At 43.8% G+C, this 144,179-nt stretch overlaps 2 protein-coding genes across 2 annotated transcripts; both read right to left on the reverse strand.

Annotated features, from left to right (window-relative positions):
• Positions 1–15,722: 15,722 nt before the first annotated feature.
• ints2 (integrator complex subunit 2) lies at positions 15,723–37,618 on the reverse strand. Its single transcript, XM_082549596.1, has 25 exons — positions 37,474–37,618; positions 36,539–36,847; positions 36,220–36,358; positions 35,738–35,840; positions 32,561–32,674; positions 31,612–31,742; positions 29,654–29,824; positions 28,829–29,049; positions 28,593–28,718; positions 28,310–28,381; positions 26,871–26,985; positions 26,338–26,406; positions 25,351–25,485; positions 25,076–25,252; positions 24,805–24,919; positions 23,949–24,053; positions 23,675–23,839; positions 21,075–21,276; positions 19,802–19,927; positions 18,567–18,768; positions 18,037–18,318; positions 17,462–17,569; positions 17,144–17,249; positions 16,682–16,858; positions 15,723–16,158 (listed from the first exon to the last, which is right to left on the reverse strand). The coding sequence occupies exons 2-25, from the start codon at positions 36,841–36,843 to the stop codon at positions 15,977–15,979; spliced, it is 3,648 nt and encodes a 1,215-aa protein (XP_082405722.1). The 5' UTR covers positions 36,844–36,847; positions 37,474–37,618; the 3' UTR covers positions 15,723–15,976.
• Positions 37,619–39,513: 1,895 nt separating this feature from the next.
• On the reverse strand, positions 39,514–109,418 carry med13a (mediator complex subunit 13a). Its single transcript, XM_082550081.1, has 30 exons — positions 108,782–109,418; positions 102,127–102,361; positions 88,623–88,791; positions 70,545–70,690; positions 65,495–65,683; positions 65,189–65,383; positions 64,912–65,074; positions 63,532–63,642; positions 60,992–61,747; positions 59,660–59,876; positions 55,263–55,293; positions 54,752–54,873; positions 54,479–54,563; positions 53,042–53,253; positions 52,250–52,446; positions 49,644–50,560; positions 49,312–49,479; positions 48,627–48,850; positions 48,286–48,475; positions 47,548–47,950; positions 47,170–47,401; positions 46,769–46,960; positions 45,890–46,113; positions 44,448–44,590; positions 44,147–44,305; positions 43,092–43,280; positions 42,623–42,765; positions 42,370–42,534; positions 40,820–40,920; positions 39,514–40,606 (listed from the first exon to the last, which is right to left on the reverse strand). The coding sequence occupies exons 1-30, from the start codon at positions 108,845–108,847 to the stop codon at positions 40,474–40,476; spliced, it is 6,477 nt and encodes a 2,158-aa protein (XP_082406207.1). The 5' UTR covers positions 108,848–109,418; the 3' UTR covers positions 39,514–40,473.
• Between the last annotated feature and the right edge of the window lie 34,761 nt (positions 109,419–144,179).

Below are 144,179 nucleotides of genomic sequence, written 5' to 3' on the forward strand. Positions count from 1 at the left end.
TTTATTTTGTTTTGGAAAATAGTAATAAGCTTAGATTTTATTCTGACGCCGTCAGACGCCGTAGCAGCAACAGGGCTGTGCCGTTTTCTTCATATTGACCATCGACCATCAGATTAGAGAATATACAGTTTGTAATATGGGCTCATCTGCAGGTCACCCAGATATAGAAGTGGCTTGAAGTGCTTAAGTCTGCTTATAATCTCTGTATAATCCCCCACTCAAGGCCGACTGTGATGCAGCCTTCCCTGGGGGAGGCATGAAGACGATCCTACAGGGCCTATCAGCTCGACGCTCTGATGAAAAGCACCATCTGATTTACAACTGCAGCTAATTGGAGCTCCACTGTGCTAATTAAATCAAGGAGCCACCTGGCATGTGAAGAGCAGTGCGCATGTGTGTGTGTGTGTGTCCTGTTTGTGTAGACATTCCAGATGATACTCGAGTAGATTTTCTACACTCTCAGCGGCAGCATCAGCCTGGCCCTTTCCCTCATTTGCAAGCAGCCACATAAGAGCCTGAACCGCTTGGATGTCCTACAGTTTCCACAGTTTGAACCGTAAAAAATGTCGAAATTTCTTGTTAGCACTTCAAACGGGCAAAGAGGCAATTACGGCGTTTTGTTGTTTCACCAATGCCCCTGTGACACAATTCTGACATGGAGCCCTGCGTTAATACCGCTGACAGAAACATTACATTCCTCAGCCTCTATGAAAAACTAACCGAGCCATATTAATGCCTCCGTTCCCACCACCTCAATCTCCTATCTCTCTCAATCACCCTTATCTTTCTCTCCCCAGCCCTCTCCTCCTCTTTCATTTCCGAGACAGTCTATCATTTGGCCAACACGGCGTGATTGTGGCTTCCGCTAGAGGGGGAGAGCCGAATGCTATCATCACTCCCAGGGCCATAATCAATAGTGTCAGTGATGGCGATGGCAGAAGGCGAACGGTGGATTGCTACGGGGTCCTTGGAGATCATATTGGAGGGCTTTGTCTTTTCTCTGGCTCTCCCCACAGTCCTGTTAAATTATTCTGCAGGCGTTCCCACTGTCAGCCTCACTCCGCTGAGGACTGCAGGCAGGGAAACACTATTCTGTTAGAGAGGATATGGAGCTCGTGTTGCCTGTTGAAAGGCTTCCAAATGTGTAGCTGCCAGATTGTGCTGGTATATTCGAAAAGGAGAATTCACACAGTGCTTATTTTCAGCCATGCTATGGGCTTAGTGAGAGGCATTCCAAGGCTGCTGACATTTCATCTTTCTGTGGTCATTTTCACTCACTGATGTAATACTGTTTTTGTCATTGTGGTTACTGCAGTGTTGATGGAGGCTGTAATAGCCTTTTTAAAAGCCATAATATTTTTTATGCTTCCAGCGCAGAGCCTAAAAATGTTTTCAGCGGAAAAGGATTTATTTCAGACGATATGCTTTACAACGTTTTGCGGTGCAGCAGGAGGAAATCACAGGAGGTCGACACACCAGTGGGACAAGCTCGGAGTTTGGAAATCACTCCCAGGTAGTTCATCACACGAGCAATAGTAGCAGTAACGACAACCCGTATTAATTCACAATTCACTTTTATTGAATTCAGCGTCAAATATAGATGACAGTTTCCACCTTTGTCGAACGTATCAGAACAAGCAGTACCAGCAGCTCTGTGTAGCGTTAAGCTGACCTCATGAACACAGTGCTCAAATACTTAAAGGAACACTTTGAAAATACATCAGAACTCAGTGGTTGTCTGTCCTGACACTGCCACATCATTTGATGGAGGTGAAACTCATCGACCTGCAGAGGGCTGCATTCAAAGACGCCCTCTGTAGGTCGATTTCATTAAACCAGCTCATAACACAGTCGTGTGTTTGCCCCCCACGTGCTTCTCTGCATGTCTGACAACATTGGTCCTGCATGATGTTCTCCACGGCTTCTCCAGACTGTGAGTAACACAGGCCAGGTCGGGTGGTGGACCTGCCATTGGGCTCCACGGTGCCAGGCAGTGAGCAGCGGGCCCACTAGAGGACATTACATCAGTGGGCTGCTGATCTTCCTTCTTGCACAAAGGAGCAGATACTGGTCCTCCTGGTGGGTTAAGGACCTTCTACAGCCCTGTCCATCTCGGCTGCCTCATCTGTGCATCTGTTGTTAATTTCATTAACACCAAAGCAGCTGAAACCGATTAACGACCCCGACTCTGATTAAAGAGTTTGTCATTTTTTGGAGTATGTATGCTGGGAATTGCACACTTAAAGCGTAGATATCCAAATTATTTCACGGTGCCATGCGATTCTGATTTCACAGGGTGCCTGTAGTGTTACAGACTCAGTTCTTTATTAACATACGTTGAGTGTGTTTGTGTGTACTGTATACAGATACAAGAGACTCTTAGAGGTGCTGTGACCTAGCATTGTGACAGATTCTGTAATTCCAGATGCCATCACCTCAAATGTAAACACTGTACTCCGAATGACTAAAAGCAATTTAAGTCTGTGCGTGATGAGGATCCCTCTGAGTTACGCATTCCAGTTCTTTGACACTATAAGCGTCAGGTCAATCCTATGAGCCATAAAGCTCCAGGCGCACTGCTGCTCTCATTTCTCCGTTAAAAGGCTTCAGAGAAATCTGTCCTCACAGGGGAAGGCATAAAGAAAACAGGCCATTGCTGGAAAGACATGGAAAACAACCTGCATAGGCTGCACTGGGCCTACTAAGCTGCCTGGCAGCAACAGCTCACTATTACAGAATGCTTTTAAAGATATGCTCAAACTAACCTGTTATTTTAACAGTTGGGACCTTTTGTCAAGGTTTCATTACATTTCAATAAAATGTCCCGCGCTTTTCAGCACTGCATGAAATCCTTACAAGCAGACAGCAGCCCAGTCTCAGCCAGCGTAGGACCGTGTCGAGGTGTTCCTGGGGTTTCTCAGTCACTCATTAAAAGGCATGCAGAGGGAGGCGCCTGATTATTCAGCCGAGGTGCAGGACGGCTTCACCTTACAAAACGCAGCACATATTTTGAAGGTAAGGAAAAGGCTTTTTTTTGAAGGACGGGGAAAGGAGCTACAGCGAGGGCAGAGAAAGCAGAAAAGATACAATTTCACAGCTGAGCACGCCCGCTTGGTTTTCCGGCGTGAGCGGGAAAGGATTTCACACCTGAGGTAATAACAGAGCGGAGGCAGAAGATAGGATCACATTTTTACACTGCTACCCATCTTTTTCTCTTCATCAGGGAAGATGGTGTTACCCTTTACAAGGTCTTAAACTATCACATGCTTTAAAAGAGCAGCACAGTGTCTTACGTTCACTTAAGTTCACTTGTGCTCATTTTTCCAACTTATGCCTCCATTCATCTGATGCCAGATTTACCAGCATTTCCGTGTCACTCATTGTAACGGTTAAAGTGAATTAAAGGTTTCTGTCAAGCTTTCAGAGCTTCTAAACACATATAAAGCTTTTACATTATATGATGATGAAGTACTGTGATTAGGCACACATGATCCTGGCTAAAATCTGGATGATAAAATGTGCTAAGACTGTTCAAGTGCAGGCTAACACAGCTTCCACATCTATCTCTGTGGAGAGAGTAGCTCATGCCCACCGAGTCAGATGCAGTTTTTCAACAGCTTTTAAAGAATCAAGTTAAGTGAGAGTCTGGCTCCGAGCTCAGCACGGTGCTGTTTTCATAGTTAGCTAAGACTAAAGGGAACTACAACGTTTTAAAAAGGAAACTTTTAGAGAAAAATACATTAACTTGCCTAGCATAGTGTCAAGAGGTGCAACTGCAAATAACAATAGACCGATACTAGTGTCTCCCAGTGTTTGAAATACTTACACTAGTGCTGTCAAAATTCACGTGTAGATTAAGCCGTCATCACGATGAACGCAGTTAAAAAAAATTGACGCATCTGGGGAGCAGAGTGACTCAAAATCCCTGAAACGTTTCTGTCAGCGCATTTCGGGCAGTTCGTCCAAGCAGAGTTACCTTCGCACATGTGCAAATGGGCAGTTGATCTGGCAGTGACTGAACCAATCAACTCAATATGGAAGATGATAAACGCACATCGGCCTCTCGATGGGAAATTTGAGTATTAAAAAACAAGAAGCCGGAACAGTCGACCGACATAAAGTCTCATGGACGTTGTGCAAGAAGGAATTTTCACCGAAGCGCTTCCAGCTTAAAATATCACATTGACGCGAAGCATACGTTAGCCAGGATGCTGCTAGCACTTTGGCTAACGCGTCACACAGCTTGGACAAACCCATCACGGAGCATCGGGGACTCAGTAAGTCGCCCTCGGACACATCGACTGACGCCGAGTGGATTGCAACAAACTGCAGACCTGTTAACATCACTGAGAACCTTTACACAGCTTTGGGTCCTCGTTTCAAGGACTTGAAGCCTCCCCAGGAGTGACAGAGAGAGGATGAACGTTTACAGAGGTTTCTGTTAACATGAATGTTCCAAATGTTCAATAAAGTTCGTATATTTTCCCTTTTTTATTGAGTCTGTTTGCTCATGCAAAATGAAATCTGATTAATATAGAATAAACATGATATTTAATCATGATTAATCAAAATTACCCATATGGAAAAGAAATAGTAAAAACTTACATGATTTACTCATGAAAGTGGCCACTTTCTCATTACTTTCATATATTGTTTTAGGAAGTATCCAAAACATACAAGTTTCATTATATAATTTTTCGAGGGATCTTATATCAGTTTTCACTCTTATATGCTTTTCATACAAGTTTCACACAAGACAGATACAAACTTTATAAGATTTATATATATCTTTTCCATATGGGTAATCCACAGTAACCCTGTGATGAATCTGATTAAACACTTTAATTGTTTGACAGCACTCATATATATTAGTTTCGTTGCATTTCACAGGAGAGAGCCTGTAAAAGACTGAACAAATTCTCTTTGAATTTAAGCATTTAACATTCTTTGTGTTTGTTCTACATTTATTTCATTATATTGCATAAATGTCTGTTACAAGCTCAAATATAAAGTTGATAAAGTGTAATTGCAGCCAGGCTATTGATCAACTAATGTGATTAATCGCAATTAATTACAGAAACGTGTGCAATTAATTAGTTTGTTTTTTAAATCTGTTGACAGCACTAATTTACACTGAAATAAAGTACTGCTCCTTTAACCACACAGCCACAGTTCATCACATCAAAGGAAGCGCGTTACACTAAAGTCTTCTAGTTCATCGTATGTGACACACAGGTTTTTGTGAGCTTTGGAGACTCATCATCAATGTCCCGCCATCGTGTTTGTGCTGGTAGTGCTTTCTGCACTATTATTAAATTATGTCACGAATAATAAAGCTCGTTGTGTCCAAAACACTGGCCCTTCAGTCGTGGTGAATCCTGAATCCTGCAGCATCCTTGATGCGGTGAATCGAGCTCGCCAACCTTCGTTCACTTTTCTGGTTCCAGTGAAATAATTGGTGGTAGCCACACACGAAGGCTTCACATGGATTGATGTTGGCTTTCTCCATCTTTAGTATACAGTCTGTATCTGGATAAATAAAAACTTCATATGACGACAAAGAGAATCAGAAACGTTATCTTAACTCATCAGGAGTGAGACATGAACCCTCCACACATGTATCCAACATTTCCAACAGCTCTACAGACGAAGCGGCCGACGCTGCAGTCTGTGGGGACGCTCACAAACACAGAGGACCTCTTCTGACACGATGATGCCCATCTTCATATTCTCCATTCCCTCCTTTCAGCCTTGCTGCATTCCATCATTATGCAGAAGCCATTCCACTCATTAGCTGTCAGTCAGGGTAAAGCTGAGGAATCAATCTGCTGTTTTATTAAGGGCCCACTGGCAAAGGAAGACATGCACACCTCATATCTGCAGCAGAGGATAATCAAAACCCATAATTGCTTTTTAAATCGCAAAGTTAATGACAAGATCTCTTGATTGTAATGCATTGTAATCATGTCATTAATATGGATATGACTGCAGCACTGGGAGCCATCTGTTTGGCTGAAGGAGCGCTGGACGCTTTCCAAGAGACATACTCATTTCAAGGACTGTATTTTGGCCAACGACCACAGGCAACATAATCAATGTGAATGCCGCCACCAGCGCTGGGAAACGAGGGACCCAAATTGATCCATCAATCACCTATTCAGACAATGTTTACTCAGCTTTGGCTCACTTCGCAGTTATTCACACTCGCAGATGAAAGCTCCAATAAAAAAGATGGCAGGGAATAGAGAGGGGGGAACAGGCAGTCTTTACACAGGGCTTCAGTGTTCGCTTTTGGTGAGGTAGGTGATTGCCTTGGGTTACCTCTGGGTGGAATCAATTATAAAAGCTTTTTAAAAGGCCCTCTTTGGTCTTCACTGAAAAGCGCGAGGCAAGCAAGCTCCTGAGGTATCTCGCATTACTCCTTTTTATGTCCTAACATCAAACTGTCTCTTTCTTTTAAAACTTTTCCGTACTTACTGCCAGAGTGGAAATGTGGGACATTTGAGATGTTATTGCCAAACTTCAATTGCCTCGCCCGCTCCTTCTTCCTGTTATGTCGAATGTATTTCCAGTACAAAAAGCATATGTTGCTTTTAAAGAAGCGTTCAGCAGCAACTGCTGCCGCGTGTTTGTAAGGTGGGACAAATCCAACCTTCCTTTTTTCTGTTAGCTTCACTTTGTGTTTTAGCTTTGAAAGAATGAAAAGGCCTAACCCTCCATTTGTCCTGACGGGGGTCAGACGGTTTAGCCTCCGTGTTAAGAGTCTGTAAAGGCCAGAAACTGCGCGACTGAGTGTAAGAAAGGAAGAAGATTTAAGGGACGCAATAGTAAAAAATGAACTGGTTTCATAAAATAGAGCATACAGCAATGTTACTAATGTCTGCTGAGTTTTGTTAGAGAAACACAGTCGAGACAGGAAAATCTGGGAAATGTTGGAGTAACTGCTCCATTGATGATGATGATGAATGTCAGACTGACTGGATGTAAAGGTGACTACAGACACATTTACATGCAGTCAGTCCTGTTAGCTCTGCTCTGAAGTACACCGCATTTGGCGAACAAAAAAAGGAGAAGAAATAAGAAAGCTTAACTTACTGCATGCAACACTTGCCGTGCCAGCCCTGCACCTAATTTGCAGCAGTTTCCAGGAGTTAGGAAACTCTTGAAAGAGAACATTCTTCTTACATCTTCCTCGTATAGCTTGAAGCATCAGAATGTGAAAACTACACGCTACCGTCTGTCTATTACATTGATTTTCCAGGCAATTTAAATTTAGGCCTTTCTCTTTTTTTACCTGCTGAAACATTGCAGTGTTGGGTTTTTTAGTCTGTGTCTAATTGGCAAGCCTGCCTACACTCCCTCAGAGCAGAGACAGTCTGCAGGGAGGAGAGCAACCAACGCTACGCATCTCATCTCTCTGCAGATTTCTTCATCTCGTGTAATTAATTGCATCTTTAAAAGAACAAAATGTAAATACACCACTGACACGCTGCCAATTAATTTTCAATCGCGGTCTTCCTGACGCTTTCTGCTCAACCGAGAGGGAAATCAAAAGTTTTTAGAGGGTTTTACGAAAGCTTTAATAGTGTCCCTTTGTTCCCGGCAACACGTTGTGAAAAACGCATTCAGGCCTGACAAAGTGTTCCTGCTCCGTGTAATCAATTCCCTCAGCATCCACCAGCAGAAGACGACAGGGTGGGTGGGTGTGGGTGGGGGGGCATCGTCTCTGCGTGTTCTTTGATCGTGCAAAACAAACTTCTTTTCATATGGAAGGAATGTGGATAAAGAGAAAATCACCTAATCTACAAATTTTCTTTCATTCGGTGCTGTAGCTGGTGATTAAAAAGGCCGGTAATCATCGAGGTCGATTACTCCTCCAACCAGATCAGCAATCGTGTGAATGCTTTCAGTGCTCTGAAGCTCTCGTGCCTGCAATAACATTACGCTGCTTTTAATGTGGATGGACTTCAGTATCCAGTATGGCTCAGCAAAGGCCCATCATCTCCACTCATGACTGATAGTTTGTCAATCAACATGATTTTTTATCCTATTTATTTATAATATCAGTGGTTTAATTATCGTTGTATTCATATTTGATTTATTCTGCGTCATTATGGTGTCAGTATCTCCGACACGCTGTCAGCGCACATGGGGAGGGAGGCTATTTCTGTCTGCTGGTTAATGGTGTAGTACAGCTTAATGTGCATTTACATGTAGTTTTCCTCTTCTCGCCGTTACCTTTTCCTGTCATTGCTGAGTAGGGCGTGATGATGAGTCTTTTTCCACGCTATTAAAAAAGGTGTTTAAGCCAACTTAGGAACTCTTTCCTGGCATTTTTATTTTCTCTTTGCTATTTGGGCTGATTGGGACCTGATGAATGTAAAAACACAGAATTATCTTTTTACTTTACTGTTACAACTAATGTAATGTTGTGCCCTTAAACAGGGGAAACAGTGAGGAGAGGTGAGAGGATGGCACGGACACGCAGCTCTCACTCGTCTGTATTGAGTGAAGGTTAGTGATGTGCGAATCATGAACGAATCGTTCAGAACTCGAGAATCACTTTACTGACTCGTGAATCATGATTCACAAGCCCAACGGACTCACTGACTCATCCCTGTTGCTGTTAGCAAACTCATTTCAATAGTGAAATATATCTAGCTTATAATTAAAATTGTGGGGGAAAAAACAACAGCCAGTTTCTTAACAGAAACATTTCTGCTCTGAACTGGAAGAAAAAGCCTGAGTAGAAGCTCACATCAAGGCAATAGCTCCTCACTCACCCCTCCCTCCTGTGCGGAATCGTAGCGCCAGCGAATCACTGGGGGTGATCGTTGACGCATTTGTAGACCGATTATGTCACAGCGACGCGCCGAAGCCTGTCCAAATTCGTAGACTCCTCCGAATGCGGCCGACAAATGCGTCCTTCATTTCCCTAAATTTGAAGGATGGGTCGGGTGTGTCCTTCGTGGCCCACCATATCCCAGAATTCATAGCGCGACTCAGCCAAACTCCAGTTTCCGGCAATGGCGGCTGCTACTAAGTTTTAAAATTACTCTTATTAATCTTTCTGGGTCACAACATAAACTTTTAACATATTTTCAGGCGAGAAAGTAGCTGTGTAAACATCAAATATCTGCTCGGTTTATCAAGACATCACGTATTTGCAAAAGTGCTCCGATGTTTTTGCAGACGTCTGCTACCCACCAGCTCGATAAAACGCTTTGACATGGCACCCTGAAGCACGCCCAGTGATGGGAATAACAGTTACGGCATTACTAACGGCGTTACTTTTTTCAGTAACGAGTAATCTAACTAATGACTGTTTCTATCGTTACAACGCCGTTACCGTTACTAACAAGAAAATGCAGTCGCGTTACTATTTTTCAACAAACAGACGGTTGAAGCTGTGTTCAGGTTACCGCATCTTATATCAGTTGCACAGAAGTAGCTGTAAGTAATCTGGACGCTACAGCTTTAAGCAGCTGCGCGCTCCCGCGGACAGCAGTCACTTTCTGCCCGACGATCACTTTTTGGCACAACTAGTGATGTGCGATACCACTGATTTCCTTTCTGATCCGATACCAAGTAAAATCCAGGGTGGTATCGACGACACTGATCCGATACTCTGTACAAAAACTTCCTGTTTCATTGTATTTCATAATACAATATAGAATTGCATTATGTCATTGTAATAATAATATATAGCTTCACAATGATTACAGGACATCAGACTACTTGTTCTTATTGCTTAATGATGCAGAATTATCATATAGAAATAAAAAACTTGAAGGTGAGCGCTATTGAGCATGTTGCCTGCCTGCAGCACTAAAGGACTCCTCGCCCAGCAGCACCTGTCCTCGTCTTCAGTTCACCTCAACATACACTCGTCATATTCTGTGATATGATTCACTCTGAGGTGTTTCACGAGGTTAGCTGTCTTGCCACATGTATCGCAAACCGCGTCTTGGCTGTTTGTGGAGGTAAAATATGTCCACACGTGACTTTGTTTACGCTCAGCCATTGTTGGGAGTGCGCACGCCAGGTGCAGTGTTGCCCACTTAGTGACTTTGTCGCTATATTTAGCGAGTTTTCAGACCCCTTAGCAACTTTTATTCTAAAAAGTGACTAGCGACAAATCTGGTGACTTTTTCTGGTGTTATTGGAGACTTATTTATGACGACTTTTTGACGTGAAAGCGCGGATCGCTCTTCTCAACAAGCAGCGGTGCTGCTGTGGGCACCTCACCCGTGCCAAAGCGCTCACGGGCGGAGGACAGTCCTCCTCAGCTGCTGTCAGGGCAGGAGACGTTCACACCTGTGCGTCCAAACGGCAAATGAATCGCGCATGAGCGAAGCCGCTGCTCCCGCACTGACTGTAACGCAGTCAGGTCTTCTTTTAGTCTTATGCTGTTTTGTGGATCACAAGCTTTAAAACTACTTATAAACACACACACACAGTAACTCCACCAGAGCGCCTATTTCAGGTCACTTTTGCCGGTCCAGGCCTGGATAAAGGAGCAGGGTTGGAATTGTGACATTAAAAAACAACAAAACAATAATCGCTAAAGAAAAAAATAATTTGTAATTCTAAATAAATTCTAAATGCATTTAGGACGTTTTTACTCACTTTATGTCTCTTCTTTTTTCTCTCCAACAACGTGGGTTACAATGATATCAGCATGACCAATTATGCAAATTAAGCGATGACGTCATTTAGCGACTTCTAGAGACTTTCAGCACAGCCAATAGCGATTTTCCTTACTGAGGAGTTGGCAACACTGATCAGGGGCTGAGACACATTTACACAGCTGTGTTTCGCACATGACTATGAAAGGCGTAAGAGGAAGTAGTTCCTTCCAATTTAGACGATCCGAATGATGTAGTTTCTTTCCACTGTGCTCCTGTTAATGAAAAACTACAAATTTACCCCAAAGTACTAAAATATTAATATTTTAATATGAGAATCGATTCTAGAACTACTACTGGGATCGGAAGAATCGATATTTCAATATCGATCCGCACATCACTAGGCACAACACCTGGAGCTCAGGGGGCAAAACAATCTGCTGCTGTTTGACTGAGGAAGAATAAAGTAGTCGTGGTAAGACAATCACATGACCACTTCAAGACAAAGCAACAAGGTGACATATACCAGTTTATAAACTGTGTTGATCGGCCACGTAAAACCAGAGTCATGATAAACAAGATATGCGCCTGTTTTTCCTCAATAGTTTCGTCACGTTTGCTGTCTAAGGACAGCGCAGCGAGCACGCTCTGCTTATGAGCAAAAAATTAACAAAAATAAACAAAAAACAGCCCGTTGGTGTTGGTGGAAAAATGCACCATGTCGACCAATCAAAAAATGATATGGCAACATGACATTTGGTTGTTTAGGAAGAGAGAGAGAGTTTTGAGATGTGAGAGATTTGTGACGTTTAGCGTGTTTGGAGTGTGTAGTTAATGTGTTGTCTTCTGTAGTGAGTGTGTAGTTAATGTGTTGTCTTCTGTAGTGAGTGTGTAGTGTAGTCAGTAGTTGTTGTGTGAGTGTTACAGGTGTTACAGCAGTGACACATCTGCTGCTGTCAGGCCTGCAGGTATCAGGCTGTTGTTCTCCTTCATCTCATAGTGGACACAAATTATTTTTGGAGCGGCACAAATAATTTGTGTGGCATCAGATTTGATGCAGAACAGCTGATTGTTCTGTAAATAGTTTGAAATGTTTGTTTAAAAAACGCCTTGGCTGCATTTTTAGGTAAAAGCTGCAAAACTTTGTTTGCTTAACTCAGTTACTTTTTTGAAGAAGTAACTATATAATTAACTGCCCAGCATTGGTCATTATTTACTGTTATTTGCAGACAGAGTTACAGACTCTCTCCCAGACCACAGACTCATAATACAGTCAGAGCTTTATAAAAAAATAAAAAAGAAGAAGTTGTGTTTTAAAAATTGGAGTTCAGGTTATTTTTCCTTCCAATGGTGTTAACATGCTGCACAGGTCATGAACAAGATTTATTTAAATTTTCATTGTAAGTGGACTAAAGCAGGTAATTAAAAGTAGTCTAACATAAATGCTGTAATTGGATTACTTTAATAAACATGTAACTTGGATGGATTGGATGCTGGCGTGACCACAGTGCACACGTCTGCTGTTGCTCACAGTGGTCCAAGTGTCCGCTCAGGGAGTTTGTGTGCTCGCTCAGACACATGAAACATTAGAGGGAACGTTGAACTGGACCCCAGAGGGTTAAACTTTTTTTTTTAAAGTAACGCAGTAGTTAATTACTTTTAGAATCTTGTAACTCAGTTTGAAGAAGTAACTAGTAACTATAATTAATTACTTTTTCAAAGTAACTTGTCCAACACTGAGCACGCCACACAGGTTAAAGTATGCTGGAGAAACGGTGCAATATCCAAAAGATCCACGTGGGCTTTCTATGTGAGCACCTGCAGAGTTCAGTAATTCCACCAATGCCAGTGTCTCCCGGTGTTAGAAACTCACACCAAAATAAAACAGCACTTAACTAAGTGGAGGTGCTTAGTTAAGTGCTTCCACTAAATATTTCAAATTACAGTTACTGTAAGACAAAATCTTTCTGAATAACTGGATGTTGCAGAGGGATGTGTTCAGTTTTGCTGTGTATAATTTGAAACGATGTAAAAAGATGCTGGAGTGCTAAAGAGTTGTGTTTGGAAACGTCACTGCAGATTTGATTTCACCAGTGTAAAAAATGCTGTTTCTGTATGAGAGAATTCAAACAGATTGAAAAGTCAAATACCTGAAGAGCAACAGAGAGCCAAGCAGTGTGCATCACATGGATGTCTCAGGCATAGTTATAGCAGTACGTGGGCGTTTTACTGCATTTTACCTGAAGTGCCTTTCTGTCTAAGAGCCACTGAGACAAACAAGGGAAGAATGCTCTGCTACCCTCAGCGACTCTTGTAACGAGCTGGAGTGGGAGATGTGCTGCCTCTTAAGGGCTCGCCTTTTATTACTGCCAGTAAACAAAAGCAAACAGGAAACAAACGTGAACAAAAGCAACCTGAAGTGAAAATGTGGGCAACATTATACTCGGACGAGTACATTAAGAAAGCCACTTTGCCTTCAGTGATCTCGGAGATTTCTAAAGACATGAAAGCATTGTTGTGAAACTACGGTTAGTCTTCATGCTCACCGAGCAGCTGCTGCCTGTTTGCTGTCGAATGCTGATGTACTGAATGTAAAACTGATTATTTAAAAATGACCATTTGATCTCTGAAGATTTGGTTGTGTCTCATGAATGAGAGACAGCAGATAATCAGCAGCCGCCGCATCGTTACTGTAAATGTTAACTTTGTACGTGAGGGACGCGGCGTGAACTCTGCGGCTCTTATACGTGCGATCTAAACACGTGTGACTGAATTTGTGCTGTTTGAAAGATGCCGTGACAGACAAATCACTTGTGAGTATTGTATCAGTATCAGCACTAAAGTGTGGTTTTGGTGCTTCCCTCATTAAATAACATTCTTTAAAAGACGTGAAGGTCTGATTATGTCGACGGCATCTACATCCCTGCAGAACACAACGTCTTCGTGTCTGAACTGGAGCAGTTTTGTTCTGGGTCTGCTGACAGACTCTAATTACAACATAGATGCATCGTTTGGTATTTCCAAATCAGCACGAAACATAATAAATGTTACCTGAAGATTCTCTTTATTTTCTTCAGCTTCTGTCAAACTGAACTGAGCAACTACATCTCTCTTACTTCTCCCCTCGCCGCACCCTTCTCCTTGCAGTTTGCAAGATGTTGTATTTTTGGGCGCTCGATGTTACAAGCACAGCAGTGAAAACAAAACTGCTCTGTGATTTCACCCTCACTTGCTTCAGGCATCTCTCACAGCACCAGGAAACTGCAGCGGCACAACAAACTGCTGCAGAGCACTTCATGGATTCACAAACAGAGAAACTGTGGCTGCCACTCATCTCTCCCTTAAAAGGCTACAAAACATGATGCATATCATCTACCAGTTTGTTTTCATATATTACATTTACACGTGACTGCCGGTGCAATTAGGTCTAAAATCCCTCGGTATGTATTTTATGTGCAGTAGTTCTGGTCGTTTAAACAGCGGTGGCGCCATTATGTACTGGCACATAATATGTAAAATCCTCCAGCAGCGTTTTGCATATTACTGTAAATCACAGGGCGGCTGCATTCTTACCTTCTGACAGTAACAGTTTTATATTTGTGTATCAACTTTGAAAACTACTCTCTGACTCTTTACCACTGAATCAACAAGGTTTCTGTAATTAATGGCTGTTGATGGAGTGGACGTGTTGGTTTTAGTGTGGCAAGAGTGCCCTCTGGTGAATTATCAGGATACACCTGTCAGGACAGCACAGCAGCAACAACCTACACTAAATGTGAAGTAACTAATAGTAAGCAAGTAGAATAGAATTCACTCGCTGGGCCCACGTCCTCATTTTAGGTTTGACAGTGTTTTAGTAGGTAAAGGTGATGCTTGGACATGAAGTGAGCTGCGGTTTGGGGAAGGCCTCGAAGGAGACTGGCGATGGCTCCCAGGCCTGGCAGATCCCCGTGTACTAAATAGAAGTGAAGTTAAAGAAATGAGAACAAGGAGGGACGGAGGGAGGGAGGGGCACGTAAACGAGAACGACAGCTTGCAGAACTGGGGGACCCTCTGGAGCGTGTTTGGAGGTCCTGCTCCTGAAATTCCGATACATAATCTCCAATAGAATATAAGTTCAAATCAACACCTTTGTGCCAGGAAAATAAAATAATTCCACATTTAAAAATAGTTTGAAAGCCTCCCAGCTCTTTATCTCGACATCTTTGGACATTTACCTACTGCAACAGCGGCGTGACGCGACAGATACAGATCAGCCACTGACATCACTAAATGCCATCTTATTCCCTGATAGGCTGATGTCAGCCCACGAGGCCTACAGATGATGATGCATCCCGAGGTACATGTGAGATAGCAGCTACACATTACAGTGCACACAACAGCATTTTAAGAAATAGGCGTGGGCTGGTTGGGGGGTCGAGCCCAGCCTGAATTCAAGAATTAGAAAATAAACACTGCTGTTTTTGCTTAAGCCTGAACAAGTTTTGTTTTTTTGTTTTTTTAAAGTTGGACAGTATTTTTATACACGTGCACTAGCAGCAGGTCATCTAAGAATCATAACCCAAAGTTATTATCTGAAGCGTGTGAATGTTTGAATATGCCTCAGTGCTATTTATCTGTCTTTGAAACCAGCTGCTTGTTTTAGAAGGAACCAACCATGTTTGTGCTCAGAGGTACAAAGATTTCATTATAAACCAAACAAACCATTTTAATGACTTTAGTTACTGGAAACATTGTAACTGACAAGAATTGGTTCTTCTGTATATTTCAGGTATTTATCAAGATTATTGTAAAAATATCCAACAGAACCAACTCGTTTGCTCCAATCATCCTTTTTCTTCTTTGATGTTTGTGAACTTGTGTTAAAATGTTAAAAGGTCAAAAACGTAAACAACTCCTAAGACTTAACTGTAACTGGATTTAAAGGTCTTTTTTTGATTGCATAAAAAAAAGTTAACTATTTCCAGTAAAAACAAGAAATAAAATCTTAATTATATGCAAGGGGCAGAAAACCGAAAACCAGGAGTCCAGATTTCTGCTGAGAGGAGATGCCACATCTATCCAAACTTCCCACTGCAGAATAAACCTCAGACGGATATTTCCTTTGTTTTATTACAAACAAATACATTACAAAACTCTCACATCTGAAGGCAACATTTTTTTCAGTGCCTGAGAAAAAAAGGTCGTAGCACTTAAAGTTAAAAAAATATGCTTACAGAGGTCGAAGAAAAACCCCAAAACATTTTGATTTCTACAAATCATCACAGAGCACATGAACACCGAGTGTTTGGAGTTGTTGGTTTAATCAAGTCCCTTTGAACCATCCAGAGTCTCTGTGTGTGTTTGCTCTATAGTCCGTGAAGGGTGCAGCTGATAATGTCCATGAAGGTGGCCTCTATGCAGTAACAGAGCTGGACATCAGGGTCAGCCCCACCCAGCTCCTCTGCTGTCTTCTGGGGTAGAGTCAGCTTGCAGGGGTGTCCTCCTGAGACCACAGCCTCCAGTGGTTTCTCCTTAAGATACTGCAAGCCTGAGTGAAAAAACAAGTGTTTTTCTTTAGCACTGGTAGATCTAAACTCATCTACACAAATTATTCTATGTCCAATCGAAGCGTCCAGAAATGCTGAATAAACAAAGTAGATCAAGCCTGTCTGCAGTAGCATACATGGACAACACCTTTAAATGTCTATGGTAGGTATACTCCTACTACACATTTACTAGATCCAGTGAAATACATGAGCTGTGCATCCACAGTGAGTACAGATCCAACAGCAGTGATACCAACACCGAGCTTCAAACCCTCAGTCTGAGGAGCAGGCTGGCACTTGGTCTTTATGTGTAAGGCAACATCAGGCTTCACTCAAACACATCAAAGCTAATAAATGATGAAGGCTCTTTCTCATAATTCTTAGACATTTAGGACAGAAATGATCAGATGGCTTTAATTACAACATCTGGATTGTGGATTTTTAAAAAGATGAACAAAAATCATTCGGGTCAAAATATTTTTGTGTCAACATTATTCTGCCAAGAAAACGAGTAATCATGCTTACGCGCGATAAAAGGATCGATGTCCCGGGCTTTGGTGGCCACGTCCGAAGAACAAACCTGGCCCACTTGTACTAAGAGAGCTGCCACGTCATCGTAGAGTGGAGGGAACGCCTGGCAGAAAGCCACCAGGCATGGCAGGGTGGGCATGAAGAAGAGGAACCGCTTGGCACGAGTCAGCACTAGGAAGCAAAACACACACACGAATACACAATTAACACAAAACACAAGGCTGATAAACAGTTAATACAGTGTAGAGAAATAATGTTGCACTAACAGCTAAACACCAGAGGATGGCAGCTAAACACAGGGATAAAAACATCTGTGTGCCAACAGCTGATTCATGTAAGATGAACTGCACAGTGCAGGCAGCAGACTGAATGTTTGACAGAGAAAAGACGCACACTAAAAGAGGAAGTATATCACCACATGCATGAGCGTGTGAGACGTAAAGAGTGTTTACCGACCTGTAAGAAGTGTACCCATGACACTGATGGCCAACCTGGCCACACTCAGGGACTTGGGTAGGGCGTACTGGGTGCACAGATATGATAGCAACTGGATTGCAAAGATCTGCAGGGACACACGATAACAACAGTGAGACATTTAATACATTTATTTATGTAGCAAATATGCAAACACTCAGCAGAGCAGCGAGCAGAGCTGGTTGGAGAAAATAAATAAATAAAAGCACAACAGTGTAAGAGAGGCTCTGGCACAAACCCAGGGCAAGTCTAGGAGTGAAAGCCAGGAAAGAGAGGGGAGGGGAGGTTGGGAGGCCTCACCTGCTTTTCCAGCTGGGGCTGGGCCAGCAGCTCTGGGATGAAGTCCAGACAGATATGGATGGAGGGAATGCCTGCCACAGTTAGAGGCAGCAGAGCTTGAGGGTAACCCTGGCAGACAGGGAGACAAGAGGAAACGGGAAACTTGGAATTAATCTAGCAACATAAGCAAGAAATCGCAAATAAGCAGTTCATTTATTCAAACAGTCGTCTATGTAAATGAGTGCCAGCGTAAACATGCGTGTGCGCCGATGCACACTGCAGCAGCTCCTGCTCAGCAGCTCCTGCTCAGCAGCTCCTGCTCAGCAGCGTGGATGGATTACTGTGACAGGAAGCGGTTTGATGAAGTCCACCATATGGCTGTCTGCTGCTTCTGGGAGCTGCACTCACTTATTACTTACGCCACGGCACAATCTGATGACTAATGGGGTCAATATGATTCAGATCTTCTTGAAAAACGCATTGAAGGTATTTTCTGCTCTACGGTGTAATCAATTATCAATGACTGTAATGCTTTCAATAGGAAAATGTGGAAGGATGCACAAAATGGCACAATAAACCTGCCAGCATTATATTACCTGAAAGTGGACCAACTTGGCAATGTTGGGGTCGGCGATGAACATTTGATGCAGCAGACAACAGATGAGACACTGCACCTCCCTCAAATCACTGAGCAAACCTCCCTCTGGCTCCGCAGCCTCCCCGCCCCCCTTGGCTACAGGCCCCAGGCTTCCCTGTTTCAATTTCCCTGGCACGGGGCCCCGAATGCTCCTCAACAGGCTGTCTGTGGTGGCCCCCAGCTGCTGCTCTTCAGAGGTTGGCAGGCACACCTCCAGAAGAATCTGCACTGCTGCGCTGTCCTGCAGTTGGACAAAAACAAGGATTTATAATGACTTTGCATAAAAGGCCCGCCGTTACACTTTAGTGTCTTTTTGCATTTTTTGTTTTACTGAAACACCAGTAAGATAGAAATTTCACATAAAAATAAGATTTGAAAATTTTGCAGTGTAATATTTTGGGGGGGATGAAGAAACAACGTGATACAGGAAACAGGGTTAGGAATGAATATGCTGTCACATGCATAGCACTCTTATAAAACTCAAATGACCTGCGCAGATAAAAGAGCGTTCTTTAGCTCCTCCCTGGTGACCTCCGGCGTATCTGCTTGTCCCGGCACACCGAGGCTCGACACAGTCTGGCTCTGTCGATCAAAGTCGGCCGTCTCCTTCAGGTGACATTGTAGGTAGGCTTTCGAGGCCAGCAGGTAGCCATTCAGCATGTGAAGGACAATGTCCATCAAAGGAGGACACCTGGCCAAAAACAAATATTGTTACCTGACAATTAAGACGCATCATAACACGTCTGCCAGAGCTCATCTTTATATTCTTACATGCAGTTTCTATACATCAATACAACCATTATAGCCTCAATTTTAATAACATGTATGCATTAAGTCCTTAGTAACTACATAAAAAAGTGCAATAAATGACAAAAAGAAATTGAAAATCGTTTTTGTTTTTTTCCATATATTTCCAGTTAGAGTAATTTCAGAGGTTCACCCCTCAAAACTGTAAATACAAAACAGTTGCACAAAATAGTTTCCAACCACAGGAAAATTATTTTGAGTGTCTTCATAGTTTTATTTTTGAGATACACTAATTTTTATATACTGCAGGAAAAATGAAAATAAATATTATGATGCAAATTTGCAAAAAAAAAAAAAAAGCATCAAAACAGATTATTTCCAGCAGTTTGAGTTTAAGCCTCCCAGACACGATACAGAAAGGCATAAACTCAAAATCTATTTTAAAAATACCTGCATATCTTTGTAAATGCCCTACAGGACAAAAAATACATTTTCTGTGAAAATGACGTCACTTCCAGTTCCGGGCAGGTCATGGCGGGCATGCAACAGTTCACGCTGACGTCTATTCCAACGTAGGAAGTGTTACGAACAGCTGATCGGATCGGACGAGCCTGTTTCTGGAATATTATGTTGTTGTTGCTGCAAGTGCTTTTTATGCAGGTGTTGCAAAGCTGTATGTGGAAGGAAACCGTGACTGAGGACGAGCTGATGGCATCAGATGTAAGTACAACTCCTCCGGTTTCATATGCAAAAAAAAATGATTGCGCTAGCTCACGTGGTTCCAGTGCTACCGGGCTTTAAAAATAGTTACGGAAAACGGAGCGTGCCCGCGCTGCCTGGTCATAAAGGGTTCATCTTTTGTATAAGAAGAAATTCTTTAGTTACGTTCAGTGAAAATGTGGACCACATGAAAGCCCACCTACTGCAACACGTCTGAGACTGTATGTCTGAGTCCATGCGTGGCTTTTTGTAGTCACCTGTATACTCTCTGATCACAGCGCAGCACGATGAGAGGATCGACCATCAGGTCATTCTGGGTGTACCTCTGCTGCCTGAGCAGCTTCGCTGAAGGTTGGAGGGCGTTTACCGTCATCACCCACAGCCTGTGACACAGACACACAATTTCATTCCCACCACACAGTTTTGTTAACTGAAGCACCGACTGTACCCGGCTTTTAAAGAACTCTGACCTAACTAAGACTAAGAAACACTGCCTTGTTAAGGGACAACATTAAAACTGCTCAAAGTAAAACTGACAGTATTACGCCCAAGATTAATATTCAGACTAGAGCAGGGTGATGTGACCAAAAATATTTATCACGATATAATTTGAAAATTTGCGATAACGATATAACTGACGATATAATTGACACGAGACAAAATACTTTACAACTCCTCAACTTTATTAGTGCAAAAAAAAAAACATCAATGTATTTTCACTTAAACAAGCAGCTGTTTTTTATGTGCATTAAAGTTATAGAAAAATGTAACAGTGCAAATGCAAACTCCTCACTGACAGTTTAACCAAAAGGCATTTCCAGTGGAAACTGGCCGACGTATCCTCAGCATAACCATGTATAACATCCACAAAACTTAAAAGAGGTTATACACACACAATACGGAAACATTATGTTGAAGCACAGTGCGTATCACTCCGTGAGGCTCTGCCTACGATAGCCGTAATGCTCCCACAATCCATCAAGCGGTGCGGCTTCGTAGCTCAGCAAAGTCGTACTAAAACATTTGACAGATTTTCGAGCGCCGTGCACATAAAATCGTTTTGAGGTCAGTAAACACGACCAGAGTTCATACATAAGGCACACGGGATTATAAGGGGCTCTGTCGACTTTCAGAAAAATCAAAGGATTGATTTTAAGTGCGCCGTATTTTCCAAACAACACGGTAATAACGACGGCCCGCTAGCATGCTCCCCCGACAACCCCTTACATCTCCCCCTCAGTCTTCCTGCCTGAGCTCGTCTTGTAACAGGCTCCTTTTGGTAGCTGTGCTCCTTTGAGCAGCAGAGTGAGGCCTAGAGGAGGAAGCAACAAGTCAAACACCCCTGTAAGCCTTTTACTGGAAACATGTATAATTATTATTTAACCAGCAGCAGGGGAGTTCATTGACTTCAGTGATGTCAAATTCTAATTAGTGAGGACAAGAAAATTCTTTAGACCAATTTTAGTTACTCAAGTGATTCCATTAATGCCTTAAGGCACAAATTCCTGATTGCATGTCCGGAGCACGTACCTGCGGGGCATCACGGTGTTCAGACCCATCCAGAGCTTGTTGACGGTCTGTAGTATACGACGAGGCACAGCAGGCTCCAGCAGCAGAGCCATGCTGGCTGTGAGGGCCTCCGCGTAAGGGATCAGGTCTCCAGGTGAAAGCAGTGTTAAATGTTCCAGGATACGCATCAGCCTGGGACTACCTGATGGCAACTTCTGGAAGGCTGGGAGGAAAACATAAGCTTTAATCTCTGATTCATAGAGAAGCTTTGGCTGCATCTCCATCAGTGTACAACAAGTGCACAGCACAGTATCATAAATACACTTGAGAATTATTTTGTGATTGTCCGTTGAGGTTAATCAACAGATTCCTTTAGCAGCATGGATGCATTTCAAGAGTCAGAGAGGAAAAATGTAAATCACAGATTAAATCCTACAAATGTATGGCGGTATTTTTGTGCCACTATTCTGAGCGCGCGTAAAAAAAGTTTGCAGGTGCAAGTGTTTGAAATTTGTTTTGAGCGAAGAAAATTCATTCCTGCAAAAACTGTATTTCAGTGTTTGCTATTATCCACACACACACACACACACACACACACACACACACACACCAGCAGCCCCTCTCACTCAGTTTTTGCATTTGCGCTCGCTCGCAATGTGTTGCTCGTGCTCTCAACATTTCTGCCCGTGCGTGCTCAACTCTTTCTCCACACCGTTATATTTGTGCCACAAAACCAGCCAATCACAGACTTGGATGCAAAGAAATCTGATTGGCTGTTTTGGTCTCCAATCAGCTCGAAATGACGAAATGCAATATCCCAGAATGCATTTCATCCAAAACTCAAACGAGGCAGTGACGGAGGACCACAGAGGGGCGGAGTTTGAAATATTACTCTTTCTGGGTCACAAAATAAACTTTAAAGATATTTTCATGCGAGAATGTTTCTGTGTAAACTTCAAATACCTGCTCGATTCATCAGGACATCACATATTTGCATAAGTGCTCTGACGTCTTCGAGATGCCTGTTACCCACCAGCTGACCGGGTGGTCACTCGGGTTAAACATAATATAAAAGGCTGAACTGACAGAAAATCACCGACTACACCACCAGGTATTACAGGAAAAACGAAGAAAAAAAAAATCCTTTGAACTAAAACAAACGCTGTTGTGACAGTGATGTACTGTCTTGTTGGTATACATGTATGATTTGTATCACCTTCATGTTTCCAAACCGATATCATGACCAGCAGCTTTATAGCTGTGGCTCCAGCAAACATCAGCTGATACTAGAAATGAATTTTAAATAAATTCTAACAACAGCTGATCAAGCTTAAACGTGCTGCTGTTGTTTAGCGCGACATCTGCTGGTTTCCTGTTTCTGGCGCAAAGTGGGAGATAAACAAACAAGAGAGACGATCAGCTGATCATTGATCAGTTTCATGATTGAAGTAGCAACAGGAGAGGGAGGATGAGAGAAGAGGCAGCTGTGCAGCGTAAAGACAGAATAACTCCAGCTTTGTCTTTTTGATTCTAGCTGAAGTCCGGGACTAATCGTGTTCCTTTTCCCTTCAATACGGATGTGTTGTAATTGGTCCAGCCCAAAAACAAACAAACATAAAAATGAAAAATCACCATCGGCCCACCAGGCAAATGTCCGGGATGCCCAATGGCCAGTCCAGCTATGCGGTCAGCTGGTGGGTAACAGGCATCTCCGAACTCCGCCACTCTGTGTTCCTCCGCCACTGCCTCGTTTGAGTTTGGACGAAATGGATTCTGGGATATTGCATTTTGTCATTTCGAGCTGATTGGAGACCAAAACAGCCAATCAGATTTTTTTGCATCCAAGTCTGTGATTGGCTGGTTTTGTGGCACAAATATAACGGTGTGGAGAAAGAGTTGAGCGCGCGAGCAACACATTGCGAGCGAGCACAAATGCAAAAACTGAGCGAGAGGGGCTGCTGTTGTGTGTGTGGATAATAGCAAACACTGAAATACAGTTTTTGCACGCAGCAATGAATTTTGTTCACTCAAGTTCAGCTTTTCTTTGCTCAAAATAAATTTCTCCTCAAAATACAACACTTGCACATGCAAACTTTTTTTACGTGCGCTCAGAATAGTGGCACAAAAATAACGCCATACAAATGGAGTAAGCTGTTCAGGTTAAGAGACAGGCTCCGCAACACTAGTATGTAACCATCACTCAGTTCAAACAACTTTCTTTTAAACTACTACAATGAAGATCAGAGAAACACAAGAACACCACATGACAGAGCCAAATAAACGAGACGCCAGCTCTCTGCGTTTGTCGTGCAGCGGCACACAGCATCTGGATGTAGCTACACATCACCTACATCTATTGAAACTGTTGATCCTTCAGCAGTTGTAGGATCAACACAGCATAAAAGATTAACCACAAAGATTACAGATTGATAAATGATTTTATTCCAACCTAAAACAGATAATCTGGCATTTCACTCGCCCAACTGTGGCGTCTAGATTAGCGTCAGTGGTGCTAGTAAAGCCATCAATCATCTGTCTGGGTTTTTATTACTTTAAAATGTTTCTCTCTTAATATTTTTAACTTAAATTCAGCAGCTACATCTTAAATTTCCTGTGCTCACCCTGGTGAAGCTGTCTCTGGGTGTATCTACAGGTGTTGCTGGGAAGCATCATCTTCCTCAACAGGGGCAGGGTACCGGTCACCTCCTCCGCACACACCCAGTCCTCCACAAGGCATAAATGTGGGTAGTTGGTTGCAAGCAGTCTCAGTAGGGCCGAATGCAGACCTGGGATCAGTGAAGAAACTGCGTTCAGTCTACAATAATCAAATAATTTTTACCTTTTGGGGGTTTTTCTCCATGTGTTTAGTAAGAAAAAGCCAAAAGTGACTCTCACCCCCGAGTTCCTGCTGCAGCCCTTGGGCCTGGGTAACTAAGTACTTAATGGGGATCTGGTCCATCAGGGCTGCAGAGTAGGATTTTGGCTTCTTCTGCATCAGGGCTTAAAAAAAACAGAAAAAGAGGAAAACAGGACAAGTGAGTGGATCACAGAAACTATACTGAATTAAATACTAAACAGAGTGAAAATGTGAAGCAAAATAAGGACGAGATGGAGGATAAATGTTTCATTTGATTGTGTGAGGACACCAGAGCCGCTGTGCCGATGCGTTCGAGAAGCTGAGGTGATTTTTCATTGACGTGGGTTCATTACCACTGCTGATGGGCTTCATTACTCCTTCCTTGAAGGCTGAGAGAGCACTTGGGTAAACACAGCAATTAAAGAGATGGGCATAAACTCTCACATAAATCTGGCCTAATGAAGGGAAAGAGGAGAGCTCGTCACGGGAGAGAATAAACACTGACTAGGCTAACTGCTAATGCTCAATCTAACCTACAGCTGTCCTAGTTAGCTTTGCTCCCGCAGCCATTGTACTTGGCTCTTTGTCAGCCAACCATTTATTCTCTATGAAGCAGCCAACATTCAGTGCCAAGAGAGAAAAGGATGAATGACTGCACATCCAGAGCATCTCCTACAACTTAACAGAGGACAAAAGGTTCCTTTTTCTTCTCACTTGCTGACAAATTCCCTTCATCATCCACACAATGCATTCTTCAGTGAGGAAAATGACAAAGGATGCAATTCAGACAGGCACAGAAAGAGAAAATGAGAAGCAGGAGGGAGGTGAGCCAAGAGCACAAAGGGAAGCCAAACACATCGCAGTGTTTTTGTTGGGAAACAGCCTCATACATACCCAGCTGTTTGGTGCTAGCCAACAGGTTCTCCTCATAAGACAGGATGTAGTACAGGATAAGCAGTTGGGTGGTGATAGAGTAGCGCTGCCGTCCTGCTCGACTACCATCCGCTTGCTAAAGAGATCACCAGCAAACGTGGACATGGATATGTGAGCAAAATTATGGATTATGAAAGTGTAATTATGTTTCAAACTAAATTAACAATAACCCATCAAATGCACTGCACTGGTGTTTTGTAAGGGTGCGGATTTAGCTTCGGAAGCGACTTACTCCTGCAGAGCTCAGGAAGACAATGAGGATTTCCTGCTCTGTGATTGGCTGGTTGGTGGCCTCTGGGTTTGCCTTGGAAGCTGGAGTAAGGATGGAGTTGATATAAGCATCAATTAGGGGAATAAGTTGGGTGTGGATGGGTGTTGTCGTCTCACAGAGTTGGCGATAGATCCAGTCCTAGAAGGTGCACACAAGGGCAACAACACAGTTTCAAACAGCTGTGCAGTAGTACAAAGTTACGCAATAGTCACAATCAGCCATAACGTGTGCATTACCTTAATAGACACTTTGTGCTTGGTGAAGGCTCGGCTCCGAAGCAGCTGGTAGATGCAGTGAATGGGAAGAAATCCTGTGATGTTGGCACTTAGGTTGTTGGTCACTGCAACCCTAACTGCATGAGCTGTAACCACCTGCACAGCCAAAGTCACACAACTGTTGTTAACAGTTCAGAAATGTAAAGACTATAAACATTTGTGCCACATTTCTTTTGTAGCTCCTGGACAGGAAAATTTACTTCTATACCAGCAGCATGGGCCCAACCATCATCTTTGGCCAAGTGTTTACGTTTTGAATCATTATCGAAATAATATAGTTGCTCCGTGATGCAGTGGTAACACATTCACCATATATGTGAATGATGGTAAATTTAATTCTGTTAGGAGATAAACCCCAGCCAAGTGCACTCCTAGTCCCAATGCCAGATAAATGGGCGGGCAGCATCAGAAAGGGCAAAGGGCATCAAATGTGTGCCAAATCAAATATGCCGATCCTTGGGAAATAAGGGAGCAGCCAAAAGTAGCTCCTAACTTTAATATCAAATTGAATCTGAAAAAACAGTTTAAAAGGTTTGCTACAAAATAGGGTTAAAACTATCCAACCATCGTTGCCATTATGGGATTTACTGGTTCAAGACTCATGAGGTGTCCGATCTCTCTTATAACACTGTTTAAGAAGCTTACCCCATGACACAGACAGATGTGTGTGATGCTAATAGTCTATACTGGTGTGAAAACTCTGTCATGCACCGTGACAGTTTGCCAACGTCAAGCAGTAATAACCTAAAGATATCAAAGTCAAAACTTTCTGTGCTTCCTATGAAAAAGGTTTCAGCAGCAAATCCCCCCCCCCAATTGGTCTGATAGTAAACAGTGAAACCTGAAAGGATGGAGGTGTTGAGTCAGAGATCTAAATCAAATCACTGACAAAAACGGTGGTTGCCCAGTAACAATACACAATGATGGACTTGTAATATACATACACACCTGTTCAGTGAAGATCTCCTGTGTGAAGATGGTCTTCATCTTGCTCAGTGAGCTGGGCTTGATGGCAATCTGCAGGAATTACACAAAAACTATGAAAAACATCCAGAGTGGCAGGCTCGCTGTGAGTGAAAACAGCCTGTAGGCAGCAGCGCTGCTATTTTGTAATTCCCTCTTTTCATATTTCATAAGAAAAATTCTACATGGCAAGCACAACACTGAATTGAGAGGATTGCCCTAGGGGTGGAAACAAACAGGCTCTAAATCCAATTACATTACACATCTTAGTGGGAAATACAGTGAGACGGGGAAACTACTTAGCACACAGACAAGAAACAATAGTGCACTTAATAAGTAATAACACTGAAAACTGGCTGCAGGGTGTAGAGCAGCTAGCTAGATACGTGTATGCTGCAAATGTTTCATTAGTGATATAGTCTTTATATGCACCACTGCTGCAGCAGACGAGAGGGGCCAGTGGCTGGTCAGCCAGACTGATGTATTGATCACTGCCTCCCTCCCACCTACCACCTTACCTTCATCCCCAAAGTAGAGCACACCAACTCAATAATGGAGCTGAGCTGGTTGCTATGGAAATACATGGCAACCAGTAATAGCATCTCTCCAAAAGAAGCAGATACGCCTGCGGCGCTGTAAGGAGGAAGACAAACACATATGCAGGAGAGGCAAGTGAGAGAAGACATTTAGGTTTGTCGTTAAGCCTTCATGTTGCAGGACAGAATTTAAATAAAAGTGATTATGACCGTTACATCAACCCACACACACCCGAACCTTCCTCTCACAGCCTTTAGGTTAGTCAGACAAACCTGTCAGATTTATGGTTTATGGACTCGAGTCACAAAAACATGGATTCATATTCAATGCTGAAGGTGCTGAAACAGGTCAGAGACTTCATACAGGAAAAACAAATCTCCAAGGAACGAGTTCAACACATAAAGACGATTTAATACTTTCAACTTCTTGTTCATTGTTGGAACGTTTTTTGTTTCCTCGGTCACTTGGTCAAGGGGCAAGGAAACCGAGTGTGTGTAGGCATCCTTAGATTATCTGCCCTTCCTTATTCATCCCTCTTCATCTGACACTGAAATCTATCAGAGCCTAATGTAAAGAAATGTTCAAATCCGGCACACCGATTAGCGTGAATCCACTGATCCTTGTCACTTGCATCATCAGCACTGGAGCAACAACAACGGGCCAAACTTGGAGATGCACATAACTAATGTAACTGACTAATAATGTCCAATATTCAAAAAGAGGTTCTTGACTTTAAAGTCCCCTCTGATGTCCATGTCTACTATCCTGGATCTTATGAAAAAGACACTGAACGGGCCCAAACAGAAATCTGTGATAAGCCTACAGCAGCTTTGGTTTTAGCCGTAGCTGGTTAGCAATTCATATTTCTAGGACAAGTATGCTGTGGTTGTTTAAAAATAATACCTGAGATGGATGGCAGGAGTAGAAAAGACACCATACAGCTATCTATGCATGTCAGATATATACCAGTCAATGTCAGCACCAGTTACAACCAATCAAAACTGGCGAGGAAGCTGACCTCAGCACCTTTGTCTTATACCGACACCAAACTCGGTGAATGGTACTGGCTCTACTTCCTGAAATTAATTTTAAAAAATTAAATTACATTTTTTTAAAAACAAATCTGCTGATTCTTCATATGAAAGGAGGTCACCACCAACAGCAGCTGTGTATAATGTTTCACAGTATAGGAGACAGGATCAGGATCTAAGTGCCACAAATGGGTTTATGTTGCATTATAGACTAATTCTGTAAAGACATCATCCTATTACAGCTGATGTGATGAACATTTAAAGCTTACGACATATAAAATCAGTACAATAACGTGTGTGTCACAATAAACTCAGACATGTGACAGCTTCCTGTGATGGATTTTACTCTCTAATCTTTTGCGTTCTCCATGAAGCCTTTTTATTGTTACCTTTCAAAGTATTCCTCCTCTTTGATCATCCAGCTGAGCCACATGACCATCAGTTGTTCTTGCTCTGGAGTGCTGCACAGGCACACAGAGGATAATGCTCAGTCGACATATGAAAAGAATACTATTAATGCCAAAAAACACCGACAGGGCTTTTTGGTAAGCAGCGGGCAAATCAAAATTCAAGACCACCGGCAGCTAAAAAGAGCTTGTGATCCCTGGCCTGTTTGTGTTGGCAGAATAAAACAAAGACGTCTAAAAGTAAGAGTCAATAAACGTTATGTACCTGACTAGAGTAGGAAAGGCCAGCAGTTTGCAGAAAGACAAGGAGACGAACCGAACGCCAGCAGGAGTGGCAGGAGGCCGGCTGGTCATCAGCTGCAGTAGTTGCTCTGCTTCCTCATCTGTAGGTCTGGAAGGAAACACAGCCATTAAAATACATTGTTACATTGTTACAACTAGTACATAAAATATTGATTATAAAATCAAATGTAACAAAAGCTATCATGATCTTTGACTCACCTGAGACCTGCAATACCCATGAGGGCGCAGTACAGCCGGAGCAGGGCGCTGGCCTTCACCACGTGCTCCTCTCTGAGGCCAGAGTACCCCGAGCCTCCTTCCTCCTCCATGCCGCCATTATTGGGCACATGGGTGCTGCGTGAACGCGGCAGGATGGCAACGAGCTCGAGCAGCAGCTGTCTGCGCATTTGCCACAGCACTGAGCTGCTTTCCCTCTTACGCTGGCAGGATCGAGTGAGGAGAGGACACCATTTAACTTTCATGCTTCCACCGCTGGGCCTTGGTAACAGTTTGCCCAAGTTCATTTACAAATCTGATAATTATGATCATTAACTGACTCGTTGCATGAGCAGCAACTTGAGGAACATTTTAGGACATTTCTCCAATGGCGAGCAGAAGCTCCGTTCCTCCTCAGAGCTTTATCGCCTAAAAACCCCCCAACATTTTATGAAAGGGAAATTTAAACAAATGATGACATTTACAGTGAAAAGCTGACTAAAGCGTGTCTGCGCTCCATAAACTGCAAGAAATGCCAGCAGATAGCCAGACTCGTGATCTCCTTTATATCTGCTGTGATATTTTGAATGTTAGCTTAAATTTGGGGCAATCCAACTCGAGCGCTGAACACCGAGTAATACAAGAAAGATACTCCCACCAGGATCTCATTTTGAATGTCAGCGAGTGTTTGTATTACTGTCTGTTCTTTAAAAACATCACAGGAACAATCCAGCATGTTGAGGACATTGTGCGTGGTCCACCTCTTGCACCTAAAGGAGTGACTGTTTATGTGTTGTCAGGAAATACGAGAGTCAACCGGGGCCTTACCTGTTGTCCATTGCGAATGAACATACTGAACCACGTACGGACTTTGCTATTGGTGCCAAGCAGCAGTCCGCTGACATAAGACACAAGAGGACTGACTGCCTCATCTGCTGCATCTGGTTTATAATCCAGAGTGAGAGCCACACCCAAACCAGGCAGGTGACACTCCTCCACCTGGAACACACAGAGCACCCACAGTCAATTACAGAGCGTCACCTGTTCTATCAAATATTAATCATGTTCTTTCATAATGACTACGTCTATGTTTGTTTGATTATCACTATGGGCTGATGTGCTCCCGGTCTTTGCAAAGACACGCGTCTCCAAGGTATAGCTCAGGGGTCTCGAACTCCAGACCTCGAGGGCCGCTGTCCTGCAACTTTTCCATGTGTCCCTGCTGCAACACACCTGAATACAACTAGCAGGTCATTAGCAAGACTCTATAGAACTTGACTGCATGCTGAGGTGGCAATTCAGCCATTTGATTCATGTTACAGCAGCTCATGACTGAATGAACACGGTGCAATAAAAGCATTGTTGGAATTACATTGTTCCAAACACATTTACTTGAGCAGGGTTAGGGGTCGCCACCTCAGCATGCAGTCAAGTTCTATAGTCTTGCTAATGACCTATTAGTTGTATTCAGGTGTGCTGCAGCAGAGACACATGGAGAAGTTGCAGGACAGCGGCCCTCGAGGACTGGAGTTCGAGACCCCTGTATAGCTCCTTTTCTTACTGAGGGGAAACATGAGCAAAGAAGCTGTCTTGCTAAGTGAGTGATTATGAGCCAAAACAAGGTTTGAAAATAAAGGAAATTAAAAAAGGGGAACTAGCAATATGGGTGTCGTTCTAATACAAGCCTGCATTGCTGTATTAGTGTCGTCTTCTTTTTCTGTGCAAACGAAATATCATTGTTGTTTAAATTCACTGTTCCTCGTCATCCTACTATTAATGTTTCTCGACATTATTTTCTAACATCACGCGTTGCTTGACCTTGCTGGTTGCGAGCTCTACTGCCCTTCACCAGACATTGTTTTCAGCACTGGATCCCATCAATTCCCAGACCTTGTTGTTTGAGACCACAAAGTCCAGCCAAGTACGAGTTCTGCTAATGAATCATTCAGCAAGGCAATGAATTTCTTCTGCCTCGTTCAATAGCCGACATTCTAACCTCTATGAGCGATAGAAATAAGACTCATTTCTCCCCCTCGGGGACAGCGTCACTAAGAGTACCACAACATAAATGACTAAAGAGCAAAATCCTATCACTTTTACTGCCCTCTATCAGGTGAGTTGATTTAAGCAGAGAAAATAGTTCCCTGCACAGCAGAGCCAGTCGTTAGTCAAGTCTATAATAACTAAAGAGTGACGTTTAGGAGCTAAAAGCAAACAAACGTCTACAGCTTACAAATTATTCATCATTTAACAAAGTGGTGTAAGCACAACATTTGTCTGTCAAACTGATTTTCATTCTTGAAATCTGTGCATGACTGTTACATTACCAGCAGGCTACGTTTAGCGAGGCAGAGAAACAGATGAGCTTTGCTGGGGTGCCGCGTTAAATTTGTTACCAAGAGAAACTGCAAAATTATGGAAGATATGTTTTAACGGCAAATAATTATATTGAGATCACAATCAATATTTAATGCGGCTATGTTTCTGCAAACACAACCGTCGTGCTATCCAAACATTTAATCAGGAGAGTGCTTCATAAAAAAGGAGCAGATGCTCCAAATGTGCTGGTGCGAGTATTAATTTGATTTAATACATGCATAATTAATGGGATAAAACAGGGCAGCAGAATGAATGTTGCAGAAAATGTGCATCCAGAGTAGAAAAAGAGCAGCTACTAGATGGGAGAACTCATCTCTCATCTGAAATAAATGACTTTTGGGATGCTGTAAATAAAGTGGGAGTTTGGCGTGAGTTCAGTCCCGCCATTATACTAACGGTATACCTACCACCATAGCCCGGATATTGAGAGCCTGTGAGGGATTCATCTGACATAGCTGCCGGAGCGCTTCAGTCCTGCGCCGCCCACCTACGCTCTCCTCATCCTGACGCTCTCCATTCTTAATCAGACCTCTGCACACTGCAACAACAGAGAGGCACGCTTAAACACTGTGGACCTTCTGCTTACTATATCCTTACAGCAAATGAGGAGAAACGTATGCAGACTTTCAACACTGTATAATCTGAATACTTCCAGATCCCAGTTATGTCCTTCAATACACAACAGCCATGATTACATCAATTCTCTGGCATATTTGTCCTTCACTTTCCCACTGTATATTGTTTAAAAGTAAATTTGGTAGCTGGCATTATGGCAACGCTTTGAAATTGAATTAGTTTCCATCTGTGCTGCTCCTGGATCATTCATACACCATTGATGAGGCGGCAGGGTGAAGTCTGGCTGCCAGCTGGTGTTTAACATGGCAAACCTTACAAACACTTCATCCAAGGATGAATCCATTGCACTTTCATGTCAATGAAAGAGTAACTGCAGCAGCAAAGCCAAAAGGAATCTGTGATGATCACCGCTACGCAGCACAAATCTGCGCCTGACATGGATCTGACACTCTGTGCGATAAGGAGACAGTGAGTGTTTTATTCCAGAGAGCCTCTCAAAGGGCTCTCGGGGAGTCAGGATGACATAATAATGTTCATCATCAGTCAAAGACAAATGCCTGCACTCTCGGTCCACTGCCGTGAACAGCATTAAGAACAACACATATAGTTGTAGATATCAGTGTGTAATTCTAATAAAGCGAGAAACCTTGGAGGTAATCTCAGATAAAGTCCTGTTTCCTCCACACTGACTATATCCAACTATTCCTGTCAATTAATCAGCCACTCTATTTTCCATTATCTGCTGACAGAATGTGCAGCGTTGTGCAACAGATGAATTACCTTCATTGAAGCTGTCAGGAACATTGGCAACCAGCAGACACAGAAACCAGTCACCATTGCGGACATGAAGCAAAGCCTCGGCCACATCCACGATCGGCAGGAGCGAAGGCAGCTCTAAGACGGAGAAAATCCAAACACACTTCAGACGGCAGGGTCAAAGAAACGGATTGTTTTCAGACATGTTTACAGAAATATTTGTTATTTTAAATATGCTGCGTTATTTCTGAACTCTCAGGAGCAGTGGATTATTTATTATTTGGATTATTTCGATTTTTCACTTATTTTGTATTTATCAAAAAGCAAGTCACTGCCTTTTACAAGAAAAAGACAAGGCTGTGAGGAGATGAGAGTGGCTGGCTGCAGACTGCTCTTCAAGCAGAAATCAGCTGCATGACAAAGTGCAGTAAACAATTAGTGTTTGAGCTTCGGCATGTTTTCAACACTTTGCCATGCCAACAGAGCAGCAAGAGATGTTTTTCAAAAATTGTTTTCTTTATTTTCATTTGCCGCTCGTGACAATTTTTTTATTTGTAGATTTTGTAGTGCTCCCTACAATGTGAACCTCTCACCTGAATGTTTAAAATGTTGTTCAATCCAATTCAATTCAAGCTCAACAATCAAATGATCCCCTATGAGAGCAAGCACCAGGCAACGGTGGAAAGGAAAAACTTCCTTTAAACAGGAAGAGACCTCTGACAGAACCAGGCTCAGGGAGGGGCAGCCATCTGTCATGGCTGGTTGGGGGGTGAGAGGCAAAAGAAAAGAAAAATGAGAGTGTGGCTCACGTTGCCTAAAATAAACAACATATGGTTTTCTGTGAGGTGACTGAAGACGCCGAGCGGATGCTTTTCAGTGCATTTCTTGTTTAAATGAACTCCGTCGGGTAAAAAAATGGAGTTGTTGAAAAACCTCAAGCATGGATGCTCAATAATCACTCCAGCAGCCTTTCTAATGCTGGCGTTCACGATCTTCCTGTCCTTATTGATTTTGCCTGGATTTCCATATCTCCCAACTGACGCTCGTTGATGGATGAATATACAATTGTCATTGAGGGAACTCTGTGTGCAGTTGCATCAATTCCTTCTCAATGACAGAAGTTAATAAGCAGACATGAGTCCCAAATCATTGCCCCAAGCATGGATTACCAATATGTCAGGTGGTCTCTGTGTGGATAGCTCCTCATAAAAACGAGGAAGGACTCCGCTCCAGCGCATCCCTCCTTTGCCATACCACTGGACGTTGGCATTAAGTCCGAAATTTTCTCCTCTCTTTTGCGTCACTCTCGCCTCATCTGATGTAGCTTGACCCAATGATCCACACTTTTGTTTCTCCCTTCTGGAGATTCTGTGTGGTCTCTCAGTGTCAATACATGGGAACCTGTTAGAGAGGCCAGGGTTGAAAAAGGGATGCCGGAGAACCTCCAAGGGTGTTATGCGCTGGTGTGCATCCAAGGCCAACATCTCTTTAATTAAGCTGACAAATAAGCTTTGGCCATCTTCTGGTCCTCGTCTAACCTTCGTTATTTGTTCGAGGTCATCAAGACGTTTAAGTTTTATGTATCGAGTCTCCAGGGATGGATATCCTGTCTCGTACTGAAATTGTTGGTCAGTCTTATCTGTCCAGCGCTGTTGCTTGTAGTCGTCTTCAATGAAATAGTCATCAGTGTAAATGCCAGAGTCTAGAACACGATCTGGTGGCTGACCCTGAGTCTGTATGATGAATTTCAGATAATCATATTCATTCTCCGCAGGGTAGAGTAGCACCCCTGTAGCAAGCTCCACACCTACCAGCCCCAGCTGGTAGGGGTTATTAGAACTGACACCCTTTACCTGTCTGTAGCTGAATCTCCCACATTTCAGTCATTCAGTGATTAAAAGAATATGAACCTTCAATATTCATTCAGATGTTTTGTTTTTCTAAAAAAAATTAATTCAGCTTTTTCTAATGTACATTTTAACATCATCTACTTTCAAACTTTGAAACTTCTTCTGTGTGAACTTCAGCTTTCAACAGTTCTCCACTTTATCTTTCAGGTGAATTATTCAATATGTTTCAGCTGTAGGGATGGGTACCAGTATCCAGTGCCATCATGGCACGTGTCATACACTTTGGATTCTAGCCAATCATTTTACCTTTGTGAGCGTAGTAGGCGGGTCCAGGTACGTACGTTCTTTTAGAGCAGAGCTACAGATTAAAAATGTCCAAGGCGAAGCGGTCAAAAGTCTGGCTGTACTTCACAGCAAAAGATGCAAACTCAGCAGCAACAAGTGCTTTAAGCTGATACTGTGATACTGTCAAAGGAGGTAACACCTCAAATCCGATGAAACACCTGGCGACGCATAGCGTTTTGTTAAAGCCGAGAAATGCGCCGTATTTGATAGCTTGCTGCGAGACCTCACACCGAGCGCATCTACTGCGGGTGTGGTGCCTGTTATCAGACCCGGAGTTAGCAACATCCCCCAAAAACCCGAAGAGGAGAGTCCTGGCCCCTAGCCCTGCCAGTGTAGCAGAAATGATGAGGATGATGATGCAGCAGCAGCCGTTCTTCTCTGCGTGAGCAGCTTAATGTTGTTTGTGTGTAATTTACGTTGAGTAGGCTAACCACGTTATTACATTAATGCATGTAAGGTGAACTAGCAAACATCATCATAGCTACATGCGGCTGTCTTCTTGTTTGATGGCAGATACTCCCTTCACCCTGGCCAAAAAGGCTAAAATGACCAAAGAAAAAGAGGGAAACAGCTGAACATGAGAGGGTTTTGGACAAAGTTTGTGTTTTTTTCCATTGTTTAAGCACTGCTTCCAGCCAAGAGTGATACCATATATGCCCCATAGCTGCAGAAAAGGCTAACATTGTTATCTTTTTACAAAAAAACAGCTGAACATGAGAGGTTTTTGGACAAAGTTTGTGTTCTCCATTCTTTAAGCACCGGTTGAGCACCGGCACAGTTTCAAAAGTACCGGTTTGGTACTGGTATCGGATAAAACCTAAACGATACCCATCCCTAATTCAGCTCATTCAACATTTTTAACTTAACATTCAGCAATTGTTTCATTTCAGCTCAAAACATTCAACTATCAGCATTCACACTGCAGTTTCTTCAGAAAATGCATTTTCTAGTTTTTGAATGTTGCTGCATTAAATGCAATGCTATTATAATGTATAATCTTTTTTACCTGCTTGTAAAATGCAGAGGACATCCGCAACCTCTTCCAAGTACACAGGACTTTCAAAGAGTTCAGAAGACTTTAAGAAAAACTCTCCATTTGAGTCTGCCACCTGAGAAACAACACGGGAATGTGAAACAGGCCACAGGGACGCATCACCCAACTCACCCTATTAGATGAAGATGGATCTACTAAAGGACAACAGCAGCACGCAGTTAATTTCATTCCAAGCGAGAGCAGCTGGCAGAGATTTAGTCGTAATTCTGATAGAAACTTCAAATTTAATGAAAAGTTAAAGAAAGCAGCACAATCTTGTTTCTGTAGTCCACAGGTGACACTCATTAATGATTCATACTTCCATTTCTTTACATATACACAGCTGTCCCAGGTATACGTGACATGTTTGTTCCACATTTCTACAACGTGGATGCTCAGTTATCATCGTCAGTGTCCAGAGATCTACCGAATTATAAGGGGAGCTTTGACTGTACCTTGTTCATGATAGCCAGGAGCTCACTGAGGGTCAGACGGAGTCTCCTGAGGGGATCACTGTGTTCAAACTCCAGAGTTAGGCCGTGCTGCAGCTGTGACACCAGGATGCTTTCTGCATTAGAGCCACCTGCCTTGTGCCTAGCAGAGGAGACGGTACATTATGTATACTGCTAAAATGAACTCCAAGTAGGCTTTTTTGTTTTTTAAAACACAGTAACAAATATAGCTGTATATGTATGACCCGATAAGCAGCTTTTCCCACTCTGTAACCCACTACTGTGCCAGTATATAGTGTTACCATGTGAAAATAAGTCATACCTAAGCTGCTGCTCCTTCCGTGCGTCCTGCTCCAAGGCATGAAAGTCAACAGACAAAAGTGCTACAATGGAGTTGACGGCTTCAACCCCAGAGAGCAGGCGGAGGATAAGCTTCTTGTCCTGTGCCCAGGACTCGCTCTGATCAGCAGGGGCACATAACGCCATCCTCACCAAGCAGGGCAGCAGCAGCCTCAGCTCTGGATCACTTAACGCAGCCAGGCGCACTACATCCACCTTCTGCATGGCTTCAAAAGCATAGGAGCTGACAAACTGCAGCCCTGCACTGTCTCCCATCGCTCCGTGCATACACCTTGGGGGAAACAGACAAAACTGACGGTTTAAAGAGGAAAACTGGATGCATTTTTTTCTACAGTCTGCTAGTCTGTTTTCAACAGTACATACACTTTAAGTTGCAGAGCTAACGGTTGTCATAATGTGACCATTCATTCCTCGATATACATTTTTAACGCGAGAGTAACTTGTACGCTGATGGTAATGATTTTGTTTGATAACTTGTTCATAGGTTTAGTCACTACAAACAGAAACGCTGTTACACGCCACTAAAGAAACAAGATAACAGCCGTCTATAACCACTAACTGAAGCAAATGCTAACAACTGCTGGGAGTAATACATGAACTAGTGTTTACTGGATTGTTGTGAAAATATCATCTGGACTCACCTTCAGAAATCTTTAATATATGCCTTTTAAAGCACCAGCAATTCGGCTACTTAGCTGGGTTTTTTACGGCTACATATGAGCTAGCAGTAGCTAACACTCATTCAGTTCGCTTCTGGAAAGACTTTTAGCATACTGCTAGCAAGCTAAGAGCTAAAAGCTAGGCTAGTTTGTCACAAGACAACCTTGAGTTGACGGGTCCGTCTAAGCTATAAAGTAAGTGTAACATAAATACACGAATTCACAAGAACGCCCTTACCTGGCTCATTAAGATGACACGTACTGTTTCAAACAGTTATCGCCGCGGAGGCCTTCAGACGTCAGACTGTACCGTCAGCCCCCGCGGTCGCACGATCGGGGAGAGCCCCCAGAGGAACTTGTCCTGGATTGTGCCGGTGTTGTGCCAAAAAGTGATTGTCTGCCAAAAACTGATTTCCGGTATTTGCCAAAAACTGATTGCTCGTATTTAAACTGCTATAAGTAACTTGATGGCCTATAATATGTGAAACATATGTCAAATGCATCCCTCATGGATGACACAAAGTCATATTGAGCCACAAACAACATTCGTGTAACAAGGTAGAAGCCGCAATCAGTTTTTGGCAGCGACTTTTATAGAACCTTTATTTATGCAGTTAAAAAAAATCTCATTAACATTAAAAATGTCTTTTGTAAGAGTAAGACAGCAGAAATGGCAGCAAATATTACAATAGTTCAGTAAAAATATTGTAAGTGGGGGAAAAGGACCGGATTGGTTATAATGTGAGTACAATAACACAGAGTTATAAAGATACTTGAAAAAACAGATAATCTTTTAATTCTATATATAACCCCTTTGTAAACGCTGTTCACCGAAGTCTATTTACCAACATACGTAAAGATATTACACATAAAAAATACACGGAAACATTGGAAATCACTTTTTGGCACAACACCGGCACGTTTATGGAAACGTCTTTGCCGTTGTTTGGCACTTTCACTCCATTATAGATACCCTAAATCTCATCGTTACCCACAGGGAACACCGTGGGTACTGTGAAAGCAAAAGCACTAATGTCGTCGGTGCCGTGAAGCAGCAATGACCGAACAAAGACTACTCCAGCCTGCGCGTGCTGCGAGCTCTCTGATCATAGGCGCGTGTATATGATGGGGATTCTTTCATAGTTACAGCTAGATTACACACGCTTTGATTTTTTATAGTTTGACTATGTTATAACGGACAGACAACAATGGAAACTGTTTATTCTAGCTTATGCCAGACTGGTGGAAATGTTAAAAAATAATAATATGTAGTATTTTGATTACACTAATGTTTTGCAAATACCGCTTATGATGAGATATTAGGGCTTTTAGATTCCTGCCCATTTCTAACTCCATTTAATCTTGATTTGTACTTACCCAAACAGTTTCTGGTGTCAGTATAAATTCCACATTTTGAAGAATATACAGACAGCAGTTGGTGAGGAAGGAAAACGGAGAGCAGGACCCGTTTATCCCCCTGTCGCTGACAGCGAGAAGAAATGCAGAAAATTATCAAAAGAATGAACTGCCAGCTGCTACTACATGCCACCCAGGGGCAACTCAGCCATTTACAAGCAAGATATCCCACTCAAATGGCTCTGCGTGGTTATTCCAATGCCTTTTCCCACATGTGAATAGTGTGGTAACAAGCTTGCAGAGATATTGTATATTAGACGCAGATGGTTACTGCAAACAACCATGATTTTCCAAAAAAGAAAACATGGCAAAATAAACTTTCATAGGTTTATTAAATATTGAATGTATTTATCTACACTCAAAATAAGACCAAATACATTTTAATGGTCAAATTTTCCAAGCCAACAGACGCTGGCTAATATGAAAGATAAAGAGCAACATCAGTAGATGGAGGAAACATCCAGACAGAACATGTTTGTCTTTGCATGTCCAACGGGCAGCCATCCATAACAGGTTCATTTACACCACACATTTACTTTCACACTGAAATGGGACTGGTCTAAATGTGTCCATAACCAATCAGAAGTGGTGCCAGGAGGCAGACCTCAGCCAATGGGAGTACGGAGAGGCGCGCTACAATAAAGGGATGTGCTGAAAAGGACACTGCATGTCTCTTCTCACGGTCTTGCTTTCATTTTCTTCTCGAAGAAAATTAACGGATTAAAAAAAGAAATAAGATTAAACCTGAGGTCAGCTACTTCCAAGAGATGCCAATAGTTGTCACTCCGCTGCACTATTGGTGTCCTTGTCCAATTGCACATCACAGCCCCCTCCCCCAGGCAATAAACACAAGCACAGGAAAATAAGTTGACGCACTTTATTCCTAAAACAGAAGCCACACCACCGACTGCTGGCATGGCATTCATATAGAATTATTTTATATATATTGCCGTTTGGTTTTTGTGTCTAAATGTGTGGTATAAAATACTATATACAACAATGTACCTCTTTATTTGAACACAGTGAAGTTCATTGCTGTACAAGTCCTCTGTAGCTACAGCTTTGCTGTAAGGTCTTCACGCTCAAAGGCATGAAACATAGTTCTCCACTCTAATTCTTCTGTACATTGTGACAATACAAATATTCTGTCTCCATTACAAAAAATAATACTCTAAAAGCAACCTACTGGGACTTTCATTTTTATGGGATTTTTTCCTCTGGTGTTTTTATTAAGACGATTACATATATCTTAGACCAATTGCTTTAAAGCAGGAAGGTGATATAAACCTTCTCCATTTTTTATATATAAAAGAGGTTAAGAAATAAGACAAATTATACATTTAAAAACTTACAATAAATAAGATAAATGCAGGCATTTTGTTTGGATACAATTACATCCAAAGGAATAAAAAGGAATTTCATGTCTTAAAACCAAAGATCCATTCTTGGGTTTTTTCCTTGATCAAATATGTCCCTTTTCTTCCAATAATTTTACAGATAAACTTGTCTCATCGATACAGACTGGCCAGTGACTGTGCTGCCATGCTACATATCATGACAACCAATCTGTCATTCTTTCACGTTCATTGAATGCAATTCAGCTTCTAGTTTCCCCTCTTTTTTATTCCCTTGTCTCTACGTGCATGTCTTTAAATCACAGGGACAGAATATCCAGTCTCACGGGGGAGGGGCGGCGTGGTGGAGAAGGACTGGCTAGGCTTGGAAAACCATCTGATCCCATCTTGGTGCAGGATCCAGCTCCGTACACTGGTTTTCACTCATTATGACCCCCCGCCGCCTTCTTCCTGTAACAGCCTGATGTTTACAACATGTTCATGATGAAGTTGTACATCTGGTTGAGCACCACAAAGTGAATTGGTAGACACGATCGTCGGTCTTGCGTAGCTGGGTCACATGTCAGCCAGGAGAGGGCGTTGTACTGCTCCAGCACAAATCTGCCGAGGAACACAGGCATACAAAACGGTTACGCTTCAACGTTCAATCGATGAACATTAAAACATGCGGCAACTTTTACCAGCATTGTGCACAAACCAGCGTCAGTCTGAAATCGGCTACAAATAGAAAACTCACCCTGGAAACAGTCAGCAGGGTGGTAATAGTAATTTGTGCACTCGACCTGATGCAGAGTGTGTGCTGGTGTTGTTTACCTGAGTACATCTGAGGTCTGATTGGAGTCGAGGGGGTGGGAGTGTTTGCTGTGCAGCAGTTCATCTGATTGCACTGAAGCCACATGGAGGTGCAAAGAGGCCTGAGAGGAAGCACGGGGGGAAGAGGTGGCGTCAGAGGCATTATAATGAAGTTATCAACCTTTCATTACATGTCATTTAAATAATGACAGCTCTTTTCACAGCAGAAGGGTAGCAGCAGTGAGTCTGCAGCCAATTCCAGAAGCAATGGATAAAAAGGCAAACAAAACAAAACGACCTTATTCTAAGTACAACACACTTTGATTGTGTGCAATTACGCACAAGGCTTCAATCACACTTGCTCAAGCAGCAACATTCTTCACCAGCCTTACAAATTTACTGCATTTCCGACATAGCTGTGGTTTATTGGGGTGGTGAACCAAGTCTATGCCAGAGCGGTCAGAGCTATCAGCTGAGCCCGGGATTAACAACCAGCACTGTTTATAACGGCCACGCAGAGCTCTGTCGTAAAAAAGTGTCAGTGCATTTTAGTAGAACACCCGACAGGTAAGAAAAAAGGTCAGGGTTGCAACCCACACAGGACACTGGTGTTGGGCTTTGGGTGATAATGTTCAGGACGGCTCCTTAAATTCACTAGTAGGGCTGTGCGATATGACCAACATCTCATATCCCGATATAAGACATCTATCAGCCCGACAACAATACAAATCACAAAAATGTTACACTTTCTGAAAATTCTGTGAATCTCGGGCAGCTCGACTTGCGTGAAGAGTTTCCAGCTGAGTGTCGTGCACCTGGAGTCGAGTGTTTTGACAGATGCATGAAACGATAAATTTTAGACATAAGTTGTAAGGTCGCTGTATTCTTTGTATTTATTAGGTGGCGTGCTGCAGGGAAAAGCGCGCTCTAACGTTTGAGTCTGAGGCTTATTTGGAGCACCTGACGGCTCTTTTTTGCTTCTCGTCTGTAAACTCTCTCCACACTCTTTCACGTGATCGCTGCGTAGGTGGTAGAAGACGTTTGTCGTGTGGAGTCTGAGGTGGGGGCCGGCTTCCTGCATAATTACAGTTTTCTGGTTCGTGTCAGACTTTTCATAACCAACCCATGTCCGTGCTACAGAGGCAGCCCCTCCTTTAGGAATAAGGTGCTGGATTTGTTTTGACTGGTCCTTCTGTTTGTCATCATTTTAGTTTATTTTGAAAAATCTCAACAGCATCTTGAGCTTTATTGTGAAAGGTTTATGTGGAAAATAAACAAGCAGACGCTGGGTTTACCGTCGTTGTTGCTAATGACAACACATAAAAACAGTGACTTGTCCGTCCGTAGTGTGGTTATTTTAAATATAAGAGAAAGAGAGAACTTAAAAAAATTAATATGGCTGCTTCAAAATAAAATAAATAAAAATACAATATTGCCATAAATAGTTTATTTTGCGACACCACGAAACAAACGATAGCGTGACATGAAACAATGTTTTCATATCGTCATCAGATGTATATCATCATATTGAACAGCCCCAGTAAAGATGCAGGAGTATCCTTAAGTAGTACCTTGAGAAAGAGTGGGCACTGGTTCTGAGCCTGCGGACAGGCTGACCAGAACCAGTCGGGTAGTGGGCCGGCTTTGGCCGTGGAGACGAAGTAGCCGAGTGCCAGAGGCTGCTGCAGGAGGTTAGGAACTTCTTCGTGGGACTCCATACGATCGGTACTCTGACCCTGCAACGAGGTGGAAACTCGAGATAAACTTTTTGCTTTCTAAGCGTCATGTTGCACAGCGTGTGTGTGCGTTATGTACATGTTGTACCTTGCTGCCATCACCTCCGTGGTGGTAATGAGAGCCAGGGGAGTGCACCGGGGAGGTGGTAGGTGAGATGTTGATGATGTCTGGATCCACTAAATCGTTCTCCTGGTCGAGCAGGGCCAAGATCCCGATAGCATCAGAGCCATCTGTGGAGAAGAGAACAGCTCAATAGGATCTGCGATTGGAGGGTGAGTGTGCCACTTACTGTAATGCAAATTGTGACTGTAAATATAGCTTCTTTTTCTGCCAACAAATGTATTTTTCGCAAAAGAAATGAGCTGAAGACCCCTGAGGGTGCCATAGATGCAGAAAGCATGTATGCAACCATGACTACTATTCATTCTTAACAGACTAGAAAAGTAAACAGGGAGGATTTGGAAACAAACTGCACTGAACGGGGGGGGGGTTGCTGTGAGACAAACAAACAAGAAACAGCTGCTGAGTGAAAGACAGATAAAGGAGAACGACTGACCAGTGGTGGGATTGAGAATGTCGATGTTGGTGTCGATGTTGGTGTAATTGCAGCTGGCGACCTGGACGATGGCAGAGGTGGGGAAGACCAGGATGTGGGTGCAGGAAGTGTCCTGCGGCGTGCTAAGCTGCGATGTCTGCATGTTTAAGGTGGTGCTGCGGCCAAACACCGAGCCCGTCGACACCGAGTCTGAGAGGACGCACAGAGGAGAGAGAAAGGGTCAGTGAAGACACACAATATGAACAAGAATCCATTCACAATCCTTTTGTCTAGTACAAGTAAAGTGATTAAACTGGTGCTCGCTGAGCAAATTCATCCCATCCCAATCGTTAAAAGTGATTTAATTTCACCGCACCATCGTGACTATGTTAACAGAAAAGCCGAGTTAGAGCTTTAACTGATTAACACAGCTACGGCATTCAAAATTGAAAGAATTAACTGATTAAATATTCATATGTGTTAATTTTTGCAGCTAAAAATCACAGTATTAGGTTTTCAAAGCGTATTTTAAAGCGTCCTCACATATATACACACCACGGAGGAAAGTAGATTCTGAATGTCAGAACAGCTGTTACATTTAGTGCCAACCCCCTTAGTCATAGTCATCTGAGGCTAACACAGCCTCGCTAATCTCTTTCAGCTTGAAGGGGTTTTTAGAAAGGAGATGTCCTCAGCTTGGCATAGCTCAACAGAATCCCAGCATGATGCACTGACAATCCCCCCCTACTCGTTTCCCAAAATAAACCCATTGATCTGGCTCTCCATCACACTGCATTGAGATCAATGAGTATCTGAGAGGTAGTGCTTTATGAGCGAAAGGTACACGATCTTCCCTGCCATCAATCCGCCCTGGACGGGGAAGGGAAGGGGGGGGCATTGTGATACGCTCCTACCATCCATCATGCCACACACACACACACACACACACACACACACACACACACACACACACACACACACGTTGCCTCTCTGGGTGAAGTACTGTCACTCAGATACGACGTGTACATTAAATCAGTACGTTTATTTAGAATCTTTGTCAAGCGCACACGTTGTACCTGGCATGATGATAAAGGATCCCTGTGGCTCCATGGCAACCAAGCACACGCTGAGGATGCTGGGGGTGTCCGAGGCAGAGATGCCACACATTCGGCACATGTCCTTCAGACGTCGACTCAGCGACTGCAGGTTTCTCCTGTTCAACAGAATGCTCCAGTCTGGGACACAGAGGGGAGACTGAGTGAATCGTACACTGGTACGAAAACACTTCAGTGCTCGACAATCTGGTTTTTGGCCTCGGCAAACTTTAAAAATAAATAAATAAATGAATGAATGAATCAGCACGACTGTCCTCCTTACCTTTCAACTCTCCGTGCCCGATCCTGCCTAGTCGGCCAATCACCACCCTCCAGGGAAGGGATGTCATCTGCACGAGTCCCAAACACCAATCCCACAGTTTCTGTAAGCCGAGACGCCGAACTGACCCCTTTTTCCTCCGTGCCCTGCAGAACACACACAGCACAAACACGTCAAAACCTCGTGTTAGCCACTCAGCAGGGGTTCAATGCAGGATAAGCTGAACTAGGGCTGGGCAATATGACCCAAAATTCATATCTCGATATTTTTTACCTGGACGGCGATATAAGATATATATCTCGATATTTCTTTTTAAAAGCCATAAAGTAAGAACAAAAAGAGAATTCTTAGTCAAAGCTGTGTCCCAGATGTCACACAGGCACTTTTATTAACATAGAGCAGATGTACATAAAATTTACTCAAAAATAAATTATGAGCATTTATTAAATAATAATGCTCCATAAATAAAAGAAAACAATGTTGTTTTTGTGCATAACAAAAAGCTCACAATTGTGCAGTCAAAATGTAAACTAAAAGACGCTGAGCATAGTAACAAAGACAGATTTCACAGCTGCTCTGTTCCCAACTTCTACTCTGTGACTGACAGCATTGAGTTTGAAATCCTCTTCGTAACCACGTCTCTGAACAGGTGCCATTTATGGTCCTTATACACAGTAGGGTAATATTACGTTGAAACACAGTACGTATCACTCCGCGAAGGCTCCTCGGTAGCCGTAATGCGCCGACAAACTATCAAGCGGTGCAGCTCCGTAGCTTACCAAAGTCGTACTCAAACATTTTTGACAGATTGCTGAGCGCCGTGTTCCACATAAAATCGGTTCACGGCCATCAAACACAACCAGAATTCATACATAAGGTGCGCTGTCAACTTTTGAGAAAATGCAAGGATTTTAGGGTTAGCACGGTTAGCTCGTTAACACGTTGACGCCGTCCAGCCCCACGCACGGGTCGATGCGCAGTAACTCGTTAACGGAGATTTGCCGTGTCCATCTTGTCGCTGCCTGCACGTGAAGCAATGGGGGAGGAGGGGGAGTTGTCTTCAGTGAAGGCGAGGCGGAGTAACGTTGCGTAGAGACAGAAGTGGACGAAAGAGAGGCAAACTTGCGGCTCCACAACTATAATTATAACGTAACATAGACTATATCGATATAAAGGATATTGTCACATCTTATATCTCGTATAAAAATATATCGATATGTTTTAAAAACTCGATATATCGCCCAGCTCTAAGCTGAACCTCTTGCCTGTTGTCTAAATTTGAGTGCTAAGCGTCGTGCAGATTAGATATGAAGCAGACACCCTGAGTGACATCGAGGTTAAACACTTGTGTAGAGTAATATTAAACAGCCAGGTTTTGTTTCATAAAAACATGCCACGGTCCAAACTGTGAAGATGGCAGGTTTGTAACGCTGATGCAGTCCTACCTGTGGGGTACATCTATGTTGATGATGCAGGTCTCCAGCAGTTCCCCATACAGGTCAGTGCAGGTAGCCAGAAGCCACCGTTGGTCGTGGGACAAACAGTAACCTACAAATAGCACGTTGTACTTCTGCGAGGCCTCTCCAAACGTCTCCCCCAGCTCTGTCTGCTTGTCCTTCACAGGTGCGAGGATGAACGGCGGCGTGTACAGACGCAGACACTCTGGCCTCTGCAGATGGAAAAAAAGATTCAGGATTTATGTTTCACCTCTTCTGCACCAAAGGATAAATACTAGATCTCTTCTGTCTTGGCTGACTTCCCATATTATTTATGGACAAATATGCTAATGTGTCTGTCCCATTGTCCCACCCATATCCCAGTTGTTGCTCCAAGGTACTTCAAGGCTTTCCAGTGTATAAAAGGAAAAGGTAGCATTGCTGTGAGGAAGGAAGTCAGCTGAATTAGGTCCTGATCTAAAGCACCCCTTTGTCTAAACTGGGAGTCAAGATCCCATTATGAAGGTCTCAGGGAGCTAGCCAAGCACATAATGGAAAGAAAACTCTGGAGGAGCAGAGGGTTACAAGTTCCTTTGGTCCGGTTCCAGTTTCAAAAAAAAAAAAAAAAAACCCTCTGGGGATGGTTAAGTCTGAAAACTATTTCTTTCTGGTTGCACTCGCAACACAGCTGGGGCTCGAGGCTGGACCACATCAGGTCAGGTTCATGTTTGGCCTGAAACACTGCTGCTGGGGTCGGAGTGCCACCCTCTCTTTGCTCTCGATCGATCAGAGAAAGGAGGATACCCGGACAATAACACTAACTCACAGGACCAAAAGAGAGCACTGTGAGTTTGACAACGCCTACAACCTGGCTTTTGCTGCATTTACCTCCGGGCTCTTCAGTGCAGTGTCTATGGCCAAGCCCGGGCCGAAGCCGGTCAGTGATTTGACGTTGGTGGAGGCGGGCAGTGGCCGTCTGCACTGAGTGAACACTGAGAATGCGAGCGATTTGAGGTGCTGGGCGTAGATATGACGGTCTTCACCTCGCACTGGCTGAAGCAGGTACTGGCATGGGATAATCTGAGGTTTAACAGAAGAGAACGAAAGGGACACAAAGTTTTTAAAATGACAGGTAACCAAACTCTAAACTCTTTACCAATGCTTCTTTACATGCAACATGAAAAGTGGGAAGTAGCACACATGTTATGGTTGTGGAACAACACTGCAGTTCCCACGATGAGAATGAAATCAAAACAACATGCAGGACATCTCCTTTGAAATCTACTTACTTGTACAGAAACAGAATTGCGGATGTGTGGAGGCAGCGACTGAAGCATCTCAAGGTAGCAGCGTAGCAGACCCAGCGTCCACACGCTGGATTGTGCGGGCACTGGCCCCGCGCCCCTGTCCGCCTCCTCGTAGCTAAAGGGGTCCACAATGTAAACAACGATGGCAGGTGGGTACGTGACAGCGTGGGACTCCCCATCCGTGGGCACTCCCACCTTCTCTCGCTCCAAAGTGCTACAGAAAATACAAGGACTCATTTTACGCTCAGCCAACTTATTCGCTTTAGATCATAAATGCTAAACTTTATTTTTTTGCATGAAAGTGTTTAGTATTAATACTTTTCTGTTGGATGTATGAGGGCTTTTGTGTTCTGACAATACCTCTCGGGGGGCTCTGTGGGCCCCTGGGCTTGGCTGCTGGAGTTGTCCCCCGAGGCACCGGTATTCTGGGTACCAGCCTGCTGTCCCAGCTGTCCACTCTGGGGGCCGCCTCCCTGGCCCTGGCCGCCCATGCTCCCAAAGGGGGGAAAGGAGCCGGGCTTGGCAGGTATCGTGCTGCCGGTCTGGCCTGACGATGTCACGAGGTTGTTGGAGGGCGCAGAGCTGTTGGAGGGCCCGCTGCTGCTGGGAACAGTGGAGCCAGCGGCGTTCACTGAAGCCTGCTGGCTGGCTGTGCTGGAGGTGGAGTTAGATAGTTGTGTGGATGATGACTGGTTGGATGAGGGTGTGGGGCTGGGCTGCGTAAGGAGAGAGCTGTCTAATGCCTGTGATGCGAGGTATGGAGCTGCATCGAGAAACAACACAGGAAAGAAGAGCGCACATCGTTGGACTTTTATCAATAAGATAAAGCAGACTGAAAATAAAAAAAGATACTCCATTTACTACTTTTCAACATCCTCCTACTCTGATCACGCTTCTTTGGAAGCTCTGCTCGCTTTCAAGCAGTCAAGGTTCTCCAGCCAGCCTTTTTATCACATAGCAATATATTAATAACTACATCAAGAGGTGTTAAAAGGTGGAAATTCAGCACCAAAGAGCTGAATGAACCATATTATCCACCAGAACAACCAGCAGCCACACAGAATCAAGCACGTGGTAGGAAATGTCAGCGTAACGTACCGAGGTTGTGGCGGCACACTTGTGCATAGAGTTTGAGCTTAGCGAAGGTGTCACTGTTGCTGCTGGCAGCCTTGAGGAACCAATCACTGACTGGCTGATCCACGGGGGTCTTGGCTCCGTTGCCACCAACAAGGACGATGCCATCAGCGTAGCCTTTGGAAATGGGCCGGTGCTGTCCCAGACGACATGACTGGAGGAAAATGGATAATGGCGGCGTGTGAAAAACAGAGTATGATACATAGATTTACTTTCATTAGTTTGATTTAGCTAAAGAAAGTGCTGAGAGTAGTTGTTGTGTGGTGACAAACTAAAGGGGCATCGTATGGACATTTAATCCTTACCTCATAAACAGCGGTGAGGTCTCTGAAGAAGGTCTTGGCACCACTGAGCAGAGCCTCGTTGTCAGGACAAACAACCAGATAGCCGATGTCCCGCTGGGAGCCGAAGGGATCCAGCAACAGCTTCTCCCAGTAGGGCAGACCAAATGGAGACAGTACCACAAAGTCATACTCATAACCCACTAAGAAGGTGGGGATGGGTAGAGGCTCCGGGGACTCGTCTGTGCCTGTGGAGGTGATGGGAAACAGGAGAAGAGTGAAGGTAAAACCAAGCGTGGGTGGAAAGAAGCCGAAAGCAACAAGAAATAAACCAAAGAGTGAAAATAGTTAACTGGTAAGCTGTCACATTCAAACTTTCACTGTGAGGTCACCCAGCAACGTGACAGCTCCTCCCAGCAGAACCACAGCAGAGGGGCTTCACCCACTACTGATGTGACAGTCTCCAGAGCTTTGCTCCCTCGAGATTCAAACGTCATCCACAACGTTTCTTAATCATCCTTATGCTACAAACTAAGGATCTGACCGGCAATTCTTTTCAGTTAGCACTTTTGCACTCAGACAAGCAAGATTCAGGGATTTTACTCAGTCTGACACCTCTTCATCTTCTGTATCAGGAAACGAAAACAGTCAATCGCTAATAGCGTCGCGTGAATAGCAGCGAGGTCTCAGAGTTTAACACGGGATTTACCGTAAGAGCCCCGTCCAGCCATCTTGTGGAACTGCTGCCAGGTGAGGGGACCCTGAACGCCCCATGACCGCACCGTCCTTTTCTTCTGGATTGCATCCTGGAGTACGGGCTGCAGGGACATCAGCACCCGCAGCACATCCTGAGAGCACAGCGCACTCACGTCCACTGCTGGAGGACAGGTGAACACAGGAGACAGAGATTCATCACAACACCAACATTACGGGGGGGAAACAAACCATGGACTTTAAACATGGTGTTTAAAGAACAATTATTTTGTTTCTCAAAACAAAAACTATTAAAAAAGCAGGTTCTTGAAGGCGTTACGTCCTCACCATTTTGTTTGGCCCAGTTGTGCAGACAGGTGCTCTTGACCAGCGCCTCGTCCACCTTGCCACCTGACATGTTGTCCATGAACTGCCTGCCGTGCTCCATGGCCATGTAGCAGTCGCTGCGGTAGTCCCTCTCCTCTACCCGTACACATGGGGGTATAGGAGCCCCGCCTGGCCCCCGAGTCACTGCGTCATGCTCCAGAACTGAAATGGGTGAAAAGGGGTTTGTGCACTGATCCTGCAGGAGCAGAATCAGCTCGTCCGAGATATGGTCGCTTCTCCCGGCTCCATTTCTCTCCAGCGAGGAAAGCCGCAGCTCCTCGAAGCGCTTCTCTGCCTCTCTGCTGATGTCCGTGCCGCGGCCGATGATGTCCAGCTCGTCCTCCAGGAAGAGGCCCGAGCCGTTCCCATAGCGCCTGTTGACCACGGCGCTGAAGCCACAGTTGCAAAGTTTCTGGGCCTCGCTGACCGGGTCGCTCAGGTACACGCCCGCATCCGCTCCTTTGATGTTCATGTTGCACTCGCAGATGCAGCAGCTGTCAAAGTTGCAGTCCTTGAAGAGGTTCATGACCGTCTCGGAGAGGATGAGGGTGACGTAGAGGCTGTGGGCCTCGGGGATGGAGGGTACCGTGGCCGGCTCCACCGAATTCAGCGGTCGGCAGGTGGAGGGGGTTGACGCCGCTGGGGAGCAGAGGTCAGAATTCTCGTACTTGATTGAACCCTGGACGCTGGAGGGGCCACGTGGCGTGCGGGGGGTGCGAGGCGTACGTGGGGTAGGGGCGGAGAAGCGGGGGGTGGCGGGTGAGGGCAGGATGCCGGTGCCACCACTGTTACTTGGTGGAGCGCTGTTGATCATGAAAGGCGTCTGGGTTTGAGGGGTGTACTCTTGGTCCATGGTGCTGCCCACACTGGGGATGTTACTGAGAAACGCAGAGAAATTAAAGAACACAAATTAGATCCGTCTCACGTACACGAGTCCCCTGGACAGAGGGTCTAACTGCGGTGCAAAGATATGGGAGACACCACACAGTTGTATGCAAAACATGGTTCTTCTTGGGTGCCAGATCAGTAACATTCAGTACACCGCTTGAGATAACAGCATACTGCCATCCACCTGTCTTGCTGAATTTGCGAAGACAATTTGAGTAATAAGGCAGTACAATAAGGAACGCAGAGTGGGTTCAGACACATGTTTACACATGAGGGAACACGAATGCAGGAGGGAGAGACTGCGAAACAAAAAAAGGCAGCAGAGGGAGAAGACATTCAATAAACATTTCAGCAAGCGTCCCTCTGAGGTGAGGACATTTTTGGGTTTGCAAGCAACTGTGAGGAAGCAGAGGGAGACAGAGTGTGTGAGAGAGCCAGAGAAGGGTGGGGGTGGGTGAGCACATCGTGTCCCTAGCTGCATGTCGGGGGAACAGCTCCTGGCGCAGACCCATTAGAAGGAAGTCCCAGCACAACACTCTCCAGCCGGGACACAGTCGCCATGGGATGCAGATGGCAAGGCAGCACCATAGCAACAATATACAAAGTGCTTATAGACACCTCTGTCTACCCACTCAGGCTCAACTTAGCGTTCCAATAACTTAAACCAAAACCTTACTAATGTTACAGTTATTCAAATATTTAAACCAAAAACACTGACCACCTTCTTTGCTTGTTATGCTCTACATCTGCAGTCATGCTCCAGTGTACTCGAGAGAGAAATGTTCTTAAATGATCTGCATCATCAGGCGACAGTATAACCCCGCAGATGCAATTAGTTCTGCTTTAAAAAAATGACTTCTTGTGGAAAAAACAATTTAAAAAAAAAATCAGTCAACCTTTCCAGCTGAGAAAGAGCACTTCCTGTAAGTAAAAAGCAACGCGTCTCGTATCTTTAACAACTAGCGTTTGGTCCAGTTCAGTCATTTGCTTTAAAGGGTTTTTATTATTTATAGAAAATTACATGGTTTGTTATGCAGTTTATCAATATGCATGTATTAGTCAAACACACAAAGTAAAGTAACACTGGTTAATACTGAAATAAGAAGTGCATCATTGTACAAGAGGAGCAACAGAGCCTAGATAGCAATCAGCAAACACAAAGCTAATGTGAGGGTCGACCGAAGAAAGGCAGAAAAACCAAACGGTCAGAAATAAGTTTCCATGTTTGTGTGGAAAATAGCAGAGCTGCATGTGTGTAGCCAACAGCAGCACTGACAGATCTACTATAGCCGGCACGCTGCTATGAGCAGCTAGGTGGCATGGAGCCGCTGTGGGGGCCCATCTCACCACTGCGGTTATAATCCTCGCCTTCAACCAAGAAGGCATTTTACACTCGGATCCCTGCTCCGCCTGAGGCAGCCATGCATGGGAAATTGAGCTGACTGCTAAGGTGGTGTCCAGGGATAGACCAGAGGCTGTGTGGACAGACAGAGAGCAGGGTACACACTTCCTCGCACACCACACTCAACTAGAGCCCTGAATCAGAACAATTCTTTCAAACAGGCTGACATATCTGAATTAGTTCAACTGACTGTCAAAAGACAGAGAGAAAAAAAGACCTACAGAGTCACACCTGAAGGTAAACATCCAAATAATATCACAGAAACAGAGCAGCATACCTGTCCTTGTTAAGGTAGGTCATCACAGGCACGGAGTTGAGCATGTCCCTGCCCATGGTCCAGCTGGGTCGGTAGATGCAGTCCTCTGGTACTTTGATAGGTGGGAGACACTGACTGGGCAATGTCTTCAGCGGGGCAAACATGGAGCAGCCTACAAATAGCTGACACAGCTCTGGCTTGTACACAAAAGAATAGTCCTGCAAAATGGACAGAAAATAAGGCATCACTGTGTCTGGTCCTTTGGGGGCGGGGTAGCCACAAACAAACACCCAAAAGATGAATCACAAGCATCCCAAACAAATCCTGCGGCAGCTTCTTTTCACATTCAGATATTACCTGATACACAGTTATTGTATTGACAGTTTGCATGTTCTGTTTGGACGTGCTGCAGAAAATGAAATCAGATGCATGCACAGGCAGGACATACTGGTGCTGGCCAGATCCCGTTTGCAATATTTGCATCACTAGATTACTTTGATACTGGGCCAGTTACATTTTTGTTAAAAAAGATCATTTTCCCTTATTTTCTAGTAGATGTTTTTGCACGTTTAGATCACCCTACAAGAAGAGACCTCTGAAGCACGACAGACAAGAAATTCTAAATTCTGTGCATCACAACAAAAGATTGCTGTTCTTGCTCTTGGTATCCAGCAGATTGCATTGTGGTATGGGCCCTTGATTCCGAATCTGTTTTAAAAACCAAATCCACCAATAATCACCAGCTTTGACATCTACAGTTTCTGGCAGTAAATCCTCCCTACAGAGTCAGTCAGCTGTAAGTCTCACACCCACCTTGATCTCAGATGGCTTAGGGCTACAGAAGCTCTCCTCCACCTCAATCTTGAAGTGCCCTCCTAGAGTTGAAGGGCCTTCCACTGTTGTCATGCCCGTGCTGGGATCCATGGTGCAGTACTCCTTGCTGCACATGTTCATAGGTGAGTATCCCATGATGTGCTGCTCCAGGGAGGGAGGCGTGGGAAACATCTGGATTAGATGATCTGAACCTAGAATAGAAGAACCAGAGGGTAACGATGAAGGTCAGACTGAGGCTATAACGTGTCTGAAGAGGAACAAATGCAGGAGGTTTAAGGCAAACGTCTATTGCAAGACTACTGCTGTTATCACACAGCTTACACTGGGGATACAAGTAATTATAGGTCTGTATCCTATGTTTAAACCGCACTTCACAAACCATTTAGTAAGATAGTAACTACGGAAATAGCTTCACAAAAAATGTTTCAATTTTAGCTTTAAGTGTTACTAAGTGTTCTGCCTGCTGATGCATGTTTTATGTTTCTGTAATCAAATATGACAGCCATGGTGGTGCTACAGGCAGCTATAGCTATGTGACTACCAAACCAATGAATGTCTAATTCCTTACATTCCTCTAACAGGACTATCACCCTCATGTGAGGAAAGGTTTGCATTTGCATTAGGTATTCAATGCAAGACTATTTTCAGAATTCAGCTGGGCTGTTGAAACTCAGCTGTTGCAAAGGTAGATGATAGTGAAACCAGCAGCTCCTTTTTACATGTCTTGCATTTACATAAAGATAAGTCTGCAGCAGAATCCTGGTTAAATAAATAGATGGCCACAGTATGCTGAGGGAATATCCAACAACTAACTACTTTTGCTATTGTGAGATGCATCTGGGAGACCACACACAATTTAAAGTAAAGGCCACGGCCCTGGGCTGTACATAAAACTAAAGACAACGGTTGATCTGAGACCAATTTTCCTCACAGTGAAATATACAGCATCTTTAAAAGGCTCTAGTGTCCCAGTGCTCCAACCAACACTAAGCAACAGAAACATATTTTGTTTTTGTTGCTTAGAAAATCTCAGCTGCAGCTGACCTCAGACTAACAAACCAATAACTTCCAGCAGCAGCAGGTTTCTAAGCTGTCTGGTAGCGAACAGTCACACTTTTCACCACTAGGTGGCCAAATCCAGTCTGAGCAACAACTGTGTTTGAGCTGTAAAACATGAACTTCATTTAGTGGATTAAAGGATATGAAACCTTTAACCTCAGCTGAATACTAAGCGTGGGGAATACTGTGTTTATGTCTCAGGTGGCTTCTGGCAAAACCTCAGTGTATAATTCTTAATTTTCAGGGGCCTCACAGGTGCGACCAATCTGATTCTACATCTGTGTTTGGAGCCTAGGGAGGCATGGCACATTAACGGGGGGCAAGAGAGACAGTGGTGGGAGACTGAGCGATACATACAGGGTACAGGATCCAAGATGGATGATTTGTTTTCCTTGTTGCCAAATATCCCGTCCGTTCCATTCACCGGTCGCCTGGAACCCGGCTGTAGGAGGGAGAGGGACGAAAAAGAATAAAACACCTGATTAAGTCGGTATTTTTGAGTCAGTAAATATAGCTATTAATTCATTCCTGGTATTAGTCACACACAAATGGCTTGTAAATACCAGAGGTACCACTGCTCTGGCACAAAAGTGAAACACACACAAAACCACACTCAAGATCTCTACTGACCGCCAGCTCATCCTCATCTGAGTTGAAGAGGTTGTCCAGGTCGTTGATGGACACCACCAGGTCCGTCTCGTGGATCAGGCTGGTGGAAGTCACGCGGTTGTGAGGCGCTGCACGCTGAGGGTCTGCGCACACAAACACTGCTGTAAATACTTCTCTCTTTCCACAAGTAGACGGCGGCTGTTTGAGAATCCACTGAAGGCAGCAACGTTGCTCTGAGCTGTGATCGTTTCGTTAGAATTCTCCAAAAATTCAATTAGTGAAATGCTTTCAGCATGACAAATCTGTTATATGAGATTTAAATTAAAAGTAATTGAGAATGAATGTTACTTATTTGGTAAATTAATTTCTATTGACATATTGGAAATGTAGCTAACAGGTTTCAGTCACTGTGGTGGCTCGCCAAAATCCATCTGAATACTAAAATGAAAAACGCTGGAGTTACTATGTCGGTCTTCTGAGAGCAACAGTACAACTGAGTGTGTTGGGGTGATGCTGGAAACAGGCTGCTTACCATCTGATGGGCCGGTCCCTCCATCCTCACCCTGTGAGAGAGAAAAGAGATTGGCTGCTTAGAACAACACAAACACTGAACTGTTACTGACACGCTGTTTCATAGCTTCATTAAACAATATTCTCAAATTAAATTGCACCGATATCAATGAAATTCTCACACAACTGCATGGTTATAGGCGTGTCAAATCTTTTAAGCCCAAAACTGTGATTCAGAAAATGTACAAATAAAGTTGATGAACTACAAAAACACAAAGAGAACCATTTCAAAAGCCACATGCTACCTTATCCAATCAATGTGCAAAATAATTCAACCTATCAATAACAAAAGTACAGTGAGAGAGGCAGACAAACGGGGAGCGGTAGATTCTCGTGTCTGCTGAGGCAAATAAGATTTCCAGTGCAGCCCAGAGTGAAATCACGATCCAAGGAATGGCCTGTTAGGCTCCTACACAGACATCGATATCTGGGAGGCCTGGCCTTCTGTGCCAGCGTGCTCTTGTGGCGTGTTGTGTGTACACTGTGTGCTGAGCAGTTTGAGAGGGGAACAGCAATGTTATGTCCCGGCCATTGATTTCATTACGCTCCAGGGTTTTCTCTGAGTAACGCAGGCTTTAATCTGTCTCCCTTAGAGGCCCAATCCAGGGCAGCGCACAACATCCCCACCAAGGCTGCAATCTATAGGCGGCAAAGACACCTTAACCCCTTATCAATAGCGTAGCCTTGGGTGGGAAGGTGTGTTAGCATCTGGCAAAAGACTCGAAAGCAGCCCAGCTTTCTTCTCCGTCTCACAAGACGAGTCGCCAGTAAGTGATTTAATAGTCTGATGAGCAGTAAATATGTCTGACTCGACAAATAAGCGTTATTAAAATAATGACTTAATCTCACATTAAGATTTAATTTGACACAGTAAAGTTAACCTTCACAGGCAGATTCTGAAGGTTTAGATTAAATATGTGGCACTCCATACTGTACAGTAATGCCACTGTTTTGCACATGTCTCAACTCTTTATATTTTTATGTATTTTATTTGTTGTTTACTCTATTTAATTTGTAAAATATGTGTACACACACACACACACACACACACACGCACACACACACACACACACACACGTAGAAAAATATTTAGTATACACATCCAGAAATGCATATACTATTATATATTGGACATATATTTATTAGTTTCAGATGTAGCCATTCTTGTATTTTGCTTGTTTACATTATTGTATTTTGCACAACTCTGTTGCTTGTGAAGCTCGCACACAAGAATTTCACTAACATGTGCTGTACCAATGTACCTGCACATGTGATGTGACAATAAAAGTGATTTGATTTGATTTGAGGTAGGAGGTGAAATTCATTGCAGCTACAACGATGAATGACTCAAGGGGAAAAAACAACAACAAAAACAAACTGAAAGACAACAAAATTATTAGTTTAAGAAATAACCAGTGCACGCTCACACGCAGAGCATGTGGTGGATGTGCACACACAAAGTAAAGCAGACAGACAGAGGGAGAGCTCCACTGCACACAGTGCTCTTAAGAGACTTCACTCCACCGAGAGCTGCCTTCACCCTCACATTTCTGCACACATCGGGGGCGTGCAGCGGGGTCGTAACCAGACAGAAGAGAAGGAAAATAGTTGAGTGCGCTTTTTAAGGCTCAACGCTTCAGTGAGTCGGGTTTGTGGCACTGTGACGTCCCGCTGGGGACGGGGACACAAACATCGAATCTCCCTTTCAAAATCGTACCAGCCAACAGGTGGCCCTTCTCTGGAACCGAAGCTAAAAGCCGCAGAGGCGGAAGCAGAGCAGGAGAACACAGCGAGGAGGGGAAGGAGGAAGAGGGCAGATCAAATAGGAAAAACACAACAACTCAAAGGAAATTGGAGAGGCTAACTATTTGGTGTTCCTTTGGGCGCAAACAACAATAGTGATTCAGGAATGGTTTCCTGCTCATTTAGACTTTGGCAGTGAAAGCGGATGCATGCAGAAAGTGGTTACCCTGTTATTTTTAGTGCAGCGTTGCTGAGGATGCGGATGGCCTATTTTCTAACTCGCCTGCTCCCGGATCTTAAAATCAGCCCTCTTGTCCCTTTTTCACCCCAGGCAACTAAGTGAAAGACGGCTTGGAATAAAGCGGTGATGCTCAAAAAGGCTTCGCACCAACACGCCTTCTTCAAACTGTTACTGCAGCTTTCTGTAATATAGCCGATGGACTGCGGCTACAAGAGCAACTAAAAGCAGCCAAACCGCCTCGCACAGCTGTTTTCTAAGCAGGTAAACCAGCATTAAAACTAGCTGGACTTCAAGGTGACAAATCCACAGATAAATCACGATAAAAGTCTCACGTGATAATCTGCCTTTGACAGGAATATCTGCTGACTCAGGTTTATAATCATTACGATGATCAGAGGAAAGCAGCTAAGCACATTTAATCCTCAAACATGCCTCGACTATTTATATTTAATGTCACTTCATGCAGTTTTTACTCCTCATTTATATTAAAGCTGCAGTTACAAGTTGTTTAGAATAAAATGAATTTATATTAAAACCAACAAGGAATTTTCTTTTTTGGAACAAGTCCTTTTTACATGGGATCAGTGCGACTGGGAGACTTCATGGGATTTACAAACTACCAGCAACATTTGTGTGTTTTGCGACACTTTCACGGAGATAAGCAAAGTCTGAAATTTGGCGCTAAACAACTACAAGCTGCAGACATAATATTGTGCTAAATAAGCTGGGCCTGTGAAAAGAGTGCACGCTACCCATTAGGGCTGCACGATTAATCGTTAGAAAATCGCGATCTCGATTCATACTTATGTGCGATCTCATTTCTAAATGACAACGATTAAAAAAAAAAAAAAAAAAAAAAAGACGACGACGACTGTACCGCATTTTGATCCAGGACGTACTCTGCATGAAAACAAGCGCTCACTCTTCCTGCTCAACAAATGACAAGGGCGGAGCCTTATACCACGTGATACAGAAGCTGTGCCGTGTGATGCTAAAATTAGCAGGAAAAACAACGGAGAGCACGTCAGGGATGACGAGAAAGTGACAGGAGAAAATCCGTCCCGGTCAACCACCCAAACATCAATAACGGGAACCTTATACAGCGCTTCCCTTTACCCGTCGAACTCCCGCAGGCACAAAGACATTACGGAGGCTATCACTTATCACCTGACCAAAGATATGGCTCCATCAACACTGTGCAAAACGAGGGATTTAGGAAAATGATCAACACCCTAGACAAACGCTACACAGTGCCGTCCCGCAACTACTTTTCTATTGTTGCACTACCTGCTCTATACACGCAGCGTCGAGCAACGGTGGAGACGGAATTTCAAGCAGTACAACATTTGGCAACAACAAAACGTGAGACATTTGTTGTTTTTATGTTTATTTATTGTTTTTATGTTCAGTCTCAACTGTTACGAAGTTGATGTGCAGTTAATAAGTGCAATAAATATTTATACTGGAAAAGAGAATCGTGAGAGAATCGTGATCTCAATTCTAAACCAAAAAATCGTGATTCTCATTTTATGCTAAATCGTGCAGCCCTACTACCCATCTCATCTCCCATAATCATTTACGCTTTATCTGTGAATAGATCTCCAGTCTGTGCCCACCTGACTTTGTAAGTGTAAACTTTCATTTTTTCACCAGCACAGCAGCCATAAATCTGACAAAGGAAAAGAGACTGATGGGAAATGTAGTGAAGACAACAACGACAAAAAAAGAAAAACACCAAAATCATAACGATGTTCAGGACATGATCATTCCCCTCTGCATTTTCACCTTACAAACTATTAGTACAACGTGCTGTCAGTGTCCCTGTCCTGTGCAAACAGAGCTCAAGACACAAATATGGAGACAAGAAAGTGAGTAAATGATAATAACAAGATGTTGTGGATACCGTGCTGGTCACAGTTAGAGGTTCTATTTTAGATCTAGATTGCAACAGTTACAATTATAACTGTAAAGATTACTGTTACACAAATAAGCAATTTGATCTAAATCAGAGAATGAAGACCATCCAATAAATGGCACATGGCAGAGCTGGTTTGCAGCGTACCTTGTGGGTGACTTGTGCAAAAGGTAATTTTGCATTCACAGAAAGTGACACTTTTTCAGTTCTGAAAATGTTGCAAAATCTATTCTGAATGCATCTAAATAAAGTAATGGACATATAGGAGAAAATGTAATAGAGAGCAGGCAGAGCTTACAGCTTACTGTCTGATGTTCTTGTCAGAAGAACAATAAGCAAAAGGGGCCATTTTTACAGCAAGGTCGGCATAATGCATCCATTACAGCGCGCAGTAAAGCCGTATGAATATCCTGCTAACAGCTGAGGAGCATTCCTCGCTCCTCCACTTGGCTGGCCTTACCTTGTGTTTCTTTCCTGGCTCCCGCTCCCCGCCTGACTTATCCTTCTTGTTGGAGAATGTGAACTTGACATCTCCTTCCTCAAAGGCGTAGGGGTCGACCTCAGGCTCGTGATCTCCATCTGTTACAGCAGCAGCAAGATGCTGGTTCCTCCTGGCTCGATACATCTGCACGCGTTCTTCGGAAACCTTGAGTGGCCATTTAGACGTAGACATCACCCTGGATAGGGGATAAAAAAACGCAGTGACTCCTAGTGTTTAATGTAAAGATCTTCATAAAGTAGCAGTCTAACTGATGATTGCGATTGTGTGTGAACAGGGTGAGAGAAGAACACTGCCCCATCTGCTCTGTTTTGGTGTGACATCATGTACCAGTGTTTTTTACTGGAGTTACAGAAATGGCAGTGACTGCAACTGGTTCCGACAGCCGTCATGCAGAAGAAGCCTCCTGTTTGCTGTCAGACAATTACATTTCTGCTGGCTTTATGAGAACACGGTGGCTCTGACACACAGAACTATCACCTGTTGCATCACTCATCAAAAACTCTTCTGTAGCTCGGACTCTGGCCTACGTGTTCATCATATGTAACAGCCCGGGACGACACGGAGAAGAAGGCGTTATCCTTGGCCTTCCCTGCCAGCAACAACTGTGTTTTTCTGTCCTCCTATCACGCCTGTCCAGCTTTGATGCAAGGTGATGGTGTGCAGTGACCTGGGTCACAGCTTAGCCAATATTCAGAGCTGTAGCTGGGGGGATTACAGCTAGGATAGGCCATCCAAGTGGCCGGCCCCACTCAGGACTGCATAACTTCCCTGATAATTCCCTCTCTGGCCACCCTGGTCTTCACCCTGGACCCTTCATGCTGCCACTATCTGTGATACCTCACTAGCAGCTGCAGCTCAGTCAAATGCTCTCTAGAACCTGCTAAACTGATAACCAGCAGATAGTACTTTTATCAGCTCCACCTCTATTACAATAGCAGTGTTTTATCTTTATCCAACTCCATCATTACTCTCTCCCTCATTGCTCTCTTGTGCTTGTGTGAAGGAATCACTGAGTAGTGCTAGCCCTGCATATTGGTGATGTATGAAGTCAAAAGGTCACAAAGCTGTGTGTAGCTAAGTGTTACACTGAACAGGAGGAATAGGAGGGGCAGCAAGGGTGAGGAAAGAGGAGGCAGATGTGTTATTATTTTTTTAAACTATTTTTTTCTGGGCTGTTGAAAGTGCTTCAAAGCGGCTCACTGGCACCGTATACAAAGTAGGAAAGCTGGGATAGCTGGCTTTCCCAAACAGAGGCCACTGAACGGGGACTGAAGTGTAATTGCCACTCACTCTGTGACCGACACCAGGTTGTCTTGTGATGCGGCTGCCTCCTCTCTCAACTTGTCTCCAGGCAGCAGCGGCGTGGGCAGCTCGGCTTCTTTCCTTCGGGGTAAGTTGAATAACCTCCATGGTGCGTGGGAGCTGTCGTCCTCCAGGTTGATCGCTGCACCCACATACACGGTAGGCTCAGGAGGCTCGGAGTAGGCTGAGGTTCCGGGGTGGGGGTTGGGTTGATGGGATTGGAAGTGCTGATTCAGAGCCTCTGGCCCTCCTTGCTCCTCGCTGCTGCCCTTCACCCCGACCAGGCAAGCTTCCGGCTGCGGCTGGTAAAAGTGTTGGCTATTGGGGGTCGAAGGGTTCTTCATGCCCTCCCCTGACTCCTCACTGCGTTCACAGGGGTGGGGACTAAGTGGTGGGGGCTGAGGGGAGTTGGCCTGTTCTGATGGCCCAGTGCTAACGCCCCCACTGTGGAGCTGGGGGGCTTTTTGGATGGCAGATACATCTGCAGAGCGAATACTAGGAAATCTTGCTCCATCCTGACTCCTCAGGGCCAACCTTTGTCCAGCTGTTGCTTCTGTGTCTATGGAGGCTTCGTCGCTGGCCAGGCTGCGATGATGGAAGGGTGTCTGGGGTCTTTTCTGCTGCTTGTCACCCTTCTCTGGCTTCTCTCCTCCAGTTTTGTGCTTGGTCGGAGGTTGGGATGGCTGGCCAGCTGACTGAGGCTGGCCCGTGTTATTGGCTGTTCGCTGCTTAACTAATTTGTATCTGCAGGAGAGCAAAAACAGGGAAATGCAGTGAGACCGTGACGTACTGATGACAAGGAGCAAAACACTCGCACATACAGAGAGTCTTTTACGAGAAGTTGTGCAGCTTGTGTGAAACTTCCTTTTAAGCCATCGCATCCGTTGCTCTTATAAAACATCAATTAGCCCAATTATGCTCACGAGCAACAAGGCAGCACCGCCCCCCAAATTTATCCCAACACAATTAGCAGAGAACACTTCACGGATCAGCTCCAGAGTAAAGCTGTAACAGCTAAACCACAAAGGCTAATGCATAGTCATACATTTTTTAATTATTCACAGTCAAACTGATGGCATGAAAAAAAATCATCTTCTAAAACATCAATATTGTATTTTCCTCAGACAGCCAAACAGAAATTAATGAAGCACATTCACAGAGTGCTGTCAGAAGAAAAGACACAAAATATATGAAGGATTCACCAGGGCCATGACCTGCTAGAACACCCACCTCACCAAAGCCCCTCTCCCGTACCTCACCTTGGTATCACCTGGCTCCTACATCCCATCAGACACGTTTCAAAGAAAAATAGTCTGAGGTCATCTTTTACCCTCCGTTTTGACGGCTCAGCACTCACGCTGCAAGCAACACTTACACATCAGTGTCCCTCTTTAATAAGCAGGCTTTGTGTGTGACCTCGCATTCAGCTGTCAACATAAACAGACACGTATGGCTTCCATCTACAAAACAAAGCTAATGGACAGTAAAACTGGCAACGCACAGCTTCCCATTTATGTGCTGCCAAAGAGTTGGGTGCTTTCCAACAAATTAACATGCTCCAGCTGACTGGCCCAATTCACTCTGCTCATCTGCAGTCCAAGGTGCACGAGCCCGGTGCAGAGGATTCCCCAAACACGCACACAGATCCACTTTAGATAGCGCTTCATTATCAACCACAAAGCAGGACTTTCTTTCAGTTGGTTTGGACTTCTGACAAAACCAGTCAAGCATCCAGGCATAGAGTATACTGGTTAGATGTGCAGACTGGAGTGGTCAGGCTTGCGTTTCAGCGGATTAAACAGCTGCCTGTATCTGCAGTTTATCAGGAGGCAGAGAAGATGATGATCATGGGACGCAGACATAGCAGCATGCTGTTTACGATGATCTAAAAACTGTCATTAAATAAAATGTGATAGACAAGAATGTCTATATATTAACCAGAGAGGACAAATATTAACCGTCTGCAGGCATAAGCAAACAAAGAATAGCATTTACAAGGTGTTAGACTACTGCATGCAAAATGATATTAATGCATATGATGGGTGTGTTATTTTATCCTAAATAAATACAGAGGAGGTTGTTCAGTGAGGACTTTATAAGGACAGCTGGGCTGATTCAGACTGATAAAACACCAGGGCAAACACATGATCTGAGCTTATTTGTTCACATTAACAACACACATTCCATTTACCACCCTCAACAGCTACATCAGAGGTCAAACTATTCTTTCCGCCTGAAATCACTCCAGTCAGTGCGGGAATAAAAACGTCCGACTTACAGAAACACACAAGCCAGCAGAGGTTTCAGCCCCGCCACGGCTGTCGCTTACACAAAATAGTGATAAATTGAAAAATGTGAAGAATAATATGCTTGTCAAAGTCCAGACGCAGATGTAACTTGCAGATATTTTGCTGAGTACGGCCCTCTGCGCCGGTGTTCAAAGCCCTGTGGACTCCATGTAATCTCTTTGAAATGTCTTTGAGCGCACACATATGAGCAATACCTGTGTGAACTGCACATCGACTGACCTCGAACAGCTGCAGTACGACCTCTGTGAAGACTCCACAAAATCCCAGGTTCCTACTTTCTCACTTGGCTCCTCCTCGCAGGTACCGTTGGTTGCAGCTGGAAACTTTCGCCTAGGGAGTTCAAATAAATAAATAAAAAGTCGAAACGAAATTCTATTGAGACTTTTCAATTTCCCCAATTCTTTCAAGCAGCATTTATGTGAACAGCCCCATCCACTTTTGATGCTATTTTTCTTTCACATACAGCAGCGATTGGTAAAAGCTTTGAGCCACGGCTGATTTTATCACCCTCCTTGGAGCGGTAATGGTTTGGCTGACAGCTAACGATAGGCAACGTTTTGTGCTTGGTCAAGAGGCAACAGATCCCAAGGTGCACCCAACGTGTCAGAGTCACTGCTGTAGAATAATAAAAACAACCCAAGGCCTAAAACTTTAAGCTATTACTTGACTACCGACATTTATATCTGTCCGGTTTTCTTCAGAACTCAGAGTTTAATCAATAATAAAAAGCAGACAGAAATGTAGCAGAATAATTCATCTATGTCTGTGCAAGTAATGTGGTTATTTATGATATTTCTAATTAATATCAAATAAGCAATAATCAGATCTTCAGTTTTATCTACATTTTATATACGTATATAAACACAACTCGCTGTAATACACACTCAGTATTTCTGTACAGAGGTAACTGCTCCTCTTATCCTGCCAGAGGTTTCTTCCTGTTCATCACATATATTGAAATAATATGTTTTTAACCAGGAATGATCAGTGACCATGTTTGTACCAGTTAATGCACAGGTCTAGATTGATTTTGCTAAAGCATATAGTTGGATCAGGTGACCCTGAATCCTTAGTTATGCTGCAATAGGTGTAGGCTGCTGAGGGATTCCCATGATGCACTGGGTGTTTCTTCTTCACTCACTGTGTTAACAGACCTCTCTGCACTGAATCACACTTGTTATTAATCTCTGTCTCTCTTCCACAGCATGTCTTTATCCTGTCTTCCTTCTCTCACCCCAACCAATCACAGCAGATGACCCCGCCCCTCCCTGAGCCTGGTTCTGCTGGAGGTTTCTTCCTGTTAAAAGGGAGTTTTTCCTTCCCACTGTCGCCAAGTGCTGCTTATAGGGGGTCATATGATTGTTGGGTTTTTCTCTGTATGTATTATTGTAGGCTCTACCTTACATTATAAAGTGCCTTTGGTGCTGTGTAAATAAAATTAAATTGAATTTACTGTCAAATATTTTCCCATAATCATACGGTGAAGACAAACAAGTCTGATTGAGAGCAAAGCCAATGTAACCGATAGGTGATGCATCCATTACGGCATACCTAGTGGCAGTTTTCATGTTTAAGCACTCTGCACAATGTCACACGTACTTGTTCTGGGCTCGGTTGATATTGCACTCTTGCCAGACACGCTCCACCATCTGACTGGCTAGCCGGCGTGGAATCTTTCCTCCGTGGTGACTTGTTCTGTCCACGCTAAACGCATCAGATGATGAAGGCATCTTAACCCACTTCTGAGCCGAGTGAGAGTCCACTGGGGAAGGAAAGAGGAAGGTTAACAGACCATTTGACAAAAGATGACAAATTCTTCCAGTCATGTTAAGAGAAATCCTCAACTTAGGACTCAGCAGGAGTCTTATGTCTTTACCTGTCTGCGCCTCTTCGGGTGATGTGGGAGGGGTGAGTGTCACCAAAGACATGGCGGGCTCTCGCTGGGAAGCAGGCACTTGGTGGCCACCCGAGTAGACGGCAGTGCAGTGGGAGGACCCCACAGGGGTCACAACAGGGATGTCTGACTGGGGTACCAGCACCAGGCAGGCTGGGTACACCATACGCACACCACCTGAACCAAAACATGCAAAAAGTTCAGGATCACAAATCAGTCAAACTAAACTAGAAACTCTACACGTGAAAAAGGTATTCTTAAGATTGTGGATTCAAAATAAATACTGACCAACGAGGACCTCAACAGAGGCCAGAGATTCATCCTCCCAGTCCATGTCCTCTGACACGTTCTCCTTGGCACTGGGACTGATGGGATAGAACTGGTTCCACTCCTCAATCAGCTTCTGGGTAGGTGGGTCTGACATCTTAAAGGACTGGCCAGTCAGTGTTCCATTTAGACCAAATGGACTCAGGATCACTAAAAAGGGGGAGGAAGGAAAAGCAGCAAGAAGGAAAGAGTCAGCATAACTTTGGGAATCTTCCATTCTGCATCACATCTTCCACAACTACACTTAAAAACTAGTTCCTGTTTTCCCATTACATCCTGGTCCCTTTTTTCTCTAAATCCATACCACTTGCGATTCCTTTCCTGTCTGTTCTTATTGTCACTAAATTCTTCACATCATTCATCTCGTCTTTCTTTGTACATGTGTTTTCCTTTCATTGTCATTCTGCCATCTCTGGACGAATCAGGAGCGCTCTGACCTTTCCAGACGCCAATTATTGAGAAGCAGCAGCCTCTCAGAGCCCATAAACAGAGGCTTATAAAAGGGGCCAGTCCTTGGCAAACACACTTGACCTCACAGACATATGAGAGTGGCAGAGAGAGCCCATCAGTCAGCTTACAGAACAGACCAACATCCATCAGCCAAATGCAGATAGCACCATAAACTAACATGCATAATGCATACGTATGAGCACAGAAACCAACTGGAAACATGCGCACACACACACACACACCATCTTGCTATGCATCCATTCTCCTTTCTCTTTGTCTATTATGCATTGAAATGTGGAAAGGGGGGTATAATGGTTCTACGAACAGACTGGCTTGGTGGGTGTGTGAGTGAGCATTTGTTAATGTCCCTCTCTGCTCTGCCTTCCTAGTATGTCATTACTAGACTCGATGGCCTCTGTCCCCAGGTATTGATTGAGCGGCTGGACTGCAGAACAGCTTTCATGATAGGAAAATGGCAGGAGACAATGGAAAAAAAGGAGAGGGTAGAAAAAGAAAGCCTGTGTGCACAAATAGTCTTTCCAGGAAAGAGCCTGGAGCTTTGAGCATGTGCAGATAAAGTCCCATTTATGTTCAGTAGGTTATTGGAAGCAGCCATTTAACACATTTCTATTAAGCAATTTTTAAAAACCTATATGTTAGCTTTTAATAGCAGGATCGAAGTGACCCACCTGAGTAAACACACGAGGGGCAAAAAATGATCGAGGAGGTTAAAAAGCAGTTACAATGAATCATTAACTTCAGCTCTTTGCATCAAAAGCTTCCAACTGTGGACTTATCATGAAGGAGCAACAGGAAACAAGAACAATCACATGCTGTGGCAGGTTTGGTTGCAAGCGGATCCTTTTAAATACCGCGTGGAGAAACGGAAAAGGCTCAGGAGCAACCACAGAGGGCAGCAGGCTGTACACCTAACTTCTGGACAAGATGAACAGCTGCTTCCTGTTTCAGTGAAACTTGAAGTCACACCCTGATTATCCTCACTTTTGACTGGCAATCCAAGTTTGTTTTTGGTACAACTTTAAACAGATTCACTTGCTGCTCTTCTGTTGTGCTTCTGACAAAGTCGGGGCTCAAAGAATTCTGCAGCATTTAACCGCACTTGCTTTTACAAGCCAACCATGCCCGTTATCAAACTGACCAGGGCTGAAATCTTAAGGATTACAACTTTAAACGACACTGTTTGGACACAAAGGGAAAAAAGTGACAAACAGATCCGACACTTCGGGATATTTCAAGGACGGCGCTGGCAGGTGGCAGTGGGAGATAAGTAGCACTGCAGCAGATTGGAAGCAATGTTGAGCTTCACCAGACAAAGTCAGGTGACTTGGAGGAATAATGTTATTTTGGTTTTTTACTGTCAAATGAACCTCAGAGCATTTAAAAAAAAGAAAGAAGCTATAAAAACACGTCATCTAGACGCGAGCCCCGAACGCCCCTCGGCGTACTGTTTCGCTTCAGCCTACAGAACGCACTACCTCAGCGAAAACAACCCAACAGAGAGAAGAACAAAAGGTTATTTACGTTGAGATGCACGACAACATCCAGCTATGGACGATCACATTAACCTTGATTAAATTCAGCCCTGCTCCTTCCTTTTCTGCACTTCTTGCTGTGCGCACACGCGCTCGTAAGACCTCGGGCCAATTGTGGAGGAGAGATCAAATTCAGCACAATTATGGAAATGGTTTACCCCCCTCCCCCTGATCGCCACCGCACCTCATCCTCCCCTCTCTCGAGCTACCCCTCCTGCCCCTCTCTCTGGCTGTGAGTCCATCTCTGGTTCCCTGAAGACATGTCAAATGTGCTCAGATCAGTGTAATGGGCTGAGAGTTCATTACATTCACTCTGCGCCCTTTTATGAGGTCACATCCTGGAGAGGTCTGCCCGCCAGAGCGCTCTGCCGCGCAGTAAACCAAGCTGGCAGAGGTGAGTGGGGGGGGGGGGGGGGGGGGGGAGAGATAGATGGATAAAGGGGGATGGAAGTCAGGCCTTTCTCGGTGCTATGCTTGGTTAGCCAGGAGGATACACACTGCGGCGGTGAAAACGCACACCTGCACACAGACACACACGCTCTCACAGTAGAGACAGGTGTACGCATCAGTTTCACATAGCTGGGCTGCATGAGGGTGTTTCCAATGCTACAAAAACGAATGCATCATTCTAATAAACTGCTCCTGTGGATCACTTGTATGAGCGTACTCAGCAGCATTATCACTCAGTGAAAAGAGAAGAGGTGTCAGTGTGCATCTCTGAAAACCTTGAGCCCTCAATTACCTGACCAGGATGGAAACTCGGCGAGATATTGCCATTTAAGTATTTAAAGACTAACAAAACAGTCGCAAGTTACTCTTAGCTGGTGAGCAATATAATCCTTCTAAATAACTGGAAAACCCCATAAACATCACCATACGTATCTGCATGCTCAATTCTGATAGTCTTTTTATTTTTATCTAAAGTACTCGTCTTTAACTGAGAGGTATTATCACCTCCCTTCATGAGGTCTCTAGAGACACTAAAGGGGCCGTCTGTACAGGAATTACTGTGGCGAATGGAGGAAGTGATCACTATTATTACTCTGGAGGGGGCGTACAGAGAAAAAGAGGACAGCTGCATCACATCTATCCAGCCATAAATGAGAAAGGTAAAGGCGGCAAACTTTTCCTCTGGGAAAACGTCTCATCCAACTGGGTTTATTTTTTTATTTTTTATTGGTGCACAAAGATTAAATAAAGATAAGCCTCGTGAGGGCTGGTTTGTCAAATTTCCACAAAACATTCATTTTAGCTATGCATGATTTTAATTTCTGCATCATCTCTGTACAGGGGGACACGTTACATCACAGCCGAGCGCATTCGTGCGGTCCAACGCTGCTGAGAGAACACTCGAGGCAAGTCAGCAAAGTATGCAAATGAAAGAGCCGAGTACTAGATAATGACACGACACTCATACCTCTCTACTAATAGAAGAATCAACAGGATGGGTGTGTGATAGCAGTTTTACATCTAATGACTGTATTCATAAAGCAATCTGTTTTCTTCCTACACGAGTATGAAACTATGCATATTAAAGTCGCTACACGAACATTTGGATGGGGTGTGACTTTTCATTGAGCTGTCTGCGAGCCAAAGAGCAGCGAAAGACAGCGCGACAGAAGATCACATACGATTTATCTTACAAACAGCACCGAACACACAGACTGCTGATCCATTTCATTCAGAAAAAATATATCTCTACACTTTTGTTAACCATCAAATCAAATCAAATCACTTTTATTGTCACATCACATGTGCAGGTACATTGGTACAGCACATGTGAGTGAAATTCTTGTGTGCGAGCTTCACAAGCAACAGAGTTGTGCAAAATACAATGATGTAAACAAGCAGTATTAGTATTTTATTAAAATCCATTTATGCGTGTTCAACAGTCTAAAGTAACTGTAAGATAAAAGTTGCCACTCTGCATGAGTGACCTGTTACTTTGAATCCAAAGAAGAAAATAAATTTGACCGTAACAACGGTTCAAGAGGCTGTGGGGTTGAACAGCTCTGGACTTTTAAACAGGCAGAAACTTTAAATGTGATTTTATTTACAGCTCTGACATTTTTCTCACACTGAATAATTCATCAACTTTAATTCTAAACTTTGTGGTTTGTGTCCTCAGCAGCAGACACGTTGTTGTAACGACTTGTGTAATCTATTTCAGAAAAACTTACAATGACAAGCAGCAGAAAATTTGCAATAATGTGTTGATTCAGTGTAAAAATAAGCCTTTTGTTTGAAGAGCAAAATCCAGAGAATCCAGTTTTGTTTTTTAAGTCTTAAGTAATAAAGTCCTGCAGCCGATACAGGGCAACCGTGATATTTATTGTGCTTCATTTGTTTGGGATCATTCTGTACTATTTGGTAGATTTTTATTGGATTACAACGTAGTTTTATGCACAAAATTAAAGATACAAAAAAAGCATCTCTGTGCAAACAACAAGCAACAACCCTCATAAAAATTATTTTACTGCCATTTGAAAAAATACAATATGTGAGGGTGAGGTCTGGCAGATCAAATCAACCTGACACATTATTAGGAACTTCCTGTTTGTGTTGATTTTTTGCCAGTCACCAGACTTTGGGGAATCTTCGTGTGCAGCAGATCTTCATTCATAAGGTCAGGTTGAAATTATGAGGTGACACCAAAGTCTTGTTACTCTACAGACACTTTAGTAATACCTCTGGACAAATGCTTGGACAGTTAACTAAGTCTTTATCTAATTTAACGAGAAGACAGTTTAAATATTCATTTCAATAGTTGTGAAGATATAAATTGTTCATATTGCACTAGTTTAATCTGCTCAGGAAAAATGTAAAAAGACTGCTGAACTAATTCACATATCTATGCCTGCACTATGATAACAAGTAGGAGCGACATGCCCATCACCACGCAGCTGAAACCATTATAAACCAAATTCAACAACATGACGACGTGACTTGATGTTATGTCACATGTTTGCACGTCACTGAAGGCTGGGTAACACACAGCAGTGACCCACCTTGGAAGGGGCTGGATGCCTGCTGAGCCAGAGTAAGGTGCTCCTCTGTGAGATGGTAGACAGGCTGGTGCTGGTTGATCTCCACGCTGGTGCACACGTTGCTCTCGCCATGTAAGAAGAAGGTGAAGGCGCAGGACAAGTGCTCACTGTGAGAAAGAGAGTGAGATGAGTCATTTGGGATTACACTACTTTCAAATGCACCTTTGAAAAGACTTCCAGTGAATAACTCCAGCAGACTTTGGAGTAGAATAAAGAAAAAGTAAAGAAAAAAGGATGAGCAGATCACATAGTCTAGTTCAAGTTCGTATTCACAAAGACAGAAACAGAGGAGAGGAAAGGTAGAGAGAGAAAAAATGATTATAGAAACCTGTGTGTGGTTTTTCCCTTTCGTGTGTGTCAGATATAATGGAATCTCACGTCTCACCTACATCCTGCTTCAACATGACAGAGACTTTGGATAGAAAGAAAAAAAAAAAACGATTCCAGAGAGACCCGAGGGAGTAAAAGCTACTTATCTGATTCAAAGATGCCTCCTATGCCTCTATTAAATTGCTCCGATAGCCTGCGCCACTTTTTTTTATTCCGATAACAGAGTGGATGATAAAGGTTTCCAGAGTTCAATCCTAATCCTTTCAATCGATGACACACGAGTGGGTATTTAAAGACTTCAATAGCATGTGCAGAGACCGGGATGCAAGTCAGTCTGCACAGCAATGCTTACAGGTGGTTTGGAGTTCAAGTGTGCGTCTGTACATCTCATCCAGAGTAAAACAGAAAGGCGAGCCACGACTACTTCTGGCATTGTGGCCAAAATGCTTAACAGCAAAACAGTACCTTTTCCCTCCCTCCCTCCCTCCCTCCCTCACACACGCTCTTGTGCTCACAACAAAGCCTGCCTGTGCCAGTCTGACCTCAGCAGCAACAACTTAAAGAAGTAAAGCAAGGACGGGGCAGACTGAGGGAGAAGGGACCGGGGGGGATGCACAGCATTGTCGGCAGGCTTTCCTCTCTCTGACGTGTACATGCACGCACACACACAGTTAGCGCAAGAGGCAGCGTGTGTGGCAAATGACCAAATGGGTAAGGACGAAGTGAATTTGGAAGTGGATCAGAGAGGGTTGCCTCCTCTGAGGATTTGGTTAAGCTAATATCAGTCTTCTCTACCCGTCTCTCCGGCACTGACACACCTCCTGTGCAGAGGATTAAAGGAAAGGAGCAGAGCGAGGCAGATCGACATGGGGAGAAAAGACCTTCCAGTCTTGTGAAAGAAAAACAAATTGCCTTGATAAAGTTCTCCTAAGGTGTGAGCAGCCTGAGCAAGTGAGCGTTATTGCAGATGGCAATCAAATTCCACACATCAAGCCGGCATTCTCCATTGTTATGAGGTTTTTAGAGCACGATTGCTTCTTTGCCTTTAATGAGCCACACATAATTGTTTGTACTAAGAGGTGTCGTACTTGCAAAGGTCAGTGCCTGGGCTGAACTTGGCACGTCTGATGGATCAGGTTTGGCTAGAATAAAGTTAATCAAAGTCCAATTTCTTTCTTGTCACTAATGCAATCTGTAACCTCAGCCTCGATTCTACACTGCAGATCTGCCCTGCATATGCAGCTCACTTAAGCTGGGCAGACACTGCGATTTTTTCAGTCGCGTTATCCAGCTCCTGCTCAAACTGCACGATTGACTCGCAGGGTTAGAAGTTCATAGGTCACGATGCAGGTCTCACACTATACGGCCCGATGCTCTGATGCGACCCGAGTGCTCACACTGTGCGTCCATAAAAACGGATATATGAGGTTATAACAGAAAATCTGTCGCTCTCTCTCTCTGTCTTTCACTCACACAGACACACCACCACCATCAACTTTGCTAAATTGCTAATGAAAAACATGATCAGGCAGCTGTGATTGAGCAGCAGTGTAAATCCAACTATTTTCACGGTTGTTGTGGTCGTGATAATTTTGTGAGGCCACATCGAAAAGGCTCGGATGAGCCAAAGTTCTACAAGGTGTGCCTCCATCGCTTGTGTCCAGATCACACGCTGCACTGCTGCTCCGTCTTTTTCACCGACGTTTATGTCTTTGCACGTGCTCAGTGTGAGCAGCTGCGGTGACACCCTCACAACGGTTTGAAATCCTCACGACCAAGCGATTGATGATCGGGAGCTGGTCGTGAGGTGTTAATCGCTTCTCGTTACCCGGCGTATACTACACGACGCACGATGAAGGCCAGAATCGGGCCGGTCACCAAAATGGTCGCACGGCTAAAATGGGACAAAAATCGCAGAGTGTAAGCCCAGCTTTACTGAGTGATTAAAAAAAAAAAAAAAAGCAAGAAGACAAACTGTTTCAAGTCAACTGCAAGAGATCGCTCCTGTGGTTACAATGACAGACATGAGAGATCATATCAGTCGTTATTATCATTAAATCAATAAGCAACTGTAATCCAGGAAATATGGAGCACCTCTTCAACCTGAGCCTGAGGCTGGGAAGAGTCCCACAGCTCTGGAAAACCTCCTGTGTTGTACCAGTGCCAAAGACTTCACGCCCCAAGGACCTCAACAGCTACAGGCCGGTGGCTCTGACATCCCACCTGATGAAGACCCTGGAGCGGTTGGTCCTGGCTCAGCTTCGGCGCCTAACAAGCTCATCACTGGACCCACTTCAGTTTGCCTACCAGCCTGGCATTGGAGCGGATGATGCCGTCATTCACCTCCTACATCGTTCCCTCGCTCACCTGGAGACCGCTGGAAGCACTGTGAGAATCATGTTCTTTGATTTCTCCAGTGCCTTCAACACTATTCTTCCCTCGGTTCTGAAGGACAAGCTGGAGAACTCTGGAGTGGACCATCACCTCACTACCTGGATCCTGGACTACCTCACCGACCGACCACAGTATGTGAGGACTCAGGGCTGTGTGTCGGACAGGGTCGTCTGCAGTACGGGGGCCCCACAGGGAACGGTTCTGGCTCCGTTCCTCTTCACCATCTACACTGCAGACTTCTCCCACAACTCCACCCAGTGCTTCCTGCAGAAGTTCTCTGATGACTCTGCAATAGTCGGCCTCATCACTGATGGGGACGACAAGGAGTACAGAGGTCTGACCCAAGACTTTGTGGACTGGTGCCAGCTGAACTACCTCCAGATCAACGCCAGTAAAACCAAGGAGCTGGTGGTAGACTTCCGCAGGCACAAGCATTCTCCACTGCAACCACTGAACATCCAGGGTATGGACATTGAGGCTGTGGACAGCTACAGGTACCTTGGTGTTCATCTGAACAACAGACTGGACTGGACTCATAACTCAGACGCCCTCTACAGGAAAGGGCAGAGCAGGCTGTACCTGCTGCGGAGACTCAGGTCGTTTGGGGTGGAGGGCCCACTCCTGAAGACCTTCTATGACTCTGTGGTGGCTTCTGCTATCTTTTATGGTGTGGTCTGCTGGGGCGGCAGCATCTCTGCTGGGGACAGGAAGAGACTGAACAGGGTGATCCGAAGGGCCAGCTCTGTTCTAGGATGCCCTCTGGACCCAGTGGAGGTGGTGAGTGACAGGAGAACGGCGGCTAAGCTGTCATCCCTGTTGGACAACATCTCCCACCCCATGCAGCAGACTGTGACAGCACTGAGCAGCTCCTTCAGTGGGAGACTGCGGCACCCACGGTGTGGGACGGAGAGATTTCGCAGGTCTTTCCTCCCCACTGCTGTCAGACTCCATAATAAAGACTTTAACTGATCAAGCACACACATCCACACATGTGCAATAACACTAAGTGCAATAATCCTTTCTGTCATCGTTGTATTTTTACTCAGTTGTATATAGTATTTGTATTTGTATTCTATTTTTATCTTATTGTATATTTATTTTATTCTACTGTATATAGTATTTTATTTTATTCTATTCTGTACAGCTGTGTACTGTATTTATTCTTATTGTATTCTAATTTTTGCCTCATAACTTTTGCACTGTCCACTTCCTGCTGTGACAAAACAAATTTCCCACGTGTGGGACTAATAAAGGTTATCTTATCTTATCTTATGACTTTTGACACTTCCTCTCAGTGCTGATTTTGGGTACCCCCCCCCTTTATTTTAACCCCCAAACAACAAAGTCACATGTGCAACAGTCACACATCATAGTGCAGCTGTGCTGTACCTGTGGCATTCATTTGCAATGGAACAGCCTGAACCAGCACCCTCTGTGCAATCACAACATGACGGCTTAAACAACTCCACGTTTTTCTAATCGTATCTAAACGTGGTTCTCGTGCACTGTTGATTCACGTGTGTTTTACAATTATTTTACAGTAAAACTCTGAATGACTAAAGCTGAAGAACCACCGCAGATCGTGTCTGTACCTACATGTAAATAATAACAAATCACATTTATTGCCATTAAGTTGGCAAGGAGACATTTCTTAACTAACTGATGCAAGGAGACATCTGGGCAATTAGGCAAAATGATAGGAGAGAGCAAAGACACCTTTGTCTGGGAGGTGTGTCGCAGCAGCTCAGGTAACCAGGCAGCCATATACAACAGGATTCTTTGACTGCAGTGCGTATCTTACGGGGTGTGTGCGCTGTGAAAAACACCCTCCAGTTATGGAGCCAAGACGCGTCGCCAAACCACCAGCACCCCTCCCGCTTTCACGGCGTGGAGCCAAATTGTTAAGGTGGCGGCAAATTTTGACTAGTACGGGCTTGCAGAGGTAGTGGTGTCCCCGCCCCCCCTCAGGATCTATTCTTGGCTTTCTAAGAATTGGATAGACTGCTCTTGTCGTGCACTGAATGCAGTGTCTTTGTTGCTGGCCAACCAGGCCAACTTACTAATACAGTAGTGTATTTATGTACATGGAAGGAAAGAGGTGAACAGCTTCGAGAGTGACAAGGAGAGAGAAAAAAAGAGGAAGGGAGGGAGTGAGGTAAAAATGTGCCGGCACATTCTGCAGACATCGACAGAAATACAGCACGCCATTCTCTTCTCACATGCAAAGAAAACCTGACACCACACATTCACACACATCTGTGTTTGTGGGGCACTTGTAAGCTTGAGGTAAAGGGCTGCCATCTGTGGCTCAGCAGGCAGAAGTACAACCAAATACACTCTGTCTCTCACACACACACACACACACACACACACACAGAAATCAATTTCTTTACAAATGTGATTGTACAGATTGGTGTGTCAGTGTGTCAGCTGACAGGTTAAAAAGATTACTCGACATGCCAGCTGCTGACATTTAAACAGTCATACTAAATTATCATATTACTTCCCAGTGTGAGAATCTCGCTTTAAACACCCAAATGTCACGTTATCCTTCTGTCGTCTTGTTTTAAACTGTTTAAATATGTAGTTGCAGCTTAAAATCTTTTTTTTTTTTTGTTGCCTTCTGTAACTTCAGTGTTTCAGAATCCTGTAGGCCGGCAAAGTAAATGTGATTTTTACAAGTTGCACAGCAATTTGCACAGAGATGCTTTTAAATGTCAACAGGTGCTTGATCAGCACTTGGCCTAAAAAGCACCGCAACATCAACAGCATGAGATACATTTCCTCACTGCTGACACACACACACACACACACACACACACACACACACACACACACACACGAGGAGCAGGATTTGGTAAAACTTGCACTGTGACTAAATGTAGCACAAACTGTCAAGTCTCTCTGCTAGTGTTCACCATCCTGTCCCCACGTGTGACATTCGCAAACACACTGCATTGATCCAACTTTAATCCTTCTCCAAACACCCACAGCAAGCTGGAGGATGTAAAACCATGTGCGCACACAGTGTGCAAGACAGACACATACAGCGGCCAACAGCTGCTGGTAAGAGTGGCGGGTTGTTCCGCTAGCTAAGATGAGTCGAGCAGTACTGGGACTTCTGAGTAAATGAGTTTGGTACATGGCTACTATAGGTGGGAATCACCAGAGCAGACACCCCATGGTATGATATCATCACAATAAGATAGATTATATTATGGTATTTTGCATTGCTATTTAAAACCTTTTTTAAAAACAGGAAATTATGTTGTTTTGTGGCTGCAAAATGACAGCGTCCCTAAAACCTGCTATAAACGCTGCTATCAGTCTGAAATTAAATGTGGTCAAGTTTGCAATTACATGCAATCTGTTTCTGATAAGACGGCAATAAACTGCGATAAATCACTGAAAGTCTCATCTGTTGCGTTTAATTATTACGTTTGGGGCAGCAACCCAAATACCCAAAGCAGCCCTATATATCGGATGACGATATAAAAATAGTTTCATTTTACGCTGTCGTTTGTTTCGTGGTGTAAAAATAAACTGTTTACAGCAATATTTTTTAATCGTTCTGATGGTCACTGTAGTGGTTATATTCATTTATTAAAGTTCTCTTTCTCTTATATTTAATATACCCACACTGCTGACGGACAAGCGCCTGTTTTTATGTGTTGTCGTTAGCATCAACGACGGTAACAGCATCGCGTGTCCGCTTGTTTATTTTCCACATAAACCTTTCACAATAAAGCTCAAGATCCTGTTGAGACTTTTCAAAATAAACTGAATCACGTGAAAGAGCAGATCATTTACAGATGAGAAGTAAAAAAAGAGCCGCCAGGTGCTAAAAAATAAAGCTTAGACTCAAACGTTAGAACAGACTTTTCCCCGCAGCACGCCGTGTAATAAATACAAAGAAAACGGCGCCGTTACAACTTATGTCTAAAATTTATCGTTTCATGCATCGCTTAAAACACTCGACTCAGCTACATGACGCGCAGCTGTCTTATATCGGGACATGAGATTCTGGTCATATCGCACAGCCCTAGTTGAGCCCACACAACATGTGACAAAGATGAATTCAGACTGATGGCAACATGTTGGCATTCTGTCTGCATTTATATATCAGGTAGCAATTATTTACACAACTTTGACAAACTCGCACTTGGTCCAAGTCAGACTGCAACTGTTTGCACAAAGGTTGCTTCCTATTGCCTTTCAATTAGAAATTGCTGTTAACGTGCAACAAGCTCTGGGCAACCAACCTGCCAGACATGGCAGGAGGTTGCTGTGCCATTAGCTTGCTTTGAATTAGGAGGCAACTTTGTTAACCTAAGTGTGTCCAGGGTTGGATGATTTCTCAGTTGAACCAATTTGATGCAAGTTTGCTCGGCTGACCTTATCCCAGGATGGTCGTGCGTGAGATGAACCCTCTTGTTTATAGTATTCTGAATATTTGCATTGATAGAATGCTCTATCAAGTCACCCCCATCTCTAATCATTACTGACCTTCATGCTGAAACGTAATGCTCTCAAGTCTGTACGGAATACACACGAAAAAATAAATCACAAAAATGTAAAAATCATGTGCAAACGATGCTCCTTTAAAAGCAAAACTGACATCCCTGTAGGAGTCCCATCCCAACTCGATTCCAAATGAAATTATGACTTCATTCAGAAGCTTTATACTTTGCCTAAGGTTCACCAGGAATCCCCAGAGGGATCCCTTGGGGCACGCATTGTGTCTGTTACTTTGTGCTGAACCTGCCTCAAGACTCAGCTTCTCTGGGATTTCAGAATGTCATCTCCACCGCAGCGAGACACTGCTTGCACTTGGAGAGGAAAAAGAGGCCAAAAGTCAAGGCCAGCGTTGAGTACCACAAAAGACTGCGTGGCTGCAATTAAACCACCAGCTGTCAACAGCAGACAAAGCTCGAGCTAATGGACACAGAAAGAACTAAGTATCTCCTCTGGTCTGTCAAATTATTAAAGGAATTCAAGCATCATTTCAAGAATGATGTGATGAAACAGGTTGCAGTGCATCTAAAGTGCTGAGTTAAACAGCCTTTAAAACAGCGTGATGCTTGTCAGAGTATTATGTTCATTAACTAGATTTGTGGGATCCCGCTTCACATTTTTATGTCTGTCATGTTTAGAACGACTATAAAAGAAAACAGGCTGACGTAGCCTGAAAAAGCAACCTCGAGATCTTTTAATCATCTTTTCTATCCGTCTCCACCTTTCCTCCCACTTCCCTCTCTTCTGCTCTTCATCTATTAACTGGCAAATGGCTTAGGCTGCTCTCTGATCTGCTCTCCTCCTTTTACTCTCTTCACTGTCACACACAGCAGACGCTTGCTCACATGCCATTCTGATTGTCCACAGAGGCAAGGCCTGCTTCACCTCTCAAATGCAAATGGCCCTCAGCTTGGTAAGGAAACAATAAGACAATCCGGTGAGGGTTTGAAGCGTGGCCACATACCAAAGGCGGCAGGTGGGCACACTTGCCTTCGGCTGGACTGGCATGAAAATGAGGTGCTGAAGACCAGCGACCTGTGCGGTGGCACAGGTGGACCGGAGCACGGAGAGCACCTTCAGCAGGGATAGTTTGATAAGTAGCACAAACAGATGATATGATAATGACCGTCTCACTAACAAACAACTCAGTTTCTTGTATTCCTCTGTCGCCTTCACATGCATCAACACACACAGGCTGAAGCATTTTCAATTCTGCCACCTGAAGTCCAGCCTCTGGTTTTCTTGTTAGTGCCACAGTCTCCAAAGCAGGTCTCACTACCGTCTTGTTGTCACCCCTGACTCCACCCGGCCTCCACACTCTTCTTCCCCTCTCGTGTCTACTGCCTGTTGCTTCAGATGGTTGACCCCAGGTAATTAAACCTATCAACCTTCACTACCTCGACTCCATGTTATTTTGTCTTGCTCCTTCTCTGGAGAACATACCTCCGCCTCTCCGGTAGTGAGTGCTCCCTACGCTCACTCTGCCTGACCTCATCTGTCAGCCTGTCCACCACTACAAGTGCAAACAAGAAGGGGCTCAGAGTTGATCCCCGGTGGAATCCCACCCCCACCTCGAACCCATCTGTCACTCCTACCACACACCTCACCACTGTCCTCGTATATATTCTGCACCAGCCTGGCATACGTCTCTACCACGTCTCACTTCCTCAGGCAGTCCCACGGTTGCTCTCTTGGCACTGTACATCCACAAAAACAGAGTGAAACTCGTTCTGACCTCTCAAAGCAAACATCACATCTGTAGTGCTCTCTCTCAGCATGAAGCCATACTGCTGCTCAATGATCATCACCTCTCGTCTCAGCATAATTTCCTGGTGTGGATCAACAGCTTAATCCCCTGTTTTTACTACAGCTCTGCACATAAACCTTGCTACTTTCGTCTGGGTCAGCTACCTTTCTCCTCTTCCCAGCTACCCCCTCTTCTCCTTACCAATTATCTGCACTTCCTGATTCACTGTGCTCCTTTCATTTTCTACATTCATCAACTCTTCAAAAAGCTCCTTCCACCATCTGAGCACATTCCCTTCCCTCGTTAGCACATCCTTAATCACCCCAGCCTGCTGCACATCCTTTCCAGCTCGATCTCTCTGCCTGGGTAATTGATACAAGTCCTTTGTTCCTTCCTTAGTGTCTCACATACAACACAATTAGCCTTGCCTTTTGCCACTTTTCTATTTGCACAACACCCAGAGTCCAAGTACACCTGTTTACCTTTGTCATTGCCATCATCTTTATCCAAGGTTCCCAGAAATCAATGAAACCATTCACTGCCTGAGCTACATTAAGTTCATGTGAACTGCACTTTGGTGGTATCACTGTTATAACTTTCTTTCTTGCTTTTCACATTTGTTTCTGTTTATAAGACATCCTTTTGTTGGATAAAACCATATAATAAAGCATTTTATTATTGTTATTAATCCAGTTTTAATTGGGAGAGTGTAAAACAAGGTTTAGAGAATGCCAAAAAGTCTTCTGGGAACTGTTGTATTGTTTGAGCATAGGAATGACACACCGACGCACAGAGTTAGAAAGGTAATATGAAACTTGACCTGTGCAGAATCAGAAGTCGATTGTAAGCCACGGAGCATGAAGTGACAAGAAGAGTTTGGGGGGAGGAAGTTGTGAAAAGACAGAAGAGAGAAAAAGGAAGGTTACAGTCGAGCTGTGACATTCCACAGATGTTTGTCGAGCTCGTCCGGCTGCTCCGCTCTAAGACGTGGGCTTCCGTTTAGCTGCTGTACACTTCCTCAGCACAACAACCAGTGCGCCTTCCTCAGGGGAAAACAAAGGCCCTTTCACTTCTGGTCATTTTGCTTTACTGTAAACATCAGTCACCTCTGGGCTGTCCAATACATGGTTATCTGCCATTGTAGCAGCTTGTTATTACAATCTGGGGCATGTAAACATGTTTTGACTGGTCATGTGCTGCAGCAGTGACAAGACATGCTGGCATAGGCACAGATTCTGGCACAACATTAATAAACAATGATTCTGGAGCTGGCAGCAATCACACACGGAGTCTTTTATGTCACCGCTCAGTCACAACTGTTTATCCATGTTCATGCTAAGAAAGTGTGGTTAGTTGTGAAAGGCGTTTCTCTTACAAAGAACAAAACAGGCTGTTTTCCTTAACAGTGTTACTGTTTAGTTTGCATGCCTGTTACTAGGACATACACAGAAAGGCGGTGCAAATCTGACTTTAATGTAAAATGCCACGGTTGCCTTTGGCTTGAGAAATGAAACAGAAGATTTTCATCTGTGTCATTTTGCTCAGCAGGGCAAGGCCAAGAAGAAAAAGGATTAAAGCGGTAAACAGCAGTGAATTTGAGGACATTTCCAGGGTGATATAATCTTCCCTACTGTCTAGCCACCTGACCACTGGGAAAAACAACACTGCTGTCTACTGCCAAGTAACATAAACACAAAAACACACAAGGCCCAGAGACACACACCAGCTCTAGCTGGTGTACACAGGAGGCTCAGAGCTGGGGAAAACACCAAACTAAAAATCTTAAGGCCAGCACTTTCACACATGCAGAGCTCTATTACGCTGAATTGATTTCCCTCTGCCACGAACGGAGACGGGGGCTGAGTCTCTTTATACGCGTCAGATTAAACTTGGAAGGGAAGGAAAAATGGATGGAGATAGAACGACAAGTCCATAAAAAGAGGAGAAATCCGATCCTCTGCAAGTGTATCACAACCGCACACGGATACTGCCGTAGCTGACTAAAGATAATACTGACATAACCCTGACAGCAAGTCGGGTTCTAGCTGCCTCCCCATTTAGCATGTAACACACACACACAAACGCGCGCGCGCGCACACACACACACACACACACACACACACACACACACACACACACAATCAGCTAAAAGCCATTTTCTCAATGTGAGCCAGACATTACGCACATTACCACATTTACATCATCCCTTTGCAACTGTAGCACAACTGTGACGGTGCACATGTTCATGTCAAAGAGGAGCTCGTGTCACTGCTGTGTGACACCAATCTGTTGAAATATTCTGTCTGTTCAAAGCATGCTACACTCATAAACTAAAGGATGAGACAAAAGGATAAAACAGCGTATACCTGTCGGGGGGGGGGGGGGACGGACATTTACTATGCTAGTATGTAATGACAAAATAATTTTAAGCCTGTTTAAAAGTGTGCTGGGTCATTACATCATTATGACACAAGTAAGCGAGTTGTGCAGTTGTAATAATAAAGATTCATTACTCGGAGCTAAGGGCAATTAGTCAGCATTATCCCGGATTAAAGCTGGGCTTCTGCAGTGAACCCACAATGACAAGGCCCGCTTTGTCCCTTTTCTTTCTAATAAGCTGATATGCTTTTTGAAAAGCATGTAACACTTTTACCATCTATAAGACACTATATGCAAATGTAAATGAATGCCATGACCAAATTTACAGGTTTCATGAAACAAAGAAAGGTTAACAGAAAGGCAGAATCTCTTTCATTACCAGAACAAATATCAGAAGCCTGCAAGTATGAGGCCCAAGACTTTACTAGCAGGTTAAAAGCTCAAGCTGCACATGTGGTGAAAAGGTTTTAGCCATTAATTAAAACCTTCAAGCAAAAGGAAGAACAATGACTCTTGCAACAGACGCTATGGCCCTGAAAGAGCCCCAGTTTCAAAATCACGGAGTCAGCTCGGGATTACATAAAGAAATAAAAAGATACTGGGGGTAAAATAAACCCACACAAGAGCTGTGGCAACTCCGTGATGCTTGGAGCAGCGTGCTTGGCGAGTACTGCTGCAGATTACTTCTTCTTTTTTTATCATAATAGCCCAGATAAGATGGCATTTACCTAAAACCAAACATCTGGTTTGTCATTATTTTGACAACATGTGTGTGTAATTGGCAATGTAATCTATGGAAGGGATTACACATCTGGCAATCCATAAATCTGCCTCCATCTTTTCTGGACATTTTAGGGTTAGGTCAGGCTGTGACGCAGCCGCACAGGAGTCTGCAGTGATGAGGTGAAATGCCCCCGACCATAAGATATTATCTTTAAATGTGACCATCTGCCAGAACGTTGGGATTAAAGACAGTAGCACACAAATCACAGAAAAGAGCAGAGCAGATGAGGGGACGTGACGCCTGACGGATTAACTATGACAACTTCTTTGAGACCTTTGCTTGTACTGCACCATAGCCCCTGGTCACATAGGAAGATGAGAGGAATGGAAGGAATGCGGGTCACCGGCTGCTGAGGAAATGAGAGGGTGACTTCGAGGTAGTGGGGGGAAACCTAAGAACGCATCGTTCACTATGACCAAGGAACTCTGGTCATGCTGCTGCACTTGAATTCCACTGCTGACTTCTAAAATGTGTTTTCTCAGTGGTACAGTACAAACAGAGACTGATCAGTTCTGGTTGGCACTAAACAGTGGAAACTGCTCCGATATTCAAAATTGTAACCAATTTACAGTAATGAGGTAACGAGTTCTGCAACACAGCTGACAGGTTTGATGTCGGTATGTAGTTAAGCTTAGGTGACAGCTACAGATTATAGAGTCTTACTAAGATGAGGGTGCAAGGACTTTAAAAATGTAACACTAATGTAACGCCAAGGGAAATGAATCATTAATATTGTATCACTGGGCAGCAATTAAGCAAACAAACCATACCAATGAAAGCTATCGGTATTTTCCTTTAAGAGCCATATTTATCTTCTGGACAGGATCTCTCCAGCAACATGATATATCCAGAGCACCGGGTCACATGGTCCCTCAGCCCAGTCTCCCTGGAGTTCCTGTTGCTGCAGAGAGAGACTGATGAAGTGTGGGCAAGATCAGGGGGTAGGCAGTCGAGTGCTGGGGGCAGGGTACCGAGCAGAGGTGCTGAATTCTCCTGCATGTCTATATCTGTGCGACTGCACTACGTGCGTTTTCCTCGCTGACTGCGGGTTCTATGTCCAGCCACTTGCGTGCCAACACCGAGACTGCCCTCGATGTGGACTGGCTCGCATACTGATTGTTGACGAACATGTTTGTGTGTTTGTGTTGTGCTGGGAGCAGGGAGGGGATAAATTTAGCACTTTAGCCCCAGACTGGAGGCAGTGGCCCTTTATCCTGCACTGTCCTACTTAACAGAGTGCTGCTCTCTGCTTCCGCCTGCCACAGCGAACCAGGACTCGCGCATTCACCTCCCAACATCGGGCCAAAACAATAGCGGAAGAATGTGCTCATCCACATAAGCCACAGTCATGCAGAAAAGTGCAGACAGTTGCATGTGTGGGAGACATGTTTGTTAGTGTGTGTGTCTCTTGTAATACGAGCTGCTGCAGACTGGCCTCATTTCATAACAGCTTGACTTGTTAACGATGCTTTCAACAATAACAACAACTGCATGCACAACAAAAATACACACATTTTAAATACAGTGGAGTGGTAATCTAACACTGATTGCAGCGCAGCTGGAGTACATTGTCGATGCTGTAAATGCCGCTTCAAGTACACGGCACACGCCATGCAGATAAAGAAATAATATCCCTTTTGTCCTGATCAAATTGAAACCTCAAAGCAGGCTGGATTTAATGTTGCTCTGAATTTCAGTGGCACAGCCAATTAGGAGCAAGTCGACGAGTTAGTCTGCCTTAAGCTGACCAATGGAGCACGAGCATCCCGCTTCACCTTGGAAACACTCGATCCCAGGGTGCATTTCCCTGCTGCCATGACAACCAAGAGGAGCTCTCCCTTGCTTGTTCCTTCGCTCCCCGCCTCCCTCCCCCCCTCTCTGTCTTTCTTGGAGCCAGTGTACCTCGCAGTAGAAGGTTCACAGAAGCTACACAACTTGGAGCCGCCTTTTCACCAAACAAAGAGAATTACCGTCAGGTGGATCGACTCATGCTGCTGCAGCTCACGTTTTAAACAAAAGGGATTTAACTGATCAGCGTGCAGCCATTTATTTATCAAATGGAAACGAGTCTGTCATCTAATAAAAGATAACTAGAGGAGCAACTTTTTGCAGTTTTTTATTTTAATTATTATTATTTTTAGATCGAGAAAAACTGTTTGCCACATACATCATGCTATAATGAGAAGCGAAGAGGAGGAGGAGGGGCAGGGATGATGTAAGCTTTTCAACACGGGCGTGCTGAGGTCTGGGGTTGAGGTTATGAACAGTGTCAGCTGGCCCCAGCCTCCACCAACTGGAGACTTTGGATGCTGCACAGGAGCCGCCTGCTGATCAGAGGGATGACCGGCGTTTCCCATCTGCAGATCTGATTTTTAGCTATACACCCAGCAAGCTGTTTCAGTATTTATTAGTTCCAGCTTTTGAACATCTTTTTCCAATGTTGGAAGTTTGGACTGCTGACCAATTCAAAAGTATGCCCCAGCAGTACACTCATGTACACTACACTGTATATTGCATTAAATATCCACTGTGACTTATACTTATCGTCCTATGTATGTACAGAAAATAATGTGCCTATCACAATTTCATATTTCCCCAGATGAGAACCACTTCTCAAAGAGCCTACACACAACTGATCTACCAGCCCATCATACAACAGCAATAAACAACCAGTCGGTCTGCATCTTATGGATTTAACGTCAAAGTAAACAAACATTTTCGGCTATAAAGCATTGTTTGAACTACAGGTGCATAAAACACAGAAGCAAAACTAATGAGAGGCATAAAAGTGATACAAAGCACACACGTGCATTTTCCTCCAAAACTGGGAAAAAATACTGAAAAGAGGCAACATGATAACAATTCCATGGAAGTACTTTGGCCCTGTTGAACACAGATTAATACAGTGTGTAAATACACCGTGGCTCAGTGCCAACCAGGGAACAACAAAGCAAACAAAAAGCAGTGAGAAGTTAACAGGTGAACATCCAGCAATAGTATATGTAAACCTTTGCACTGCTCTGTGGTCCAGCTATACCAGACTGGGCTCTCTGCAGCAGACACTTGTATCCAGAACAACATACTGCTGGAATAACGCATCAGCACTCACGAAGGGGCAAAATCAATCAAGCCTGTTTGGATTTAAGCGAGGATTCAACTGCAGTCAGATCACATCTGAAAACAGTTACGAGTAAATGTAGAAATGCACACAGTGAGAATTTACAATATATTCTCATTGATTTTCTTTTAATTCCATGACTGTTTAAGTCAGTTTTTATATTCATTATTCCTGGAATAATGAATATAAAAATGTGCTCTTGCATGCTTCTGCATAGGTGACAGATCAGGAAAGACATAAGCGAGCGAGGTGATCATATAACCTCATTGACTGAGGTAATATAATAACGATATATGTAGTAATAGTCTAAACACTTGGTTTTGTCATGTTGTGATGGAATTCAAATTCTCACCTTCCAATCTCACTAAAGTCAGTTTGAATTGTGAGGAGGGGCAAACAGGATAGGACAGCCCCCATAATCAACCTGGAGTGATTTTTCTTTTTTAAAAAAGACCAACAGCCATTCAAGAAGCGCTCAGTCTACATGTTGATCACAGAGTCACTCACTAAACTGGGGGTGCCAGCATGCTACGACGACACAAGCAGGCCACTGTGAAGGTTTTATGACTGATACAGTAAGAACAAACCTGGCACTATAACTGCAGGACACTGATGTCGTGGACTCAGTCTAGAAACCTCAAATCTACTTTATGTTACACCGCTTCAATGAGGAGATCTCTAAAACTACTGTTCTCCTAATTCATCTCTCCAAATGAAAGATAAGACAATGAGTATCTCCTGGACACAGCGTCTCTGATTATAGTAATCAGCTACAAAGACCATGCACACCTGCAGTTTTCTTACCACGTCCTGATTCTCATATTTTAGCTTTTGCTTGTCGATTAGTGTTTTAGAAGAAAAAGTCACACTAAATTAAATCACTGAAAGGAGAGCAAGGTGCTTATGTTGGCAAACATCGACTGTGTCAAGTAATCCAACTACATGGTGTTACAATAGTTGGGGTGGGGGGCATCCGGGAGTTAAACATTGTACAGTTAAGTAGAGTTTTCACAAGACAATGAGAGTGGGAATTCCCTCCGACTCCACTCACTCCCAGTGGACTCAACCAGTCATCGACAAGGATGTTGGATATGCGCACTGACTTAAGTCATAACGAGTCATGCTGCACACCACGATCAGGTCTCCCGAGGGGTAAACACTCAGTTCTCTATCACAGTACTGATAGGGCAAGCTTCAATATTGCCATGGAGACAAGAGGCAAAGAAGGATAAGACAGTCAGACTCTGCTCTGTGTTCAACATTACTAGAGCCATTTATGAATAACTAACAGTACAGCATTACATTAAAAGCGGTTCGGGACACGGCAGTGACACTAGCCCGGTTACTTTGCTGTCACCCTTTTGTGGCGCTGTGTTTTTTGAAATCCCAGCACGGCTGGGGCACTGCAGATCACACCAAAGGAGAGGAGGAAAAGAAAATCTTTGACGACAACTGAGATTCAGGGTAGTTGCACCACTATTTATAACCTGCCCAGTCTGCTCCGTGACAGCAGAGGGGGATGGAGGGAAGGGGAGAGAAAGAGAGGGAGGCAAAGCCAGACGCACAGACAGGGTGGCCTGTGAATTCCAGAGCAGAGGAAAAGACCATTGTGTTTTTTTCCCCTTGACCGGGGCCCTCTGCAATCAGCGTACTGGGTAAAGAGGCGATAGAGCTAAAAACAGGGCATGTGTACAGCTCAAGAGAGAAGCTACTTGATCTTCAGTACCATCTTGTCTATTATTATAACAGTGTTTAAATGAAGCTACCACACAAGAGTAACTGTCTACAGATGTAGGAGAGTGAAACAGTAGACGTATTCGTACGCGACAGTGAGGCAGTGATAACAACAAGCTGGCAGCAGATACAGTTTACACAATTTCTAACCTGGACGCTGCAAATGTCTCGCAAACACAAACAAACGTGGCTGTGCCTACACAAGATCAAATAGCTGGACTGCCCCGTGATCAGCTGTCTGGAAAATCTGACCAAAAGCACCATGCCAACTCCAAATGGTTTAATCTTAGTCAGCACCTAACATTACAAATGCAGTTTTTAAAAGCATTATCTACAAAGACCTCCAATGGAGCTTTCAGCCAGTGGCTGTGTGTTCAGTGTGAAGACAAAGTGAGGAGGGTAGCTGGTGGGGAAGAACTGCTATGGTCATTTTGTCCTCACTAGCCGTGTCTCTGTCTGTTATCAATGAACTCTGACACAGACGGCAAGAAACCCAGCTCAGCAGATAGCAACGAGGAGGTGGAGGACACCTCAGCTACACCACACACACACACACACACACACACACACACACACACACACACACACACAGAGTGAGAGGAGAGAAAGGAAACAGACGGTGCTGGCACAAGGGTACCTCCTCCCCTCCCCAGCAAAAATGCACCCATCAGGACTGAGGTCAGTCCAGGCTTCAAAACATCAACAAACACATATGAAGCCAGATCCTTTGTTTGCTCGGGCTCCAGCAAAAGGGCCAAACATGAAAGACAGCCCAAACACAATGTTTACTGAGAGGATCTGCAGCAAAAACACAACAGGAAATCCCTGGTACGATCCATACTATCCAATACCTGCTCCTCCCCACAGCCAGCACACGAATGCATGTATTCATGCCAAGTGAACAGTGGGAACACAACCACTAACGTCAGGGCTCATCCCACTCAGCTGCACCCAAACACATCACAGCCTCACTCAAAACAGCAATGTTATAAAATAAAAAGAGGAGGATAAGGCCAAGAACAAGCAGTGCCAGCTTACCTCTTGTTGATGGGCTTCTCATCTTTCTCGTAGGGTTTGACAAACCACTTGCCGATGCGAACAAAGCTGCGATTCATGAGGCAGCGCTCCAACAAGTTGTGGATGGCTTTGAATAGCAGAGTGCGACACTCGTAGGAAGGGCCATTCTCCCAAAGCCCATCGCCCTCGGCTGGTAAAGAAAACAGAAAAGAGCTATCAGAAAGGTGAAGATTTGAGTGCTTTTGTACCATTTTTATAGAGAAAACAGTAAGAACTCTGCAGGGCAAATAATCAATCATGTCAATCACGAGAGCACAGAGCGTGTCGCTGCTGTGCTGAGGAGAAGCAGCCTCACACTTGATCAGATGGCTCTGTCACTAATAAGGATATTTATCAGTGTTTACAACATTACATATGGCAACGCCAACTGTCATAACTAAACATATCGTCACATCACACCCAACACCGAGGTTTACACTAAAAATGTTTCATCACCCAGAATGACCTCATCTGACTTCACAGTGGGCGACACATAAATGCTGTGAAAGTGTTTATTTTTTAATAACGCATCACTGCTGAATATGTATAAACTTCTGACAAACTGAGCACGAGCACGCCGCGTCCACGACTTCACAACAAAATCCACGCTGACTAAATGGCCCTTTCATTCTATAGATGTCATTATGAAACACCCTGCAGCATCACAAACTGTCAAATAAACTGACGTGTGGCAACCAATCACACCCGCGGTGTGAATTCACATTTAACCACTAGAGGAGACCGGGTTACAGTCTTGTAACATGATATTTGTCACAGTCTGGACGCAGAGACACTTCTGCTACAGAAATTAAACATTTCCTGGAATGCAAAACAGTCAGAAAGATGGCAAACAGGCCGTGTACATGCAAACAAGAGTGCGATCACTGAGAGAGGGAGCGGTTAAGTGGAAACCTGCTGCCGCTGCCTGCTTTCAGGTGGTGGAGGTTTCAGATGTTTTGTGTTTAGTACCAGGGTTCAGGAGTGGAAGAGCACAATTCACAGTTCAACAGTACTCCGGTTTTGCTTTCAGGTCACTGGGGAAAAACCGAGACTTCACTGCAGATGTTTGCTGTATTCACGTTGCTATTCACTGTCTGTGACCATTACGTCCACCAGTTCCCCCTTAAATAAAACAGTTTGTGTGTGATGCCGTTTCTTGGTGAGCAGGGATCTCCAGACTCCAACAACTCCCTTTTCACTCGCTCAGTGCGCCCATAAACAGCAGCAGGTAGGAACCCAAGTTGGTCTCAGGCAAAGAGTAAAACTTAAATGTTACACGCATGCTGCAAAGTGACTTTACTAAATATCGTCTTGCTCAGAATGTTGCACACGTGAACACTATCGGTCCAGTATATTTATACGCCCATCTACTTTCTTACTGTTATTAAAATTAAAACATTCCTTTGCATGGCAGAAACGCTCCTGCATGCAAACGCTGAATCAGCCTTATGATGATTTGGCACCTGAATCCCCCTCCTCCTCTCGACTCCTCGTCCTTTCATGCACTGATTCTTTCCCTTCCACTTTTTACTTCGAGCACCATTTGCTTTCAGACCTGACAAATTTACTACACATCTCAGTGACATGAATTATTACTTCAAACCACCTATAATAATAAGATGATGCCTGCGCTGCTTTCACCTGCCAATAAGTCTCCTCCTCACAAACTCTTCCTGAAAAGTAATCGCCGATTCCACGCGATACACGTGCGCAGCTGTAAACACTCTGCTGATGGGGCGTAATGTTTATCGCGGAAAGCTTTTTAAGAAAGAGACGTCTCAGGAATGAAAACAAACGAGAGGAAATTCCTTAAGAGATAATGACATCACCGTAGGCTGATTACGATACAACAGCAACGTGTCAGCGTAATGCCACAGCTTCGGGTACAAAAAGTCAGGTGTGGGTTTTTTTCACCTATTAGAGCTTTGTGGAGACCTGGAGGCAGCAAAAGAATTTGAAAAGCGCTGCCCTTGTTATTCTCTATGAAGGAACTTACACAGCTGCTACAAATGAAATCTGATAAGAGAATCAGAGAGCTTCGTTGTCCAGTGGTGAGACATCATTTTTGCCCACTGTATTGGGAAAGTACAATGCCCTAATGTCCTAGCTACAGTGTTCACCTGATGCTGTACTACTCGTAAAAGCACAGGACTGTATTTAATTGGTCTGCATGTCCAACTGAAATAAAACAAGACACCCATTACACTCCATCTAGCCGCGCTGGATGAAGAAATGCACGATCGGGCCCATATCAGAGCTGCTTTGTGATTCACATTCAGTGTTGGCCTGAATGCCGACCTAATCTCATTAACAGCCACTGCTCACATCTTATAGCACTTAAGCTCCTTTCAGTCAAGTCTGCAGCAAACATCTCCCCGAGTGTGCCGTCTCTGCGTGAGCGCAGTCGAAACAAACACCGAGTGTGACCTAGCCACCTTCACGTCAGCTCGCCGTGTGCCAGAGCGGTACGAGTCAGCCCAGAAGCAAGTTAATCAAAATTTTATTGAATTATTAAGCCAACTCTTGGCTTGCTGTTCTAATGCGAGTTCAGGTAACGACATTTTAAATTAAAATGATTGCAAGGTTATTCACATGGGAAATTACACTGGCTTCCTTTTTTGAATGAGACAGGCTCTATGCCATCTTGGCAGGTTTAAGATGCTGAGAGCTTGTAGCTTACTCAACTCCAGAAAAGCAAGGATGCAACATCTGCCTGCCATGTAAAAGACGCCCAATTCAGAAGGAAAATATTACCAACACTATCAAATCCAGTCAACTTCAGCTCCGGCTAGCCTTTAAATCATTACAGCCGAGCAAAAGAAAAACACCCTCAGGCTAGCTGCCAAGTAAAGGGGTTATGTTCCCAACGATTTTCAGAGAAACAAACTAATTCATCAGGTGCACACATATCTTTGGGGATAAGATCAGGAACACTGAAAAGTACGGCAAAGGCAGGAAATGGGCAGGAAAACAATTTCCCCATTAAAAATTAACGCTAACAGTGGATTAAAAATATTTTAACAACAACATAAAGCCATTAACTTTCTAGAAAATGTGGACATAAACAGACAAGAAGGACCTTTTCTTAACACAAGCCTGCTTTCAGCGATTTAGCATCTGGTCTTTAGGCCATCCTAAAGAGGTATTACAGGCGAGAGGGCAAAAAGTCAGCAAGAAAAGAAAGCCGACTAACTGAGGCACTGATGGCAGATTAAAAGAAAGGACTTGAGGGGGAAAAACAAAATAGGATTTAGGCCGAAATCAAGGATTCGAGAGACAGATCATTGAGACCGATAATGTTCAAAAGACGAAAAATCGTGAAAACATCAAAGTGCTTAAACCTCCAGTCCCATTTCAGGCCTCCTCTGTAAAGACCGCCATGGTTATCCCATTTGCTTTTCTCTGCCAAGACCCACATTTGCCCCGTTCGTCCTCCTCCCTGTCGCCTGTCCCTTCCCTCCAGCGCCAAGTAGCTCTTAAACAGACATCTGGTTTGCTTCAAGTGTTTTTAACGACCTCGTGCTCATCATGCAATGCCCGCTGCAATACACTTCAGACAGACAGACACAATAACTTTCTGCTCAAAATCTACCAGTCCGCCTCTCTAAACCAAAAGACACAATCACATTTAAAAACAAAAAAAGGAAGGAAGGAAACTAAACTTCCAACACTTGAAGTAACTTAACATCCATCCACTTCACAGCGTGCAAAGGTCACAGTCAAGGTGACGAGCTGCAGAACACACTGAACTGTTCCAGCAAACACCAGATGGAACAAGCAATAATATTTTCTCACTTAACTGACAAATCACTATTTATAAAAATATTCCTTTACATTTATTTAACCGATTTGCTCGTTTTCACATCAGCCCAATAGTCTCAAACACATCAGCTTCACTTTAGAGGACACAAAGTATCAAATCCTCCCATCTGAAAAATGTTTGGCATCTTTGACTGGAAATGACTCTGAAAATAAATAAAAATATTCGAAATATTTCCCAAACCATGATAAATGTGCACTTGTCCAAAATTCCAGCTTTCTGGCAGATCAACGAGCGCACATGTGGTGCGTGGTGGGCGGTGGTCAGCACATGGGGGTGAAAGATGAGTGGCCTCATTTAAACAAAGATTTATGGGCTCAGCTGATGGTTAGGACACTTTCATGTCTCTGCCTCCTGTGCAGCAGACCCAGATGAGTTGACCTTTATAAAAGCTCTTAGGCAGAAGCACAGCAGCTCATCAGTATCAGGCAAACTCACATCTACTTCTATAGAAAAGAAACACAAGCTGACTGAAAAAAGCTGGAACACAAGGGCCGAACCGCTCGGTGCAAAGTTTTCTGCCCCACGAGCCAAACTGTCCGAGGCCCATTAACATCTACACACTTGAAGATTCTCCATCGCTCTTAGGCTGACGTAGGAGATTAAAAGTCTGTTTTGTTGTTTTGTCTTAATGTTGCTATGCTAGCAATCCATTTATATCGAGTCGCTCAGATATAAAAAGCACTAAAAATGTTAGTTCAGCTCAGTGTAACCTGCCAGAGACTGTCAAGGCTTTTGGAAAGAGCTTTAACTGTTGCAGAGGAAACATAAATTAATGACAAGCAGAAACTCGGCCATCACAGATGATGAGGCGTGTCCTCTGTGTTTACAAAAACAGAGAAGGGCATTGTGAGTTGAAGCAAACGTTCGGCCAGCTTTAAAGGTTAAATATGAACATTTCACATTCTTTGCTGTTAAACTGCACCTGACTTGACTGAGATCAGTCTCATGTGACTGATACAATTTAAACATAGTGAAAAGTTTTAAGTTCATCCTCTGTCCCTACAGAGAGCGCGCTTCTATTTAACCTACCAATTATAACTGCAGGGTGAAAAAAATTTTTTTAAAAAGAGTGAGGCCTGGCCCATTTTTCTCCTTACTATGATGCAACGAGAGTAACCGGTGAAGTAGCGGTAAACCAAAAAGCACCAAAATGTGCTGCACATTAGACAATCTCAAAGGTATTTATATATGTTACAGGCCCCTCTCCCACCCACACATATGTTCAACTGTGTATATAAGCAATTAGGGCAGCAATCAGTCATTAAACAGCAAGATTAATGGCTTGTGATCAACTGTGCTCAGGGGTATTCTAACCAAGTCTGGCCAAAAGGTTCTCTCCTCTCTTTCCACTTTCTCCCTCTATTCATCCTTATCTGCAAGGAAAGAGAGAACCAGCAGTGCTCTGTAAAGTCTCCATTACTAATTAATGAATATTTCTTGAACAGAGAGGGAAAAGAGGGATTGAGAGAGAAGAGAGGGAAGAGTGCACCCATGGGCCAGAGCTGCATGCATGGCCGAGTCCCTGTGCCGTGCCAGCCAAAGGAGATCCATCAGAGAGAGCGGCCGAGGGAGATGGAGCAGGAGGAAAAGAGGAAAGCGGAGGGTGGTTCACAGGCAGGAGATTAGCCCTGGAAAATTGATCCCCAAGCACAAAAAGCCGTCGGCCTCTTCCACTTTTTTCTCCATAAGACCTGCTCTGGGTTTATCTATTCATCAATCTCTGCATTACACACTCGAGTGTAGAACCACCTTTAAAGGAAGAGGGGACCAAAAAGCCCAAATTAGGGTTAACCAAGTGTAACTAATAATCTCCACTATACATCCCCAGCGTATAGCTCAACAAATCTACCGCATGTGTGGGCAGAAGTGTTTGGTAGCAATCAAGAAGTATTTCCATTAAACATCCTTTATAGCATCATTAGATACAAAATGCAACTTTTAAAGTATCTGTAGGACATTAACTTTCAATCACACAACCCAAAAAAAGGAAAAAGAAACAATGTTTCCTTTCTAAATTGTACGCCAACCACGCTCCACTTCAAAGCTTCGTGGACTCTTTGTTCATGTTTACAGCTAAAGCTTGGAGATTTCAAAATTCAGTCTGACTTTCACGGGCTGTCCGCCTCAATAATTTTTGGAAATTCTAAAAGAGTGAGTGGCGTTTCTCCTTTCTGAATCCTTGCCTGGGGCATCCACTGGGCTACAGCATTTACAATTGGCCTTACATCATCGTGGGACTGAATCTGCATCACAAGTCGTGTTGCGTGTCATCACCTCTGTCACTATCCAAGTGAGAATCTTAGTCCACAGAGTCAGACGTTCACATAACGGATGGCTCGTCATTTTTGTGCCAGGACTATGACTGCTATGTACGCATATGATCCTAGACCGACGCAAGTCTCAACCACGTCTTTCAAACCAGGCAACCGCAAGGAAAAAATGATGAGGGACTGAGCTTAATGTAACGGAAATTTACTCAATCTAATAAAAGCGTTGCTTTTATAAACACATCTGTCTAATTCAGATTGCAAAAAGTCACTTATAGGCTACCACATGCAACGCATCAGCATGCTACACACAGAATAAATCAGCTCACAGAGCAATTTCAAAAGGGTAAGCCCTGCTTTAAACCAATCACAAGTCAGTAACCAACAGCATCTGTTTGGACTCATTTGTAATTTAATCTCAAAGAAAATCACTTTAGATTACAAAGTCTTATGGTGATATGTCATGTATGAAACATCCCACATTTACCTTTGTAAAAAATGTAAAAAAAAAAATGACCCTAATTAATGGCTTACAAAAAATTAACAGCAGAGGCAACCTTTAAACTCGCAATGGGGAGTTTAAAGAATCAATGGTACATAAATAATGAGGGAGTGTACCGTAATTGTCGGGCTATAAGCCGCTACGTTTTGCATGAGCTTTGAACCCTGCGGCTTTTAGTCAGGTGCGGCTTTTCTCTGGATTGTCCATGATTTTTGTGATATCGTAAGACGATTTGTTTTGTTTGTGCCGCTGTTGTACAGCACTACGTTGCCTGGCGGAAGGGCATGTGATCAGACACACAGTATCGGGGTTCAAGAGTGGTATGTTAGTCACATGTCCATCCGCCAGGCAACATAGTGCCGTACAAGTAGCTCGAAAAACAAACTTCAAAGTAGCGTTCAGCAGGAGGCGTGGATGACGAGCGGCGATAAACTTGCGAAAAGCAAGTTATGCTCAACTCCACCGGTGGATTCTGACAGCGTGGAAAAGTGTGAAAACATCCACGGATTTCGAAGGGCTGGACTGTTGCATGATGGAGAGGACACCGCCACGGCCCTTCTGAGGGTGTTCGACTCTGACAACGAGGATTTGTTTGGTTTTGAAAGTGACGAAGAAGAGAAGCTGAGGGTGGATGACGAAGCCATCCTGAGCCTGTTTGTATCCGACACTGGAGAAGAGGACTTTGGTGGTTTTAGTGCGCAGGAAGAAAAGAAAGATGGTGAATGACTGACTTTTCTTCTTGTTAAAGCCGTGTCACTGCACCTGAGCCTAAAAGGTAGTCTGAATCTATTTTTCTGGTGTGCTGCAGGTTATTGTTATGTACTACATTTGTTACTCATTTATGAAGCACAGTACATGTGTCCTACTTGTAATTACCGCTACTTGTACATATACCTAAAAAGTTATGCAAATATGTACCCATAACTTGTTTTTCAAAATATTAATAAAAGGGGTGTGTCTCCAAACAGCCATCTGTTTCCTGACAATTCGCTTTGTGCATATTCTCTTACATAGAGCTGGGCGATAGAACGATAACGATATGTATCGCGATATAACTTTTACTCGATAGAGAAATTAAGCTATTGCGATAGACCTCGCCGCTCTTGTCCTCTTAAAAAAAAAAAAAAAGAAAAAAGAAAAAGGTCAGCCAATCCAAATTAAGTAGCGCAGAGCCGAACCAATCACAGCCGCAGCGTCACGTCGCGTGACTTGTTACGTACAGCACAAGTGCCAAGCCGCACGTGTGTTTGTTTGGGAAGCAGCCAGCGGGTAATGGAGGAAATGAGTGTGCCGACTAGAAAAATCAACCGAGCGTGACCGAAGAGAAAACAGATGATGGTTCCAATGCCGGAGAGATTGTCGAACGGAAGAGCCATAGAAGTTCCGTAGTGTGAAGGTATTTCGGCTATTTCAAGTCTGACAAAAAACAGAGTAGCGTGCACTGTAAATTGTGCCGAAAGCAAGTCTGGAAATACAATAAACTGGTGCATGCGTCACACTGTGCGCCACGTTATTGTTTCGGTGAAATGAATTTCTACAATACTGTTAATTCTACTCTCTGCAGTGTTTAAATGCTTACATATACACACAGTTACTGTCCCTCCACACATACGACTCGGTTCTGCTTCTATGCCCCAGCTTTGTTTACTTTTTCCCACCGAGGCTTCTAGACTTCTGATTGGCCAACATTTCTGCACGGTTAGGAATCTAGCGCCACCTGCTGCTTTGGCATGTTCATAGCAGCGTTTTCCTTCATTTCTGCCTTTATGTGTGGACGGGATTATTTTTTAAAACGAAAACGGAAAATCTCCGTTTTCAAAAATACCCGTGTACGTGTGGACGTAGCCTCGGTCTCTGACTGGAAGCGCTAATTCGTCATTCGGCTTTTGTCAGACTAAAGTAACTGTTAAAACTGTTTGAAAAGCTCAGCTATACAACAAGGAGAGATTGAGAATTTCCTTTTAGTTCTCAGTTTATTTGATATTGACAAAAGTTAGTCAGTTTTGTCTGTTCTTCTGTAAAACAAAGATTTATTTTTAGAATTAATATTTTGTTTCTAAGTGGAATTGACAGTTTAGTCTGTTTCGTTTGTTCTATTTTGAAACTTAAACGCTTTAGCGGCTGCCTTTTGTGTAGTTTGCAATATTTGCCTTTATTTATCTGAAAAAGTCTCATGTTCCTTAAGTACATCTACCCTGTTGAACTTATTATGGGAAATAAATATTTAAATAAAAACAAGCTGCTGATTATTTCACATTTTACTTGTGAGCAACGGCACATTTAAATCTTACAAATATAGTTATTTGGCTGATATCGTGATAGATATCGTTATCGCCTGAAATGAAAAAAACATATCGTGATATGAAAAAATCTCATATCGCCCAGCTCTACTCTTACATATGATAAGTCAACATTGAACCACCTGCGGCTTTTGGTCAGGTGCGGCTAATGTATGTACAAAACAGGATTTTCCCCTGATTTTAGCTTGTGCGGCTAATATTCAGGTGCGCTTTGTAGTCTGGGAAATACAGTAATTCAAACACTTAATATTTGAATTTTGTGAATATTGTCAACATGCATCTGTATTCTGCAGGACGTACTTCAAACAGAGCACCTGTCACAGATCTGAGGGCAGTTCAATAAATACGCAGTCGAGAGATCTTCACGGGGGGGGTGGGGTTAGGCCGACCTGTGAGAAAGTGAAACTTTCAGCTAACAGACCCTCACCGACTACTGAAATATGCCCTTTGGAACTGGAGATTCTGCCCTGAGGTGCAAAGCAGGCTTGTTTTGATTTCATCCTTGATTCAAACACAAACAAAAGTCATCAGACGACAACAACAAAAGAAAATTCTCCAAAAGTTTGGCAAAGCTACAAACACATTACAGCGTAACAGCAAAAAAAGCTAAACAACTGTTAGATGATCAGTGCAAAAACAAGCCCACAGAGTGCTGCTAAATTGCACTTTTCTTCCCTCCATCGCTGAACACGTCTCAGTGTGTTCATCATCAAACTGACGGAGGAGGTGGGCATTGTAAACGCAACCTCCCCGCCCCCATCGTCTCTCCTCTCTTCAAGGATCTAACCCAGCACCCAGTAATGAATAGATGTGGGGCCACCAATGACCGAAGCAGAGAGGGGCCGCTGATAATCCGTTCTGGACAGCAGAAACAGATCATTTCAATTTGAAATCTGTCGACTCAGAGGCAGACATTAGCTATTATAATACAGCAACACTGAAGTTAAACTGAACTATTCAGTTATTCTTTAAAAAAAAAATCTTCAGAATTTTTGTCTATTTTTTTCAGCTTAAACGTAACATGGAAATGTAAAAATGTAAAAATCTGATATGTGAGTGCAGCTCCACCAACTCTACGGTCACGTTCAGCTGGGGGAACACTGAACTTGGAATCACCCCAGAGAAACGTGGTGTCAGGCTGCTGGCAGCAGAAGCCTCGGCGGGACTTAGTTTGCAGAGAAAAAGGACCTGAGCGAGCTAGTGGAGACTGAGGACAAATGTGCAATGGAGCAATTACCCTCACAGACAGACATCCACTCCCTAATTTCTATGCAAAACAGGAAAAAGAAGAAAGATCAGTGGGTCTTTGAGAGGAGGAAAAGGCAGGCATTTATCTTTCGCTCTGGTTGCCCCTGGTCAGGAGACTCCACCAGCTTTTGAGGGGGAGACGACGATGAAGAGAGCACTGCATTTGCATAAGAATACATGCCTATACTAACCCAGTTTGGGGGGGGGGGGGGGGGGGTTAATTCAGCAATGGCATTCACTTGTTGGGAATAATTTCTGTGCATGGCCAGGGGAAGATTAGAATTAGTTTTCTCGTTGTGTAAGTGCAAGCAACGCGGGTTGTCCAACAGTGTGGAAAAGGGGCTTGGTGGTTTGTTCCCCTTACATTCCTTCAATGGTGATTAAGAGTCTGACGTTAAAAGATCCCTTAAGTTTTCCGCCCTTCACTACTCCCATCTCTCTGGCTCGCTCCTTCTCCCCTCATCTCCCTGGAGAGAAGGGATTACTGGCACACTGGTATACAGAAATGGCACTTGCTCAAAATTAAAAGACTTTCACAGGCTGCTAATCTAATGAGGGTGGAAAGGAGGGTGTGGGGGAATGAGCAAGCGCCATTTCAGCTGCTGAAATGAAAGGACAAGAGCGGATTTTCATGTTTACCGCCAACATTGCACTAAAGACAAAAAAAAAATAGAGGCTGGGAAAAAAAACAAAAAGAAAATAAAGCTTTTTCAAATTCCCAAGATGCCAGGAACCAAAGAAAAGAGAACGACAACAGAGAGTTTGAGGCGCTTAAAAGGCGACAACAGTTGTGACATTCCGGTTGGATGCACAGGTTGGAGTTATCTGTCAATTCACACCTCAACAGGGAGGGTACCCCGAAGAGTCCATAAACACAAGCAAGTGTTCATTCAGCACCCTGCTTCCTCTGGGACACCCGCCCAGAGACCCACACTCAGCTCGAGCTGGTGTCCTGGTGTTCAGGATGATCACTTTCTACTTTATTAACATTCAATTGACTTTCTGTTGCGAGCTGAAATGAATAAAACCTCTAATCTGGGAACTGAGAAGTTTTCCTGCGCAGCAATTTATGTAACCGTGCGCTGGGCTGAAGACGGGAGCGTACAATCCCGTCGGTTCTTTATGATACGTCAGTACAGGAACGCAGAGATATACAGGTGGGTTATAAAACGCTGCAACAAGATGCTGCAACAGTTTGGAAAGATGTGGCTTTAGAAATTTGGGGTTGACTTGTTGAATTTGCAACCCCAAAGAAAACTTCTGACAAAGTGTTTCATTTGAAGCAATCCATTTGCCTCGAAGTGACATCATTCTCAGTTTAAGTGCATTCCCATAGTAAAAGTCGGGAAAGCGAGGAAAACTGACATTGCTCCTCAGAAGGGTGAAGCCATTCATGCTGGCAGTACAACACTCCTGCAGCACGTTGATGGAGAGAGGCTGGTTAGTGCTCTGTGTGTCTTAATTAACCAGTCAGACATAAACGGCAGTAATGCTACAGATTTTACAATTTCACTAATGTTTACATGCACTGCTGCCATCTTGGACTCTTAAGTCAGGGTTCATGCGGCTTCTCTGACTTTCCCGTTAGGAAGTACGACTTGATCGGGTGTTCCTGTTGTAAATTCTGACCGAAAACTCGGAGATTCCGATTTCCGACTTCAAACGGAATTAGCCTCTGGTTTCCACTTATACCAGTGGCAATGAGGTGCTTTTGTCTGAGTGGCAACAGTTGTTGTTCAGGAGAATACTGCTGCGAGCGCTCACACGCTCAGCACTGGCATGGTACAGAGCTGTCACAGCCCCACGAAAAGACCCAAAGACAAGGACGGTGCAAAAAGCCTCTGACTGTCCGTGTCAAGATTAGTCCCAAGAGGAAAAGGCACAATGGAGGTTAATTAAAAATTCAAATAACACCACACCTCAAAGACGAGCTGCCGAGACTACTGCAAAAACATGATTCATCCTTTTGGTGTTAAAATACCTGGAAGGAAAAATACCAGTCCAGGTTTTCTAGACAATATCTGATTACCTAATATCCATCTCCTGAAACACTAAATATGTTTAATCTGCCCAAAGCCAGAACACAGCAGTGACCCCAGCAGCCTACATCAGAAGACCTGAGCCAAACACTTTGGGTTACTACCAGGACCTGTTAAGAGTTAAATGTGCTGCCCATTGCAGCCTTCAGCTCCCATTTTGAGGCTACTTCAGGCACAATGTCCCATAATAAGGGGGGGGGGGGGGGGGGGGGGTCACAGGCAGGCTGTATTTAGCTCAGACTCCAAACTGCAATCTACATGGCAGAGAGCATGCATAAAGATGGCCTTTTCCCATCTTCCACCAGTAATTGTACTATTACTAAAAAAAAGTTAAATAAGAAGCAGAGCAGGGTCAGGGGTGGGGGTGCATGTGCCTCATTTCTGCATGGCTGCCCCTGCTCTGCTTCTTATACCTTCTTCCTTTTTTGTTAACCCTGTGCAAAACGGTGACATGTGACTTCCAACTTGCTTGTTCGAGCCAAAAGGCAAGCTGCTGATTCCTTAGCCGCAGCCTAGGACCACTCAGACATGTTAACCCTGTTTTAAACACACAAGTAATAATAACACAGCATGATGCCCAGTGTCTCCAGGGAGAGGGAGTTAGCCCTGCAGATGTTGGCACTACCAGTCTGGCTGGCTGGCTGGGTTATCAGTCAGAGAAGGGCAAAGGGTGGGGGCACTACGGAGGTGTTGGATTACACAGATAGCGACACTTGCTTGAGGCTCGCACTTTCAGCGTACCTCCCCTGTGCCTACCTGACAATCAAGCGGTGACATCTGTATCATTTTTCATTGTACAACCAATAACGTTTCTTGATAGGGGGATGCATGTTCAAGTGCTTCTGTTACACAAGCTGCGAGTCCTCGACACTTTCTGCTATCTTTTACAGCCATTACTCATTTAGCTATGCAACCTTGGTTCAGTCTGACAGAGGCAGCAGAAGTAGAATTTCATATTCCTACAATGGCTTTTTGCCTTGAGTCATTTCTCTGACAAAATAAAAGAACATTCCACTTGTACTCAATCATCATCTAAAAGAAAAAAACCAAACAACTTGCCACACTATCTGTTCATCTTTCTGCAGTAGTGTAAATGAACTGCTCTTAAACTGTGAGGGGCATCTCTTTATCAAACAGCCCTGCTCCTCTGAACTCTGGTACTAATCTGGCTATTATCCTATAACTGACTCCGACCTTCATAGAGAGAGGAAGCTGCAGAAATGCAATGCACCTAAACAGTAAATGTAACATGCATTGCTTATTTATTCTAATTAATGGCACTTCTGTGTATGCAAAAGAGTTCCCACCTGCAAGCTCATTGTGGATGAGATCAGCAAAGTTTGGGTCGTCACCCCACCAGAAGAGCCAAAGCTCCCTCCGACCCTGCTGCTGGCATCTCCTCCACACGCTTAGTATATCAGCCTTCAGGCAGCGACTGAAGCTGCATAGGATGGGGTCCTCCTCCGTCACCGGGAAGAGGATTGGTGCAGAGGTGGGACCCTGCCACACAAACCTCTTCCATTTGATCCCTGTCAAGTCAGCCTGCAAGACAGGAGAGAGAGAGAGGGGGGGGGAGAAACTGTTAGTGTGCAGAGTCGCTGCTTTGGGACCCACTCAGCACCTCTGAGGAAACATGTGGTGAGCAGAGTGTTAAGAGTAAGTATTAATCCTCTTTTATGGGGGTTTTCACCCCCTAACTATCCTGACAACACCCCATGCTGTCGAGACTGTGAGGGAGAAAACATTTCGCTACAGACGCAAACGAGAAACAGCCGCAAACAAAGTGGGACATTCGACTGTTTCTGTAAAAGATCTTGTACTTAATGTTTCAGCTGCGATCATGAAAGACATGTTGGAAACACTCACAGGAAAAAACTAATGCTGGTAAATGTGGTCTCACCAGCTTAATCCTCATTATTGGAGAGTACTGTGTGTGTGTGTGTGGGGGGGGGGGGGGGGGGTTTCTATAAACACTGTCTGGCTTTTATAAAGAGAACAAAACACACAGGAAAAAGCCTCATAGGCAGTAAATCACTGGTGGGGTTATTAAGTGTTAAAACAGGAACATTACGCTCTGCTGCTGGCTGGCACTGCAGCTTATCACCCAAGCGCTGACTGACTACCCATGTCTACCTAAACACATGCACACGTGCTAACTACCATAAAAAAATACACATACACACAATGCCTTAGGGGCACATCATTTTAAGTAATCTTCGACAACACAGACTGTTCATCTTCCCACCATTTAGTTTCATTTCGTTCTGGCCGAGTTGGCAAGCTGTCTGTCTGTATATGCAACCAATTAAGCCATTACAGTTCAAGGGACGTCCTAATTCAAGTGCAAAGGCGCTGAGCCAGAGCAAGTGATTACCAGCGGTTGTGGTCAAGCAGTGGCGTTAGCGTTATGGTGTTAGCTGGGACAGGGAGGCATTGTGTTGTGTCAGCTGGGGCCGAGTTGGATCACAACAAGAAGTTAGGAGATCAAGACACCATGAATATTTCCACCCACAAGCAGAAAAAAAACATCAGTTTAAGCATGAATCCTGTAAAGGCTCGCTATATGATACAACATGCAACAAACAGCCTGGCTGCTTGTTCAAATACAGACAAGCTCGACCACTAAACCGAGAGTCAAACACAAAAAAGCCCAAGGTTGCTTTATAGTCATGTGTATGATCAAAACACCATGGTCTCTGATGCACAACCAGACTCCTGGGGAATTCAAAGCAGCTGCACATGCTGAGGACAAACTCCAAGATTTAAGCAGCAGAAATGAGTCTGTGTACAACTGTGTGTAACAGAGCTGCAGCAGTTAGGCTGCTCCTTCCTGCTGGAGTGCGAGAAGCGCTTCTTTACACCTGCACCTCGCTCGGAAACATCTGTGCACACAATGCAAAGGGAGGGCGAAGACAACGGTTAACTGTGAAACCAGATCATAGGCAGTACAGTTAGGCAATTAGCAAGTGAACAGCCCTCATCAGCTTACTGACCATGGCCTGTCCCCCATGGCATTGTGCATTTCACCATATAAAAGGTTTTGGTCTTGAGTGCACTACAGATTTTATTACAGGCCTCTCACACTCATCCATATTGGTTTCACACATTTAGAAGTGATTATGTGCTGCACACAGTCTGCAAGTCGGTCGCAGTACATCAGCCGTTACTCAGACAAGTTTCTATACTGAATTAATGCCAATACAGTTTGTATAATTATCTTTTCCAGATACTTGCACCATCTGAAATATTTCCTGTGATATTTTTTTAAATAACTGTCGAGCCGTCTATGGAGAAACACTGAAAATACAACTGGAATAAGCATTACCTTGACATTTTGCTATTGCTGAGTTATCTTAAGCAAGCAAGCAATAAAAAGCCTTCCCTGAATTTACATAGTGGCTACAGGGCTCTTCTATCTGATCACTTCCTACTCTGTTCTTTCACATAAGTATTACATTCACAGGCAATTAAGCGGTTGTAATCTATAATAAAACAATAAAGATCATTAATATTTAGTCAATTAAGTGAAAATGTATTTCTGACAAGTTCCTTAAAAAAAGAGGCTTAACTATACCGTGTTGCACTTAAATGCATAAAAACTGATCAGCTGAGAAGATTAAACAGTTGGTTAACTCTCCACATCCAGTGTGGCTCTGAGATTTACCTACTAATGCCAAAGTCACTGCTAAAACACTGAGTAACGCTTCTGCTTGAATGAATGAAACAGAACATTTTCATCTTACTCTGCAGTTGCAGCCATCAGCTGTTTGTTACACACTTTCTTGTACTGCAGTTAATGTGCAGTATGCAATCAAATTACAACTTAGAATAATAAAACTTAAAAACACCACACACACAAATCGTTTCAGTGAAAAAGTAACTGCCTGCCTTTGTGCATGTTTTTGTTTTTTAAATCTGACACTTCCAAACCTTGATATGTGACTTTATGATTAACGGAAACTTTATCAAACTGCTACAGCCTCCTCTATTCTTTTATTTACTTTGCAATAAATGATCCCTGTTACACAATGCAACAACTTAACAGGGCTGTCAATGTTATCACAGCCTCATCCTTATCTAGAAGGTGAAAATATGGTGAATTGGTTCAACAGTGAAATGCTGTCAGTCAAAAACTACGGTGGCTGCTTGAATACAGGAGACTGAGTTTTATGAAGCTTGTGCACAGTGTAGGACAACTTATGCAACGCGTTAAGTGAACCCTTAGCAAATGGTTAACATTTCTGCTATGGCTTCATATCTGTCCGTGGACACATTTTCTTACACAAAAGAAATAAACGAAAAATTTTGACTTGAACCCTAACGTAACATCGACCGAGCTACTCGGGTAAATACTGTACCGACGAGTTCCTCTGGTCTATTCCACTGACAATAGGATTGCCAAGCAAAGACCACAAAAAGCAGCTCTATTTTATCGACACATCTGTACCCGCTAAGCTTACTGGGAAGAATTGGATGAGAAAATGTCTCAAGCCACTTAGTAATAAAAACCCGTCTCCTCCTGCAAGATGTCAAGCAGAATCTGCTTTGTTTAGACGGGAAGTAAGCCAAATATTTCTACTGCTGATTCATAACGGATGGACTCAATGAAGACGAATGAAAATGTGTTGATGTAAATTATAATTCTTCAAACACCACAACATCAAATGCTAAAAGTCCATCTTTGCATTTATAGATGATCAAATCGTCTCTGTGTGCATGTGATAAAGTTCTCGGCAGCACTGCCTGCCAGCGACGTTCTGTCGTTTGAGTTGCGCGCAACCTTTAAACAACATGTGAAAGGCTTTTATACAACCTGTTTCTTAAACAAGTAATCTCTCAGGGTGCACAGACGCACAGTTGGCTACATCAGTTAGGAATTACACTGGTGTTAAATTACATTTGCAACTCATGTAGTTCAAATGTAGACACCTTCAGTCAGCCTGCTTACAGTTTGTTTCCCTGCTTTGTTTTAGCTGTCATAACAGTCTTTAACCTGACACAAAACACATGTGACAGTGTACTAAATCAAACCACATATTTCCCTTTGTCCTTAGATTGTCCTGAGCTTTAAGAGGCAAGAGACTGAAGGCCGGACACATCAGTACTTTGCCTCCCATCAACAATATCCAACAGGCAGACTGCTCTATCAAGGATAAATGTGCCTTCTGCAATTGTTCTGTCTGTGCTTTCAAAATAAATTAGTTGCAGCTTGTGTGTGTGCGCAAAAAAAAGAACAGGGGATGCCAAGGATATCTGTATTTCCTTCCAACATTCATGCTGTCCCGGCTGTGTGCACGAGTGTGCCTTGAACATTTCAGGCACCCGTCTGTGTCTTAGTAAATGCTCAGGTATGTGAGCAGCAGCTTATACAGATGTCCCGGCAGCGTAAGCGATGTGGGTCACGAGAAGTTTTGTCTTTCATATGCCAAACCAGAAAAATCACACTGCTGCATTACGAGGGAAGCTAAGGCCAAAAAGCCAGTGGATACAGGCAGGAAGTTTGCCTGAGGTGATGCCTGCTCAGGGGAGGTTATGACCCCTGCTTTTGCCAGCTGCTCACCTTCCCTCCAGCAACTTAAGAGTTCTGGTTCTTGGTATGGGAACACTGTGTTCAAGCAGATGCCTTTCAAGATAAGAGACAAGCAACAGGTGAAGCTTCACTAATCATACCACATATGCTCCTTTTATAGCAAGTCCCTCTTCCTGCCTGTTGCCCCTCTCCCACCGTTAACTGTCAGGAAACAAACCTGAAACTACCAAGTGTGAGTTTGCATTTCGAGTTCAGGAGAATGCAAAAATTCAATCAGTTTCAACTGATGCACATCGCTGAAAGGAAGATCTCTGCCAAGTGGTTCTTTAGAGTTTACAGCCTTCTCCAGCTCATAAATGTATCGCAGGTCCAACTATAAATTTCACAACAAGGCAGCTGCAATTGTGTTTCATAGTGGAGGAACAGATAAATTTACCTTACACTCCGAGTTATTCCAAGTAAGCCCACTTTAAAAATGCCAAGAAGAAAAAAGAAAGAAAAAGCATGCAACAAGTAGTATCATACTCCAGAGGAGAGTATCCACGGAAAAATGAACGGGGGGGAGAGACTACCACAAAGTCTTCGCATTCTTTCACCATAAAACCACAAAGTGGAGTCTGTTCAGTAAGTGAGTCATAACAGCAGTGGTGTTATGCTTAGTCTCAGTGTGCAGGAAAATGTCAGCCAGACAGGCACAGCACCACAACTACCAGCCTCTATCTCGCCTGTATACTGTAGCCAACGCTGCCTTCAAGTGCTGTCGTAAACATTGTAATTATGAGTTCAGCACACACAATCGACCCAACAGAGCAGTACTGAGAGAGTGGGGATTTTCTGCAGCAAAACGTTACCTTTAGGGGGCGGACAGCTGTGTCAATTTGTGGTAAGAACAGTGTAATATTTCACTCAACTGTTATTATGCTAGATTCTGTGTCAGAATTACTTGTGATGCACTTGTAGTCTCACTTCTTGTTTGAGGTTTTCATGTAATAATAATATAATAACTAATAATAACATTAACAAACTGAGTCACAATCTATGCACTTTGCAGCCTTGCCACTGCACCACAGAGTGGTTTCTATGTCATTTAATCTATAAAAGAAGTCTCCTTTTTCTAAAGGGTGCATTTCAGCACTTGACAATCACATTAACAATTTCCTGCGGTTGGAGACGAGCACATTATGCTCCTCGGCTAACCTACAAGTGAAACTGGAGTTAAGCCTGCTGACAAGCCAATTAACTGCAACAACAAACACATTCAGACCGTGTTCCTGATTATCCCAGAGACGCTCTGCTCAAGCAGCACCTTTACATTTGCTGCTGTGGCTAAGACTGTAGACCACACGACTGGCTCTTAGTGCACGGGATTTAAAAGAATACTGGGGAGCTTTGAGCTGCTAGAAGCATAACCACAACTATTTAGGGTGATGCCAACTAGCCACAACTGGCAAGATGCTGATGGTGGTGGTAGGTGTAGAACGTTAGGTGTAGCTGAGGTGTGTAGCTTCCCCGTGTGATGTAGTGCCCAGGGATGAATGCCACAGATTATATAATCAGCCTGGGGCCTGTGCCCTAGTTGGTGTGAATACTAGAAAATGAGGTCCAAGGAGATTAAACCCACCAATAAACAAGATGATGACATAATAGATAAGTGGTTGCAAACAGACAACTGCGGCGGTAATATCAGTAACATGCCTGTTAAAAGGAAAGAGCTTTCGAGACAAGACTTATTAAGGGGCGTGTTTCTATCGACAGGCTCTGCAAGTTGGGCAGCGACATTCTTTCATCCAGGAGTTGTCAGTGCCACACAAACACACACACGGGAAAGAAAATAGTATTCAAAGGCACCACAGCGTCAGACTCTGACTAAACGCCACAAACTGAAGTCCATGAAATGTTTGGTTTACGGGTCAACACTCGATAAAACACAGTGGAAATGCAATGAGAACGAGGCAGCAAGTTAATAATAAACAAGGTGCTGAGGCGAAAGGAGAGAAAGTGCTACAACTCCACTCAGGGCAGCACGGTCCTGCCTCTGGCAGTAAAATGCACAACATTTATTTCCGTGCTAACAAGACTATATGCTGCTCTGTATGTGTGTATGGGTCTTATGACATAAAGTAAATGAAGCTTTGCAAGCCACTGGCGTTAACCTCAAGTGTGTTGTTTGTGAACTGGGAAACGGAAATGTAATGGAAAGAAGATTATAATAGGCAAGCGGTCACACCTGGGGCCAAACTTACTAAAATAACAAGCGTACGCGGTAATATTAGCAAAGTGGGACACCTTGTTGTCCTAAAACGATGTCAGCTTCGACAGGGCCGTAAGCCTAGCTAAGCTGCTATCAACTGATGCCTCTGTGGCTAGCGTTAGCTTAGCCCCCGTTCAGCTAGTTAAAAATGGCTGCTTTCCTTTAGTTTTAAATCTCTTACCAGACAGAATAGATTGGAATGGCAATCCTCCAAGCTGGCCCCGTTTGGTACAAAACAAGAACTCATCCTTCTTCACTGCGAAATCCAACTCTCCATCATTTCACTTCCCGGGAAATTAAATAAAAAGAATTTGTGGATCGGTGTTTTCTAAGATGTACAGGCTTAATCAGCGAGAAATATTTTTTCTAACATTTGGCTGGAGGATAGTTAATTCAACAACCTTCCGATTACAGTTTCCTCCCACCGGGGATAAAAGCGGATAAAAAAGACAGCGTGGTCTTTAAGTCGACATGTCAAAAGCACACAGTAAAACCGCGTTCAAGGAAGCGAAAAATGTTCATAAAACAAAAAGAAAAGGAGAGCAAAGAAGCAACTCTCCCCCTCCCCCTTAGCCCTAAAACGGTCTCCGCTTAAAAAAATAAAAACGTCCTGTCTCACTCCTCCATCGCAAAATTTAGCCTAAAATCGAAACACATCCTGTAGCAGCCTCTCGAATTCTGGCACCGGCCTATATTTTAACGATTATTTCGATCATTATTTCAGCCTCGGTTCCTGTTGGTTTCCATTTGAATTCATGGATTCCTTTCTTTAATGGCGGCCACAGGGACAACTCTGCCTTCCACAGCCTATTGGCTCATTCGTGGTCAAATCTTTGGCAAGTTAGCCGTCCACGTGCAGACACGCGTCAGACAGTAAGGTGCACTTCCGGAAAAATAAAAGCATGCAATTATTCCTCTTCACAATTGCAGTAATATCATAAACACGTGGTTATGAAAAAGATATTGAACACTATAATTATTGCATGTGGGATTTCTATTTATTCACTAAAATAATGCATTTGTTTGTTTTTTACATGCAACATGTCAAAAGAGAGCCTGCAAAAAAATTTTACCGCTCATGGACGTCTTACTTTGAAAGTCCCGACAACGACTTTCGCTTTTAGTGCCGTTGATTTGACACTGTCGTGGTCATGAGGGCTGTAATAACACAAGACTGATAGGTATTGCCGCTGGGCCAGCGCAAGTGGCGCTACTGAGCAACAGATTTTGTTACTAATGATCAAACCCTATAAACTTGCTCACTTACACAGTGCACCACCTAGCGCATGTGATGTTGCACTTGCAATTGAAATGCACGACCAAAAAGAATTGATGCGAATTCTTTTTTTTACTTTATTCAAAGCAGTAGTTAAAAATTGTGTAGCTCAAGCGACGAAATGAAAGCAGTCAAATCTCATATTTATAAGGCGCTGCACTGCAGGAATGCAACACGTGAAAGAGATGTAAGAAGCAAAAGTTCAATTCATGAATAAATGAAATAGAAATCGTTGTTGATGCCGTTGCAATATAGCAGAGGATGTTCCACACAGTCTCCCTAAAGTGTGTCGTTAAGGATGCTGTTTGTTTATACAAATTCCCAATCAAAGAGAGAGTAAAGTTACGCTGTAGGGTGTTTCATCAGATTTGAAATAAGAGAACCCGTAAGATCCAAGCAAATACATCGCTCACTATAAAAAGGCCACATCTCTACTCATCACACCATCTGACAGGGAGCCCTGGTAGGGTTCAGGGGGTGATATCTGAGATACGCACCAGTGCCAAAATACTGAACCGCAGTGTGGCTGTTAAATATTTACCTTCCAAATAAGAGTAAGAGTTGCATTTGAGTACCACCAACTACAGTACACAGAGCAGGGTAATTACTGTATGTTCTTTTCAAATTCTTCTCTGTAAGAAAAGCTTTAAAGAACTTCCACTTTAAATTGTCTGAAGTACAGAGTAATAGATTGACATCTAGATAGACTTCTAAATCCTGCACCTCTGATCTCATCCAGCCAGGATCCAAGTTGGTGCTGGGCCAAATTAAAAGGATTTCTATTAGTGCTGCAAACAGTATGCAAAATAAACCCAGTTAACTCATTTGTCCCTGTCTTCTGTGTATTGTAGTGTGCATCAAGCTTAAGGTTATCTGTTTTTAGAGAGCCTTTGTTTCTGCATCACTATGTATATGGTAGTTGTCATCTGCATCTCTACATAATTTTTTTAAACAATCAATTTTTAATAAATGTATTCAAACCCATATTACTGGTCACCTTAAAAAATGAAACTCAGCCAGAGTAATGTTTGTTTCCTTTTTAACCCTTAAGTCGTCTACTCCTGCTGAGCAGTGTAGGTTCATGGAATACTAATACTGCGTTTTTTGCAGTTGGCTGTTCCTAATTAGATTACAGTGTAAGCTGTCTTTAGTCATAATTTCTTTAAAGAAATGAATGGCCGATGGTTGGGTAGCCAGCCCCTTTTGTTTCTGTTATACAGGGATTCATCCACAAGGAATTTCAGTTCCTATTTGCACATTTTGGAATAATCATATATCTCATCATACCACGTATTGTTTCCTTTGATCCCAACATAAGAACATGTCTCTGTTTTTCCAAAATTCCTATGTTTATGACATTATTACAGCATTTGTGGACTTTTGTATAAGCCTGCAATAATGCGCTTACATAATTCAGACCTGAAAACTGCCTGCAGCAGTTCATTTCCTGTGTGCCCAGGATAAGTATAAGTGACATCTGCTGTTCACAAGACTTACAGTGAGAACAGGGAAACAGAAAGGCGGTGATGATCCTGAGACCAGAAGCAGCTGGCTGCTGCTGAAACACTGATGGAGTCACAGTGCGGTAGCCTGAAGAGAACATGTGAGGAAATCGATTTGTTCCAAGACCTTATGAGGAGAAATTTTCACTAAGATCACCTGCAGAACATGAAAACTGTACACACTCGAAGCAAGTGACATTCTCTTTGATCATTTCTTCTGTTTCCATCTTTCACACTTTGCTCACGTCTGTTTGATTTGTGCCTGAACCAAAATTATACTTGTTCACTGTTTAGACAGAGAGCTGTTTGTCATTTTTAAAAATCCAGCATTTAACAAAGCTATGTTAATTGTTCAAGCCCTTAAATGCATTACAGATGCAATATATATAACAAGAGTTTTAGCTCGCTCTGTGCACTCCCCAAAGCTCTGCAAAATCAGCTTTGTCTTTCATCTGATCCTAAAGGACTGCGTAGCTTTTTAAACCTTAAATCTCCCCATAGGAATGGATGTTAATCTCACTTCCAGAGCTTCCCACGCTTTATCATCAGTCCTTGATACGAAAAACAATTGTGGCATGATACCATCTGTATAAGACTGTTTAACAGAAATGGAAAAAAAACATCTAATAGTGAAGTCGATGAGCACAGTTGTCATACCAGAGAAAGTAATGTGGGTAACAGATTGCGATCATATCTGCCGATAGTTTTTTCTCACTTATCTCCAGCTCCCTCTTATCTGAGCCCCACAGAGACTTTCTGTCACATATATTCTATCCCAGCAGCGCAAAAGCATATTGGGGAAAGGAGAGTTTAGGATAGTTTGAATTTGGCCGACTGCTTCTTTGACATTTGATTTGACATGCTCTGTGGTCCCTGCCAGTCTGCTGTAGGAGCATTTGTCAAAGTTCCCATGTGTCTCTAAATCCTGCGTGAAAAAGTGAACATAAAATCTGTTAAATTTAGCCAGAAGAAAAACATTGGCTGGATTTAATGAGGGCCTGCGGTCAGATAAGACAGCAAAAACATTACAGTACTGGATGGAAAAATAGCCTTGATTATCATTAAACATGCTGAAACGATAAATCATGAAACACTGAAGATGAGAAAACTGAGTGCAGAAATGTAACACAAGCCTTTGGTATGCTTTCTGCTTTCTGTGTGTGTGTGTTTGCTCTTGTTCTCGAGTATGTCCTGTGGCCTTAGGCGTGAGACAAGAAACAAGACAAACAATGCTGCTACTGAAAGATCATAACAGTCATGTGAAATATTTGAAAAGCTTTCTGTAAATCAATGAAAGTGACCACTCAGGCAGGAAGAGGTTTTCCCCTTCACGAGCAGACACGGCCGAGGCACCCGGCAGTTAAGAGCACGACTCCGAGCTCCAGAGTTCAACAGTGTAACTTGTGTTTACGGAGGCTAAGTGGTAATATCCCACTCTTAGCCTCTGCAGAGGTTAGTTATGAAGAGGGTCAACAACTGTGCCACGTTCAAATAAAGCCACCCCCCTCCCAGCCGCCATGTTAATGCACATGGAGATATATGTTGTCTTTGCTCCCCCTGCTTCCTTCCTTCCTTGGCTCCTTCCCCGAGTGCTCATAATTAGCCACTAGATTGAGAAACACTTTCGAAAATAGTGAGAATAGCCGCTTACTCTGTTCATTGTCTCAAATGATGACATATGGCATCGACTGCAAAGTTATTGACACAGAAGAAGAAAAACGTCAGGCGTGCCGAGGTTGTGTGTGAAATGTAATATTCTGAGACGGTAATCACCCTCTTCATAATCCACACTGAGGGAGAACATAAAATCGAAGTGGCTTAAAACATTTGCATGTGTTACTTCATTCATCTGAAAGAATTAGCCATATAAGGAGGAAACAGACAAGTAAATGCATGTAAACTAAAACACTACAACTGTGTGCTGATGAGGCTGAATCACAGACAGAGGGGGATAAATCTAACACGAACCGCAACATAAAACATAATGATGCAGGCAATGAAAATAAAGACGCAAAACCTGACCTGTGAGGTGGAGGACTCATCATGCACTGCAGCATTTAATTGGCCCTTGTTTGGTTTGTGTCCAGACGTATTTAGAATTCATTATTAAAATCAGTTTTGTTGAACAAGTTTCTGTCAACGGTGAACAGAGTGTGCAGTGTGCAGTCTTTATAAAGGGGTTCACTGTGCGTTTGCTCTTTTAGATCTTTGCAAAGATGCAGTCATGATGCGGAATAAGCGTGCACCTTTTCAGTGGGGTGAAAGATCCCATAAGGAAAGTGAAAGAATGAAACGAAATACGTGAGACTAAGGGTTGGCGGAGAGAGCTCGAGGCCTGCAGATCAGGTACGTGTGGAACGAGAAAGTACAGCATGTAGCGCACCAGCTGACTGAGAGGTGTTCAAGGAAGATTTTCACCCAAATCAACAAGCTCTGGAATGACAGACAAACAAATTGCGTTTCATGCTACCAAACTGCTTTACTCCACTATCCTGCTGCTACACAGCTCGACTTAAACTTGGCCTGAGCTTGAATGGGAACTTCCCAGCAGCCCCTCCCACTAACAGAAGAACATAAAGCAAAGCCAATTTAAAAGGGTTTTTTGCTTTTTTAATGATAACACGAGACAGCCTTCTTGTTATTAGCTTGAAAGGGCTGCAGAGTGCTGAGGACGCAGAGCAGTTGGCTCCGTGCCCTCAAAGCCTCTATCCGGGCAGTAGTGTGTAAAGGCTCGCTGAGTGAGGGGATCATGAATAGCTGATCGTGAACTACAAGTGTTTTAGCTGAGAATGTATGCTTTTAGACTGTTTGCACAAGAGATGGATAAACTTGTTTTTTGTCAGCTGACACCTGCTCACTTCCAGCTCTATACTGTGCTTTGTAACAGGACCGTGTGATACAACACAGAGTCTCTTCAGAAACAGCGCGACGTCAAACAGCGTTACTCAGAGACAGTTAGGCAGAGAGCTGCCCTTTGTTGAGTCACTTCTGGAGCTAAATAGTGTGAAGTGCTTGTCAGCTCGGTTGCTGCAACAATGCTTGGCTTCTCTATCTGGGGTGAGGTCTAGCTGAGGTTAGCGCCGCGCTCCCTCCCTTGATGGAGCCGAGGGTTAGTTGTTCGGGTGCTGCCCCTGAGCACACAGGAACATTCCAGGCACACAAATAAAGCCGTGGCTGTGCCTTTGTTGCAGTGCTGACTAGACAAGAGCCTTTCTGCAGGGCCGCTGCCTTTAAAAAGGCGAAGTCGTGCATCCCTGCTGGTAAATGATCTGACACACTTTTTGCCGCTGCAGTCTTTTCACGAGTCCTTGTTGTGAGGCTGTCGTTGTTATTCTGCCTCTCCATTCCCGCCTTCCTTGGCTCCTTTACCCCCCCCCCCCCCCCCCCCTTTCATACAGTTTTGTGCACACATTGCAAGCAGATGGAGGAAAAGGTGTCTATATCGAAGATACCCCCCCCTTTAAGCAGCCTTCGAGCCTGCAGAACCAGCATGGGATTAATAAATTCAATATGAATTGAAAGCTAATGAAATGTGAACCCCCACCTCTCCCCCCTGACTGCCAGCCACTGGGAAACACAGAGCTCCTCGAGATCAGGCGGAGAGAGGGAGAGAATGAGATCATTGTCACAATTACACCATTAAAAGCAGCAGTCAGCAAAGCCATAAAACTGGCCCGCTGTCAGGAGGCTGACCTGTGCGACTGGCTACAACATGCCCAGCATTCTTCTGTGACACGGCACTTTGTCATTCTTCTCCACAGTGACACTGAGGGACGGGCCGCATCCAGGGAAGAAGCATTCACGCTACGTGTCGTGGTTATTCCAGTTTACAAAAGCCACTCCTATAAACAAGCAACAAAAACCTTCAGAAGGACACATGCAAATGATTGCACCCAGATCCGGCTGCAGTGCAATCCTGAACTCCTAGTCTCAGATTATGGAAGGTTATGTGTTAAATAAAGGACACAGCAGCCACAGGAAATGCAGTCCATACAGGCTTGCAGACACTGCAGTTTTCCCAGCGTCCATATGGACTACTGCAATTAAAACTGAAAACAGAAGCAGACAGAAAGAGAGAACAGGAACACGAGGGTGACAGCAAGACAGAGCGGAGAGTTCAACTCAAGGGCATGCCGAGAGGCGTGGAGTAGGGTGTCTGAAGGACCGTTGACGCAGTGGAGGCTCTTGTGCGGCAGGACCGGCCATGTTTCCAATTAGAGCAGCCTCATTCCATAATTGTTTAATTGGAGGCTGTGTGTGGGATGGAGGAGGCTCCAGAGCCCGTGTGTTTCCCCCTTCTAGTCAGCTGGTTGATATAGAGGCCCGTTTACCACCCAGCAGGCTTTGAGTCCTCGTGATAGGATCCGATCACCTTATCAGCCCCAACACCAAAAGCACATCGACACCCCCACCCTCACCACCCCTCACCTTCCCGCACTGAGCTCATTACGTTAGTTGATTGTGCTGGAAAAATGCAACACTGGCAGAAATGGTTAAATTAAAGTGGTGCTGTGATCGATGAGTATCACCGTCCTCCATTTCTACAAAAAAAAAAAAAAAAAAGCAACCTGTACTTGTTCGAATCACTTGATGTGCACGTTCCAAGTCTCAATTCATTTTCCAGCTCATAAACGTCAACGTCTGACATGATCAAGTCACCTCACAAGTAGATTATAAAACAAACGGGATCAAATCCAGTATAAACATGTAAGAACGCCTGTCATTTACACTAGTAACAAATTTATGAATACTTTCAAAGTTGTCATTTTTGATGTCTAATTTGTTATAATGTAACAGATTTACAGACTTAACAATTAAAAATTGGGATACAAAGAAACCTTCCACCAGCAGTTTCACTGAAAGGACGTTTAAGAAAGGCAACAATATATCAGCAAACATGATGTTTAAAAACAGCTGAGAAGCTTTGGAATCCATATGGTCATAAATAAAGGAAAAAATTATAAATACAATAATTCTGAAAGTTCCACTCCAGATTTGACAGGAAATGACACAACCAAGGTTTTGTCATGCACAAAATTATAGCTACAATTACTGTTATTTTTAAAAACAAATATTTAGGACTTTTTACAGACAACTGTGGCATTCACACAAGTACGTTTCAAACAATTCCACTCATGCGTGCATCTCCTGTGTAACATGCAACAGTACACAACCTATCCAGCATGATACAGTCGGCAACATTTCATAGATGTTCGGGAGCCTGGTTTATTTGAACATACTAGTTACTGATCAATGAGTTTACCAAAAGCAGAACCCATGGTGTCTGTAAACAGTCTCTGCTGTTCAGTAATCGATAGATGGAGTACACTAAACCTGTTGTAGTTGTTAACAACAGCATAACAATAGTAACAAAAAACCAACAGCTTATTGTGAGCCCCCTTTTAATACGCTAATAATACTATATGTGTTTTTGCTTGCTCAGTGAAACCTAAGTGAGTAGTTAGCTGCCAAGAGACAGCTATGTGTGTGTGTGTGCGTGCGTGCATGTGTGTTTGTGTGTGTGTGCGTGCGTGCATGTGCGTTTGTGTGTGTGTGTGTGTGCGTGCGTGCATGTGCGTTTGTGTGTGTGTGTGTGAAGATGTATGTGTATGTGGATGCAAATATGTGCACACATATGTGTGTCTAGCATTATTCACGTCGCAATATGTCATAAATACTTTCAACATGGTGCACTCACATTGCAAGTGAACACTTGCGCGCTCATACATTATGCATGTTTGCATCTGCGTCTTACATTTACTGTGTAGACTGTCTTGTTCTGAGGGGCAATATGCTCGGCATAATGTGTATGATCAGCTTGCACCACGTCCTGCACTCAGAGGAAGTTTCTCAGCAGAAGCTCTGAATCTCAGCTTGGAATCATTTTTTCATGTTTCTGTTTTACTGGCAACATAGTTTAACGTATTGTTTCAATGCACGGATACGTCAGTTGTGAAAATTCCATCATGTTTACAGTAAGGACACTCTCTAAGGGTTTGCATGTCAAATCATGCATGCATAACTTAGCTTTCTGTCAGTTTATCTGCAGCGTGTAGCTGTAAAAAAAAAAAAAGTCTGTATACATAATTGTAAGTGACATAAATGCTTTTTAATACACTCTACTTACGAACAACTGACAGTGGCTGTTTGACTAAGGGTATTTGCTTTGCAAATCAGATTTGCCCTTACATGTTTGAATGCTTTCATGATACCACTTACAAAACTTGGGAAGGGCGCAGCTGGTTGAGTTCAATTCATTATCATGACTGCAGCTTTGACTGAACCACTGCCACGCAAAACTGCTCTGTTGCTCCAACTTTGCAAGTTAACTTCCCTCAAAGGTGGAGCAGTCAACAGCAGCATATTTACTGCAGTTTCCATGTAATAGATGGCAGATGATAAGGTTGCTGTATTCACTTTGTGTCCTTATTAATTAGAAACAGCTGCAGGGACTCTGTATTGATGTTCTAAAGACAGCTAATAACCACTGCGCATGTGCACAAGGTACACACCTTCACTTTGGCCCTTTTTCTTGGATCCAAGGTGCCGTGTGACCTGGTGAGCTGGCTCCAGTGACACATGAATAGGAGGTGTGAGTTCAAATACATCACAGGACCTTTACCTTCCTTTGTGGAATGACAGAAAAGAGGACGATGCACAGAAGGGTTTCCCCAGGAACTTTGATTGTTTTTATCAAAGCACTGCAAGAAACAAAAGAGCTTCTTCATCTTATGTTTTAGATAAAAGAGCATCCATGCAGCGTGTCACTCAGACCATCCCCTGTTAGGTATTTATTTGGCTCGAAAGACAAGAGTGTCCTCTGCTGAAATTAGTTTTAATGTCAGCCAGCGCAGAAAACAAAACAAATTAAACAAAGAAAACATGGTTGCATTGTGTCATGGTCTGCCTTGGTTTCATTTTCTTTCAGAGCTGATTTCTGTGCACGGTTCTTGCTTTTAGTTTTGATTCATGTTTGTAATTTGTTCTTGTAGTAAGTTACAGTCAGTTCAGCTAATCTGAAATTTCAGGATCCTTCACGCTGGTACATAGTAAACAAACACATCTAAATATTGTTGTAACTGCACAATTACAGGTAGATATGTTTTGGGAGACAATGTGCCACATTAAAGCACCAAAGACCTGCTTTAAGTATCATCTAATTACACTGTTATTACATATATTTGAAAAGCTTGTGGGATCAGACAAAAGATGGGTGCTCTGTGCATTTGTAAAAGAAAAGAGTTTCTCTCAGCCGTCAGTCACAGAAGGGAAGCAAGCAGCTCGGTGGATGGCCACTGCCTGAGCTCCCTCTGAGAGTCAGACAGGACCCGACCATGAGACCACATTTAAAAACCTCTGTGACCCCTTTTTGAGATACTGGCAGATTTATTATAAGTTGCTGTATTTCGCCAAATTCTTCAGAAAAAAGATAATTAGATCAAACATATACAACACATCATGCACTAAACAGAGCAGACAAGTGCACAGACCATTCCCATATATCCAGGCATTAAATTAAGACAGGGAAAAGTGAGGAACACTGCAGGAGTGTGTGGCTGTTAGCAGAATCAGAAGTGGGAGCCGAGAGCTTTAAATATTTTACAACATGTGTTCCTGGAGCTCTACGAAGGCTTTTCTTTCTTTCTTTCTTTCTTTCTTTCTTTCTTTCTTTCTTTCTTTCTTTCTTTCTTTAGGTCAAGTGGACATTATTCAATTATTTTGTATGTAATCACTTTTAAATGGGTTACACTCAAAATCAATGCAGCACAAAATCAACTTGCACTTGCAGTTTTGTAGGTTAAGAACAATCATTTGGAAATGACACTAAACCGTTAATAACAAACATTTAGTCGGTCAAAGTTTCACCAGGTTGGCCAGCTACACAGCTTGTAACGCTCTGCACAGATATGAAAGTATTAAAGTAAGATTTTGTCAGTTCAATTGAAGTCAAACAGCCAGAAAAGCAGAAAAATCTATTATTGTTTTATTATCTATGTACGATTTCTGTACAACAGAAACAACATACAAACAGCTGTAATATATCACCCAAAACAGACAAACCTGTACCCAAATATAGTGCAGTGGGAAAGATTCTTTTATTTCGAATGATTCCTAATAATAATAATCTCATTATTTTTGCATTTAATTCATAGTTCAGTAGACGCTGGCATTGCTGTGATGAGGAAAGCTTGGCAGTTTGTCTCCCTGTGTCTGCGTGGGTTAAATTGGCTGTAGATGTAATGTTAATCACTGTGTCCTTCTCTCTTTCTGTTAGCCCTCTGATAGGCTAGCTGCCGGGTGAACCCCGCCTCTTGCCCTGTGACAGCTGGGAAAGCCTCCAGTTGCCCCACAGTTTAAACTGTATAAGCAGTTAAGAAAAAAAATATGATGATTCTGGTAAGAGAAAAACTCCGTGGGTTCACTTTGAGCACGCGTCAATGATTAAAAACAAGAAGGGCGCAAACCTCCACCAATCAGCTGAGAGAGGGAGCCTATGTATGATCTCACTGAAACCTGTGAAGACATAAAACCGCGCTCAGATACCCTGCAGCTGTTTATTAAAGTTACTTAAAGAAAAGCAACATTTTACGTTTACTGGTTCGATGAAGCAATGTGTCCAAACCTGGTTTTCATAGTTGTGCACTTCTCATTAATGCTGAAATAAGAAGAGACTCGGTTGAAATATTAGGAGGACATTCCCTTTTGCTACTATGAGTTTAAGAAATGAATAGTGAATCATCTGTGCTGTTCTCCAGTGTGAAATCCAGCAAAGTCCTCTAACTGCTGTGTTAGTAATTTGTTGTTATTGGCACTGAATGGCACCCGGTGCTTTTCCACTACTTAATGCTGAGTCTCATTGCTCTGACAAAAACCCGTCTGCTCTCTTTGTGCTAGCTTTAGCCTTGAGCAGCAGCACTGACACTCTTCACATGAGATAAGACAGAGATTAGATGTGTCAGTGACTGGGATTGATTCCTCAGTCTTCTTAGGGTTTACAGTCTTCTTCCACCGCTCTCCTCACGAGGACCTGAAAGTGAAGATTATTTGCCAAACGGGGCGCAGTCAGTAAGGACTGGTCGGGGTTAATCATGTGGTATGTAGTATGGTTAATCGTCTTTTCTTTATGAACCCTTCTGGGTCTAGCTGGCCAATCTAGCACTTCCTGGCAAATCAATGTTCCCCAAAATGAAATATATTTATTTTATGAACAAAAGAAAACAAACATTTGTATTTTGTAATTCCCCAAAAAGCTGATTTCAACCTGTTGCTGTTTCGTGCATAGAGAGCAGCAGAACAAGGATAACAGAGTCGTGCTTGTTTCTCAAAACAGCATCTCTTCTAGTTTCTTCCCTCAGGCTTCTGAGAGTGATGCTGGAGGAGATTTTTCTCTCTCTGCATTTTCTATGGTGTGCTTCGTGTACGTGGCTCTTGAAAATGATGACTCCTGAAAGAGGTTTGAGTTTCTATGGCCTCAGAAATACTGCTGTCAAAATACATCAAAGAACGGCTGTTTGCCAAGACGTGGGAAAGCACTTTATTAAAAAACTAAATTACATATTCTGACTGGACCTCAGAGGGTAAATGAACCCACTAAGAGCCTCTGATACACTGACGTTTGAGCACGGGTTTAATTTGAACACTATAATTAGACTCGTGCTTTAATGACAGCTGGTTTGTGGGTGTGCACAGTCTTAGCAGTCACCTGTGCTTCACTTACTGAAACAGTACTTTCAGTTTTGCTTTCATGGAAAAGCCGACTGTGTATGGTTAACAATGCTCTCATTCATATTTCGGGTTTTCAGTCACTTTTTACTTTTTGAATATTTAACATTAACACATCGAACTGAAGCTGCGTTATTGGGATTGTGTGCTCCGGTTTTCCCCTCTGGACGGCTTTTTCAAAGCCTCTGCTGCTTATTCCTGTGAAACCTGCACTCCCATCTCTTCTTCTCCGTCTGCATGTGTCTAGTGTCTAGCAGCTTGGAGGATTGCAGCTAAATGTCACTTCAGGGAGTGTGTTTAGATGGACTTTCACTAAAGGAAATGCATATTTAATGACAGACCAGCAAATGTGTCTCTCTCAGGCTCGCCGGCTCAGTCAGCCTCATTCGTGCTTCCTTCCCTTCACTGGTGGCAATGTTTCTTCCTCCACTTCTCTCCAACCTTCAACCAAAGAGATTCATAACAAAAGAATTCAGGGACTTTTCTGTTTTGCAGCTAAGCTCTTAGTAGCAGGTCAGACGTCAGACATGTGCCTTTATTGATTGATTGATTGATTTACTTTTCAACAACTGATTAGTCTCCCATGGCCCTAGAGTTTCATGCTAGACTTGGTGTTTTAAATCCGCGTACATCGAGATTCATCCTGGAGCCAAATCGGTGTCTGCCTCCGGTGGGAGTTTCAGCCCACAAGAGCGCAACCACGTCTGTGAGCACTAGAGGGGTGGAAGCAAGGAGTGAAGCAAGGATTTGGCGCAGGGAACCCACTGCATGCTCACTCGCAGAGATGAAAAATAAGAATGAGTGATTGCCGTGCAGGGAGCAAGATCTTCTGGTGTAGGCAGAAAAACTGGACATAATAGCCGTCTCTTCTTTGTGAGCAACACGCAGCTGGAGAGCCAGCAAGACTCTTCTGTTCTTCTTCCTCCACAGCACGGCCCACGGGCAGCGGCAGCAGCAAAGTGACTGAGGAGGGGGTATTTGTAACAGGAAAACACCTTACCAGTACATCTTAATGACAGCTGACAAATGAGCCTCAAGTTCGGTTGGGTTATTCCCTGTTCATAAATCAAGACAAACTGCAGACAGGGGTGTATGTAAGAAGATTGGTTTACTCACTGCTCCAGAACAAACCTAAATGACACCAATGAAGCAAGCGATCTAGATCACAGATGTAGGGAGCGAGGACATCAAATTCTGCCTCTAAGCACTTTGTCATGCCAACAGCAGCTCACCTTTTATAACCCACAGCGTGCCGGCCCGAGGAACTTACAATACATAAATGTTCCAATCGCAGTGGTGAATGGATTGCTGCCATTGCGATTTCAGGCTTCCATTCAAACTTGTAAAGCGTGACCACGGGAACTTGTTGGAAAGAAAATGTATTTTCAACTGACCTAAAAGGAATCCCTTCTGAGTCACATTGGAATTCACCTCTTTAATCTCCATGTTTGACACTGTATCTTGGGTTGTGGGTCAGGAACATCTGGAACACACACCTCTCTAATACACCAAAACTAAAAGGCCTTAAAAAAGAAGGGAAAAAGCCCTTCCTTGTGATTTAAAGCCTTTTCGTTTGGCCATCTATCCTCCCAGACTCCCATTTTTACTCTTCCCTTGTCCTCTTCCTGCAGGCGGCGCTGGGAGAGACGGATGCTTTTTTTTGTCAGACTTTTCATTTGCCAGTGAGCTTGGCACAGGAATAATTACCTGTCTCTATGATCAATTACCTGATTACTCACCAGAGATGCACAAGATGTCTGAAGAACAGAGCCGGGGCCCGTGCTGTGGTGGAGGACAGGCTTGCTGCACACAAAAACAGACCTGTGTGTACACTATGCATGCATACACACTTCCTATAGGCTGCCCTCTGTATTTGTTGTTAAGACCTCACATGACAGACTCACACACGCACAGGCACACACACCAGCGATCCCATTCTCTTTATGTGCTCCAGGCAACTAAACAGCTGACAAAGTCAAGGACACACTGACTGGCGGGCCATTGAAAACACAAGGAAGTCATTAAGAACAATCCTGACACACATCGCGGCTAGAAAGCATCCCCGTGTGAGGCAAAATAATCCCCCATAAACTGCCTTGTTAGGATGAGAAATGTTCACCCAGGGGTGCTGCACGAGCACAGAATAAGCTGTAAAAAAGCAAGTGCTGGACGTTGTTATGTGATATTCACGTATTATCCCCACGGTCTGAATAAACACTTGAGTCAGATTATAATCGTGCCATGCAAGGCCCCCGCGGCACCACTCCTGATGTGCAGTTTGACCTCTAAATAACGCTTACGTATGAGCTCCGCAGCCTCCTGATCTACAGCGATCTGCAACACGACGCAGACGGAAGCACCACAGCATCGGATCCATGCAGTCCCACACGCTGAACACGGCAATGGCTTGGTTGTGAAGCAATGTTCGGTGAAGGAGAATATTTGTTCATGCTCTGTGCACATATTTGTCTCCGAGCGCAGCATGTGACGCACCACGCAGTCTGCTTCTCTTAATCAATGCTACATTCAATCCACCCTGCAGTGCAGAGCACACCAGACTCCACACAGAGACGGGCCAATGTGATGCTGACATTTCCAGGGCTTTAACCTGTAATGTGCGTCTATAGAGGACCAACAAAGCATGGTGTTCTCGTGGACTTTATGCATTTTTCAGATTTTTACTGTAGCAACAGGTTTTGTATTGTAAGAGGACTGGCAGGTTTGCACAGACTCTGTGTGCATATGTTCCTCCTTTATCAAGCTAAAAAAATGTCTTTGGAGGAGCACAAGCATCTCCACAAATATGTCCTCACAGGGCTACCAGGGTTATTCAAACAAGGCCATACTGGTTGGTGTCTGCACAAAAAGTCCAGATTCACGTATTTTCTGCTGATATGAACCCCCATGGAGGTTTTTATATTCTTTCACCAACAAACACGTGGCTTTTTTACTATTGCTTTCTCTATGCCTAAAGCTAAACGGTGTACCAACTGGTTTTATTTCAGAGCTGCTTTATTGCATTGGCCTTTATTCTCAATTGGTCTTATTGTTTTATCCACTCTCTGCACATGTGCATGCACAATTACACAATATATACTTCATTCAAACACGTATGAACAGACTGAGATCAGTTCCAAGGGAGTAAGCTCTTTCACTCGGAGAAAAATAACAAAATCTTTCCAATCAATTTACTCCATTTCAGCCGGTAATGAAGACTGGCAGGCTTGAAGACAGCTGCTGCTTTCGAGCCATTGCTGAAAGAACAAAAATTCTGAGGTCTGAGCGGGGAAGGTAGGGCGGCATTCACAAAGAGAGCCTGACTCAGTGGAGCCTGCTGCTTAAAGGGGCCCTGTTCTGTACAGAATCATCAGCTTAATAGAAAGCTCCCTCTGTCCTGCAGAGTCGAACAAACGTGACTCCAGAAATGCAAAAAATGAAAGAATTAAGATTCTTTAAAAAACCTCAAACGCAGTCAGTCCAACGACGTAGTGCTTGTGGAGTCTGCTAATCAGTCACACAGACAAAGCTGTGCTCAGAGGCAATCAAAGCTGTGGAAGGTTCTCGTTAGTACACGCACAGAGTCAAAACTCTGAAGCTCACTGCTTTCATACAGTGCTGCAGGAAAACACAAATACGACTCAACAGTCTTTTCTTCTGCCTCTCTCCCACCGCATTAACATATTACAGCTGGCTTGGATTCCTTCATCTCCACACAATTACGACACCCCATTTAGACTCGTAAGCTAGTCAATAAATCCACAGAAGCGACTCGCTGCCGCTCTCTATAGCTCATAGATATGCAGGAGTTATGATCCAGAGGTTCGCTTGTTTCTCTCTACGGGAGAAGACGTTGACCTTTTCCAGTCCCGCATGTGTCAACACAAACAACGAAAAAGCACTAGCTCGGCAGCGAGGCAGTGTGACCCAGGAACCCATCATCATTCAGGTTACATGCTGAAGTAGATCATAGAGGAATTCACTGCACAAGGACAGCAGCACCTTTTAGTAATGTCAAAAGAAGCAGTGAGGTCAAAGTTGTTATTAAAGCATCAGGAAAGCTCAGATAGATGTTCTGCACTGCAGCCTGTGGTTGAGAGAAGAAGCTTCATACAGCAAACAGTCTGCTGATTCAGTTTTGAGGAGCTGCTGTGGTGCATGAATAATGACTCACAGAAAAGGTGCATGAAAGCACCGCCTTCAATTGCTCTGAAAAAGTCCCCCCCCCTCGTGGGGCTGTGACAGAAACTTCCAGGTGAGTCTGATAAACAAAGGCAGCCATGTTACTGACAAATACTGAGCTTGTGAAGCATAACAGGTAGTATTCGATTTATTTTGTGAGACAAAATCTGCCACTGACCCAAAGCAGGTTTAATTTTCACTTTAGATTCATTCTTTTTTCCTAGTTCATACAAATACTAACGTTAATTTGATGATTAATCATTTTAAGTTTATTGAGCATTTTCTAACTTATACGTGAAGTCACTAAAATACTATTTATTGTTCTTTTTTTATTGTTGTACTGGAAAGAGCCTATCTTGCCTGCATGGGTGTATAGTGATATTAAAAAGAAACAGCTAACTGGGAACAGGTCAGTAACATGTATGGGCATAAAAAGAGCATCTTTCTCAGATTCACCAATCTGCCAAAAACTGTGTCTACACGTTGAGGAATAATGTCAGAATAATGTTTCTCAGTGTAAAGATGTTGAATATCTCATCTCATCTCAAAATGAGCTCAGGGAGGGGCGGGGCCATCTGCTGTGATTGGTTGGGGGGAGAGAAGGAAGACAGGATAAAGACATGCTGTGGAAGAGAGACAGAGGTTAATAACAGATATGATTCAGTGCAGAGAGGTCATTGGGGTTGCAAGTTATTCTGGTTGTGAGATAGCTTGACCAAAGTGGCTGAAGAAAGGCAGGAGACAGATGCTGTCCAGTGTAGCAAGTGATTTATTTGCCATCATTGTGACCAAACATATTTACAAAATGTAAAAACAAAAACCCCTCAATAACTCCAAAGCTAACTTGGTACAAATAAACATAACTGAACATAAACCAACAAAAATGAATGTCAAGAGCACTCAGCTACACTGACCTGGTCCTTCTTCTTTTTGTTCCTGGAACAAAGGTAAATCAGGTGTGTTTAACCAAGTAAACAGTTGGAATAAATAAAAGGTTAACTTAAACTTGTCAGCGTTGATTTAAACTAAGATGTTATATTACGTAATCTGTAAAAGTGCAAAACAAACAAATCTGGGATAATAAATGTTTGCAAACTACAGAATAAAAATAAGGTAAATCAGAACAAGAATGTGAACTAAGCAAGCTTCTGGCAGCAAATGGTGTCCTCGCCCACTTTGTCACAATGGTACAACGTAAAGGTTTTGTGGACCCCAGAATGTTCAGCTGCTGCGATGGCAATGTTGCTGTTACTGGAGATACTACCAAACTAAACTGAACTAAAACTGAATGTTATGGATCTTCCTGTATATTGTATGTAACAAGTATACAGAGCTGTAACTGAAGCCATGTGCTAGTGCTAGCCACCTCAAGTCTGATTTCATTAGCAATTTCTGGGATTCCAAACTCTAACACTGAGTTTAAAATGACACAGTTTCTTTCATCTTCAATAAAATGTGTAGCTGCTCTTCCAGGTGTTACAATAAAGTTTAACATCCAGGCAACCGTGATAAACTTTAATGGAGTCTGAAGTCAGCAGGAAGTTAGCTTGCTAGTTTCTGTCGAAAGGTGATTTTCCATGTTCGACTGAGAGAGTCCGCCCCTCAAAAAACTGAAGTGTACAGCTCTGCTGTCACTTCATAAATGAAGACAGAACAAAGAGACAATATTTGTAGGGTTATTTAGGCTGGCGGGAACATAATGATGTGCTACGTGGCAGCCATGTACAGACCTGTGAGTAGGATAATCTAAACAGAGCGATGATTGAGGATGAACATTAACATTTTTCCCCTTAATGAAAGTTCCTGTGAGGGTCCTCGATGTGGCACAGACAAATGCTATAATATGGGAGGAAGAAGATGCTGAAAACAGGCGAAACTTCAGTCAGGGAACCACCTGAGATGACCCTCCACAACATGAGGTTTGTCATTAAAATGCTGCTGCATGGTTTGGATTACTCACTATTAAAAAAAATGTCTGATCCTCATCTTGATGTACCCGTTCAAATCTTAGCCTCAGAGTGATTCGCTTATGAAGCATTCATTTGGTGTCTGGCAAACTGTGAGCCTGGACTGTCGTTCCATTTTAAGGCTTTAAGAACTAAGCATAAAGATGTGATGCACATGAATGTGTTAATAAAAAGTTAAACAAGCAGATGAATTTTCTTTTTAATGGCCAGCAAATGCTGATGCTTCTGGCTGTGAAAAGATCTGTATGGAAGAAATATAGTCTGTGGGTCCATGGAAGTCTACAGGAAAACAGCCTTTGGCTCTCTTGATCTAAGACCTCAAGTCTCAAGCTCCTGTTTGAAGTCTCTTGTATTCAACATGAGGATCATTTTGTAAATTATAGTCTTCACTGATCAAAAAAGGCTAAAGCAGGGTATAATGTCGAGTGGCCTCACTATGTGTCCCTACAGTGTTTCTTGGTTTCCCAGTTAGAGCCACTGCTTCCTTGTTATATCTAATTTCAAAACACTAAGATATCAAAAAAATGTGGAAAAACTCAGCTTGGTGCTTCATAGCAGGACTTCACTAACCAGTCACAGGCATCATGGTGGCTTCCTTTAAGTTTTATATAGAGTTTATGGTTTAAATTAAACCTGTTTGAAAAAGACAAATACTTCAGCAGGGGTAAAGCAGCAGCCAAAGACACCGGTCATGCATGCTAATCTTTTTTTTTTTTTAGACTTTTTTGAAAATTATATCAATTATAGTCAATATTCCTGTGGCTGACTACTGGTTTTCTCAGGCACAATGAAGAGGCATCCCCACGCCATGCTTTTCCAGTGTTCAGCCCACCGATTGTAATTCTTGATTGGGCCGTGCACACTATATCTCACAGCCTATAAGGAGCTTGAATCAGAGCGCTATGTTATATAAAGAAATCCGTGTTGCCCAGCTGTCAAAGCCTGGAGAGTGGGAGGTTACCACGACTCTTCACTACACCGTAATTACAGCTCTTTCATTACAAAGGCTTACTATATTGCTGTAGAAGGTGTACAGTTCCAGATGACTCTTTTGATCACACAATGCAGACACACTCTTACAGGGTAATTTCTGCATGCGGGCTATGGTATCATTTTAATTCCTGTCCTGTAGCACTGCCTATTTTCTAAATGTAAGCTGTTCTCTGTAGTTTTGAAGTGGTTGGGGATTTTGCTTTCATGTCAAACTACACTGCACTGTATCTTAGCCAACCCCCTCCCATCACTACCACACACACACACACACACACACTCCTGTCTCCACATGCACTTTAATAACATACCTCACTGTGAGAGTAAAGTGTGTGTCTAATAATCATCGGGGTGGGTGTTAATGGATGCTGTATCCTATGAGCTGTGTGAGTCACTGGAGTTCCACAGTAAAGGTGGTGATGCTCAATTAAACTAGAATCCAGGAATGGGTGGTGGTTAGGGAAGTGGAAGCTTGGCGCCTGTTTCACAGCATGCCGTATACCTTCCTGAGAGCTTCGCGCCTGCTTTGATTCCTGACACGGGGAGATGCTGGTGAAAAACCTGCCATCAGAGAACAGAAAGAGAGGAGGGGTCAGGTGAGAGAAGAGGGGCGGTGGAGAAAATAGGAACACAGAAATCAAAAGGGATGCAGACAGGGAGAGAAGACACAGAGACAAAAAAGAAATGGAAAAAGGCCATGTCCATGTGTGCCACTAATGAAAGTGATCTAATTATCACAGGGTTCATTTGAAACATGACAAACGCCTGTGTTGGTGCTCTAGTCTGAAGGAAAATTCTATCTAATCTACTCCCACTTTCATTTCTGTTCGTGCTGTCACAGTGAAGACATTTGATGTTGAACACAGATTCCATCCCTTGCTCATATTTAGCAGTGCTGGTTATATGGCTTAATGGAGGACAGTATTGGTTGTTTGGCCCAAGAAAGTCTTAAATAGTTTGCAATAAACTGACTTAACCAGCAGCATTTTTTTTTTAGACATTTTCAAGTTAAAACCCCTGTGTGGCCCTGGGACCATAAATGGTCCCTTTAGGTTTTCAGGTACAAGCCATTTGCACTGTGTTGAATGGAATATAGCCAAATCCTCTAAAAAAAAACTTGGCATAATTTCATTTCAAAATTCAAGTCTGACTTCCTTAAATTAGCTTCAGTGGCTAAGCTAACAATACACATCCTCTCCGAGCCCTGGGGACCATTTTTGGTCCCCATTGACTTCCATTATAAACGCTATTTTTCACTGCAGAATTATTACCGTTAATGTCTTGGTGATTACTTATGTTTCCGTTTCGTTTTGGTCTATGAGCCTTAGAGTTGTAATTTTTTTATTTGTCCACCGGGTGGCGCCTTTGCTCCACATTTGATCCCTGCTGGAAAACAGCGGGCTGCTTGGACAGACCTGCGGGAAATGAAGCCTCATTTCCGGCGTGCAGCAGCGGCTTCGCCCGCTGATCGGGCGGGACCATTTTTTGGTCCCTAGGACCATGAGAGGGTGCATTTTTTTTTTAGTCAACAGGAAATGACGTATTTGTTGTCACGTGGTATCGGACGTGTGGGCTGGAAAAAGCAGTCCCCGGTGATCGTGCCCCGGTGATCGTCGCGACTTACCCCGGCAACATGCACTTATTTCGGCCTAGAGGAGGAGCATTTGCCGCCTGGAGACCATTTTCTGGTCCTGAAAAAAAAAAAAAAGGCGATCGAAATGACTGTTGGTGCCAAACTTTAGTCCATCTAAAGGCCTAATTATAATAACAAACAAATATTACTTCAAATGTTTTTTTTGGAAAATATTTAGTTTTTTGTTTTTTGGGGCTAAAAAACAGAGCGCTCATGTAATAAAACTGGGATTTAAAGGGTTAAAACAACGAAAATATAATTAAAACTTTATATGAATATTTCAGGGAGAAGTAGTTTTAAAAGACTGACCAATTTAAAGTGGAAAAAAATATGAATATATAATCTTTTTATTGCACTTTTGGGGCGGGACCATTTTTGGTCCCCAGGGCTCTAAAGGGATGCATTTTTAAGGGCCATCCAGGTGGCTTTATTTTCATGTCAGCCACGTGCAGTGGTAGAGCACAGCGTTCCTCCAAGACCATCCAAAACAAAGAGCAAAAAACAAAAAGGCAGTGCAGACACACAAGGCAGTGCAGACACAAGGCAGTGCAGACACACAATGCAGTGCAGACACAAGGCAGTGCAGACACACAATGCAGTGCAGACACACAAGGCAGTGCAGACACAAAAGACACTGCAGCACAAGGCAGTGCAGACACACTGCTCTTGGTGGCGCTGTCACTTGGTGTTCGCTCGCTCTGCGGTAGAGTATCACTTCCTGTTCCTGCTCAAACACAGTGGTGTTTCTGAGTAGCTTATTTGCTTAGCAATTTAAATTAACAACTTTTAAATACATTCTTCTTTCATAGTATAATCTTCACGTGCTTCCTCCGAAGCACACTTTCTGTGTACTCACTACCTAATTTATAGCCAAAGTATTCACTCACTGTCTCTGTACTGTCTCGCTAGCTTAGCTTAGCTTAGCTCAGCTCGTAGCCGACTCATTAGCACCATGGCTACTTCACCTGTCCCTCCTGCACTTTCTTGCTCATTGTGTCAGATGTTTAGTTACTCCTCGGCCTCCTTTAGCAGTAATGATATCTGTAACAAATGTAGCATATTTGCAGCTCTGGAGGCCAGGATTACTGAATTGGAGACTCAGCTTCGCACCCTTCATTCACCCGTAGCTAGCCAAGCCCCTGTAACTGGTGCAGCCGAAGATAGCGTAGGCCCTGCTAGCTGTTCACCGGCAGATCCCAAGCAGCTGGGGAAAGAGGGCGGCTGGGTCACGGTGAGGAGGAAGCATAGTCCTAAACAGAAGCCCCAGGTACACCACCAACCCGTTCATGTGTCTAACCGTTTTTCCCCACTCGGCGACACACCCGCCGGGGGTCAAACTCTGGTAATTGGTGATTCTGTTCTTAGACATGTGAAGCTAGAGACACCGGCAACCATAGTCAATTGTCTTCCAGGGGCCAGAGCAGGCGACATTGAAGGAAATTTAAGACTGCTGGCTAAGGGTAAACGTAAATTCAGTAAAATCATAATTCACGTCGGCAGTAATGACACCCGGTTACGCCAATCGGAGGTCACTAAAATCAATATTGAATCGGTGTGCAACTTTGCCAAAACAATGTCGGACTCTGTAGTTTTCTCTGGTCCCCTCCCCAATCAGACCAGGAGCGACATGTTTAGCTGCATGTTCTCCTTAAATTGCTGGCTGTCTGAGTGGTGTCCCAGAAACGATGTGGGCTTCATAGATAATTGGCAAACCTTCTGGAGGAAACCTGGTCTTGTTAGGAGAGACGGCATCCATCCCACTTTGGATGGAGCAGCTCTCATTTCTAGAAATATGGACAAATTTATTAAACCCCCCAAAATATGACTATCCAGAGTTGGGACCAGGAAGCAGAGTTGCAGTCTTACACGCCTCTCTGCAGCTTCTCTCCTCCTGCTACCCCCCCAAAAACCCATCTCCATAGAGACTGTGTCAGCTCCCAAACAGACAAAAAACAAACTAAAAACCAGCAACAAACAACTTAAACATAAACAATTACAAAGAAAGAACAATACAGCATCCACATCTGAACCAAAGAGTAAAACAGTGAAATGTGGATTATTAAATATTAGGTCTCTCTCCTCCAAGTCTCTGTTAGTACATGACTTAATAATTGATCAACAAATCGATTTACTCTGCCTTACAGAAACCTGGTTGCAGCAGGATGATTGTGTTAGTTTAAATTAATCAACACCCCCGAGTCATTCTAACTACCAGAAACCTCGAAGCACAGGCCGAGGGGGAGGTGTGGCAGCAATTTTTCACACAAGCCTATTAATTAATGAAAGACCAAGACAGACTTTTAATTCATTTGAAAGCCTGATGCTTAGCCTCATCCACCCCAGCTGTAAAACTCAGAAACCAGTCTTACTTGTTATCATCTATCGTCCACCTGGGCCTTACACAGAGTTTCTGTCTGATTTCTCAGACTTTATATCTAATTTAGTTCTGAGCTCAGATAAAATAATTATTGTGGGTGATTTTAACATCCATGTAGATGCTAAAAATGACAGCCTCAACATGGCATTTAGTCTGTTATTAGACTCAATTGGTTTCTCTCAAATGTAAAAGAACCCACCCACCACTTTAATCACACTCTAGATCTTGTTTTAACATATGGCATAGAAACTGAACATTTAACAGTGTTTCCTGAAAACCCTCTCCTGTCTGATCATTTCCTGATAACATTTACATTTACAATAATTGATTACACAGCGGTGGAGAGTAGACTTTATCAAAGTAGATGTCTTTCTGAAAGCGCTGTAACTAAGTTTAAGAATATAATCCACCCACTGTTATCATCTTCAATGCCCTGTACCAACACAGAGCAGAGCAGCTATCTGAACGCTACCCCAACAGAGGTCGATTATCTTGTTAATAATTTCACCTCCTCACTACGTACGACTCTGGATACTGTAGCTCCAGTGAAAACTAAGGTCTCAAATCAGAAGTACCTGACTCCGTGGTATAATTCTCAAACACGTAGCCTAAAGCAGATGACTCGTAATCTGGAGAGGAAATGGCGTGTCACAAATCTAGAGGATCATCATTTAGCCTGGAGAAATAGTTTGCTACTTTATAAGAAAGCCCTCCACAAAGCCAGAACATCTTACTATTCATCACTGATTGAAGTAAATAAGAACAACCCCAGGTTTCTCTTCAGCTCTGTAGCCAGGCTGACAAAAAGTCAGAGCTCTGTTGAGCCAACCATCCCTTTAACGTTAACTAGTAATGACTTCATGAACTTCTTCACAAATAACATTTTTATCATTAGAGGAAAAATTACCAGTAATCATCCCACAGATGTAATATTATCTACAGCTACTCTTAGTACCATTGATGTTAAGTTAGACTCTTTTTCTCTAATTGATCTTTCTGAGTTAACTTCAATAATTACTTCCTCCAAACCATCAACGTGTCTTTTAGACCCCATTCCTACAAAACTGCTCAAAGAAGTCCTGCCATTAATTAATTCTTTGATCTTAAATATGATCAACCTATCTCTAATAATCAGCTATGTACCACAGGCCTTCAAGCTGGCTGTAGTTAAACCTTTACTCAAAAAGCATCTCTAGACCCAGCAGACTTAGCTAATTATAGGCCAATCTCCAACCTTCCTTTCATATCAAAAATCCTTGAAAGAGTAGCTGTCAAACAGCTAACAGATCATCTGCAGAGGTTTATTTGAAGAGTTTCAGTCAGGTTTCAGAGCTCATCACAGCACAGAAACAGCTTTAGTGAAGGTTACAAATGATCTTCTTATGGCCTCTGACAGTGGACTCATCTCTGTGCTTGTCCTGCTAGACCTCAGTGCAGCGTTCGATACTGTCGACCATAATATCCTATTAGAGCGATTAGAGCATGCTGTAGGTATTACAGGTACTGCACTGCAGTGGTTTGTATCATATCTATCTAATAGACTCCAGTTTGTGCATGTAAATGGAGAGTCCTCTTCACACACTGAGGTTAATTATGGAGTTCCACAGGGTTCAGTGCTAGGACCAATTCTGTTTACATTATACATGCTTCCCTTAGGCAGTATCATTAGAAGACATAGCATACATTTACACTGCTATGCTGATGACACCCAGCTCTATCTGTCCATGAAGCCAGATAACACACACCAATTAGTTAAACTGCAGGAATGTCTTAAAGACATAAAGACCTGGATGGCCGCTAACTTTCTGCTTCTTAATTCAGATCAAACTGAGGTTATTGTACTCGGCCCTGAAAAGCTTAGAAATATGGTCTCTAACCAGATTCTTCCTCTGGATGGCATTACCTTGGCCTCCAGTAACACTGTGAGGAACCTTGGAGTCATTTTTGACCAGGACATGTCCTTCAAAGCACATATTAAACAAATATGTAAGACTGCGTTCTTCCATTTGCGCAGCATCTCTAATATTAGAAATATCCTGTCTCAGAGTGACGCTGAAAAACTAGTTCATGCATTTATTACTTCCAGGCTGGACGACTGTAATTCATTATTATCAGGAAGTCCAAAAAACTCACTAAAAAGCCTTCAGCTAATCCAAAATGCTGCAGCAAGAGTCCTGACAGGGACTAGAAAGAGAGCATATTTCTCCTGTTTTGGCTTCCTGTTAAATCCAGAATTGAATTCAAAATCCTGCTCCTCACATACAAGGTCTTAAATAATCAGGCCCCATCTTATCTTAATGACCTTGTAGTACCATATCACCCTATTAGAGCACTTGGCTCTCGCTCTGCAGGCCTACTTGTTGTTCCTAGAGTATTTAAAAGTAGAATGGGAGGCAGAGCCTTCAGTTTTCAGGCCCCTCTTCTGTGGAACCAGCTTCCAGTTTGGATTCAGGAGACAGACACTATCTCTACTTTCAAGATTAGGCTTCAAACTTTCCTTTTTGCTAAAGCATATAGTTAGGGCTGGACCATGTGACCCTGAATCCTCCCTTAGTTATGCTGCAATAGACGTAGGCTGCCGGGGGACTCCCATGATGCATTGAGTTTTTCCTTTCCAGTCACCTTTCTCACTCACTATGTGTTAACAGACCTCTCTGCATTGAATCATATCTGTTATTAACCTCTGTCTCTCTTCCACAGCATGTATTTATCGTGTCTTCCTTCTCTCACCCCAACCGGTCGCAGCAGATGGCCCCGCCCCTCCCTGAGCCTGGTTCTGTCTGAGGTTTCTTCCTGTTAAAAGGGAGTTTTTCCTTCCCACTGTCACTAAAGTGCTTGCTCACAGGGGGTCATATGATTGTTGGGTTTTTCTCTGTATCTATGAAGCGCCTTGAGGCGACTTATGTTGTGATTTGGCGCTATATAAATAAAATTGAATTGAATTGAATTGAACAATGCAGTGCAGACACACAAGACAGTGCAGCACAAGGCAGCGCAGACACAAGATGGTGCAGACACACAATGCAGTGCAGACACACAAGGCAGTGCAGACACAAGGCAGTGCAGACACACAAGGCGGTGCAGACACACAAGACAGTGCAGCACAAGGCAGTACAGCACAAGGCGGTGCAGACACACAAGGCAGTGCAGACACACAAGACAGTGCAGCACAAGGCGGTGCAGACACACAAGATGGTGCAGACACACAAGGCAGTGCAGCACAAGGCAACCCAGACACACAATGCAGTGCAGACACACAAGGCGGTGCAGACACACAAGGCAGCGCAGACACACAATGTAGTGCAGACACACAAGGCGGTGCAGACACACAAGACAGTGCAGACACACAATGTAGTGCAGCACAAGGCAGTACAGACACACAAGGCAGTGCAGACACACAAGGCAACCCAGACACACAATGCAGTGCAGACACACAAGGCGGTGCAGACACACAAGGCAACCCAGACACACAATGCAGTGCAGACACACAAGGCGGTGCAGACACACAAGGCAACCCAGACACGCAATGCAGTGCAGACACACAAGGTGGTGCAGACACACAAGGCAGCGCAGACACACAAAGCGGTGCAGCACAAGGCAGTGCAGACACACAATGCAGTACAGCACAAGGCAGTGCAGACACACAAGGCGGTGCAGACACACAAGGCAGTGCAGACACACAAGGCAGTGCAGACACACGGCAGTGCAGACACACAATGCAGTGCAGACACACAAGGCAGTGCAGACACACAAGGCGGTGCAGACACACAAGACAGTGCAGACACACAATGTAGTGCAGCACAAGGCAGTACAGACACACAAGGCAGTGCAGACACACAAGGCAACCCAGACACACAATGCAGTGCAGACACACAAGGCGGTGCAGACACACAAGGCAGTGCAGCACAAGGCAGTGCAGCACAAGGCAGTGCAGACACACAATGCAGTGCAGCACAAGGCAGTGCAGACACACAAGGCGGTGCAGACACACAAGGCAGTGCAGCACAAGGCAGTGCAGCACAAGGCAGTGCAGACACACAAGGCGGTGCAGCCCAAGGCAGCGCAGACACACAAGGCAGCGCAGACACACAAGGCAGTGCAGCACAAGGCAGTGCAGACACACAAGGCGGTGCAGACACACAATGCAGTGCAGCACAAGGCAGTGCAGACACACAAGGCGGTGCAGACACACAAGGCGGTGCAGACACACGGCAGTGCAGACACACAAGGCGGTGCAGCCCAAGGCAGTGCAGACACACAAGGCGGTGCAGCCCAAGGCAGCGCAGACACACAAGGCAGCGCAGACACACAAGGCAGTGCAGACACACAGGGCAGTGCAGACACAAGACGGTGCAGACACACAAGGCAGTGTAGACACAAAATGCGAGAATTTCTGCTTTGATACAGGAATTCTGATGATCTGTCGCTGAGCGCATTTAACTAACAGCATGTAGCCTCAGTTTTTCACATGTTTCTTACACAAAACATTTCTCTTAGTGTCTCTTAGGCTGTTGTCAAGCTCAACCTAGACTCCGTCATGGTCATGTGGTGTAGAACAAAACAGAAGGAGGAGGATCCAAATCCAGAGTTTAACCAGATACAAATAGTCGGAAATGGCTGGAAAAAACAATAGCTTACCACAGCAGGGTGACAACAAAGGCAGGTAAGGCAGCAGACAGTTATGTAAGCAGGGGAGCTGCTTGGGTGTGACGCACGGGTGAGTTGGATGCAAAGGAAAAGAAAGTGTAGACATGTAGAGGGTAAATCGAGGAAACACATTACATAAAACAGTGCTCATAGTAAGCCACGCCCACCTTCAACCCTGAGAACCAATGAATGCTGGTGTTCAGGCTCTTGTATTGGACGAGTCTAGAACAGGATTTGCCTCAGAGGTGAGCGAACAATCTTGGTTTTGGGGGGGGGGAGGAGGAGTAAGTTGAGAACTGATTACACAAGTCAGCGATACAGGCAGCTGCATGTGCATATTTCCCCCTGGCACTTTTGGTTCTGCCTGATTATTTAACAGGAGCAACTGGAAGTGGTTGACATGGTTTCATGGGCTTTGTGCAGTGCACAGTCCTCAATTATGGATGGGAAAAGTGACACTGTGACAGCTGTAGCTCTCAGGGGGTCGGAGAGGGAGGCAAAGTGAGAGACGGAGAGAGAGAGAGTGAGTGATTCTTTCCTCCTTGAGCAGGACGATATGAGAGAATCTTCAGCAGATGTGGCACACGCACAAATACACACACACACACAAAACCACATGAGTGCAAACCGCCCTCTTCTTGTTAAATTAAATATGCCCTGAAAATGACGGGAGGGGTGGGGGTAATGAGGAAATTATTCACAATCCTTGACATGCTTTAAATCAGATTATACTCTCCGCCTGCCTCACCAGGGCCCAGTCTAAAGACACAGACCAATCCATTTCTTGCTTAAGGCGCACCGCCTCCTGCACGAGCATGCACATACACACCGAGAGGTACAGAAAGGCTCATCTGCATCCATCTCAGTTAGAGACAGGGGAGTGAGGAGAGGTGAATTATCCATAGCTTTTCCAGTGGCCTGATACAAAGAGGAAAGTGGGGCTGGACCTGCTGCTATCACTATGTCCAATCCTGCAGGGAGCCGTGCTGAGAGTGGAAGCCAGAAGCCAAAGGAACATGTCCACGGACATGCATATTAACCACTTCAGAGAGAGGGAGGGATAAGGAAAGGAGAGAGGTAGATGAGAGAGACATCACTGGGTCCAGCCCACTCTCACGAGCACTCACCAGCACAGATGTCATTACATACGTCCACAGAGGAAACAGAGGGCCTATTGAGGCCTATTAAGGGCTCTTGTGCAAAAAGAGACATCCTCGCTGCTGTGCCCTGCAATTATATGATAATGAGGTCTATGCATGTCACGTGTCTTCAGCGTTTACAGCAGGCAGCGGGGACAGCGCAGGGATAGTAGCATATAGCGCAGTGCAGTGTCAAATCTCATTGCAGCTCCTGAGATAAACCGGTGATATACTGTTGCAGCTATCATACATGGTATCATCCGTTCACACAGGGGAGCTTTGCAGCAGTGACCTTGCAAGAAGCCTCAACATGTATGATCCATGGTAATGTATGTAAATCGAGAGCGCTGATTGCATAAATTAAAGCTGAGGATGTGTGTTCAGAGATACGTGTGTGTGTGCTGCATTTGATGTGGTGGGTCACACAGCTCACAGCAACTTGGGTTAAAGCCCATAGCTGGAGGCGCTGGATGGGCCAGGTCTCAGAGGAAACAACATTCAGTTAAACAAACCCAGCCGGGCAAGAAGAATCATCCACACACATGCATACATATACACACACACAGGTGCACAGACAAACGTGCAGGCACAAGTTCACTGGAACACACACATACCACACACACACACTTAATTTGCTCAATTTTTGCTGTGCGGGCTCATTTGCAAACATATGCACAACCTCGGACTATTTATAAAGCAGTGCAGGAGTGCTGTAGATGCCTGCATCCTTTTGCACAACAAGTTAATCTGCATGGAGGCATTATCCTCAGTCTTTGGGATGCATTCCAAATCCATTCCAGTGCATGTGATTCATCTTACAATATAAATACACTAAGTAGTGCTTATCTGAAACAGAGGTAAGCTACACTAACAGGAATGTTAACTATCCTGGTAGCCACTGTTCTCCAGGGCCAGGCTCATCAGTCTGTGTTTGTCCCCGAGGACTGTGGAGGAGAGAGAAAGCTGTTATCTCTGATATCTACCGCCACAGCTGAGGCCAAGGGCAATAACAAGCATTCTTACAGAAGTAACGCTATAGCCACAGAGCAGTGGACATATGTATGAAGTGTGGCGCATGTATAATGTTTGATATGTCTGCCTTTAGTGTGAACTGTATGAAAGAAGATAATTGGCTGCCAGTAAGTGTGCTGAAATAACCACAGACACACAAAAAGATAGGGATGGGTACCGGTGTCCGGTGCCATGATGGCACCGGTTCTGACATAAACGGTAGTAACCAGACCGAAAAGCAGCGCACATTTCGGTGCTTTATTTCGGTGCTTTTTTTCCTGAGCTGTGATACACTTCTAGCCAATAATTTTACGTTTCCCAGGATAGTAGGCGGGTCCAGGTACGTACGTTCTTTTAGAGCAGAGCTACAGATTAAAAATGTCCAAGGCGAAGCGGTCAAAAGTCTGGCTGTACTTCACAGCAAAAGATGCAAACTCAGCAGCAACAAGTGCTTTAAGCTGATACTGTGATACTGTCAAAGGAGGCAACACCTCGAATCCGATGAAACACCTGGCGACGCATAGCGTTTTTTTTAAAAGCCCAGAAATGCGCCGTATTTGATAGCTTGCTGCGAGACCTCACACCGAGCGCATCTACTGCGGGTGGGTTGCCTGTTATCGGACCCGGAGTTAGCAATATCCCCCAAAAACCCCGAAGAGGAGAGTCCTGGCCCCTAGCCCTGCCAGTGTATCAGAAATGATGAGGATGATGATGCAGCAGCAGCCGTTCTTCTCTGCGTGAGTAGCTTAATGTTGTTCGTGTGTAATTTACGTTGAGTAGGCTAACCACGTTATTACATTAATGCATGTAAGGTGAACTAGCAAACACCATCATAGCTACATGCGGCTGTCTTCTTGTTTGATGGCAGATACTCCCTTCACCCTGGCCAAAAAGGCTAAAATGACCAAAGAAAAAGTGGAAAACAGTTAAACATGAGAGGTTTAGGACAAAGTTTGTGTTTTTTCCATTGTGTAAGCACTGCTTCCAGCCAAGAGTGATACCATATATGCCCCATAGCTGCAGAAAAGGCTAACATTGTTATCTTTTTACAAAAAAACAGCTGAACATGAGAGGTTTTTGGACCAATTTTGTGTTCTCCATTCTTTAAGCACCGTTTAAGCACCGGCACCGTTTCAAAAGTACCGATTTGGCAGCGGTATCGGATAAAACCTAAACGATACCCATCCCTACAAAAAGATGCTGAGTGTTTTACACTGGGTGTTAATGTGTTTGAATATTTCAGGCTAATCCCATAGACCCGATGTAAAGGCGCTGTGATGTCGCTATGACGACACAGGAGACACGTCACAGCTGATTCTGACTGAAAATGATTTCACCGCGAGCCAAATTATTTCCCTCGATGTCACCGATTCTCTCTTTGAAGGATTTCACTCTGAGGTGTGTAACTTGAGCACAAAGAACTCATTATTTTCAGTACACTGGAAAACCACGTGAAACCTAGCGTGATAACAAATTAACTATTCAATCTGTGCAAATGAGTGGAGCGATGGAGAGACGACAGCACGGTGAGTGAGCAGCTATCAAACGATGGATACAGGTCAGCAAAACGTGGACCAAGTCAAAGCACTGAGGACGTGCTGCTCTGCTGTCTGGCATCAACGAGGCATTTTACCCACTCAGATCTCTGTGAACCCCAGAGATGGTTGTGTGGGGAAATTCAGCAGTTGCTGAAATACTCAGATCAGCCTGTCAGGCACTGACAACCATGCCACGTTCAAAGTCCTTTAAGTCGCCGTTCCCCCTTCTGATGCTCGGGTTGATCTTCAGGAGGTTGTCTTGACCACGTACTGAGACGATGCTGTGCGATGTGTGTTAACAAGCAGCTGGGCAGGTGTACCTAGTAAAGTAGCTGCTGTGTGTGCTTTGACAAACCTGTATTTTGACACCACTGTTATCATGCAGTCCTCAGCTCTACAGCAGTCTAGTTATTTCTAGCACTGAGTTTACAACTTCACTGACCTGAATGCTGCTTCACAACCGTTCTTTTTATTCCGTCTCCGTTTCATTTTGCAAATGCGAAAGGTCTCCAGAAGCAGCTGCAGGTATGACTGGAGGTCACTCTTAATACTAGCATTTTGCAGGCCTGTGAGAACAGTGTGGAGGAACACACTCGGTACAAGGATGGGATCAGATTTTAAAGCTGACTCAACTTCTTGGGAAGCACAGCGGATCTTTTCCTTTACTGAAGGGTTCAAATCACTCGGCTTTCAGAGTTAAGAGCTGACAGACGTTTAGAGTGACACACAGACATACTGTACATGTAATTCATCCACATTTAACATATTCAGAGAAATGTGCGTAGCCTCAGTGAAAACGCTGCTTCTGTACTTTTTCACATTTTATGATGTATGCTTTCAATAACCAGCAGCTGAGGGAAAACAACGTTTTTTCATCTCCACCGCTGTTTTCTTGTCTCACGTTGTATTTGGGGGTCTGTGCGGCACATAAATAGTTGATAATACTGTTGCATCTGTTTCTTTTTGAAGTCTTTCCAGACACGCTGGTCTGCTGGGATCAGCTTATACATTAGGATGCAAGGTCAGTCGTGTCACCAGTGCTGAGGAGCCGTGAATAAAAGATGCTGTATGATTCCCGCTTTTGCTGGAAACAATAAGTCACCTTTATGAACAATGCCAAAAATATGGAGAGGCAGACAGCTGAGCTAAAGCCTCTTCAGACGTACCTGTGCAGCTGTTTTGTTCAATACTGCGCGGAAGCCTCCAGCACTGGCGAGTGTAATTAGCGTGGGGCAATCAACAGAAGATTATTTGCTTAATGACTTGGGGAAAAAACAAATGGCATCCATCAGGAGCTTGAGCACAATCAAACACGAAACACCATTAAGAAGTTCGCTTCATACTTCAAATTAGCATGAAACAAATCAAACATAATTAAGCTGAGGTTGAGGTTAGTCCTACTGGAGATTTTGACAAATAATTACACTCTGTTATTAATGAAGCATAAATAAACTGAATGTATTTTCCACATACAACCACAGGATATTGGTGCTTGAGACTCTCTCTCTCAGCTAATCGGAGCATTTAAATTCAAATTCAGATCCAATCAAAGACTCATTTGAAGGTAAAGAGGCGTGGTGTGGTGGTAATGGTCTTACTCCTGTTATCTATAAGCGGACCCTCCAGCCCTTGAACCAGAAGCACCCCTTGTATCTTATAATCAATAGTGATAAGAACAAAAGGTGCACTGCATACTGGGATCCCTGCTTTAAAGAGTCACCTGCAACAAAAACCAGAAACTTTCAAAATGATCTTTTAGCAATCAGCATGCCTGCAGTGTAACAAAGCCACCGTGAACTGGATGTGCGTGTGTGACAGTTGAGTGCTAAGTGCATCTTGTTATCGTGATTTAAACAAAGGTGGAGGACGCCGTGCGCAGCCCGAGGACCTTGAGATAGACGGGACAAGAAATGCAGAGGGAGAGGGCGATAGCGAGAGTTCGAGTTAGCGTCTGGGAGTACACAGAGAGTTTATCAGAGGGAGCAGTCTCATTTGCATTCACTACAGACTGACAGCGGCGGCACACAACAAACCAAGCCCACCGCCGCCCCCGCTGTGCCCCAGGGGAGCTGCCGCCACTGCTGTTGCCCAGAGAGAAGAGATGTCTGGCCTCCACTGCTGATGAGCAAGCATGATTGTATTAAAACATAAACACAGAGATGGGGAGACAAATGAGAGGCAGAGGGAGGGTGACAAGGGTGTTTATTTGTTTTTGCTTTAATCTCTATAATGTTATCATGTGCCCACTGTTGTGTCATAAAGAGAGGTTCTTAATTATTGGGACAATGACACAACCATCCGAATATAAAAATAAACTCAACGGCGCTTTCAGATTAAAAACTGTGACCTACAGCACATTTCCAGTTCAAATGTAGCAGAGTGCAAGTATTAAATGGGTTGTATGGGATCCATTTCATCGTCCTTTCTCTTCCTTTTCATTTAGAAGCTGTGTACAGTATAGAGCCAACAGAACAAACCCAGCCACAAATATTAGCCCTTGCTAGAGCTGTGAAATGCAGTGATTGGCTATGACACGCTGAGGTTGATCCACATGCTGCTTCCTCCTGGTTTGTATTTCAAAAACACAGATGATAAAACTTGGCATTGAGAGGTCTTACTCTGAAGAACACTTGTCTTCACCTCAAATTCCTCTGCTCTGCTCTGCACGCGTCTGTTCGCATGTCTCTGAACGAGACGCTCGGGTGTAAAACAGAGACGAGCAAATGTAGAGCACAGACTCTGCAGCTGGAATAAAATAAAAGTCCACATAAACAGACCCACGCCGTTTTTACAACTTAGTGCAGGAGGTGGCGCTCTTAGTTTCTTTCTAGATCCCGGACGACAGTTTCTGAAACACATGCACTCACATGCACTCACATGCACTCGCATGCACTCGCATGCACTCCACCAAACCATAGGAAGGAAAAGCTTGCATTACGACAAACACAGGCAAGCACACCTTTACTCCACTATATTTTCACATACCTAAAACGCTTGCTGCAGGATTAATGTTCAAAGGGAACAGCGAACACTTAAAGTAGTAGAGTACTACCTCGAAATACTCTGTACTTTTTCTCTTTTCCTTTTACTTTGATAAACATGCTACAGATCTTGGGATGCCCGTGACTCGAGAGGCACAGCAGGTTGTCTACTAATCGAAGTATTGATAGTTTGATCCCTGGCTGCTCGAATCACCAAAGTATCTTCGGGTAAGATACTGAATCCTGAGTTTCAAGATTTAACGCACTTCATTCACCCATAAATGAACGGGTGAACGAGTCCTGTGGAAAAGCTCTTTATCTATCGATCGTCGCCTGCTAAACCAAAATTGCTTGTTTTCAGTCGGTCGTGTAGAATTTTCGTGACCACACACCTTATCCCCGAGTTCCTCTGAAAAATCTTTGTCCCCGGATTTTTCAGAGCTCAGTTGACAAGGTCAAACACAGGGATTCGTGGCGCTAATGAAAAAACCTGGCTTCCTCCGTCAGACTGGAAGGCATTAAGACCTGGCACCGATGCAATGTGGGCTGAGGTGTCAGTGGATGCCAACACAGTTGTGGATCTTTCCATTCCTGCAGGATCCTGCTGGGCCACACA

The sequence above is a fragment of the Aulonocara stuartgranti genome (genome assembly GCF_965226115.1).
Source record: "Aulonocara stuartgranti genome assembly, chromosome: 10".
NCBI lineage: Eukaryota > Metazoa > Chordata > Actinopteri > Cichliformes > Cichlidae > Aulonocara > Aulonocara stuartgranti.

Bases quoted from the DNA above. Each gene is read 5' to 3' on its own strand.
- ints2 (XM_082549596.1), bottom strand. From the start codon at position 36,843: ATGCACGGAGCGATGGGAGACAGTGCAGGGCTGCAGTTTGTCAGCTCC. The intron at 32,675-35,737 runs GTAAAAAAGATT...TCTCCGTCTTAG, and splicing joins CCTCTGCATTTTACAAGCAG to AGCTGCCTTCGCTCCTGCCG. The intron at 28,719-28,828 runs GTGAGTCAAAGA...GTTTCCTTCCAG, and splicing joins ATGGGTATTGCAGGTCTCAG to ACCTACAGATGAGGAAGCAG.
- med13a (XM_082550081.1), bottom strand. From the start codon at position 108,847: ATGAGTTCTTGTTTTGTACCAAACGGGGCCAGCTTGGAGGATTGCCAT. The intron at 54,564-54,751 runs GTCAGTAGAGAT...TCCCTCCTACAG, and splicing joins CAGATGAGGATGAGCTGGCG to CCGGGTTCCAGGCGACCGGT. The intron at 53,254-54,478 runs GTATGTATCGCT...CTTCTATTCTAG, and splicing joins CATCTTGGATCCTGTACCCT to GTTCAGATCATCTAATCCAG.